The following is a 121,896-nucleotide window of genomic DNA, read 5'->3' as shown; positions in this document are numbered from 1 at the left end:
GAAATGGGAAAATAATATTTAAGCATTTAGCAGTGATTTCCAGACAGCCATTGTATATGGTATTCAACGAGGTAAGTAGTCCCATTTTACAAATGACCAAACTGAGGCTTAAAATATTTAAGTAATTTTCCTGTGGACAAACAAGAGATTGAGATGCATGATGGGGACTTGAACTAAAAAAATATGGCTATGAAATCATGTCTTCAGAGCTAGCTCAGAGAAGGTAGCATAAAAAAAGGCTAAAGGAGAGTAGAAGAGCCTCTAGAAATATGCAGTAGTTATACAAATAACATACTGAGACACAACCACTTTGGATTTCAGTATCATTTATTTAAAAGATTTAGAGTTCAGAACAGTTTTTAACATGGAAAAATGTGAAATGTCATTGCATCATATTAGTATACAACTATTCCTATTTAATTTGAAATTCATTTTCAGTATTTCAGCAAATTGTGTTTCAAAGCAGGTTTTCATGATGAATTCAAGAGTAATGAAAGAAAATTCTGTAATTGGAGAATTTCATAGAAGCCAGGAATTTTTAAGAATACCATCTTGGTTAATCCTTTGAGACAAGAGCTGAATCCTTCATTTTATTGTATAGTAAAACTTGAAAATTTCAAACAGTTCTGATGTCTTCTGTCTCATCTTCAATTAAACACAGTTCCAAACATTGAGCTTTAACTTGACTTTAAATTCAGATATTCAATCCTAGGTTTAAAAAAAAGCAAGAGCTACAGTGAAAACCAATTTAAATGAAACAGAAACTTCAGCAGTGGAAATTAGGAGGTTTGCAAAAAGTTAATATTTGGCTTCTTTAACATAATGTTACCGTAAGAAAAGAATTCTGGCATTTCTTATCATTCAGTATTGCATTATAATTTTCAAAGTGATTTCCTGTACATTATTCCCATTCAAACATGACAGTAACAATCCCATTTTTCAAACAAGAAACCAGCTCTTCAAGTTGAATTTTGGGGGAGAGGGAGGTTAGGATCTCTATAGTGCAATGGCCCTAGTTCTAGAAACAAATTCTCTTGCACTAAAAACTACAGGGCTCTTTCTATGTTACCACCTACTTAATAACAAAACTTTTGCTCACATTTCATGGAGCCTTCTGTAACATATTTCTCAAACAAAACTAAAATCAGTTATTTTGAAACAATTAAAAATATTTTTAATATCACCCTTATTTTTTGTTTCAAGGGCTCACAGAAGTCTATAAAATGAAAAGGTATGCCACCTCATTTTTTATGCCCACTAGTTATAGCTAGCAATTTGTTTTCTCCCATTTCTTCTTCTATGTAGGTATACAACTATGTGATATATGCAACATACATCCACATATTTTTTAAAAGTAAAGATTTTATAACCCACAACTTTTTTCTTCACTCAATAACATACTATTAAGAAAACATAATGAGGACTAAGGATGTAGCTCAGTGGTAGAGAGCTTGCCTATTGTGATTGAGGCCTTGAGTTCAATCCCCAGTATCACACACATATAAAGTATTTAAATAAATAAAAATGTTATGGTGAAATCCTGACATATCAACTGATACATCTTGATATAATCCCTGATGTATCACCCTTGACACACTAACTACCTTTCTTTATTGTATCAGTAGATCTAACAATAAACAAAGTAGAACTAACAATTCCAACAGTCTTAACCAGGACACTTTTCACTTTAAGAAAAAAAACACACACAAATTGCACCATGGCAAACAAACCAGTTTAACAATAGGTGAAAGGGGAAGTGAAACCATGATAATGTATCAATTGCCAGACCTAAATAAACAAAACCCAAAACTTTAGGGTAGTTGTGTAAGCAAATTTAAAGTAAATAATATAGGAGCATTTCAGGAGTTTTTCTTCACCTGAATGCTTACTTTAGCAATGGCAGAATTTGCTATCCTTTTTTTTTTCTTTTTCTTTTTTTTCCAGTACTGAGGATCGAACCCACAGTCTTTGCACAGGACTACAAATTCTTAGCCCTTTTTAAATTTTTTATTTTAAGACGGGGGTCTTGATAAGTCATTAATTGCCCAGGCTGGGCTCTAACCTGCAATCCTCCTAACTCAACTTCCCAAAGTGCTGGATTGCAGATGTACATCACCACACCTGTCTAGAATTTGATCTTTACCCATATTTCTTTTCTAAAAATTCTAGCTACTTTAGTTTCTATAACTTTGGCCTAGTTCTTTCTTTTCTTTATTATTTTGTGAATACACTTAATGCATACAACAGATTATATGAAATACATGTTAGTTATAAAAAAACATACACATGAAATGAAAAACTGTACATTTGCCACCCAACTCATGAACCTACCCTATATATTCTTTTACACAAACATACATGCAAAAATATACAAGTAATATATTGTTGAGTTTTGCTTATTTCTAAGTTCTATGTTTAAAACATATACGGTAGTAGATGCTGGGGGATGCAACCCAGCTCCCCCTCCTGGAACCAAAACATTCATTATCCCATTTGCCAACAATCTGCCTGCTGTGTCCCTTTATGGCCCTTGACTTTGATCAAGAGGGGATGCTTTGCACGCTCCTCCCCCGACCTGGGAGGGGGGGAGTAACCTGCACCCAGTGAGTAGCTGATGCAGGAGAAGAAAATCCTAGACCACTCATTTCGGTTATAGATATCTCCAAAAGGCCTTTCCAGCTTGCCTGTGGCCTCCATTATAAATGCAATTTGGTTCAGCATAATCCTGCTTCTCTCATTGTCTTGTAGGTGTTATTCCCTAGGGTACTCCACAATAAAGCCACAGGAAGCGATTCTCAATCTAAATATGTTTCCTGGGAAATCAAACTATTATGGGTTGCGCTATGTCCCCACCAAAAAGATATGTTGAAAACCTAACCTCCAGCATGTGAAATATTGGCCTTATTTGTAAATAGGGTGCTTGTAGACATAAGCAAGTTAAGATAGGTCACACTGAATGAGGGTCGTGAGTCTTAAATCCAGTGACTGTGTCTTTACAAGGCCACTGTGGCTGAGACCTGGACAGATAGAGAGGGAAAGTCATATGACAGTGCAAGCAGAAGTTATACTGATACAGCTGCAAGCCCAGAAATGCTAAGGTTTCCTGATATCCACTAGAAGCTATGGAGAATCAAGCAAGGATTCTTCCCTAGGCTTCAGGGAGAGTATGGCCCTGCCAACTTGGACTTCCAGCCTCCAGAACTATGAGCCAGTACATTTCTACTCATTAAAGCTACCCAGTGTGTAACAATTTGCTATAGAATCCCTAGGAAACTTCTCTGTGGACCTAAAGCACATACTTGGATAGTCTTCTGGCCCAGGTTTTGTTTTGTTTTTTTAAATTCAATACGATGTTCCTAAGAATTAATTGTGCTGACTATGGCTGGCTATGGTTTGGATATGGCACGTCCCCCAAAGTTTCCTATGCTAGAGGCCTTGGTCCTCAAGGCAATGAAAGGTATTGAGAAACAGTGGGAACTTTAAGAGGTAGGGCCTGGTGTGATGTGATCAGGGTGCCACCCTCAGAAGGGACTCATGCCTGTCTCAAGGAAATGGGTTAAGTCTCAAGAGACTGGATTGGTTATCATGCCAGTGAGTCCTAAAAGACCACGTTCACGTTTCCTGACTTATTCTACTGTTTCCTCTCTCACCATGTGATTTCACACTTGCTCCTGCCATCGGGATGCATCTGCCATGTCATGATACCAGATGTGGTCACCTGGTCTAGCTTCCAGAACGGTGAACTAAAATAATTATCTTCTCCTTGTAAAGCACTCTCAAGTATTTTGTGATAGCAACATTAATGGACTAAGAACTGTGGTTCTAAATTTTTTTCAATGTCAATGTCCATATCTCATTAGAAATATATTAACAACATATAAATGTAAAACTTTATTCTTTCTAAAATAATATTGCTCTTTTGTGGGATACTGTAATTGTTCCTTTATTTCAAAATTCTTGAGAAACTTGCCTATATAAATGTAAAGTTGGTTATATATTAATCTTTCTATGTTGGGTGTTAGGCAGAATAATGATCCCTAAAGATATCCAAGTCCTAACCTCTAGAATTTGTGAATGTTACCTTATAAAGCAACAGATTGTCGTGACAGCATTCAATTCAGGATCAAGAGATGGGAATGTTAGACAGGTGAGCCTAAACTAATCACATGGGCCCTTAAATTGGAGAGGCTTTCCCAGTTTTAGTCAGAAAAGAAGATGCGACGGAAGAATGATCAGAGATATAACATTACTGGCTTGAAAAAAATGGAAGGGGCCCACGAACCAAGGAATGTGGGTATCCTATAGGCAGGGAAATGTCAAGGAAATGGACTCTGCCCTAAGGATGCACGCTGCCTTGGGAAATGAACTCTGCCCCTAGGAATGCAAGTCTGACTCCTCAATTGTAGCCCAGTGAGACCCATGTTGGAGTTCTAACCTATAAGATAGCAAACTATAAGATTATAAGATAATAAGTATATGTAGTTTTAAGCATTCATTTGTGCTAATTTCTAAGAGCAATAATAGAAAGTGATTACAGGCATGTGATATCACGCCCGGCTAAAAGCTTCTTTGTCTTATTCAACATTGTAGCCTTGGTAAATATTCCATAAGTATTCCTTAAACAAATGAATGGATTATTATTGTAGAAAGAAAAAGGAACAAGTTAGCTGCAAGGAGCAATAACTTTGAGTTGAAAAACAAATTCAGCCACAATTTTAAAACTAACTTATTTGTTAGCTCTATTTTGCTCTTAATTTATAATTTATGAATTGTTCTTTTCTGGAAACAAGAATTGTAATGCTGTATCAATGGAAAGAAGCCGCAGGTTTATTGCCTCATCTACCCTAAATAACTTTGCTATTTATAGGGGATAAAGAACAAGCTACTAAAAATAGTAAAAATAAAAACATAATGAGTTGGTTACTCTTCCTCATGCCATTTGGGCTCATGTCACAGGTCTACTGACTCTATTGTCATCTCCTGAGTAACCAGAACTTAGGAAAATTGAGTGGACATTGGCCATTTTACATGAAACTATGAAATAGGTATAATTGAAGAACTGGGTTCACATTATCTACATAAGATATCTAAATATAGTATCCTGTGTCTGGATCCCTTGCACTATCCTTCCCCTTTCTCTCTCCTTCTTTCTCCTCTTCCTCCTCTGCTGGTGATCAAAACAAAGGCCTTAGCATGCTAAGTGTAATTATTTGAATAAAAAATTTCCCCCAAAAGGCCCCTGCATTCAGTGGTGGGGCTTTTGGAAGGTGATTAAGTCATATGGACCAACCTAATCAATGGATTAATCAGTGGAGTTTATAGCTGAACGTTCAGTTAGGACGTAGATCCTGGTTGAAGGAAGTAGGTCACTGGAGGGTAGATCTCCTCTCTGCCTCTCTCTTGCTCTCTCAGGAAGGGAATAGCTTTCCTGTATCATGTTCCCCTGCCAAGATGTTTGTGTCTTGGAGCCAGCTAACTATGGACTGAACCCCCTGAAACCATAGCCAAAATAAACCTCTCCTTGTTTCAATTTTGGCTATCAGGTATTTTGTCCCAGCAACAGAATGCTGACTAATACACTAGGCAAACACTCCATCACTGATCCTTTCTTCATTTGGTGTGATGACAATTTTAACAAGCCTCCTCAAATCTTTTTTTTTTCAGGTTTTATATTTTCTTTATTAATATATGCTTGTATTACATTAAAATAAAAGAAATAAATTTAAAAAGCAAAAAAAAGTTTTGGGCCTGCTTGGTCAACTTAGCTACATCCTGTGTCAAAAGTATATATACATTCACATATACAATCATACACAAATACATAGATCAATATATGAGAGAAATATATTGAATGTTATGATTGCACATGTAGCTGAGTAGAACACCTTTGGTTCAATCTTCGGGGCAGGCGGGGGGGGGCGGGAATCCACACACACCTCATGTACTATTTCTTAAACAATACTCAGGAAAATGTTTGTTTTCAAGAGTGAAATATCTATGATCCAGAGAAGAACTTTAACAATAAGCCACTGAGGGCCGGGGATTTAGCTCAGTGGTTCCACCGCCCTCCTCGCAAGCACAAGGAACCGAGTTTGGTCCCTGGTACAAAAAAAAAAAAAATATATATATATATATATATATATATATATATATATACACACCAAGTATGATCCCCAGTACCAAAAACAAATGAAATAAAATAAACCACTGACAAGGACAATGTATGTCTTTTACATTTCCTTCAGATGGGGTATATTCTGATTCACTTTACCCAAATTACTTTTCATCAGTCTCTTCATACCTTATTATTTACATACATAGGATTTCACAGGATCATGAATTTTCACTGCTCTTTTAAAGTCTTTGTTGTAACTGCCAATTTATATTTTTGACAGAGGATTTTATCCAGTGTTAATTCTTCCATGAGGGCCAACTGAAGTCTTTTGAACAAGTATTACATTTAAGGGAATCCTCTACATACTCTATGCATTTAAATCTGTAAATAAAACCTAGATGAGTAAGTTTCCCATACCCTATAGTGATTCCAATCCTCTTCACAATGCATTCTCGGGCATTTTATATAGGTGATATAATGAAAGCTTTGTCATTCTATGTTTAGTGTTTTTAATGTATTGAGCCCAAGTAGAATGTATTCAAAGAGAAGTAGAATGAGTTAAGGCTTTTCTTTATGTACCTAAGGTATTCTCACCCAACTTTATTCATGTTTTAAAGGAAACTGAACATCTGAAGGATTTTCCTTATTGCTTACATACAGAAGCTATCTCATTCATGTGAATTCCTATCTTTAAGAGGATCAAATGAATGTTTTTCCACATTGCTCATACATGTGGGGTTTTTGCCCAGTATGAATTCTTTTCAAATCTTTTTTTTTAAACAAGGTAGACATGAAACATAAATCTCTCCCTTTTGCTAGTTCTCAGCTGTCGAAAGACTAGCAGGCCTAAGGCCCCAAAACTAAAGAGGAAGCTACTAGAAAGAGTAAAGATTTTGACTGGGATATAAGAAAGTCACGTCAAGAAAGGTGTGATGGTCTATATCTAGATGTCCCCCAAAGCCTTATGCAATCATAGGTGGGACTTTTGGAGGTGATTGGATCATGGGGGCATGATACTCATCAGTGGATTAGCTCACTGATGAGTTTGTAGATAAGTGTGATGTTGGGAAGTGAAGCTGGTGGGAAGGTTTAGGTCACTGGGCCTGTGGCCCGTGGGTTTATCTCCTTTCTTTCTCCCTTGATCTCTGTTTCCCACGGTCATGCCATGAGCTGTTTCTCTTCTGCCAGCCCCTCTGCCATGCTGCCCTGCCCTGCAGCCAGCTGATTACGGACTTAAATCTCTACAAACTGTGAGCTAAAATAAACCTTTCCTCCTCTAAGTTGTGGGAGTCAGGTATTGTGTCCCAGTGATGATAAAGTAACTAAGACAAAAGGGAATGATAGGAGGTGAGGCTGCCCAGATGCTTCAGACAACTAGTGGCTACATACAACCAAAGCTCTCCTTCACATAGAATAAACCACATTTGTTTTCCACTCTCACACTTTTGAGTTGAGTGGGGTTTGGTTGACATAGGCTGGCATCAACTGGGCTTTGGTATAGCTGTGGGCTGGATCTGTGTTTACTCTATTTCAATCATCTGGGATCACCCAGGTCTGAAAATAACTCTAGACAACTCATTATTATGCATATCTACTGTAAAGCATATCATCAACAAAATCTTTTCAGTTATACAGAAAAGGGCAATGGGCCAGGTATTTAGCTCAGAGGTGTCACCCCTGTCTGGCAAGCCCAAGGTCCGAAGTTCAATTCCTGATACCAGAAAAAAAAAAAAAAAGGACAAGCCCTCAGTTATGTGAACTTCAACATTCCAGTATTTAGTCAGCTTACATGTAAAATATGCATGTAAACAATGTTCTAATGGAAGATGAAAAGCAAGAACCGAGATGTGAGATCTTCTAGATTTATACTTCTACCAGTGGTGAATGGATGAGGTGATGGATATCATCCTCATCAATAATAGGCATTATCATTAAAGTTATCTTGTCATTTTTACAAATTAAAACAATTCTCTTTGCTTCAATTTATGTTTCTTTGTCACTAAAGTTTTCTTCCCATGCTTAATTGCATCCTTTTTTTTTTTTTTTTTCCTTTACCAGGGATCTAACTCGGGTCCTTGTGCTTGGGCGGCAGGCTTCCTTTTTGTTTTTTAAGACAATGTTTCACTTTGTGGTCCAAGCTGGCCTCAAACCCCTGGGCTCAAGTGACCTTCCTGTCTCAGCCTCCAGAGCAGCTGGGACTACAGGTGTGCCCTACCAGCCCAGCTCCATATATTTTTGCTCACTGGCATTTTTCTCTTTTTCCTAATGATTTATAAAAGTTCATCTCAAAATATATTTGGGTAAGATTAATAACCCTTTAAAATTGTAACTTTTTATTATGGGTAATTTCAAACTTATTAAAAGGTTAAACCGAATAATATAAAGAACTCCTATGTATGAGAACATCCATAATTATCAACTCACATCCAATCTTGTTTCATCTACCACTATCCATTTTCCCTCTTGTTATAGTCAGAGTTTGCAAGGGAATAGATTTAATACGGGCCACATAATTTATAGGATTTTATAGTATTCACCAAAAAAGTCAAAATGCAGAGTAGCGCAAGAGATCTTCCACATACTAAAGACCCAAAGAATCCAGCCGAGGGCCTGGATCCCAAAGCAGTGTGCTCCACAAGTCCAGCCAGAGGCCTAGAGCCCATGGCAATGTCTCCTGCGAATCTGTATTGAGGGTCTGCACTGGGAAGGCCCAAAGGCCAGCGGTGGAAGCCAGAAAGTCTGTGCTGGTGGGGTGAAGGATCTGTGCCATCAGGCTGAGGGATCCGAACTGGAGCCAAGAAGTGACACTCAAGGCGAAGACCAGAGCTCCCTTAACAATAGCAACAGCCATCCCCAGCGACAGCAAGGACCTGAGCTCTCTGACCAGAATGGTGGAGTTTGTATCAGGAAAACCAACCACAGCAAGCTTTTCCAGGAAAATCAACAGCACACCATCTTCCCCTCCAGTTCTCCTTTTATGCTGCTGGCAACAATTCTCAGGTGGGTCTTCCATGCCCAGAGCTACACTGACCCAGCTCAGCTGGGCGGTCCAAGTTGACCATTAGTTAATCCACCACACCTCTCCTGAATTATTTTGAAGGAAATCCCCCAAAATATATCATTTTATCTGTAAATATTTCAGCATGTATGTCTAAAATTATGTGTTTTTAAAAAATAAAACCAGAATACCACTATCCTGCCTAAAAAATGAGCAGTTTTCCCCTTAGACCATCAAATATTCCCCAATTTTTAACTGTTTTATTAATATCCTTTTAAAAACCATCTGTTTGCAATTGTTAATATGACTAATGTGTTTAGCTTGAAGTGCTTCTAAAGCAAGAGTCCCTGGAAATCACGCATTATACATACCTTTTCTCTCTTTCAAATTTTCAAGTATGCGTACATGGAAGATTCACCAGGTTGAGGACATTTTGACTAACAGGGCAAGCAAAAAAGAAAGTAGGATTAACGTGGAAGTACACACACAAAATGTTTACTTTGATTAAATCAGCTACAAAAATGGGTAGTTAGGGAAACAAAGAACTACTGGAAGTGAGTTGCTAAAAAGAGAAATAAAATCAGTAACTGGTTTACCATAAAGAAATCACCAGAAACCTGTACAACTGAAGTCTATTTAGGAAATATTTCACTTTCTGAAAAAGAAAAAGAACATGTGACCATCCTAACAATAAAAGAGCTTCCTTCTTGGAGCATAAAGCAAGTGTTCTTGACTTGCAGTTGTATGGAATGGAAAAACAGTTCATGCCTCTGCCATTTTGGTGGTTTAGATCTAAAATGTCTCACCAAATTCTCATGTTTTCAGTGTGATTAGATCATGGAGGTGCTATATTCATCCATGGATTTGTCCACTGAGGAATTCATAGCTGAACATGCGGTTAGGAGGTGGGGCCTGGGGGCTTGACCTGGAAGGTTGTGTTCTCCCTGGTTCCTCCATTCTCTCTCTGCTTCTGGCCACCTTAAGGTGAACACTTTTTCACTTTTTTTCTTCCATCCCCCTTCAGCATGATGTTTGTGCCTTGCAGCCAACCAACCATGCATTGAACCCTCTGAAACTGAGCTTAAACCTCTCCCTTCTTCAATTTGCAGGTATCCGATAGTGTATTTTGTCCCAGCAATGGGAAAGTGACTAATACAGCCATATTTGTATTAGATAAATTCAAGGGAGAGGGAAAAAAAGCATGAGTGCAATCTCAATAGCTCTTTGAGAGCCAGGGATTTAGCTCAGTGGTTCTGCCACCTGCCTCACAAACACAAGGTCCCAAGTTTGATCCCTGGTACCAAATATATATATATATAGCTCTTTGATACCAGTCATTTGGAAATAAACTTTAAAATTAAGTTGTAGTTAGGGAGAAACAAACGTCATCAAGACATGAGTAATTTATGATTCTGTTTTCTATTTCCAATCTATACAGTCTCTTCGACATTTCTCCTTCAGAATTGCCTTATTTGAAACTTACTTTGTTATATGTGCACATTAAGTGTGTTTAATGAGATGAGTGAACATGTAACATAGATCTCTTATTGGTCTGGTTTTCAGGAAGACCAAAAGTTCCCGTTGTAATATTTCCACAACCTTTTTAATAAATAAGCTGCTCCATCATTTCATGAATGAGTTTATGTGGGGTTATTTTTTGTGCAGTACTGGGATCAAACCCAGGACCTTTGCACTGAGCCACATCTGCAGCCCTTTTAAAAATTTATTTTAAAGCCAGGGATGTAGCTCAGTGATGCCAGTGCCTGGCTGGTCCTAAGTTTGATTCCAGGTGCAAAAAAAAAAAAAAAAAAAATGCAGCCTAAAATGTATTTCAAGACAGGGTCTTGCTAGGTTACCCAGGCTGGGCTTGAACTTGCCATATCCTCCTGCCTCAGCCTCCCGGAATGCTGGGATCAGAGATGTGTGCCACCACACCCATCCTTTCCCCCAGTACTAGGGATCCATTGTAGGGCTTGCACACTCTAAGCAAGAGCTCTACAACTGAGCTACTCCCTCAGCCCCATGAATATTTTAATCACTTAAATGAGAACTGTTAAAAGACTTGCTTTCTGAACTAGGAATATTTCTTATTCATAAAAGATGTTTAATAAACTGGGCTTAATATAAAAGACCCTATTTATAGAAATCCAATTCATTGCAAGCTTATACAAAACAACTTGTCAACAATATCATAATTTTGACTGCAAGTTTCCAAATGTATTGTCCTTGAGAAAAACTAGGACATTTGACAGCATGTCCCTGAAACACCCCTTTTCTGTTCCTAAGACTTTTGCCAAGTCAAGGGGGAATTCTAAGCAGACAAGAACTGGAATGTGTGGGTAAATGTTGTCTGAAGAATGATGGGAACTGGACAAACTAATGTAGGAGCTGCCTTGCTATGTGCATGCTAAGCCAGTTGTTCTTTGGAATGCTAGTCATATAATGGAACAAAAGAGTCAGTGATGTCTCTGCCACATAGTTTGATCTATAAACACTCCTGCCTGCAGCTGCTGAACAATTTATCCAACTGACAATGACTAAACCTGCCAGGTGATGTTGACTGGTATGTTTTCTCATGCAATTGGCTGGATGGGGCTGTGGACCTTGTATATACTTCCCATGGGATTTTTCCCAGTGCTGCCAAGACCTATGCTTCTTATAGACCCTTTCTTGCTAGTAAGTTGCAATTAACCCTTCTCTTTGGTGAGCTTTAATATACCTTATGTCTCACAGAAGCCATTGTTATCTGTGGATATTTTATTTGGTCTCTTGGAAACCTAATCCACTCCCCTAGCCCAAAGGGCTATGGACAAGACTCCAAGGATATAGAAAACATGGGTTAAAATACGTGAAGGCTACCACTAACAAATTTTTTCTACCGGACGGCAAAAAATTAACTCACACTCAAAAAATATATAGTTATTTTAATAGTTCTTTTTCCTGTTTAGATACTTCCTTGCTTAAGCCACTCTTTCTATTAATTATGAGATGAAAATTCCCAGACACTTAGAGACTAGTCAAAGAATTTCATGGGTCCTTTATTCTCTATTGAAAGTATTTTCAAGCCCTATTCAACCTTCTTTTCTTTCAATGGCTCAAGCTAAGAATATTCAATAGTATTAATGGTCCTTAACTCCTGCTGGGGGCTGTTCAATTAGATAGAAAATTTTACTTACAGACCATAGATGGGATAAGATATTCTGACCCTTTTCTTTTTTTTTGGTACCGGGATCAAACTCCGGACCTTGCGCTTGCAAGGCAGGTGCCAGAACCACTGAGCTAAATCCCCGGCCCTTGACCCTTTTCATTATGTTCCCCAGGGAATATACTGTGTGATTCCATGTTTAAATTTAATTGCAACTTTGCCCTTGTTGAAATCTCATTTCAATACTTCTGAATTGAAATACAAATGTCTCAATCTAATTTGGAAAGTTTTTTTAAGGCCAAAGTTAAAACACCATCAGCTTAGGCTTTTTGTATATATTGGTCTATATTCCTCAGGATGGGTAAAATCTCTATCATAGTAAAAGGATATGGTGAACTTGGCCTACATTGCTGGGGGTGGGGGAAACCTACAAACTTTGGTCTATATGTAAGGCCCTGGGTTGATTTCCAGCACCTCAAATTAAAATAAAAAATACCCCACTTTGGTCTGTGTATATGCGTGTGGGGGTGGGTGCTGGGATAGAACCCAGGTCCTCATGCACTCTAGACAAGTGGTAAGAAAATGATACAGCCACTTTGGAAAACAGTTTGCAGCTTCTCATAAAAGCCACATCAGAGCCACATAATTTCATCCATTTTTCCTGTGAAGAAAGTATAATGGTGGTACTAGATTTTCAGATTAACATACTATCACAAAAATCCCACTTAACATCTATTCTCAACAAGATAATGAGTTATTGTTTATTTTCAGTCTAACAGCCAATTTAAGAAGAAAAACAAAAACTAGTGTGTAGTACATTTTAATCTGCCTTTTTACTTAAAATATAAAGCACTCTTCCAAGCCATAATTCCTATATAATTGTTAATGTGTTAGCAGGTTTCATGCACAAATATATCATAGATTTAAACAATATTCTATTCATGGTTATTTCGATATTTAGCTATTACAAATAATGCTGAAGTGAACAGTTTTATGCAAGTACTATACATATTTTAAATTCTTCCATATTAAATTCTTAGACGTACACTTACTGGGTTAAAAGGCATGAGCACTTTTTAAAAGTCCATTTTATTGAAGGACAAGTTACATATAATTCACAAATTTTAAATGTAGCATTCAATAATTTTGTGTTTGAGACAGGATCTCACTATGTTGACAAAGCTGATCTCAAATTCTCTGGGCTCAAGTGATCTCCCTGCCTCAGCCTCCAAATTACCTGGGATTACAGGTATGAGCTAACACTTCCATCTTTGTTCAATGACTTTTTATAAATGTGTGCAGTTGTGTTGTCACAATCAAGATATTCAACACCTCACTCATCTCCAAGTTTCTTCATACCTCTTTAAATTCAACACCCTCTCTAACTCCACCCATCATAACCTTTAATTCTGCTGTTATTCTAGTTTCACCTTTCTAGAAATTCACATAAATGAAACCACACAACATGTAGTTGTGTCTGGCTTTTCACTGACCACAATATCTTTGAGATTAATCAGTGGTCATGTATGTCAGTAGTCTGTTCCTTGTTGATGAGTAATTTTTTTTTTTTTTTTTTTTTGGTACCAGGGATCAAACTCGGGTCCTTGCTCTTGCGCAGCAGGTGGGGAAACCACTGAGCTAAATCCCCGGCCCCTGATGAGTAATTTTTGATTGGTTCTTCTGTTAATATCTGGGTTCTTTTCAGATTTTTACTATTATAAATAAAACAGAGAAGAACATTCATGAACAACTCTGTGTGGAGAGCAGTTTTCATTTCCCTGGTGTAAGTAACACTGAGAAGCAGAATAACAAGTTATAAGGTACTTAATTCTTTGAGAAACTAAACTGTTTTCCAAAGTGACTGTACCATTTTGTTCCAGTTGTTCCACATCTACATCACCACTTGGTATGGTCATTTTTTAAAAATCTGATAGGTACTGGTATCTTAATCTGGCTTTAGTATTAATTATTTAGCACTTAACTAATATTATTTTATTGTTAAAAAAACAAAATAAGCATCTTTTCATGTGCTTATAAATAAGTTAGTATATGAGGTATCAGTTTGAATCATGAACAGGGTCTAAAGATTTGGAGGCTTATCAAGGAAAGAGCCCATCTTTGGCCCATGTATCTAACAAAGCATTTGTCTTTTTTGTTGTTGAGATAGGGTCTGCTTAGCCCCAGGCTGGCCTCCAACTCGCAGTGACGCTCCTACCTCAGCCTCTTGAGTGCTGGGATTACAGGCATGTGCCACCATGCCTGGCTAGTACATTCTTTTAATATTGTTTTTTACTTATTTCTTTTAATCATTGAATTGTACAAGTTCTTTAATTCTCCTGGAGGAAAATTCATCAGATATCCTGCAATTATTATTTTCCCAGCATGTGCCTAGCCTTCTACTTTTCTTTTTCTTTCTGGATTTGGAATCAAAGCCAGGGCCTTGGGCATGGAAGACAAGTACTGTCTCACTGAGCTACATCCCCAGTTCTAATTTTCTCAATAGTGCTATTTTGATTAGAAATTTTTAATCATGTTCAATTTATTTTTTTATGGCTCCTTTCTTGTATCTTACCTAAGAAATCTTTGCATTACCTAAGAGTAGAAAGATTTTCTTCAAGATTTTTAATTTTATTTTGGAGTTTTTGCTTTAGTTTTCAGTTTTAGCCCTTATGTTTAGATTTAGGACTCATTTGGAGTTAATCTTTGACTACATATGGTATGCCACAAGGGAAAGAGTATCTTTACATATGGATATCCAATTGTTCTTATACCACTTGTTGAGGTTTTTTTCTTCTGACTTATCCTGATATTTTGCTGAAAATCCCTTGATGATACATGTATGCATCTCTATATTTTGTTGTGCCCCTTTTAATTATTTATCATTATGTAAAAATCACACAGTCTTGACTACTTCTGATTTGGGGTTCTTTTGCTTTTCTTCAAGACAGGGTAGCACCAGGTAGTTCAGGCTGGCCTTGAACTCATTATGAAGCCCAGGCTAGCTTCAGACTCACGGCATTCCTTTTGCCTCAGCCTCCTGAATGCTGAGATTACAGGTCTGAGCCATTTGGCTTAACTACTTGTTTTAAAGTCTTAAAGCCGGGTAGTCTAACGCCTCCAATTTTGTTCTCCTTGTGTACATGAGAGCCTTTGCATTTCCATACAAATTTTAGAATCACCTGATATTTTCATTTGGATCACACTGAGTCTATATAATTTGAATTTTTCAATTCATCAGCATGGTATATCACTCATTGCTTGGGCATTAACTTTTCTCACCAGGTTTATAGTTTCAATGTACAGGTCTTGCCCATAACTTCTTAGATGTATCCTTGGTATTTCATATTTACTGATGCTATTTAAATGGTTTTGGTTTAATTTCAACTTAGAATTGTTGCTAGGACATGTGCATTTTTATGGAATTTGATACTGTCTATAAAGGTAATACCAATGTACATATCCAACAAAATGAGATTGCCTGTTTGACCACACTTTTGTAATGCTCTCACTTAAAATATTTTTCCTGGGCCGGGGATGTAGCTCAGTGGTTCTGGCGCCTGCCGTGCAAGCGCAAGGTTCCGAGTTCGATCCCTGGTACCAAAAAAAAAAATTTTTTTTTATTATAGCAGATTTAAAAAATAGTTCTATTCTTCCAATTTACTTTACTTGAGAACTATAATCTTCTTGGAGAGAGGGAACACAGAATTTGATCAACAGTATGCTTTGATTCACAGCATACTCATAAGCACTGGCATCTCGTGCTCTTTTACCTAATTCTCCACTCCTGTTCTTTCCTCTTCCCATTGACCCTTGTAACCATTCCAAGGCGTTTAATGAATCTGCTGGATCATTTTTTTTTTTTTTGCAAAACATTTTTGTGTAGATGTTTAAATTGATACAAATGGTATTGAGTTATAGGTTCTATTTATTTGTAATGAACATTGTAATTATTAAATTCTTGTGTTGTGTTGTTCTTTGCTTCTATGCAATACATGGTTCTAAATGTGCACCCACCAGATTTTACCTAATTCTCCAGTGATAGATACTAGGTTGAACCTAAGCTTCTGCCAACAAAAATGTGATATTTTCATATGTGTTTCTTTACAAACTTAAGATTATTGGGGGGGGGGGCGGTACCAGGGATTGAACTCATGACCTTGCACTTGTGAGGCAGGTGGTAGAACCACTGAGCTAAATCCCCAGCCCACAAACAAGATTTTTTGAGGTCACATATCCAGGGACAATTTAATTTCTATATCCTTTTAACTAAATTATGCCAGATTGTCCTCCAGAAAGGTCCCAACACTTTACACTCCCACCAGAGGTGCACAAAGGTTTCTATTCCCTCAACACCAATCCTTGGTATCATCCATCTCTCTAATTTTTGTTAGTGTACTGAGTGAAAAGTTTTCTTATTGTTTTAATCTGAATTCTGATTATTAATGAGTTTGAGCGTGTCTTTTTATGTTGTTAACTCATAAGATTTACTCTTCTAAAAACTGCTCATCACCTTGGCAAACTTTTCTATTGAAACAGTGTGTGTGGATGTGGGCATGTGCTGTGTTTGATCAAGTTTTTTGTCTATTGTAAATGCTAGTTACTTGTCAAATTTAGACATAGACATCCAAATATATTCTCCCAAACTGTTATTATAAAATATGAACATTCCTCCCAGTATTTGTTCTAGTTATTTATATAACAAATCACCCAAAACCTTAGAAGCTTCTAAAAAGCATTTTATTTTGCTTGTAATTTTATGGGCTAGATATTGAGAAGGGCTCTGCTGGGTGGCTCATCTGAATTACACAGCAACAACTAAGGCAGCTGGGGCAGAAGTACCCATTTCTCAAATGACTTCTTATGCATCTGCTTCCTTAGTGTTCCTTTGCCTCACTTATTGCGGGAGCTTCTTCATCTGATTTCAGGGTTCCTACAACATTGTGATTTCAGAGTAACTGCATTTCTTTTATAGTGATTATCTTTCAAGAGGTAGAAAGAAGTTGCAAAACCTAGGTAAGAGCAAGACCTAAAACTGGCACATTGTATGAGTCAGATTTTCATTACTGGGACACAATTTCTGATATCCACAACTTAAAGAAGAGGTTTAATTCCGCTCTTGGTTTCAGAGGATTCAGCCCATGGTCAGCCTTCTCCAAGGTAGGAACATCATGGTAGAGGGGCTTGGCAAAGGAAAGCATCTCACTTCTTGGTGGTTGGAAAGCACAGCAGAGGATCAGTGCCAGAGAGGAACAGGTTACGGTCCATATACAGTACCTAATGTCATGCCTCCAGTGATCCACTCAGACACACTATTTCTTAATGCAGTCAAGATGACATATCACAGTTAACAGTCACACATATCATCACATTCCCTTTGTCATAACAGATTCAAATAAGTAGAGACACCCATCCATCTATCCATCCATCCATCTGTATTTTGGTACTGTGGATGGAATGCAGGCCTTCATCTTTTGATGACAGAGTGACAATGTCACATTGCAGAAAGGCATACTGAGCTAGGGGACAATGTTGTGACCATTTTGGAAAATACATTATTTATTGTTATTTTAATTATTATTATTATTTTTTTGGTACCGGGGACCGAACTCAGGTCCTTGTGCTTGTGAGGCAGGCAATGGAACCACTGAGCTAAATCCCCAGCCCTTATTTTAATTTTTTTACTTTTGAAAATAGTAAAAACATTCACAGTGCCCTTCCACCTTTTCCTGATTTATAAAAACTATATTACATATCTGCATTTATAATGTTTTTCAAATTTTAAGTTTTAGAATACTTCCTTCTTAAGTAGAAGAATATAATAGGAATCAGTTTCATGTTAATTTACTACAGTTTCCTTTTTAAAATGTTTAAGATGAGAAATGTATAGAACCCTATCTATGTGTCTCAAAAAATTAATATGAAACGTAAGAGTCTTATCTAGGAATAAGTCATTTCATAAACATTTTTAAATTAACCTCATTATGTTACAAATTCAAATTTTGTCAGAAAATAATCCTGTGGTGCTGGGGATTGAACACAGAGCCTCCTACATATTAGGCAAGTACTATATCCCTGAGCCACACTCCCAGCTCCATTAATAGCGTCATCTTAACCTATTAGTGCAATGGGGACTCTTTCCCCCCACAAACAGCACATACTTTATACTCCTGATCAATACCAGAAAGATTAAGTTGGCCACTCTTTTAATACAACTTCATTGAAAATATGTGGTTCCCTCTACCAAAAGCAAAACAAAAAAGCAAATTGAGAAACTCGTGTTTTATTTTTAAATTTTTGAGACAGGGTCTCACTATGTAGCACAGGCTGGCCTCAAACTCACTGTGCTCCTCTAGCCTTAGCCTTCCAAGTATTGGGATTACAGGCATGTGCCACTATACGTGGCGAAAAACATAGATTTAGTAAAAATGTTTAAAACTATACAAGTGACTTACAAATAATTTCATTAGTCAACATATACAGTTTTCTCTAATGCTTCTATGTGCATTTGAGGATTTCTTCTTACATTATCATAATAAAATTTTCATAATGTATTTCATAAGTATGTCAGGCAAGAAGTGCTTTTCAGATTCCTTTTGAAATTTTTTTTGGCACCAGGGATTGAACTCGGAACCTTGCACTTGCATGGCAGGCGCCAGAACCACTGAGCTAAATCCCCGGCCCTCAGATTCCTTTTGAAATGGAAAAATCATGTATCTTTCTTCACTAATGAAACACTGTCAATAACAGAAAAGGAGACTACAGCCAGACATTGTGAAAATTTTTTTAGACCACATTCTGGCAGTTTGCGGTGAAATTTAAGAAAGCTACTTGCAGTGAGGTATAATTCCATGCCTGTAATTCCAGCATGCCAGGAGCTTAGGCAGGAGGATCTGAAGAGCCTAACCAGGGCAACTTACTAAAACCCTATTTCGACATTTTAAAAAATTAAAAAGGAAAAGTCACTTGCTCAATGAAAATGATTTTCAAAAACTGAAACAATGTTTGAGAATTTTTTTCTAAAAGAAATTAAAATGTTATTTAAATTCTAGAACCACACAGATACACTAAGGGAAAATGTTGAATAACAACAACAACAAAAAATAAGGAAGGTAGAGGACAAAATGTTAACTGTTTTGAAGTAGGGCTAAGGAGAACAGAGATAATATATTGTCCTAGAAATCCATGTAGATTGAATCAAGAAATAAAATCCACCACTGAAAGGTATAGAAATTTTAAAAATACCTTATCCCTCTCTCCTAAAAACCTTATTATCCTTTGGGAAGGTAGACTAGAAATAACACTCCATTTTTAAAAAGTATTGTAGTATAGTATCAAATGTAAGAAAACTACATATTAGTACACAAACTACAATAAACAAATCTTCTTCTTCAAGTAATGTAAGTGAAAAATAAAGATAAAATTCTAAATGGGGCTGGTTGTGGTGCCACATACCTGTAATCCCAGCACTTGGGATGAGGCAGGAGGCTAACTGTGAATTCAAGCCCAGCCTGAATTACTTAGTGAGACCTGTCTCCAAAACAAAAACAAAAACAATCTAAATGGGTGATCTGGTTTCCTCTTATGCAGTTATGACCATTAAGTTTAACTGCCAACTTGACTGGCTTGGGAGCTACCTGGAGAATATTACAGCACACTTCTAGTTGTGTTTGGTTGGGTCACGGAGGCGTGACCTTGGTGTCGATATCTGGTTCCTGCCTCCTTTCTCTCTAATGCTATTCCCTTCTTCTGCTTCCTGGCCCCATGAACAAAGTAGCTTTGCTCCACCATGCCCCTCTGCCATGATGCTTATCCCTTGGAACCAGCCAGCCAAAGACCAAATCCTCTGAAATTCTGAACCCATCCTCCTTTAAATTGTACGTATCAGGGGCCGGGAATTTAGCTCAGTGGTTTTGCCGCCTGCTGTGCAAGTGCAAGGACCCGAGTTCGATCCCTGGTACCAAAAAAAAAACCACCCAAATAAATTGTACATATCAGGTATTTTGTATCAGCAACAGGAAAGCTAACCAACGGTTTTACCACTCACAAATGCTCACAGATACAGAAATACACTAAAAAGAACTGTTTACTCTCTGTTTACAAGAAAGAACTGTTTACTTTCTATTTACAAGAAAAAAAGAGATTAGAAAGGATCTGAGTAAAGGCCCCAAACAGGTATTTCTACTCAAATCCCTCCTTAGTGTCTCTGTATTCTGGCTACAGTCTAAAAGGAAAACACTTTTTTTCGCATCTTCAAATCCTATTTTAAAGAAGTTTGCAATTCTTTTTTTCTGTGAACACTAGAACCATAAAACTGTTTGCTGGGCTGGGGATTTAGCTCAGTGGTTTCGTCGCCTGCTGCGCAAGCGCAAGGACCCCAGTTCGATCCCCCGTACCAAAAAAAAACAAAACAAAAAAACTGTAAACGCTTATGGGCCAGGGATTTAGCTCAGTGGTTTCGCCGCCTGCTGGGCAAGAGCAAGGACCCGAGTTCGATCTCCGGTACAAAAAAAACCCCCCAAAAAACAAACTGTTTGTTATACCTTGGTCAAGAAAATTATCCTTTGGTGTTCTGTCTCACTGAAAAGAGTTTCAGTGAAACCATGCAAAACCTAAGTTTCAAAAGGACAGCTTTTGGCACATCTATCAAGTATGTACATGTAGCCTTAGGAATCATGTTCTCCAGAAAACAAATGGATGATACCATATTTTCTTTTCTGAAACAACTCCTATTGTCATCATTTATTACAAAAAAAATTTCACTCCAGTAACAGAATTGAAGCAATAAAAGTGCAAAACACAGTACCAAACAGAGGTCTCCGGCATTAAATACCAGAATTCTTGGGTGCAAAGCCTCGCTACGTGGCAGAGACATGTGTCTACCTACGTAAATGTCCAGATAGGCTCTGTGCAAATGCAGACATGTTTATTTTTAAACGTATCGAGGTACCCTTCTATTCTCAAAGCAGCTTCAGAAGACCTTTTAATGAGCCATTTGTTTTACTTAACTCAAGTAAGAAATGACTTGGAAGTGAAAGATGTATGCAACTTCTTTCCAAGTAAATTAACACTGTGGTTGGTTCTGAATGATTCTACAACTCTACAAACTAGACATTCAGCCCTAAGATTAAAATTTCAAAAAACAGTTCACCAGAATGGCATTTTACCACACCACCAAACAATAACAAAAATGGGCAGAATGGTGTATTTCATAAACTCTGCAATCTCTTTTTAACTGGCAAGTGAGTTAATATTCTAAAACACACTAGGGTTTTTGTGACAGTTATCCGTCAAGTTATGTAGATAAGACCTAGAGCACAAAAATAAGGCAGAATTGATGCAACAGTACATAGTGCCAAAAAAACTGCAATCAAAGTTTGTATGGACAGGCTAGGACAGGTACTAATCTGCTTGGCCATCTGCTGTTATCCTCAAATTGTGAAGTAGGTCAGAGGGAAGAAAATACCTCCCTGAGAGCTGACTAGCAAGCCAAACAATATCAGGCTATCAACCTGAAGCCAAAATCACTTTCAACAGAATCACATGTGCAAATCTAGCAGCGTTGTTCCTTTCTCTACCACAATTACATTCTCAAGTGGTCAAGTACTAAGCAAACCAAAGACAGGATCTATGAAAACCTCACTCGTCACACACATCAAAGTGCTTTTTAATAATATATAAAAGTGTTCTAACAGAATGACAATGAAACAGTTATATATGCTTAAAATACCAACAAAAATGCAGTATTTTCCCACTTTTTCTATAAATCGTTCTGTCATGTGGCTGCCCCTAAAACTAAAAACTGATGGCTCAGTATCAAAGCCCCTACTGGACCTTATTTCCTATTCCCTATTTCATCACACTTGAGGGTAAAAATTTTCTAACACCAGCTCTACTTGTAGGAAAAAAAAGCTTTTAAATAATAATATTTGAGAAATGGTTTTTTATTACCAGTTATACCTCAAATTGCACAGACAGTATCTTGACGATAAAAATAAAGCAGAATTCATGGAACAGTACATAGTCACAGAAACAGTGAAACCAAGTGTGTATGAACAAGTAAAACAGTTAAGACATGTACTGATGTGCTTGGCAATCTGCTGTTATCCTGAGATTTCTGATACATGCAGTTACATGTCAACACAGTGCTCCACTTTGCCTCAAGTGTTCAAACGGTACCCAACACCAAAGCTCAGAGTTCCAACACACAGACTCACAGAGGAACCTTGTGAATCAAGAGTAAGGTAACAAAGCTAAACAGCAAACGTGATTTCCATAAAAATGAAATTAAATTAAAAACACCGGCTTTACAGCATCAGGGAACCAAAGGGGGTTTGCTCCCTAAAACTAAAAATACCTATGATCCTGGCATATGTTTAACATACAGTTTTGCACACGTATTTTTCTACAAATGACTGCCAAACACTCCTCCAGAAGCTCCCCCAAGTTTAAGAACACACTCAAATTAACAGAAAAGTATTTCATCAACAGGAACTGCCCGACACTGCCTCTTAGCATTAGCAAACGTGGGCAAAGTTTACCACATGCAAGACAAAGCCAACCACACCTTCAGACACACTCATAACTCAGGCAATACACTCCAAGCCACACAGGTAACACCCAGAACACGGCTGTACACCTCTAGGATCCCAGCTCTTGCGTTAAGTCCCACTAGACCCAAGAAAAAAAAGCCCAACTTAACCCCAAATAGGGTCCTGAGCACCAACGACTAGAGTGCAGGACAAGAGTCACAGCAACATACAGCACACCGAAAAACGTCTAGGTGCTGGGCACCCCGAAATTTCAAAGGCGGCCAGCCAGACGGCCAGGGTCCAGCCCGCTAAGACCCCCTCACCGAGCCCACAGCCGCCTCAGGCCCCCTTGTCGATGGAACGACTGCCGGTTTCAACGTTAACCCCTCAAACCGTTCGTCCATCTCCCCAGAACACAATTAACAGGCCCTCGACAGCCTGGGGTCTTTGGTGACCTTCTGACGCGACAGACAGCCCCCAAGACCCCCCAAAAAGCTGAAACCCACAACTTCATGCCTCCGCGGCAGCCATCACAGCCAGAAAGCGGGCTTTTTACGACAACTCCCACAATTCCCGCGGCCTACAACTCCCAGCGTGCATCGGGCGGCGCCCCAGTTAACCCTGTCGTGGCGACCGGGCTGGCGAGCCCTGCACCCTTCCTGCTCTTAAAGCCAAACTGTTGCACTTACTTTCACCCGCACTAACCGAAACAAACTTAGGACATTTTGTCAAACAGTTACAGTTATGCTATCTTGTCTCCTTGCCTTATCATACAAATAACCTCAGTTGCCCAGAAAATTATCCCTGACAGAATACTACTTGTTAATCTCCGGAGAGCTCTTAACAGTATTAAATGTTTACAATTTAAGGGGTACCCTTAGGTTCAATTTCATCTTCCCCTTTGAAATTTCTCCACATTTTCCTGAATCATTATAGCCCAGATAGCCTTGTACTCACTAATTTAAAATTTTACCACTAATTTAAAATGTTTTCTAAATTCTGAGAATAAACAAGAAAGACTATACTACAACTGTGCAACAATACTTGACATCTCTCCATTTCATAAGACAAATTCTTTCAACTATATTGAATCGAAAATTTCATGCAACTCCAAACAAGTCCTAATAAAACAATTATGGGCAATATAGCTTTTCAGTTTCCAATTCAATTTTTTAGGAGAAAACCCTGTTTGGCCAATAACAGACTGCTTTCCCTTTCCTCTCGATAGAGATAATAAAAAAATAGCATGTATTACTGCTTTATTCCTTTCTGATTTTAAAATTTCAACAAACAACAAGTATAGACACATTTTAATAACATTTGAAAAATAAATTGAGAGCTCATTTTTTTCAAGAAACAGCACAAACACACATTTTATTCATGAATGAACTCTTTCAAAGTCTTTCTCATTTTAATTAAAAATAAGGGATTTAAAATATATTTCTTTTAAATACTTTGCCCATAATTTCATTAAGGATCAACAAACATTTTTAGAGATCATGTATCATCAATAAAAGTTAAATGTCCAAAATGTATACACAAATTGTAACATGCCTAGACATGTAACTGACAGAAAAAAACTATTGTTTGGCATTTGATGCAAGCACTAAAACAACTAAAATTCTCCCGAAGTATCTGCTATTTTAACCACATCCAAATGTAAAATAAAATGTACACAATATCTGATTTTTCCACAGAAATATTTTGCCATTTGAAAGGGCAATCAAAATATATCATGAACTACAAATCACAAAACTCAGAAATCCAACATAAACACAAAAACACAAAGGATTATTGGAGATAATGTTTTCAATAAATTTATACAAAATTCTATTTTAAGTGTGTCCTTTACTATTACAGTCAGCTTATTGCTAAATTTTTTATTTTGTAAACTACAGTGAGAAAATATTCCCCATCATTTTTTTCTCATTTATCATGGGGAGTTTCATAAACAATTAAGAAAAATGCTTAATACCAAGATATAACAATTATATATACATACAAATATGGAATTTTAGTTCATTATACTATTTTAGCTGCTGTATTTTTCTAATTTTCATTTTGCACTTTAATTAGTATCTAGCAAGGCAAAGTTGCATTCTTTCTCTCTATTTTTAATAGCTGTTAAAATATAGAAATGTATGCATGCTTTATATATTATTCTCCTGGTTTAAAAGACATGATTTATAAGAAAGGATAAAAACAAGTCAGAAATGAAATTGATCTCATATACTGTATTTATTAATGCTTACAATTCTCTTCTCAGTGCTATCAGGATATATTTTCCATTAGGAAGTCAGTCATTTTCTTCTTGTATTTTAACCATCAAAATAAAAGGTTTAAAATTAATATATTAAAGAACTTAGTATAAGAATTATGTTTGAAATAGCTTTATAATTTTTTCAGATTAACATAATTCTTAGACTCCTAAGAAGGAATACTAACTTTGAAGTTTGGTATACCCTAAATAAATAATTTAAGTAAGTTTTAACTAATATACTTAATATAAATGCTTTCTTAAGAAGAAAACAAATTTATTCCAGAAATGAATTCTTTAAATTCATATGAAAAAAATTTTAGTATTTTCTCCTAAAGCTTTTAGATTCTATTTTACCACATGAATTTTAATATGTTTTTTTTTTAAAACTTAAACTCTTTACTAAGATTTTTAAAATATCTATATGTAACTATATTAATATATTTAAAATTAGGAAAAATCTTGTGTATTTTGAAAATATATACATCTCAATAGAAGAGAAACATGGCAATCTCTGTCCTTTTCCAAATGTGATCCTGGTGACAGTGTTAGAATGTCCAAATTTCTACATTTACAATAAATTCTATGTATAATTTCTCTAACTACTTCTTTTATTCTTTTAATTTCATATAATACTTCAAAGCATCTTAAAATGTTTGTCCAGACATTTTAATTTCATTTTTAGTTTATCTGCTTTAAAACATCTGATTTTCATATATGTAATTTATGTTATTCATGCAAATAAACTGCACTAAAAGAATTATTGCCAAAAATAGAATGAGTTGCTAATATTATGCTATCTTGAAAAAGTTAGCCTGTCTTTTCTTATGTTACTTGTATAACATAATTAACAAAAACTGAGAAGTTATACACAAAGTACAAGTTCTGACTGATTAAACAAATTGTTTTTATTTACATTCTAACCCCATAAGACAGTAATTTCCCACCATGAGAGTACAGTCCATAGTTTAAATTTCTCTGTTACCACTCAAATCTTAATTAATTTTAATTCATTGGGCTGCTGTTAAATGATCAGTCTTTTAAATTTATCAAAATAGACTATTTTTATTATCATATTGGTTTACATTTACGTTTTAGAATATCTTAAGTGTCAAAAAATCCCTTTTCTTCCCTGAATTTGCTAAGTATTTTTTAAAAAAACTTTGCACCAGAAGCATAACTTTCATTTTCATTGTGTATAACTTAAATACTCAAAAAGGATGGATCATGAAAATCCTATTATGTTAGTCTATAGGAAGTGCAAAAAGATTTGTCTCATTTTTTATCAAAAAATTGATCTTTTAAAAAATTGCTATCTAATTTGTTTTACTTAACTTAAAAATCATGTTTTTCTCATCTTCATAAAGTTTTATATCAGTTAAGATTAGCAAAGTTTAAGCATTTGTTATTTCTTTCCTCTAACTGAAATACTTTCTTTTGAACTGATGGATAAATAATAGAAAACATTTTTTTACCTAAAGGAGAAAATTCAATTTTAAGAAATCTCCAAAGGGGGAAAAAAAGAATGTTGAAGTTTCTTCAGAAGATGAAACAACATTTTCCTATAGGATAAAAAAGAAAGAAAGAAAGACCATAAGTAAATGATTATGATAATTTCTATTCTATGAAAAATCATAATGGGATGATGAATATTCAAATTTTGGGGTCTTAATTTTAGATAGCAAGGCTTCAATATAATTAAATTAAATTAATGCTGCCAACTTAAAAATCATGTTTTAAATTTTATCACAGGACTATCACAAGGCAGTAATTTCTTAAATTATTAGTTGTCTTGCATTTAATTCTACCATTGACATATTTTGGGGGTCTTATTTATGACTCAGTAGTTTTAAAATTTTTATATTGAAATCATCAACTATTCTTATCTTAGGATGTTTTCTACTAGGTAATAATGCTTGTTTAATACATAGACTACATATATATGTTTAATATATACTTTCTATGTCTTGCACTTCAAACAAACATGTAAAATAAAAAATCCAATCCTAAAATTTCTAACTTTCAAAAGACCTGTCTAGCTTCTAATCAATTTCTCCCAAAAGAGATATTAGAAACATTATACTATAAGAGGGTAACACTAACATGACAAAATATGATTTAGGCTGAATTTTTAAAAACAATTATTCTGCTTCTCCATCTTCCTCTCTCTGCCCATAATTTTCTCCCTATTTTAATGCACGTTTGCATTCATTAACTCACCTGCTTCCAAGGAAATATTAGCTGTTTGGGAAACTTGTAGATATGTTACATGTTCCCTCAGTTTCCTGTGAGGATTAACTATATCAAACCCTGTAAGGGGAAAATGAGTATTATGCTTTTTTTTCTCCCTAAGTTCCTGTTTGTACACCTGTTTTCTAATTCTTCCTTCTGTGTGAGTTCACCATACCCCGCTTATTTTTCCCCCCAACAGACCAACAAGATTTTCCTAACATTCTTCTTCCCAACACTTACGGCCGTTTTCTGGTTTTGTTTCTGTGTTTTGATATATAATCAAGATTTGGCTAAGATTATCTGTCCATCCTCCAAACTTAAGCACTAGTCCCTCTGCAGTAAATGATTTGTGGACTTTCATTCACCAGACCCTAGGAATTTCTTGTTCACCAGGTACCATCACATTTGGAGTTCTCATGTGGATGGACAAATAGAACCACAAGAAAGAATGTGAATCACAGATACAACCCCTCATGTCAGTGACAATTTCTTGCTCAGAACATCAATTCTTGATGCTTTAGACTCTATAAAATTCATATGCACAGACACGAAAAAAAATTCCTTTATGTCACTCTTGGTGAGCTTTGATTATCTAAGCCATTTTTTCCAAAGGATTTGACCTTTATGATACAAATAATTTTGCAAGTGCAAACCAGAGGTTTCTGTTAAAAAGTAGAAGAGTTGGTTCCTCACAAACTCAATCAATTCTGGGGGCACAAGCAGTATGACCCACTATGTCTCTCTCCACACCAGAAGCTTGTTCTGCCCCTGTTATTGCTTTGTCACATGCTGGGGAGAGAGGGGGACTGAAGATAAGCACACAACCATATGGTGCTTCAATTTCTTCTAATTCGATTCCATCACCCAATACAACAGAGGCTGCAGTAAGAGCAGTGGAAGGAGGTAGAACCAAAAGCCAAAGAGAAAAGAGAAAGACTTAAATGAAGATGGGCATTTATTTTTCAGGTCTACCCACTTTCCCAAAACCTTTTATCCAGCAACGGAGGAGGTCTCTGTCCTTAGGTAAGGTTGAGGGGTACAATATGGAAAGCTTTCAATATGCCCAAACCTTACAATAGCCCATGCAATAATATGGTAAGAAATAACTGCAATGTTTTTATATTTAAAATGACAAAGTACAAGCCTCTTTCTAAAATCCTTACAGACATGGTAAGTGAATACTTTTATACCGAACAATACACAAGTGGGTACAGAGCCATAAAAATCTTATAGCTGCTCATCCTCTGTGCTCTTGGCTTCTTTTTCTCCATGAAACAGACGCACCAGGGATGTAGACTTCCACACTAGTCCTCATTCAGGAACCCAATGCCATTGTGACTGGGGAACAAGCACAGCGGGGAGTCTTTAAACCTTTTAGAAAGACTTCTTGCAACCCAACCCAGGGAGGAGGGATTGTAAAGGAAACTCAGCAAAGCATTTTTAGTGCTCTGAAAGAGGATTCCTCCCCTTGCCCCTATTCAAAACTCCATGCCAAATTAATCTGACTCATTAGTTCCTATTGAGACACTCGTTATTTAAAAGAAAGTACTAAGCATAAACTTAGTTATAATCGATTATTTAAAAAGTCAAGATGTATTCATCCTAAACAGTAACAGGTTAACATAAACTGCTTACCTGGATTAACACCAGCTGCAAATGGAGTCCTCATTTGCTGGAACCATCAATGCTGCCAAATTCTCCCCCAACTCTTTCCATTTCAAGAAACCATGTTCCTAGATATAATGAGAATTTTCCTTATCATCAACTTTTAAACATAAACTACAAATCCAATCTAAGACTGTGCAGCATAAAATTAGATTCTTTCTTTTCCCTTCCTCCCTCCTTCTTTCCACCCCTTTTTAAATTAATTTGGGAAATTTCACTACCTTCCCTACTCTACTTTTCCCATCTGGGCATCACTGTAAAATCAAAGGAATCTCTGCTTTCCCCTCATCCTTACTTAACATCCTCTGTAAACACCCCGTGAGCTTCCATGATTTCACCATACTGCAATCCTGGCCAATTTCACCGAGCTCTATCCTCACAGAAATGTAAAATGTAAAATGAGGGGGTTGCACCTGACAATCTCCAAGGTCCCATTTAGCTCCAGCATTCTATATGTGACCATGATGATCCACAGAAACTGGAATATTTCCATGTGAGCACCCACATTTGGACCTCATTTCTATATGTGTTACTGCTGTCTCTGTTTTCCTTCCCCCTCCCAAACACTGATGATTTAGCAGAGGCTTCACTGAAAATCTGCCTTCTGACTAATGCCACAGAACCAGATCTACTGGAGCTTTACCAGAGGGCCTTCAAGTGCAGAGAAGGCTATGGGTCCATTTTATGAATTATTCCTCATTGGCTTGTGAAATGTGAGGCATCTAACTATAAGCCCACTGCATCCATGATGGTATTTACATGTCACTTTTCCTCTTACACATTATTTAAATTTCACAGCTTTAAAGGACATCCTAAAAAGTACATGGTCCTATGTAGTCCATGGATACTATTCCTGTGAACATTTTCCTGAATAATAATTTAACGTCCATTTTTCTGGACTAAGGGTCCCCTCTTGTCTCTATTTCTTCAATCTAATTCATTTCTTTTTTCCCAGCAATTACCTGGTTTCACTGATGATGCTAACTTCATTCTTTCCATGAAGACCATCACTACCACTAGCACCTTTTTCAGACCCAACTGAGGATCTTTTAATTCTTCCGTAAAAAAACTTCTTCTAAGAAAAACAATAATGATGGCTTATCTAGTCACTACTCACACTCATATTTCCTTATTAACTGTCACATTTACTGAGATTGTCCTAGCCGACAGACAAGGTTTAAGCACTGCACATTGGGCCTAACAACCTTATAATGCAGATTCTGTTATCATCTCTATTGGACGGACAAGGAGATTGAGGTAAACAGAAAGTAAGCCATTTACCCAAGGTGTGTTCGCATGACCAAAGGATCCAGTCTGAAACACCACACACTTTGAGGACAGAGCTGGGATCATTAATCGCTACATGCACTGCCTCCCAGATTAAATGAGACTCACAATTCTCATCTCCAGAATTCCCTGATTATATAGCACATGATTACTTCAGAATATCTAGTCTCCTAACTGATGAATTAGCCATAATAAGAATATACATACAGTTATCGTGAAGATTAAATAAATGTATTATAAGTCATTCATGACAGTGCCAAGCACAGAGTAAAAAGTTAAAAAGAAGTGTCAACAATTATTACGTATTGCGTCTCTCAACTTGCACATGAAAAAATTGAGGTTGATAGATGGCAAAAAAAAAAACTAGGAATGAGAACTAGAAGTAATGTACCTTTCTTTAAAAAATTACCATTTATTAATGTAGTGGTAACTTTAGAGACACAATTAAATTTTAAGATTATAAAATATCCCATGTCTTTTATTTTGCACTACTGGTGATTGAATCCAGGGCTTGTACTCCATTACTAAGCTACAACCTGAACCCTATTTATTTATTTGTTTATTTTTTAGTACCAGGGATCAAACCGAGGACCTTGTGCTTTCGAGTCAGGAGTCAGGCATGTCTCCACTGAGCTAAATCCCCCGCCCAGCCCTTTTTAGTTTGTTTGTTTTGTGTTTTGGTACTGGGATCCATCTCGGGACCTTGCACTTGTAAAGCAGGCAGCAAAACTGCTGAGCTAAATCCCCGGCCCCAGCCCTTTTTATTTTGAAACAGGGTCTCACTAAGTTGCCCAAGCTGGACTCAAACTTATCATCTTTCTGGCTCAGCCTCCCAAGTAGCTATGTTGGGCTCCCTGTATTATATTTTCTAGTCCAGGACTTTATCTATTGAACTATTCTCCTTCTCTTGCCAAAAGGTAAATTTGAAGGACACAAGGACTCTGGATTGGCTAGCTCTCTCTGTCCTAACACTTATCCCAGCTTTGCTACCAGTAGATCACCAGTTTGGTTAGAGCAAGCTTAACAAAGGCCTCATACCTACTAAAATCATTTCCATGTTCAGAATGGGTTTAAAGTCTTTTCCAATTGTGATTTTGACTTGGTGAAACCAGTTTCTCACCAGAGGCCTACTAATTCGAAATAAGCCCATTTTATATTTAACTAGAACATAAATAGGTGTTCAGAAAGATATGACTCCTTCCCAAACAAAGGTAGGCTTGCAAGAGTTATACAGAGACTTTGTTTTTTTTCTTTTGGTATTAAGCATGGAAACAGGGCTTTCTGGATGAGTAGCTTACATTGTGTCACTGAGCTATACCCCACCCCAATATAGCAGGTTGGGGCAGGCATCTGTGTACAGCATGGACACAAAGGGCCTAAAATCAACACAATTGAAGCTGGGCTCTGCATCCCAGAATATTACATAGAAATAACACTTTAAATATTGAAGGTATGTTTTCTTTCTGTGTATTCATGGCAGTAAATAAGCATATAATTTGCAATAAACAAATGCAACATTTACATGTCAAAAAGTATAGCATTGCCGCCTGCCTCCCAAGCGGAAGGACCCAAGTTCGATCCCTGATACCAATAAATAAATAAATAAATAAATAAATTATAGCATTACTTACATTGTACATAGCTCTGCAATAAAAACTATTCAAAAAAAAAAAGTGTTTTGTTTTGTTTTTTTGATACCGGGGATCGAACTCGGGTCCTTGCACTTGCACAGCAGGCAGCGAAACTACTGAGGTAAATCCCCAGCCCTAAAAGAAGTGTTTTAAAGAAACACATTTTCAAAAAAAGATTAAAATCAAATAAGCCCAGCCTACTTCATGTTTTTATAACTATGAATCTAAACAATAAGGACATTTTCCTACATAGTCACAATGGCATCATCATAACTACAAAATTAAACATAATTCTCTAATACCCAGGACCTATTCTGATTTTTCCACTTGGAATCTAATTTACCTGATAATATCTGTCTCTATTCTGTCATCAGTTGCAGTACCTGTGTGTTTTTAAGTCAAAGTCACCCTTAAAGTGGCTAATTCCAGCCAATTCTGTTGAGGAATCAGTGTTCTCGCAGAGCTGCTCTGAACTAGTTTTCTGCTAGACCACTATACACCATCCGACCTTGCTCTTATGCCTGTTGGAGATGCCACTTTCAACCAAATATTGCTGAGAATGGGATAAAACATGGCATGGAATCTCACATAGGTATTTCCCTTCAATAATCAGTGTGCTGTGGAAAGCAAAGAGAGTAGGAAAAGGAGACCACAAAACCTAAATGTAGTCACTTGGTTTAAAATGGGGTTGTTTTGCCTAATGGTTCCATACAGGTCATGTAACCCAACCATAGACGACGTAAATGTGGTAATATTCTACAAAGTCAAATTCACTGAGGCTCAGAGGGAAAATCCATTTTAATTTTAATTATATAGTTAATTCAATAAAAGTAGAATTTTAATAGCTCATGGGGGTAAAATGAGTGGATTGTTGGGATTCAGGGTAGGGGAGGACTAGAGAGTAACTTGACACAAATTTTAAGCCATTCTCAGCCAGAGGCCAGAGTAAAATATTTCTTGTCCTTTTGTAGGAAAAAAATTAGAAGAATGGAGAAAATAGATAACTTAAGTTTATCTTTTCTCTTCAGTTCCATCTGCAGACTCTCTCTCTCTCTCTCTCTCTCTCTCTCTCTCTCTCTCTCTCTCTCTCTCATTTCCTTTTAAAAAATCCTGAGGGTTCCTATATATGAGTCTCTCAAAAACTGATGTGGACAGGGGAAGTCAGTTAAGGCTTTGCCATCTCTGCCCCTTGAAGTTGTGTCAAGGGCTGTCCTTCCCAAGCCACTTAGAGTGAGAATACTACTGGGGGCAGCTCAGCAACTTTCTTTCTCAACCTCTACCTTCTGTCGTTCTCCTCACCTCAGAATCCACAAGCCCATGTTAAAAATGTGTGGTGTGTTGTTGTTTTAAATTGCAATTATATTGATTTACATATGACTGAACTAGTTCAGGAAACACACATTTTATTTTTTTTTCCACTGAAGTAAAACTGTCTGGGGAAAGATAGATAGTTCTTTTCATTAAAACCAAAATATCATATTATGCTTTTCTGTTTTCTTTTCCATTTTAAACAAGGGAATTAAAATAAAAATATGAAGTAGGGAACATTTATGCTGATAATATCAGAATTAAGTGAGAATGTCCATGGACTCTCACATATATGTGCAACTTCCTTACAAACCTTGTTCTGAAAGGCTTACCAACATACTCAAATGTGCATGCACAGAAATGTGTAGAAATGTTTACATTTCTACATATGATAATTTATCTAAAAATAATATGTCAATTCAAAGTGAACAGCCCCCAAATGGAGTCAAAGAACAGTAGAATCCAAAATCCTCAGTATTCTTTAGTCACCAAGAACTTTCCAGAGAAATCAATAAATAAACAAGCTAGTTGTTGGCCATTTCTCCTTACCACTGTTCCAAATAAAGCCTTTAAGCCCAGAAATATGGCAAATAAGCAAGGAATAAAGAAGAGCCATAAGTGTCATAAAGGATCTATGAAGAGATAAAAACCAGGAAATCCAGTCCTGACCAATGACATTCATTATACAGCCACCCAGCATAAGAGCAGATGTACAGACAGACTGCAGTGCGCCTTCCAGTACCTTTCTACCACCCTCCCAATGGGAAGAAACAACCCCCTGAGCCAACCCCATACACACACACTATAGAAAACTGTAAGTGCCTCACAGGAAATGGATTTTTTAAAGTGCCTTTTAAAATGTAGTTTTACAGGTATTCTACTGTTCATAAAACAGAGTATCAGGAGCATCACTTACTCAGTTAATAAATACTTATTGATTACCTCTATATGCATGGCACTAGAAATATTAATCTTAAAGTTGGAAGGGACCCTCAGAGACCTCAGACTCAATTCATTTACTCTATGGACAAAGACAAAAAAGGTAAACTGACTTTCCAAAGCCACATGGATTACTGAGGTGTTTAGCTTCTTAAATAGAAAAGAAAAACCTGAAAAGAGGAAACTACTAAATAGTAATCAGGGTCATGACAGAGAATAACTATCAAAACTGAAAGATGACAAATTGTGCTTTCTGACAACTTTTCAGAAGGAAATGACTCAGGTGATTTGCCCATTCCCCTTAACCATTTCCTGCTCCCTTACGCGCGCGCACACACACACACACACACACACACACACACGCTCCTCTCCAACTCAGTGTGGTCCCAAGAAGAGAGATGAGAGGGAAAAGAGAAGAATACAGGCAGTGGGAAACAGGCTACCCAGGACATAATCCAAACCACAGCTCAGAAAAAATGACCAGTTCCTCAGAGTTAGGTCTCAGTGTAAGACCAATAGGGTGGTTACTTTCTATGAGAATCCATAGCCCACTGCAACATACAGCTGCAGAAAATCTTTAGGCCAGAGGAGCAAAGGAGTTAATAGAGAATAATTCTTACAATAAAAGAAATGAAGGGAAAAATAAGAGGGTAAATGTGAGGAATACAAAGCCCACCATCTTTTCCCCTGTTATTCTGCCTCCAGATATGGGTCCTTGCTGTCTCTCAGCATTAGCTCTCACAGTCTCCTTTTACTGATGGGTCAAAAGGAACCTATTTGAATGGATCATACTCTGAACAACTTAAAAAATGTCTTTAGGGAGTTTGGGGAGAAATGTCTGGAAGATCTTTGACTAACAACTTTGAGCTCTCTTGTTAAATACTTACAAAGAGAATCTGAGATCCCTTACTTTATGCCCAATTATTCAAAGCATCTTAGAGATTTTTTCCTGGCCAAACTATGCACCATTGCTTTTTTTTGTGGGTCTGAGTCCTGTGCGCAAGAAAGCAAGAGCCCCAATTTTTGAAAGATGAAATTATATATATATATATATATATATATATATATTTATATATATATATATATTTTTTTTTTTTTTTTGTACCAGGGATTGAACTCGGGTCCTTGCACTTGCAAAGCAGGTGGCAAAACCACTGAGCTAAATCCCTGGCCCCGAAATTATATTTTTTAAAAGAAAAGAAATCCAATTAGATTATTAAGATTCCATTTTAAGGCCAAGGCTGCAATGAAGGTTACATATTAATTGAGGCAGTAAAAACTCAATCATCTTGAATCTTTATCCTTTTCATTCTTTCATGCAATTTGCCTCTCCTCTTAACCATTTGCTGCTCAGTTTAGTTTTTCAAAGATGATGAGCTTTGTAGAAAAACAGCAGTTGAAATAACCAAATATCCAACCTTCTCTCACAGTATAATCCATGGCAAGATACTTCAGTGTTGGCTGTTAGATTAAAGTAGCTCTCAGAGATACCTGGGGGCACTTGTCATGTTCTGAGCTTGTCATGTTCTGCAGTACCTTCAAGGACAATATCCCTAAAAAGTCAGAGGCGTAAGAAGCAAACAAATCCAGATGTGATGATGTACACCTGTAATCCTAGCACTCAGGAGGCTGAAGCAGGAGGATCACCACAAATTTGAGGCCAGTATAGGCTACACTGTGGGTTCCAGGCCAGCCTGGACTCCATAGTGAGAACCTATCTCAAAAAATAAAAATAAAACAAAATAGCAAAGAGAAATGTAGGGCATTAACCTGAGCACAGAGAATATAAAAGGGCATCCTACAAATTCCTACTTCCAATGTGGCTTGGTATATCTCTGTCTTCCCAGGGGCAGATACCTGCCCTAAAACTCATCATCCCAAAACACAGGTTGTTAAAGTTACAAGAGGACTTAGAAATCATCTAGTCCAATTCTCATATTTTGTAGATAAGAAGACTGAGATCCAGAGAAAGGAAGTCATTTGCCCCAAATCATACAACCAACAGGCTGAAGATCCAGGACATTTGCCTACCCCACCAATTCGATATCCTATGAACTGGAATTTCACCTCCCCCAAAAGTTTACCCAAATGTCACCTCATTTTATGCCATAACAAAATTCTCTGGAGCAGATAGAGCATTAGCTCCATTTCCCAGACAAAGAAATTCATATAAAAGTTTATACCAAGAGTCATTGCTAGACCAGAATCAAAGTCAGGTGCCCAGACATTGAATCCAATGTTCACCCATCTGGTGTCTGAAAACAACAGCCACTCAGTACCTGAGCAGGGCCTCACCAGAGAGTCTCGGTCAATTCTGTGAACGGACTCATTGTCTCCATGTGTACATTAAATATCATGATTTTTCTTTAGTGTCCCAATAAACAAATAAAACAAAAACATACACGTTATTTGGAGATCACACTAAATATAAGCAGTTAACCTTGAAAAAACATAATCCCACTGCTGCATCCTTCCCACTTGACAGTTAACGAGAAGGGAGAAAAACAAACACTGATTTATAAATGCCCTTCTGGATTTAGCATCAGTTTTTGCTATGACTGGGAGTCCAGTCCTACGGACTTCCCTATTTGATAATGATCATTCAATATAGTAGAGAAGTAGCAGTAACTAGTGATTCACCAAATGAAATTAGTGCAAAAGCCCATTGAGCCTGTGGCTAAGAACTATGTCCTCAGGCTGAGGCGAGGACTTCATCAGGGGGCTCTATCAGCTCCATGAGGGGAACCGACAAAAATTTGAACAACCTACCACTGACCGATTTTAACTACAATCACTAGCATTTGTGTTGGTTAGAGTTACTCAATACATTTAAAGCTTAGGAACAGAGAAAATTCAACAAGTACGAAGGGTAAACAAAAATATAACAGTAGCTTTCCAAAAGTACATTCTGAGATAATAAATCCATGTTACTTCTGTCATGAATAAGAATACCACAGGTTGGGCCGGGGATTTAGCTCAGTGGTTCCAGCGCCTGCCTCGCAAGCGCAAGGTCCCGAGTTCGATCTCCGGTACCAAAAAAAAAAAAAAAAAAAAAGACTACCACAAGTAGTAACAACTTGAATACCAAATCTTCAGGAGCCCATTAGGTTCAGCAACCCTGATAATTTGGGAAATTGTAACATAATAAAAAGTATTCTATTTTTTTTTTTCAAGAAGTCTGTCTAATTGGCTCAGTGCAAAGGGGACCTAGCTACTGCACATAGGTTTTGTCAGAATTGGTAGTTAACTAGTCCTTTCCATGCTCTGCAGACAGAAAGGAAAGAGATGTAATTTCAGATATAACCACTTCGGGTAAGTAAACTTCCAAATCCAGTAACATGGAAAAAAACCACAAAACGACCAAAAAACTGGTAGGAGTGGGATCATGTTTGGCCAAATAACTACTTTATATCAATTACAGACATGGACTCAGAAACTGGGTAAAATGTAGCTACAAGATTGATATGAAGTATCAGTGAGGATGAGGAATATTCTTAAATCCCTGTATCATCTAGTCAGCAATCTTTGACTCAGCACCAGTGATGGTGCAAGCAGCAAGGGCTGTTTGAAAATTACTTAGATGAACCTCTGACCTTTAAAAAAATTTTTTTAGTTAACGTATAATAGGTTAATGTTAATTTTATATATTTAGGGTATACAATGGAATGTTTTGATATTTCTGAGCTTTTAAAAGAGATGTTTGGGATAGCTTTACCCATGGCATAACATTTATTAGATCCACAAGTAGAATAAACATATCGAATCAAGTGTATATATGATTATGTTTCCATGTATTCATTCATTTCTCACTTCTTTAGCCATGGCTATGATGCAGGTTTTAGAAAAAAGGTTTGGAAAGTTAACACAGCTAGGTAGACTTGCTGTTATTTGGCCAAATCTATGCTAGGACACAATGTTTTTAAATAGCTTGAAAAAATTGGTGGGGAGTATAGTGGTCTTCTTGTCTATTTTTAACATTTATATTTGCTCACTATCTTTTTGGGTAGCTGATTTATTTTTGACTGTAAGTTGTGAGCACATTCTTGTCTGAATGCCTGACAAATCTTGAGAATTAAAAATGCTTTTAAAAATTATAGTCAGTAATGACAGGAAAGCAATCAAGACCAGACTGTTTAGTGTTTTGGGGTTTTTTGGGTAACATTTGGACAGCAAGAGAGTTATAGTCCATAGTTGACAAGCAAGTACCAATAATAATATCACTGAGAATGCTTAAATTAAATCTTTTATTTGGGGTAGGTTACAAATAGAAAGTTCTTCAGCAAAATGGGGTATTACTATCAAAAAGACACTGGAAGCTGACAAAAAAATTAAAAAAAAATTTTTCTTTAGAAGGAAGAAAGCTTCATTGAGATAGGACCCAATTTCTTTAGTAATCTAAAAAATCATTATGTTGTAGTATTTATTTTATTTGGCACGTTGTAAAATATTTTAAGATATAATCTTGTGTTTCTTCTTATAGGCATTTGGTTAAAAATGATGTCTTAATGTAAAAAACTTAAGGACCAGTATTGAGAGTTTTAAAATATTATTATTTATATTAAAAGTAGCAAAGAGAAAATTTTGTCAGTGTATTTAGATTTTTTCTAATAATATTATTTTAACACAGATAAAATTTTTTATAACATTGTACAAAATCAAAACTTTTTAAAGATTTACTTATCACCAAGATGTTAAAGATTAGTATATATCAGAATTCTTCAATCAAAATCCAAACAGTATCATTTGGAATATCTGAAAATTTACTTTAAAAATAAATACAATTTAATTGTTACATCTTCATTGATATTAGCAACTATTTTAAGAGACCAAAATATAGATTTCTTCAATACTATGAAATACTTAAAAATTAATTTAAAATTATGTTAGCAAATCATTATTTAAAAAAAAATTTTTTTTTTTTTTTGGTGCCGGGGATCAAACTTGGGTCCTTGTGCTTGTGCAGCAGGTAGCAAAACCACTGAGCTAAATCCCCAGCCCTAAAAAATGTTTTAATGTATCTGGTAATGTATAATAGTAAACAGTAATAAAACAGTAAAATGTCATTTTAGTTTTAATAAAGTGTCATTATAAACTTTTTTGTTAAATCTTGTCACTATTATTTTAACTCAGAAACATATTTTTTCCTAAATGTAGTTCATCTTTTTTTTTAATCTAAGGGCAAATCATTTTAATATTTAGAAAACAAATTCAGGAGAGAGTAAGAGTTATCCCTAATATTTTTGTCACTGTCGATAAAGCTCTATATTATCACTGTACAATCAGTTGTTGTGCCTTTATAATACCAGATGTCTGGATAAAGATTTTAAAATGCTGCCTGAGTGATGCCTAAGAATTGGACGTTTATAAACATCAGACAGAGCTGAGTCAGACAACCTACTAGCACATTCTAAAGCTGTCCCTCCTTAACTTTCACAAACTGAGATTAATCAATTAATAAAGTAAATGCATCTATTTAGCTAGATTTGAAGGATTTGAGGGTTCTAAAACTGTATTAAAATTTCCTTTGCTTTGATTCTTCCTATAAAAGTTCTTATTTTCTGTGTAGTATCTCTCCTTTTTTTAACCTCATAAGATATATTTATTTCTATTTATTTTATTAAGATATTACGAGCTATGCATGGAGTTATATTTTGCATCAAAATTGTAACTGGCTGCAATTGCTTCATTTAAGTCTAAGAATTAGCAAAATGAAGTTTGTAAAGAATATTATTGTTTTCCTTCAAAACATACTTAAGATATTATGATTTTTTTGATGAAATAAAAATATTCTTTTACATGAAACTATTGATTCAGCAATTGTAAAAAAATAAAATGCAGCAAAAATTTACTGTGCAATATAGTTTCTGTTTTCACTAGTTCATTTATTTTTATGAATGTAAAACAGAAATGCTTTATTTTTTATGAATTTTCAAAACCAACAGATGAGTATGTGTTAAATCTAGAATTCTGTATGTAAAACTAAAAATGCTTTTTTTTTTTAATTTTCAAAACCAACAAATGAAAATGTGTCAAATTCTAGAATTTGGACTCTATGTTTAGAATTTATAAGCAAATTGAAGTAAATATGAAGGTACAAAATCTGAGCAATAAAATACCAAATTACTTAAATGGTTGGAATTGAAAGTAAAATTTTGTTATACTGCTTTATAAATCTAAAAAGGGCCTAAGTAAAATAATTTCTAAAATTTTATTTGTTAAGATTGTCTTTAGTTTTTAACAAATGTTTTAAGATAGTATTTCTATGCAGAATCTATACTTTTCAATTTTTACAAATGCTGAATTTTAAAAATTCAATTAAAAAAATTAAAAATTAAAGAAAAAAAATAAGCAATCATTGTCTTCTTAGTTTGCTTTTCATGGAAATGAAACTTCATGGAATAAAATAACTAATGAAACATCTTCATCCTTTTAATATATGAAATAGCAGTATATAATCAAATATCAAGATTTAAGCTATTTTTAAAAATACAATAGAGTTTTAACTTCTTATAATAATTTTATTCCTAACTAAATATATTTGGCAATTAGAAATACCTCATCTTAAAATTAAGAATTACCCAATAATTCCTTGTGAGAGAAAATAAGTAAACACATTATTTTTCAACAGTATCATATGTTAAATGTTAAGCAAAATTTGTTGTTGCTTTGGTTTTCTTATTATTTTTATGAACTTGAGACCCAGATGGCCAAATAGATAGAAAAGCCTGAATTTACAAGGAATTTCTATATTGATCAATTTGCCCTCAACAAAATATTTCTAGCTGGCAATAACTTAAACAACATAACTTAGAGGGATAGCATAATCTTTATATAATTTGCTTTTTAAAAAAGTTTCTATAAATGAATATTTAAGCAATAAATACTGTAGCTATCTTTTAAGGCCTTATGTAGTTTTAGTTTTAGTTATTCTGCTTGTTCTGTGGTTATATCTAGGACTATAATATATGATTCTCTTCAAAGTATTTCAAATATTGTGAATTCTTTGGTTCAGATGTCCCAAATTAACAGCAAAAGAACAAATGTAACAGTCATAAAAGATAAAAAAGGTTCATGTAAACATGTGATAAAATTTCTTGCATGTTTGTAATATACAGGATTCTTTAAAAACATTTACACATAAATGTTTTTTTCTGAACTATAAGACAATAGTCAAATTATACTTGTTAATAATTAAATTTTAGTTTTTCAGAATTTAGTTATATTTCCAAAGTTTAGTTATCCTAGAATTATCCAGTTTTGCTGTAATTCATTTAGGTGTTTATTGTTAAATAATTTTTAACAATATCATGAGTTTAGCATTTAGTGACAGCAATTAGTATGTTGCCACAGGCTTTACAAAAGTCTTCACTTAAGGGCTTAAAATATTTAAAGATGTCATTCTGAAAAAGTTTTCAAATATTACAGAATTATAAAAGAAGTTCTGAAAAGCTAAATTTGTAGAAGTTGATGTTTTATTTATTTTCTTTTTTTATTTTGTCTGTCTAATTTCATAATGTTTAGACGTTTTGTAAACAGATAATGGTCATTTCGTGTCTGATACTTGGAAATATTGTTTTGATAGGTTTTTTTTTGGAGAACTGTCCTTTAAATTTTTAGTGTGCCTGAGCCTTTCTTTAAGGTGGTACTAAAAGTTAATATGAATCTGTGGAGCTATTCCTCAAATTTTTATTTGAAGAAAAAATGAGGTAAATCTTAGGCTTATTTCTTATACTTATTTATTCCTGATTTAAATATTATGCTTCTAATTTTCTAACATGACATACAGCAGGGTTTGGCAGTATTAATTCTGGCATGAATGCACTTCAAATTTTACTTTAATTAAAATATCTGATACATATAATGGGTTATTTGTCTGATTTTTGCTTCAAAATTTGCAACCCACTTTAGATTTATGTATTTACTTTTTAAAGTTTAAAAAATATATCCATAATGTGTTTTCAAAATATTTTCATTTATCTTAGCTGGCTGAATTGAATTTCTGACCCTTTATAATTTCATAGCTTAACTCTTATTCAAGTATTTATCACTAACTACCCTTGCATGTTCAAGGTACACAGCTAACACTATTTCCTTATTTAAATCGTGTAATTTGCAAGAATATACAAATACCACATCATCTGTATCACAAGGCATCACAGTCTACAGCTAGCTTAATGAGTCTATTTCTCTTCTGTTAAACCTTGTCATCTCATCTGAAAAAGAAAGGTACTTAGAAGGTTAGTTTTCTGAAAATGTTGTTGAGGGGAGAGAGGAGTCATTACTAATGGAAGATTTGTCTATCCCTTAAAAAAAGGAACTTTATATTTTCATGAAAAGGGATTTTCCAAGATTTTTTTTTCCCGGAGATTTTTACTTTTTTCCTTTAAATTATAAACATTTCATTGAGGTTGAATGCTGAAAGAAAGAAAGAAAGAAAGAAAGAAAGAAAGAAAGAAAGAAAGAAAGAAAAAAAAGAGGATAAATGGTCATGAAATTTCTCTATGACTCAAATCCTGTGACCCTCTTCAAACTCTCAGGGTGAAAAGCAATTATCTAGTGAATTGATCAGGGAAGACAAACAGTCCATGCAGCTCGGACTCCCCAAATCTTTTTTTTTTTTCAGGGAAGAGACTTTTTTCTTTGAATTATCTGAATAATTGCTTCAAATCTTCAGTTCAATTTGCATGTCTAGACAGGTAACTATACTGAACAAGGCTGGGAAGGACTGTGATTTTTGAAACTGCATTTTTTTGAGATTGTATTTTGAATTGTAATTCTTATTATCTTCCACTTGTAACCTCACTGATGTATCTGACGTTTTCCAGAAATCTTGTGGCATTCTAAGCAGCTATGATTCAAAAATATGTATACATGTTTTAAAACTTACCAGGTCTTTCCTACCCTCGTTCAAAAGCCCATCACAGTTTTTCTAAATTATGAATTTATATGCAAGAAAATGTCAATTACTGTTCTCTTCTCTCCCCCAGTTTTCATGAACAAATAAAAGTGGTTTACTTTCATTATACAAAAAAAAAAAATGTAAAAAATAGAAAGTCTGTGTTTTGTGAAAAACATCATTGCTGAATTAGTACTTAAAGGTAATTTAAAAAGAAAAGAAAATGATGCAGAAATGATTTAATTTATTAAACACAAGATTTGTTCAATTATGTTTGCTGAAATCCCTTGAAGAATTTAATGGTCATTTCACAAGACAAAAAAATGTAGATTGCTTTTAAAAAAATCATGTCCCATGAGAAATATGTAAAACAAAACAAACCTAAACTAAAACCATCAAAAAACCAAAGTTTTATTTGTCATTTTCCCAAAATGGCTAACGGCCACCTAGAAAGATTTAAAAATATGATTAGGTCAGAAACTTTAAAAATGTCAGCTTATTCTTTCAACTGCTATTATTACTACCACTGATAAAGACTTGAATGGACTCCTTCATTTTCAGTCATTTAAAATAGATTACTTTCCTTCCTCCAGATTAAAATCTAGAAAATAAAGCTTTAACCACATGATCTAAAAGACATATATTCATTTGAATTTTATTATTTGATTGGACTGACAACATTGCTCGAACAATATTATTTTTCCTTTTTGTTGTTGCTGGTATTATTGAGGCCCCCAAAATGCTGCAAAATATTCCTTTTGGTATCACAAATGGGCCATGCTAACTATTAACTAAGTCAAGCTAATCCAAAGGAAAAAAATCAAAGAAAAAAGATTTTGGTCATAAACCTTGTAGAACTGTAGACTCTATCCCAAAGTTAAACTTCATGAGTGCCTTTTGAAACTGGCCTTTTCTTAAGCCATCAGAGCTTACCTGGATATATTCTTATAATTCACTGCAAAAAAATTTTTTTCCCAAGAGAATCAATTTTTTCATTCCCCAAGTGATGATTCCTTAATCATGCACTTTTCTTCTTCTTCTTCTTCCAGGATTTGGAATTGAACCCAAAGCCTTCACACTGAACTATATCCCCAGCTCTTATTTTTAAAAATAAATTTCTTTATTTGCAGTACTGAAGATTGAACACAGGACCTTTACTCTGAGCTAATTCCTCAACCCTTGAAAAAAAATTTTTTTTTAAATTTTGAGACAAAATCTTACTGAGTTGCCCAATTGGGCTTGAATTTGTGCTTCTCCTGCACCAGCCTTTCAGAGTGCTGGGATTATAGGCACGCACCACCATGCCTGGCTTCTTTTTTTCCCCAATTCTATAATCTAGTGAAATCTAGGGAAAAGGAGGCGGGGCTAGTAAATCAACAGTATCACTTTTCCAAATCATTGCAAATTCTTTTAATTAGTTGAAGTTCTTTTCTTTATAAAAGTCTGGTCATGTTGTTTATCACTTCTCCTATTTATACTTCTTCTCTTTACCCTAAAAGTAATTCTTAATAGTCTTCCTTGATGCAATGGAAGTGAGATCTAACTTGACATTATAAAATCTATCCTTGAGCAGCTGCGGGCCACAGAGAAAGTCAACTGGGACCTGGGGTTGGGGATTTAGCTCAGTGGCACTGTTCCTGCCTCGCAAGCAAAAGGTCCCGAGTTCGATCCCCCGTACCCCCAAAAAACAAACAAACAAAAAGAACCAGGGACCAATACAGACATAAACAGTGAAACTCCCGGTCCCCCAAATGGGCAGTGCCTTCAGCTCTTTCATCGGCATCTCCCTCCCTGGGTAATCTCGCTCTGCACTGCCCTCTCTAAGCACAGGACCCTCACAACTTTACAAAACCACTTGAAAATGTTAAGAGGGTGAATGCCTTCCAACTTCTGGACAAACAAGGAAAGGCTGGAGTACCAGCTGCATAATGGTCCTATAGTTCAACCAAACATTTAGCAGGATACAGCTTTGTTTTTCAGGAGAGAAGTCTGCAACTCAGCAGACAGAGATCAGCTGAAAACTACAAGTATGGAGCCCATTCTGTGGACATTCTGGGGTAGCCCCAATTTCAGAAGATACCATTCTTTTCAAGAAAAGCAAATCATTAAACATACACTAAATGTGATACAAATTTATAACTGAAAGGTTTTTTTCTACTAACAGACTCTTAGTTCAGAAAAAAAATCAGATGAAATATTTCCACTTTTAGTTAGGAAATTATTTGTCATTAAATGCAAGGATTTGGAAAGTATTTTCTTTATAAGGGACGTAAGCATGAATTTTAAGTTTTCAGTCTCTAGGCTCCCAAAAGGGGACTCTATATAGAAACTGGGGTGCAGGTTTACATTTTCATAGACATACTGGGTGAACACAGTCCCTTTACTATTGATATAGCTATTATTTATAATTCATATTTGTTTATACAACCTAAATAACCAATCAGTTTATCAAGTCCATTAGTGCTATGGGAACCAGAATGAGACAAGTCAGTTGTCTGATGCTGTTAAGAGGTGCAGTTGCCCAAGATGCTCCATGCAGTTGGTGCATGAGCCCTGGCCTCCAGCAGATGGCTACAGGGTTCTTTCCGATGCCCTGGTGCAGCCAATGGAAGGAAGGCAGGAAAGGACCTCTCCCTTCTCTCGTACTTCATCCACCACCTGTCGAAAGAATTCTGACCAGAAAAGACAACTCCATGGTGCAGAAGCCCACTGCTGAGGGTGGGCTTAGCATGAGAAACTCCTGGATTCAAGGAAAAAGCACATTTGAGCTTTATTTCTTAAACACTTGGGTTTTTATACATTCTGAGAACAGGTATATGACACTTAGATAAGTCTTTCGAAAATTATTAGTGTTTTTTCTTTGTCTGAGTTGTTTTTAACTATCTAATCTACAAAGCAATTTAATTACTATTTCTAAATTTACTGTTTGTCGGGATCTATTCAAGCTTTGATTTGGAAGTAAAAATAACTTGCTATTGTGCATGTTTTATAGTGACAGAAATTTAAAAAAAACAATATGTCTCAGTGTCATATACCCTGATCCTCTTATGCGCTACAAGTAAACAAATAATACTACCTGGATTATTGGTTACTTACATTCTTGTTCCTGGTTTGTTAGGACTGAACTTCTGTACAAAGATCTTCAGAACTTAAATATTTAAGCTTGAATATTTTCACATTTAACTTAAATGTATCTTGACTTGGAGATAATATATGGACCTGTGGACCCATTCATCTGGCCTTATATATGTTAATATAACATATTTAATATTTTGATGGGGCAAGCACTGTCAAGAAAGTGAATGAATTCAGGAAATTCTAAGTTGGTGCAGTTACCTCTGGTTTACAAGCATTTAAATGTACTTTCCCATCATCATGACATGTAATTTTTTCTGTTTTCCTTTTTCTTAAATGGTCTCATTCTAATAATTATAACACTTTATATGTACATATGACTTAGATGCTTTTATAAAGATTATGTCTTTTGATCCTCGCAGTGTCAACAATGGTGCTATTATTAGACACATTTCAGCTAAGAGCTCAGACTCCCTTGTGGGACTGATGAGAATTTGAATCTGTAATTTTCTAACTGTGTATCCTTGAGCAAGCTTCATAGCTTTTCTGGGCCTCAGTTTCTTTATCTGTAAAATAGGGATGATCATGTTTAATCCATGGGATTGTTGTAAGGTTTAAATGAATAAAAGCCTGAGTATAATAAATGCTCAATAGATGTTGATATTTAAAGAGAAGGTAAATAAAACTTAAAGACATGGGCAGGCTTTTTCTCTATGAAGGCCAGCCCCCAGGTTTGCTGACTTCAAAGCCAGCCCTTTCTCATCCTGTTTGCAATGCAGCTGCTTTGTAACGTGACTCAGCATTGTTTCTAACTACCTTCATACTGATCAAATACAAAAGCACTTTTCCCTTTTAACTAGTGGATTTCAAAACTTTCCATAGATGCCTTCATGAAAGTTAATGGACAATAGGACTATGTCCTGCTTCGGAAAATGCAAAAAGGTTAAGAAGTCAAATAAAGGCAAATCGCTGAGCAAAAACATTCAACAAAGATGAGCTTCAGTACTAGCTCACTATCCTAGCAGGAAGTTTTCTGAGAAGTGGATTATTTGGGTAGGACTGAGGAGAAGTCTCATGGTCTCTCCATCAATATATTAGCCTAAGTTTTAAAATGGACATTCTTAGTCCACATAACCCAGACATTTTGTTGGTTTCAAAGAAAATAAATCACATTACCTGAATGAATGCTCAGTGCCCAAGAACTTACAAAATACCAGAGCAGTCCCCTCAAATCATCATCCGTATGTATTTTTTTTTCCATTTGTTGATAAAGTTTTTAAGTTAAATTTATCTTGGGACTCTGGTTTTTTGAGTTTTCTAATGAGAAATCCCTTGAGTTCTCAGTGGGGTTGTTCTCAGAAACAAAATTCCTTTTTACCTCTGCACACCTTTGCTCCCTATGTGCCTTCTGAGTCACTTCAGTTTAGTTTATTTACCCTTTGGCTATATTCAACACACGTTTGAGCCTTCCTGACATTCATGTGGAGTATGTCATAATCAAAGGCAATAAAACTGTGGTCCTCTATTTTTAACCTTGGAGCAAATAGCATTGCAGCTCAGAAGTTGTTTTCTAGGCTCTTGAGCCCTCATCCATGGCTTCTGGTTGACTTCTAGTCCTAGAATCCTCAGAAACTGATGGTGATGCTTCACAATTTCAAGTTTAGCATTGGTCACATGGAACTTTACAAGCAGTGTGCTAAAGAGAGGGATGCACTGCTTTATTTTTGAAAGAAGTAAAAAGAAGACAGAGTCAGTATTCAACTGACCCTTCAGCAGGACATTTTTAGTTAATTATTATTACTGTTGGTGACTCTTAAAATCATAGTTTTCAAATATTTAACCAAAAATGTATAGTGCAAGGTGGCTCCATTTCTTTAGTACAATGTCAGCCGGGAGAGATTTTTAACACATACAGCATTAAAAGAATATTCCTTGGTTTTATAGGAGGCATAAGTTGTCAAGCACAACCTGAAATTCTTCATGAAATAAACAAACAAAGAAAAAAAACCCCAGCATCAGAGTTTGAGATTCTTCTTCAACCACCATCAGGAAAATAAAAAATTCTAGCCCAGGATCTTTGAAGAAGACACACATTTTCATGTGGAAAAAAATAATGAACATAAATAAATAAAGTCAAGTCTATCTTGGTATTATTAGTCTTAGAGGAAAGTACCCTGGGACTTATGCATCTCTTTAGATTCTTTCTTCAGCAGAAGACTCCTTCCAAAAAGAAAAGAAAAATAACAATTATATATAATAATTGCGGAGCTGTGGTTGACAAGAGAAAAAAAGGCACTTAGTTTTCTTGTTCTAAAATGGGCCCAGATAGGGCTCTCTAGGCCCAGGTCTTCTCAGTAAACAAGAGGTTATGTTTCCAAATAAAAACCTCACCTATTTTGTTTCATAAATTGCAATGTCTAACACAGTTTCCTTACAGATGACAAATAAAACATGATTGCCAAAGTACACGGTCCCACCCATGTAAAAAGATACTTAGCAAGATGATTCACTAATCAGGAACCTTGCAGACAGAGGAAGGAATTGACAATGCCACCTCCTGTCTGCAAGGACTTGAGATTTTATGACCTGGGATGGTTCCTGCAGAACCCATACTTGAAGTCCACACTTGCTGCAAGGGCTGGGTCCTGGCACGACTTCTGTCTCTATTCACTGCCGTCTTCCTGCTGTGTGCTTGGTGACTCAGGGGCTTGGTTTTGGCACGTGCAGTCTTTCTCTTCTGAATTTCAAAGGCAGTTTTGTTGGACAGCCACTGAATTGAGTAGTTCATGACTCAGGGAACAACTAACTGGTCAAAGAGAAATGATCTTGCCATGATAATAGCCTGCAGTCTGCTAACTCCTTCCTTCTCGAAATCTCATAGATCACAGGATGAACATGTCCCAAGGAAATCTCAACTTTTAGGTAAAGAAGTGGAAATGAAAATTTTATGGAAAGCCAGTGCATCTGTCTGGTCTGCACCCCTATCTACCCTCCCAGTGTCACCTCAAATGCAGAAATAGAATGAATTTAAAAGTCTGTGGTGTGAAATATTTGGGGAAGTAATTTTTTTCCAACAATTTCTTACATCTCAAAAAAAAGATGTGGATCATCCCAATTGTCATCTGGTTTGCTAAGAAGTTCGGATTAAGAAACCAGGCCTTGAAAATCATCCTGAGTCACTCATCAACTTTTACTCATACTTAGACGTCACTTGTGCATCAAAAGAGAGTACCAATGACTGAAGTCAACCAAATGGGAGATGCTAAAAGAGCCTAATGTGAAAAATCTATGGGCCAACAGAATATCTATATCTTCCATTTTCAAGCATCTCTTGCCAGCACCAAACCTCAATGAAGTTTTTTATAGTTCACCAAAACTTACCATGGTATTTTTTATATTTTGGTACATGGGAGTGGTCCAGGGGACAACAAGCAAACAAACAGAAAACAGAGAAAAAAATAGTAGTCAGAAAATAAAATAAACTTGGGACTGGGGGTGCAGCTCAGTGGTACAGTTCATGAGTGTACGGTCATGGGTTCAATCTCCAGAACCATAAAATAAAATAAAATAAAATAAAAAGTGAGACACTTGGAATATGGCTTATTTATGATAAACATCCAAAATTTTAGCTGATATTACCAGAGTTAAGTTTTTAAAGTTTTTAATTATTTTTAAGTTGAATAGTATTTGGAAAAATAAAGGTTTTGACCATTGCAGAGCACCTTCCCTTTTATATTGCTTGACCTCTCCTTTCCCCCTTCTCACATTCATTTTTTCTCTCCCTCTGCCTCTATTCCTCTCCTTCCTCCCCTCTCTCACTCTCTCACACACATACTTGCACACACACACCACACACAAATAAACTTATAAAAGTACACAATGATATTTACATGAAAAGCATTGAGCCAGAGTTCGTAAGTAACACCTAGCTTTAGAATGGGAACAAAATCCACCCTTAAAAACTTTAAAAACAAAGCCAGGAGTGGTGGCACATACCTGTAACCCCAACATGAAGAGACTGAGGTAGGAGGATCACAAATTCAAGGCCAGTCTGGACTATGTAGGGACACCCTATCTCACAAAACAAGCAAACAGAAAATGACCAAAACAAAATTTAAAAATTTATAAAAACAAGCCTCAAAAGGATCAAGCCATTTGTAAATTAATCTCCTTGCAGGACAAAACTGGGGACTATTCAGAACAAGATGAGTATAGCCTTACAATGATGTAGAATCCACACTCTCTAATGTACAATACAAAAATCACTGACTATGCAGAGACAGAAAAATATGACCTAAACAAGGGAGAAAATAGTTAAAAGAACCTGGAAATAGCAAAGATATCAGGATTCATCTATAAGGACTTTAAAACATGTTAAGAATTTCAAGAAAAAAAATTATACATAACAGGTAAACAGATGAGGAATCTCAGTACAGAAACAGAAACAAAGAACCAAATGGAAATTCTAAAAGTAAAAATTATTATGCCTAAAGTTAAAAATGTACTGAATGGAGTGAATATCAGATTTTACACTGCAGAAGAAGAGATCAAAGAATTGAAACAATGGATAGATCTCAGAGAAGTGAGGGACAAGAAAAATGTTCTAATACAGGTTTAACTGAAGTTCCAGAAAAAGGGAAAAGAGAAGCTGAGTCAGAAAAAGTATTTAAAGACCTAATGATTATTTCTCAACATCTGATGAAAAATATTAATCCACAAATCTAAGAAACTCAACAAACTTCAAGAAGTAAAACTGCAAACAAAAACCACACCTACTCACATTGTAGTCAGATTTTTGGAATCTAAAAGTAAGTAGAAAAATCTTTAAAACAGGCACACATTTAGAGGAACAAAACTAAAAATACAGATGATTTTTCATTGGAAACAATGAAAACTAGAAGACAATGGAAAGCCATAACTAGAATGCCGAAAGGAAAAAAGAAAAGAAAAACTTGCCAATTGAGAACTCTGTGCCCAGAGAAAATAAACTTCAAAAAAGGTAAAATATAGACCATTTTAAAGAGCTGAGATAATGTAGCACCAGCAGACCTACAGTACAAGAAATGTTAAAGAAAGCCCTGTGAGCTGAAATAAAACTGCATATACAAATGATTGAGGAGCATTGTATAAACATGTGAATTTTCTGAAAAGTAATTATGTAAGAGTGTGATTTTTACAATATATGCAGAAGTAAAATATAGGAAAACATCACACTGTAAAATTCTTATAAATAAAATGGCATCAGTTCAATCCCCAGTACCAAAAGAAAAGAAAAGAAAAGAAATAGCATCACATTAATTCATGGAAAGTTATAATAAATTACAAATGCAAATAATAATTCCTAAGCCCACTGAGAAAAATAAAATAGATACAACTTTTAATTTCTTTTAATTGGTCTTCTTGTTGATAATTTGCCTATGTTCAGTTCTTCCTCTACCAGCAATCAGAGATAGCAAAGCATATCATTTTTTCCCTTATGCTCTTCCAATGCTTCTTAACGATATTGGAATTAAAACCAAATTGCTACCTGGGACTAAAAAGGCCCTAAAAGATGTGGGTTCTGACTACTCCTCTGACCTCACTACATTGTTTAACCATCCCTCAAATATGCTAATGTGGGTTCTGCATTGTGGTCTTATGTTTCCTGGAACACTTTTCTCCCAGATTTGGACATGTCTGGGTCCTTCTTTCTATCCAGTCTCAGAGCAAATGCCACTTGCTTAGAGAAGCTACTCTCTTGATCACACAAACTAAAGCCACCACATACTCTGCCCTACTTTCTAACTCTCTTTCCCTTGAGCCACTTCATTTTCTTCATTCTTTAATGCGATCTGTATTGTTCTTACTTATGCATTAGCTGTCTCCTCTTTCACTAGACTCGTGGACCCATTTGGAATTAAGTGAAGGGGGGCTTCTAAAGGAAGTGTCATTTGAATGCAACCTGGAAGGATGAAAATAAGAGATCATTCCTGTGATGTGAGTAGTTCAAAAGCACAGGGAAATACACAATATTTGGGATCCCATCTATGTATTTTTAAGGTGGGTTTACTTTTCTGGTACTTTGTTGTTAATGGTGGTGGTCTATTTTTTTAAAAATGATATTAAAGTAAGTTCATTACCTGATCTTCTACCAATTAAAAATATCAAAGGGTGTGTGCATGCATTCATGCGTGCATGTGTTCTTTCAGATGTGAGGAAGAAAATAGGCTGGATTTATGGTGTGACATACTATATATCAAATAAGCAGTCTGTACACAAATAATAGCAAACCAAATGCACTGGGTTTTAGGAAGAACTAAATTTCAAACCCTTAGAACATTGAACTTTCCTAATGAATTTCCAAGAAAATGTGCTCCTGTCTGCTAGGTACCAGTCTCTGGAAGTGCTGTAAGTGTGCCCACATGAGGAAAAACACGATGTTCTGTGGAAGCCCTTAACTGTTCCCCAGGTATTATCTATAGATGAGAGACTGAGGAGTGGGTGCTTCCTTAGTGTGTTCTTGCAGGTCCATATACACATTCCATCGATGGAAACAGCAAATGGAAACGAATACACTTTTTGGTGGACCAAGAATAAAATTTAAGTATGCCCAAGAATAAAATTTTCCAAGTATTTCCCCTATTCATGATCTTCCCAAAAATTGCCTTGTAACATCTTCTTTCCTGAAGCAGAACCCAACTTTGATGAGCCTTGACCATATACTAGTATTATATATATCTAGGAGAGTGAGGTAAGCATTATTATCTCCATTTTGTATACAAGGAAACTGAGATTCCGGCCACTTAGCTAGTAATCCTCAGAGTCAGAATTTGAACCCATATCTTCTGGTTCAGTTAGGCCTGCTCCATATAACGTGTACCTTGTAACTTCTATGTACTTCCTAAGACTCCTACTGAGCTTGTTTCGATCTGAAACCAAATATTGACTAGACGTCAGACACCTGCCATTTTGTCTGTATTTCCATCTGGTCACCACTTAACTTTTAATAACAACAATCATCAATTGCCAGTTATGTGTCAGACATCTTGTATATCAGATTCTGGGAATATGTGCCAATAGATGTATATGACTGCATTGGTTTCAAAGATCTTAGGAAGTGATGAGGAACTCACAGTTTTATGCTGGGTCCCTGTGACATCATATATCTTTTAAAAAAATCTCTTTATATCTGAATCAACCTAGCCAAAACATAACGGAGCAAACCAAGTGGCTAAAAGGGACAGAGAGGACCCATTTAGGGAAAAGGGATTGGGAAAATCATATTCCAAATTTTTCTTTGTAGTAACAATTAGGAGACATGACTCTCCTTCTATCCCTTCTTACCATCCTTTTTTTTTTTTTTCTGGTACCAGACCTCACACTTTTTTTTTCAAGACCTCACACTTGCCAGGCAGGTGCAGCACCACTGAGCTACATCCCTGGCCGTTCTTGCTACCATTCTTGCACAAAGGAACAGATGATAACATGAACTAGGCTACTGTAGGCCTAGATTTATTCTTGCTGGATCTTGTTTCTTCATGGGATAAATAATCCCTGTTCTGTGTCTATCTCAGAGTTGCTAGAGGATCACATCCAGATCTTGATGGAAGCTACATGGTAAAAATCTCCTCATGGAAACTAGTTCCAGAGAGGGAGAAAGCAACTTGCTTAACCAGTTGGGCATAGTTAGTAGCAGATCTGAGATTAGGGCCCATTCCCCCTTGTCAAATTGGGCATCGTTTTTTACCAGCAGTGCAGGGACTGCAGGAGATTAAATATGTACTGAATTGCATCCATCATACCTTATACAGGTAAAAATTCCCACCGAGATTCTAAAACTTGGAGGTTCCCTATGAGGCAGTAAGGGGAGATGTTATTTATTCCCATTTTACCAATGAAGAAAACAAGACTCTTGGAAGTCCTAAGATTTTCCAAGGCAGCAGAGATAGAGCACAGTCTCAGGTGATTCGTTCCAATCAAAACCCTCGTAACTCCTACACCTGAGCTTGGGGTAGGCACAGCAAGGAAGTGACACACAAAACCTGCTCTTAAGGCCTTAGAGAATGAGCAAGACCTTACATGTCGGACTGTGCCTGGAAATGAGATATCCCTCAATTGAAAGATTTTTCCATTTAACTAAAGCAGATCCACTTACCTGATCCTCTTCCCTTGCCTTTGCTTAACTCTCAGCTAACTGCTTTTCATATGCCTTCCAAAGAGCGTCACTATTTGGAACAGCTCTTCTGAAAAGCAATTTGGCAATGATTTAGTCTAAGAAATAATTAGGGATGGTCACAATGACTTAAGCTACAAATATTTTCATTGCTGTATTACCCATGATGGCCAAAAAATCTTTTTTGTTTTAATTTGAAAATTTTCCAACAATAAAGAATAGCTAAATACAATTGTGATGCATGCATATAATGGCGTTCTTCTCAGCTATTTAAAATTACCTAGTATGGGGCTCGGGGTGTAGCATATCGGTAGAGTGCGGGCTTAGCATGTGTGAGGCCCTGGGTTTGATACCCAGCACCAAAAAAAATTGTATCAATAGATATTATATGAAAGACTGTTTCACTCTCCTAAGTGAAAGGTTTATATGTGAGCCTGTTTTTTTTTGTACTGGGAATCGAACTCAGGACCTTGTACTTGCCAGGCAGGCACAGCATCACTGAGCTACACTCCCCGGCCCATGACCTTGTTTGAAAGCAAACAAAACTATCCACAGAAAGACACATACTAAGATGCTATTTATGAGTGATAGTATAATGGGTATTTTTCTTCTCTTTGATCAAGTATATTTTCTAATTTTTCCCCAAAGCAAAAGTATTGCTTTTTAAAATCAAGAAAGTGTTATTCTTATTTTCTTTCAAGTGCATGCCTTCTTCAAAGGTACAGCATTCCATCTCTCAATGGCTGGCCATCAGCACGAAGCTTGGATGTGGCCCATGTGGGCCACACGCTAACAGTGCACTGCAGTATTGGAAGTTTGTTTCCACTGCATTACATGGCTTCACACCACTGTGCTCTCTGAATTCTCATGACTGTATTTCATACTCTTTCTCTCTGTCATTTCAAAACCAGTTTCCATTTTTTCAGCATCATTGTTAGCCCCCAACTTCTACCCCACAGCTTCTCATCTGAAGAGAGATGGGAATTTAGATAATCAAACTTTAGAATCAATGATAAAAGAAATGCTTGTGACAGTCATCAGGAAAGTATGTAGTACTATTATATAATACAATTATTTTTGCCTTGTATAATGTACTATGCACACATTTATATTTATATCACTGTGACTCAGGTGCTCAACTGTGAAGGATCTACGTCATATGATTGTTGAGAAGATCACATAAGTTATTTTTGGTGAGGCACTTAGACCAATACCTGGTATATATTAATAATGAGTGTTTGTTAAAGAAAAAATATTAGGGGAAAAATAAAAGCATGTGAATTCTGAATCAGAGCAGAAAGGCTTTCATGAGTTAAGGGTTTGAGCTTTCTTGGACAATCTCTGGCATCTATTTTCTCTTTTTGGGGGATTTTTTTTTTTTTTGGTACCGGGGATTGAACTCGGGACCTTGTGCTTGCAAGGCAGGCAGTGACACCACTGAGCTACATCCCCGGCCCTATTTTCTCTTTTTGGAGACTTTTAGGTTTCATCGTTCTCTGGACTTTTATACCAGGTGGTGCTACATGATACACACACACACACACACACACACACACACCCATATACCCACACCACATGGACACCAGAGCCAGCCCATCCATCATCCTTCCTCTGCACTCCCTTCTATGAACCCCTGTACTCTCATAGTTTAAAACTCACAAAGGAAGCAAGACAATTTAGGATACACTATCCCACCCAGGACATTTTTATAATGAAGCAAAGGTCTCAAAACAATAATAACTGACATAATATATACCGTGCATTAAAAGTGCTTACTCTTATCTGACCTAAGCATTTTATATATATTAATTCACTTAACTTCCACCACAATCATTGGATGTAGGGAGTATTGTAGTTGCTATTTCGCAGATACAGGAAGCCAGGCCTGAAGAAGCTAATGTAACATGGATGCATGTAATTCCCTAGAAGAGGCTCAGACAAGAATGTGTATTACTTACTTGGCCTCAAACTGGAAGGCTCTGGTGATTCCAGTTTGACTTCTCCTTTTCACATGGAACACTGGCTATTCTAGATTGGCTGAAGAACCAATGGGAGTATGGGAAATGTCCCTAGGGACCCTTGTTTGGTGCTCTGGCTTCAAGACAGAAGTCCTGAATATGGGTCCTGACTTCTAATCCTTCATTGCTGGCGAATGCCGTGATTTGATTTAAGCTCTTCAAGTATCAGTTTCCTTATATTCAAAGCAGAGACAGTGAAAATTGAGCCAACTACTCTGATGTTTGAGAAAGTATCTTATGAAACCTTAATGGACCACATAGACAAGAGTAGGATGATTGTTTATTGAAAAAAAAATCCTCCTGATGCTCGTCAGCTATAGTCATATGGTGATCACTGACACCATTTCCACAAAATGGCCTCCTTGGCCATGGCCATGACTGCAACCCATAGAAAAGCATAGTTGGGCTGCTTTGAGAGTGAAGTGCCCAGAGTCAGATCCCATCAGGATGTAACCCCTATATCTTCCAAGCACTTGGTCTGCAGAAATTTTGCAATAATGGGCATAGCCAGCCATCCGGAAGATCTTCTTCACTATGTAGACTTAACTGATTAAATACTACTCCTTTCAGGAGAGCTTCCTTAATGGAGATACTTAAAAATACAATGGGTGCTTCCATCCTGAATATCTCTGGAAGTGACCCAATCAGAGGCAGAGATCAATGACCTTGGAGGGAGCTGGTGTTTTGGATGTTGAGTGGCTCCTAAGGATTGCTGCGGTGGCACTACTGGGAGATGCTGTGGGCCACACATGGGGACAGGACATCTTATGGGAGGGCCTTAGATTGTTGGACACTTGCCCTTGAAGGAGACTGTGGGATCCCAGCCTCTTCTTGTTTCTTTTTTGCTTCTTGGCCATGAGAGTAGTGATTTTTGGTTCCACATACTATGCATCATTGCCATCTGGCATGGCCACCAGAGGCCCAAAGCAATGGGTCAGCCAATCCTGGACAGCAACTTCCAAAATTGTGATCTAAATAAACCTTTCATAAATTAATTATCTCAGATACTTTGTTGTAGTGATGGGAAGTGGATATAACAGAGGGTCTTTCCCACTTATGTCCTGTTGGATGTTCTAGCATCAGAGTCCTTTGCTCAGTGTTGCCAGGTATCCTCACTTAGATACCGAAGGCTCTTTGGCCATTAGATCAGCTGCATTCACCATACTACCACTAAGATTATCTACGTTCTTTGTTGTATTATCAAGCACAGTCTCCAAAGGACACATGTCCATTTTTACATACTCCAGAATAGTTTCTATAGAAAAGTGTGTGATTATTACTCATGGTAATAAACTCCTTATATTTGCAGTGTTTTACAGTCTCTGTTGTTAGATCTCAGAACAGTGAGTTTTATATGGATAGGCAATTATTATGGTCCACAATTCACAGAAGACAAGACAGAGACTAAGATATTTAGCAAGCTGCTGACACATCACTGCTTGTTAGTAGCTGATTCATGGATCCACAACTCTCAGAAAAACATATCCACTTTCATTTCATAGACCACCTAAGACAGAAAAGGGATGAGAAGGGAAAAAGAATTCTAGATCAGTGTTCACATGGCTATTTATCCTATCTAACCCCAGAAATCCCAGAGAATAATCTCTAATCTAGATTCACTATCTTGTCACAAGATTTTCTGCCCATCCTGACCACAGAAAAACTGGCCAAGCATTACACACCCTATCTGAGGGTTTTCCATACATAGCAGCTCCCAAGAGCAAATCTTGGAATTTTCTTGCAATATCACCCTTGGACAGAGGACCTAACTCTAGGAAGCTCAAGTTTCCACTCTGCTTTAACACTTAGAATTAGCAGCAGCAGGCTTCTTTTGTGGTTGCAGAAGGACATCTGTAACTTGACTTGTAATAAAAAATGTAAAATTGCATTATTGTAGAACACATCACAAGAACAAAGATGTTATTAAAATATTTTCCATTTTAAGCAACTTTCAAATCACATAGAAGAAATAGAAGGAAGATCACATAAATATATTCAAACCTAGGAAACTGAAATTCTTCTTGTAGTATGAGCTGGTACACGTCTCAGATCCAGGAGGTTTGTGGAATCATGACATTAGACTCACTCAGTAGAAAATTCCTGTGTTTGGTCCATCACAGATAATGACAGAAACCTTAGCTTTAACTATTTTCCCCATTTTGTGTTTCAATTTTTGATACCGTTACGTTATTAACAACAGTAGCTGTGTTCAAATTACTTTTGGGCCCTTAAAAAAATAAAAGCACATTAAAAATCACAAAAATAAGCTAAAGTACACAATTTTCAGACAGGTCGACATTGACAAATAACAAAATTTCAACAATAGTAACTCAATAATATGGCCTTTCCCCATATAAACCCATTAGTTCTACTTTAACATTGTCTTCCTTTATAAAATAAAGGATATCTAATTTAATTAAAGATCATTTGCCAAGAAAATTTTGAGCATCACAAAATTCAACCAGTTTAGGCCAAAATAAATGCCTATCTATGCAGGATAAATAATTTGAAAGAAGAGAAATAAGAAATTATTCAATATTCAGAACTATAGTTTATTATAAAATAATACATATTAATTTTTCATGTACAATACATATTATAAGATACATGTAGGAATAAGTAAGGATAATGAAACATGTAGTTGAATTGTTACAATTCAAAATAAGCCCATGTTACATAATGATGAATTTTAAACACAAAAGCTCCATGTTGTTTCATTTCTTTCTTAAATAGCGTAACAATTTTTAAGTGTTCATCACCAAATTATTAGGTTGATACATCACTAATATGTACTCTTCTGTAATAACAGATTATATCTATATTTTAAGAAGCAAATTTGGATTAAATTCTTATATAACTTTACCACTGAGCTAAGAATAAACATGGAAAAAAATTGCTCTGATTTTGAGGTGATTTTTTTTTATTAGAAATGAGATGTTGTCATAAAGTTTTATGTAAACTTAATATAGCATAATTAGGGCATAGATTGCATATAACACACACACACACACACACACAAAACCCTACAAAAACTCAAAGCAGCTAAAACTAAAACCAAAGTAAAACAGATAAAGACAAAATAAGCTTTTGTTTTTAAAGATTAAGCCATAGAATTTCAATACAGAAGTAATAATCACTCTAAATGTGTTACCAGTCACACAACGTATCTTCCTTCAAGCTGCCCAACACACGTGTGTTTAAGAAGCCATTGCTCCTCTTTGTCAATTCTCCTACTCAGGATGAATCTTTTTCTTAAACATATGTTTTCTTAACATACTTCCTTTATGATTTTTAAAAAGAGAGTTTAAAAAATGTGGCACCCTAGAAAATCAAACTGCTTGGAAATCACATATAAAAAAATTAAATTACAACTTAATTTTTAATAGGAAAGTTAATAAAAATAAAGTCATATTTGTGCAGCATTTTTTCTTTCAAAAAGATATCAATGTTCATCAAACCAAGATTGGCTTCAGCCATTACTGATATGTATTGATTCTTGCAGAAGAAATATAGCATCTCATTAACAGCAAAAGTATAGACTTAAGAATTATTGTCCTTCTGGACCACAAAACTAAAAATAAAATAAAACTAAGTCTCAAGAAAAAAATGTCAGCTTGGAGCTGATTGCAGAAGAAGTGCCTTAAATTCACCACACTAGTATTCTGCCAGTCTAGGCGAGTTGTTTTGCCAGTAGTGGGCACAAAGCCATGTTCAGTCTCACACCCACCCTCACTATGCCTGGGAAGCTGCTTCTCGGGGGTTTGGATGATGAGGATCTTGTCTCTGAAATGAAACAAGGTACCCAGAGCTGCAGCTGTAGATGTGACCTCTCACACTAACACTGTAACGCGATGCAGCTAAAGGACAGGTCAAAGAGGAAACTACTCTTTCTGCTTTTCAGGGGACACCCAGGTTGGGACTCAGATCTCTAACAGGCTCCCATTCGTGGCCCTGTGTTTTCTTCACCCCTCTCTTGGTGCAGAAACTCACAATTACCACAACCAAGATGATACAGCTGGACTACATACATTAACTCAAATAGCCTAGAGCGCTTCATAATTTCCTGGCCTTACCTAGTGCCCTCAAGCAGTGTAAATGCCTTTCAACATAAAAACACCTGAGGCCTTTTATTCATTCATTTGCTTATTTATTCACTGAACATGTACTCCATGCCACTCCGGGTTGCTGCCGATATCGAGATACAGTAGGAAGTGGGCACAGAAATACGGTGTCTCTCCTGTCGTCTCCGGGCCCACACTGGGAATATGCCACCAAATTCACTAATCATACACAGGGACCAAAGCTGTGTGTGCGCTTTATCAGCACAGTGAATTCACATTGCCCTTTCATTCTAAAGTGTTCTTGTGTTTCAAAGACCTTACACCCCACACCCAAGGTGCTACCTCTCAGAAACAGAAATGGGGTGCTTGAGGGGGTGAGGGGATATGAGCTTCATGTTTATACACCCATCTGTTATTTAACTAGTGACAAAGAGCATGTGTTGCTTTTGTGACTAAATACATATAACTGGATAAAAGTTGTTTTAAACCATACTATCGTTTCCTCAGTATTCCTGAGAAATTGAATCAAGACAGCAGTGAAGAAGGCCCAGAAAAAAGATGCAGAGTTGAGCAGCAAGAATAGCACTGCCTCACAGAAACTCCTTTCCTAATACCAGAGGCAATAAGAACCAAGTTCACTAGAAGCAAGCAAGAAGGAAATGGGCATGGCCGAAACTGTAAGGCTCCAAAGAGGCAGCTGAGAGAAGAAACTGGTTCTGTGCTAGACTTGGGCAGCAAAGGGGCATGGCTCCCAATTGCCCCTGAGTCCTCTGGTAAGTCAAGCTAGTCCTGAGGAGTTTCACTAGAAAATGCCAAACCCTGGGAGAAGCAAATGGTGAGGAAGTTTTAGGGGTTTTCTTCTTCTTGGGGAAGTAGTGGAAAGCTCTTTGAGAGAAACGGAAGTGTACAAAGAGACTGGCTGTAGCAGAGGTGGAGACCCTGAAGCTATGTCCCAAATGTCACATGGGTTTCAAGCCAGATATCTGTCCATCAGAGAGGACCCCTCAAAAAAAGGCAGTGTGAACTCTGACAAGGAACAAAAATCTCTGAAGGCAGAGCAGAACCCACGCTGCCTAACATTGGTATAGGTGAGTCCTCCTCTGCTGTCTTGCTTTCAGGCTATACAAAAAATCAGATGGTTCTTAAACTGTAGACCCTAAGGAAAAAACAGGTACCCCTGGGAGACAGGAGTCAAGATGCCTCTAACACTATAAAAGTAAATAGATAGAAAATACAACATGGGTAGAGCTGCGAAGACATGCTCAAAATAAGAAGAAACTGACACCGATGCAACTGTGGGTAACGCGCGCGCGCGCACACACACACACACACACACAAATACTGCAAGCAAAAGACACATGAATAACCAGAAATAAAATTCAAGAAAGAAAAGAAAAATTCTTCACATATGCATTTAACTAAAGAACAACCTAATACAATGAGTTCATAAGATGATAAAACAAGAGGATGAGATTTAAAAAGGAAATAGGCAGTGGTTCCTGCCTCACAAACACAAGGTCCCAAGTTCGATCCCCAGAACCAAAAAAAAAGGAAATTGCAGATCAAAGGACACAAATGGATGCAAACCAATATCATTTAAAATTAATAAAAATACCAAAGGATAGAATAAATACAGCATAAAATTAAAAAGTCAAAAATATAATATATAAGAAGTAACAGAAATACAGTATAAAAGAATTAACAGTATATAATAAAGAATAAATATAGTATAAAAGATATACAGTCACAAGCTTAAGGATTCAAAGTTTATGCATACAAAAGACAAATATATTAAATCAAATCAAGGAAAAGTCAATAGACATGGTGGGTAAAGATTATCATAATAATAACATCAGTATTGTTAAAGTAGCACACTCAACAAATAACAAATAAGGTGGAAAAAGTATTAAAAGAACTACCATAAGAAAATGTCCCTTTAAAATAGCAGCAACATTTTAAGTAGTGCTTCTTATGTACCAGGCCCTGTTTTGTGCAATTTACTTATATTAAATCAAATTATCCCATCAACTCTTTAAGGTATGTCTAATAATTATTTGCAGTTTTACAAATAAGGAATATGAGACACAAAGAAATAACTTGCTAATGTCCTAGAGTGAATATTATTAAACCAGGTAGAACTGAACCTGCCTTTCAAAGGGGAACCTCGGGTTCTAGAAATATAAAACTGTAATGCTCATAACTTCAAAATATAACATCAGGGATTAAAAAAAAAAAACCTTTCCAGATATTCAGTCAGAAAATGTAAATCACCAGCAGCAGGAACTAATCTTGCTGACAGGCTTCTCCACAATAGTGTCAGTGGCAAACACACAAAGGAGGGATAAGAACATTGTTCTTCTAAAATACTGTGTGACGTGAGAGTAGTGTTGCTATTCAGATCTAAAGGCAGCAAATAAAAAGAACTCAATGAAACAGCACCAATGAGCTATTTTAGAAGGAAAAAAAAGTATTTGCAAGGAAATTCAGCCAATTAAACAATAAATCCAAATCAAGAATTTGATGAAGAAACGGTGGTAAAAGAATATAGTAAAAGGCATGAATACTAGACAATAGCTCTGAATTATAGCTATATGAAAGAACAGAAAGGATACAAAGCTTAATATTGTACAAGTAAAAATAATATAATTAAATGTCAATAATAAAATGATGTAAGTGATAGAACAATAAACATCAAAAAGAGGGAGAAAGAGGTGGGAGGAGAAGAAAGTTTTAAATTCTCAATTTGCATAGCAGGGAGTAACTCAGTATCGCACTGCCTAAAACAGAATCAGTTAGGGTAAAAAATAATGACTACAAGCTGTTAACATATTTCCTAATCTCTCCATAACCTTAGAAGGGATATTTTAAGAAATGCTAACTCCTGTGATAAAGAAAAGTTTATTTGAAGTTTCGTATTCCTGCAATGCTTTTGTCTCTTTCAATTTATGTAAAATTAAATATAGTAATTCCATTTGAAAGGAGTCGGTTGCATATGAGCCCATTTTGTTTGTGGAAGAGTAATAATATCACATCTCTTATCCACCCATGAGCTTGCACCCATCCATCCATCATTCTACTTATGTCTTCCTAGAAATGTATTAAAATAAAAAACTATTCTTAAAAGCATGAACTATTTTTAAAAGCAAAAATAAAGTGTTGTGGGTTTTTTGGAGACAGAGTCTTGCTATGTACATAGTTCAGGCTGTCCTTGAACCCAGTATGTAGTCCAGGGTGCCCTTGAACTCCTGGAGATCCTCCTGCCTCAGCCTCCCAAGTGCTGGATTACAGGTGTGTGCCACCAGCCTAATAAAGTGATTTTTTTATAAATAAAAATCATAGATTGGGTAGCAGCATGGGACTTTTAAAAATCTCTTCTTTTATGTGGTAGAAAGAGAAAGAGAGAGAAAATTAAATGCTAAGAGTCTCAAAAACTGCTGTGATCCAAGCCAATATCTATTCTAGGTATTCTGAATTCCTAGTAGAACTTCAAGCAGTGAGAAAGAGAGTAGAAAGGAAAGTTTATTTGAAAAAATTAGGGTTTGGTGATGTAGCTCAGTGGTAGAGAGCTTGCCTAGCATGTGCAAGGTCCTGGGTTTGATCCCAGCACTGAAAAAATAAAAATTAAAAAACTCCCAGTCCTTCATTGAGATATAATAATTATTACCACCAGGTGAATATCATTTTAGATGATTTTTATCCAGATGTAATACTTAGTAGATGGTTAGAGAGTTGAGCAGATAGATATAAATATTACAAACAATGCATGAGATCATATGTGCCATTGACTAACAGAAAGATCCTATGTAATTCCTAAAATATGATGCAGTATTGTCCAAAGTGATGTAAGAAATCAATGTCCGTGTAGGCAATACCCTAAAACCCAGTGTTCAACACTTGTTGAAGATCTGCATCCAGAAGTTCGCTTGCTTCTCTAACACACATACTCCACTGGGTTCATGTGCACCTGAAATATCATACAGCTGCCTCTACACATGTACATCTGGTCAACCTGCCTGGAGTACATCCCCCTGAGGTCTGACCACGTCTTTTCTGTGCCCACAGAAGGGATTTTTATTTGCCTGGCTTGTCACACTTCCCTTGGACATGGAAGCCTGGTACAGGGACATCAGAGCAAAGACCTGAGATACACGTGCGAGAAAAGTTTCAGAAGGAAATGCAGTTGAAACCAAGAGGACCAAGGCATGCAGAGGGCTTGGGACAATGGTGTAAGTCACAGGGGAACAAGGGGAACACAGGCAGGCACGGAGCACAAGAAAACAAAGCACAAAGAGAAGAGAGCCGTGGGAGGGAGATGCAGGAATGAAAGAAGGGTCTGATTTCCACTCTGAGGTTCACACAAGGATCCTTTCCTTTCGGGAAAGTAGGTACCACCACATCTGGGGAGCAGCTCGAAAGGATCACAAATGACCCCACGGCTGGACACATAAGACATGTAACTCTGGGTCATGACACTGGATATTTGAAAGTCATTCTTTCCTCTAAGGTTTCTCCAGCCCAGGACGGACACTTCATGGCACATGCGACAGCAGGATGCCCAAAAACTTGGCTGCTTTTTGGAGAGTACTGACCAGCAGTTGGTACCCAGATTTCTATAGGGAAGCCCAACTAAGACCTGGAGCTCTCAGATCACTTCTGATCACATGAATCATGTCATCATCCTACTTGAGTTTCTATCAAGCATTGTCACAACACTCCTGACCCCACTTGAAGCATTACCAAAAAAGCAGGACGACTTTCTTAATGACCAGGACTAATTTGAGCCACCCTCAGGCTTCCTGTTTCTATCTCCTTGCTCTTCCAAACCACTTTTTAATATTATCTCCAGAGATAGTTTTAACTCCTCTAGCTGAAAGCCTTCAGTGGCTTTCCAAAGTCTTCGAAAGTTAGCACATAATCCTGTGCTCAGCATTCAACTTCCTCTACAATCTGGCACCTTAGGATCCTAGTGGCTTCCTTTTCTTCTTCATTATTCCCAGCAGCCAATGTTGCAGTCACAATACATCTCCCAACGTTTCCAATCTATTCCTGCACCAAGCACGACACACCTTTATTGCAGAGTTCCAACAGCCAGATATGGCCTTATTCATTATCAAAATTCCACTCATCTTACAAAGCAGAGCTCACACACTCCCCACCCCCTCTGCTTCCAACAGAATTAAGCATTCCTTCCTTTGAAGATGCAGTGTTGCATGGTCTTCTAGTTAGTACCTGGTTCATTTCGTCATGAATTAGCTGCAGTTAAAATCTGTCTTGATTTAAATCTGTCCTTAAGGTGGCAGAAGAGTGAACATTTACTGAACATCTTCTGGGGATGCCAGGTACTTCTTAAATATCATTTAATTGATTCTGGGTAGCTAATAAGCAGCAGAATAACACTCTACAAATTTCTCATTCTCAGAGAAGGTTTGTTGTGTTATTCTATGAAGAGAAGGCAGACTGAATGCACATGAGAGGTCACTGAAGTATTTCTTCTTTGCGGGGGGGTGGATGATAGAAATGAGAAAGAGATAAATGGATTAATCCAGTTGGATGGTATCAAATGGAGAGTGACAGATAGTTTTTGATACTTTTTAATAACCTGTTTTAGAAAAATGCCTTGACCAGAAAAATAACATCATCATCATTTTTTTTCCTGCTTGTTTTGTTTACCTTATCCAGGATTTCAACAGCCCATCTCTACTCTGCTCAGAGGCAGATTTCTTTCTTTCTTTTCCTTTTTTTTTTTTTTTTTTTGGTGCTGGGAATCAAACGCAGGACCTTGCACTTGCCAGGCAGGCGCGCAGTACCACTGAGCTACATTCTCCACCCAGAGTCAGATTTCCTCAGGCTAGATGGTTCTAACCCTCCACTATCCATGAATTTACTAATTCTCTGTGGACTTTAGGCAAGATGGCATCCCTTACACTGTCTCAATTTTCCCTTGTGTAAAACAGAGAGTCTAGGCTGGATGAGCTTCCTATTAGCTCTGTAAAAGCCCAAAGATTCTATGTTGAGTGAGCATATATAAAAGGACTTGGGAATTGGCTCATTCTTTATGCCAGTCTGCAAACACTGACATGTAAGATTGTGTAAACAGGGCAATACAGGGAGGGGGGTTCCTGTGAATGTTTTCCGTGTGTGTGCTATAGAAGGAGAGGTGGGATGCTGTATGATCAAGAATTGCTGCTGGGGTAGAGGGGTAGAATGCCTGGTTAGCATATGCAAGGCCCTGGGTTCAGTCCAAAGCACTACAAAAATTTTTGTTTTTCATTTATTCTAATGAATATCTAACTAGTAAAGATATTGCTGGATTCTCTTCCACCAAGGGTTACCATTTTTTGTTGTTGATAAGAAATTTATGAGGTTAATTTTAAATACATTAATCTCACAGTTGAAAATCGCTTAAAAATTCACAGATTTAGAGACTTCTGGGAAGGTGGTGCAGTAAATAGCAGCAAATGAGCCTCTCTGAAATTCGGAATCCAAACACTGTAATATACAAGTCAGCAAAGAAAGGAAGGAGGGAAGTGGATCCCCAGGACCCAGTAAGGATCTAAAGGGATAACTGGCATTACCTTGATACTGAAACCAGAGAATAATCCAACCAAAGAAGAGAACAACAGGCCAATCTCCTTAATGAACCTAGATGCAAAAATCCTCAATGAGACATTGAAAACTACAGTACTTTGAAAAAGGAGATCAGGGCCGGGGATTTAGCTCAGTGGTTCTGTTACCTGCCTTGCAAGCACAAGGACCAGAGTTCGATCCCCAGTACCAAAAAAAGGAGATCAAAGAGCACATCAGAAAATGGAAAGACATCCCTTGTTCTTGGATAGGCAAAACCAATATAGTGAAAATGACCATACTTCCAAAACTGTTATACAGATTTAATGCAATCCCTATCAAAATACCAATAGCATACCTCACAGAACTAGACAGAGGAATCCTAAAATTCATTTGGAACTGGAAAAGACCTAGAATAGCAAATGCAATTCTGGGTAACAAGGGCAAGGCAGGGGCATCACAATCCCCAACTTGAAAATATATTACAAAGCTACTGTGATAAAAACAGCATGGTAATGGTGAAAAAACAGACCCAAGGCTCAATATAACAGATTAGAAGATGCAGAAACAACTCCAAACATACTCAGACACCTTATCTTTGACAAAGGGGCCAAACACCTTCACTGGAAGAAAGCCTCTTTAATAAATGGTGCTGGGAAAACTGGCTGAAGATTAAACCTAGACCAATATTGCTCACTATGCACTACACTAAAATTGAAATGGATCAAAGTTCTAAATATTAAAACAGAAACATTTAATCTGCTGGAAGATAGAATAGGTAAAACTGTTGAAGACATAGGTGTAGGCAAAAACTTTATAAACAAAGCCATGACTGCACAAGAAATATTACAAAGAATCAACAACTGGGATCTCATCTTATTAAAGAGCTTTTGCATAGCAAGAGAAACCACCAATAGAGTGAAGACACAACTCACAGAATGGGAAAAAAATTTTTACCAGCTACTCCTCAGACAAAGAACTAATATCTAGACTATATAAAGAGCTTTTTAAAAAAATCAGACCACCCAAATTTAAAGACCCAATCCAAAAGTAGGTATCTGAAATGAATAGACCCTTCTCGGATGAAGAAGTATAAACAGCAAATAAATATATGAAAAATTGTTTCACATCACTGGTCATTCGAGAGACGCAAATTAAAACAATGCTGCGATTCCATCTCCTTCCAGAAGGAATGGCTATGATCAAGAAATCACAGATCTATGTCCAATGACCAACATTAGAAGTAAGTTCTGTTCATTTCCATCTAACATCTAATCATCCAGACAGATATTCTGTTGGATAAATGAATAAATAAATCAGCAGGGTTACATCAACTTCTGTAGGGGAGAAGAAGCAGGTAAGAGTTCATTTCAATCAGATAATGATGAAAGTATACTATTTATCAGCTAACATGGATTCAACTACTATTTCAAAACTATCAGGTAGTCCAGACTAAACCTGCCTTCAGAGAATTTTGGGTAAAAAGACCCAACTTACATACAGAGCTTATGCATTCACACATTGAAACATAAACTTCATTTAGTGGCCCACATTAAAAACTTGGGACCCTTCAGCTTGATGCTGTGAAACCCACTGCAGACATCCACAACTCTCCGGGCTACAGAGGCTCTTGAGCCTTCTGCTGCCACAGAGAACCAAGAATAAACAGGGGGCTTCAGCACCATTCAGGCCAGGATCAGACTCCCACGTTTGTTTATATCACATGTTGGCAAGCTCTGATATTTCACTGAGACTGTTTAACCCATGCTGTATGAGAATGGATGTCAAATGCACACATAGCACAGTGGTCCTGATAAAATGGCTCTGACTACAGCAGGATTATTAATTTCCTATAGATAAAAGGCATTTCTCTGAAGGAAAACAAATCAGATAAGAAAAAGAAAAACAGGAGTTAAAAAGTCTATTTTGATCAGGTACTTTGGCAGGGTAGGGCAGCATATCATGGAATTGTGGAGAAAAAGAAAATATCTAGAGAGGAAAAGGAAAAGAAAAAACAAGTAACTAATGTATTCCACAGGCTTAACTATATTTTTAATACAAACATAAAATAGGGGGGCTCTTTTAAAATATTGACCATCCAGCTAAATATGGCCAGTTTATTAGCTCTTTGGTTTTTATTGTTTCTTTTTGTGGTGCTGGGGATGGAACTCAGAGTCTCACACATGCTGATCAAATGCTCTACCATTGAGCTACACCCCCAGCCCCTAATTTATTAGCTCTTAGGAGACTAAACTAATAACCAGACTACAAGGAGGGGCACAGCTTTGAGATCAATGTCATTATATCAATATAATTTTTTAAAAGAAAAAAAAAGAGATAACCAAATTGGTTAATAAAATTTTGAGCAAAAATTCAATGGAATTTTCTTAAGATTCAATTCCTCAGAAAATATATAGTATTCTTTGAAAAGTGTTTTTCACTCTATTAAATGATTTTCATATAGTCAAACATATTTCTACCTGCTGAAGATTTTTCTCAAAAGAATGTTTTCCCTCAAATTTTCAGTGTATTGACAAAATAGGGCAAATTTGACTTCTTAGGATATTTTGCAGAAACTGCTAGCATTTTTTTTCTGAAAGAAAAGCCTTTTCCAATGTTTTATTTTTTTTATTCAAGGTATTTAAAAATGATGAATACTTTTTAAAGGCTTGTGTGATTATAGAGTAATTAAGCTTTTAAAAAGTTAAACATCTTTATGACTCAGAAAGCCCTTAATCCAATTATCAGGATGAAAGATGCCTCGACCATTTCCCCTCCCAATTCTTTTCCTAGGTTGGAGGAAAAAACCCCCACCTTTTCCAGAGGTACTAATCTGTACATTTACCAAAATACGGAGGCAATTTTAATATATCTAAGGTATCAATTAAAAATATTTCTTGTGTATAATATTTGGGTTTATATATGTGTATTTCTAAAGACAGTGACAAAAGACCTCATTTGATATTTATACTACATATTTAAACCTATCTCAAGAAGTCCTCTAAATTTAATATTCTGTAATCAAATTTTTCTTTCCCTTTTATTTTTATATGTTAATTTTTTAAAAAGTTATTTTGGCTTTTTTTCTTTTTTGCTATTTAGCAATACCGTGAATAAGAAAATCATCAGTAAATAATAATGGTTATAGTAACATGGAAAGTTATAATCCTATTACTGTTTTCCTTCCAAGGATCTCAGTATAGCTTACAAAGATAAAATCAGTTTTCTTTCTCTTTTCACAGGATGTGAAAATTTGGTAACTACAATTTTTTAAACATGATATTTATTGATCCTGAACCATTCTAGATAATTCCTGTCCTAGATCATGGTTGGTATTTCCTTATATTCTGGAGATTAAAATTTTATTTAAAGATATTTTGATGCAGCATTGTCAGATACAATGGCATGGTTTTGTAATCAGCCTTTCTAAGGAGAAAAAGAGGTTCTGAGGTTTACTTCAGATTTGTGGGTAACTTACTTTTAAAAGAAAGACTATTCCATGTCAAAAATATTGTCAATATTCAGTTTATTTATGTGCTAGATAGACTCCACTTTGATCTCAAATGAAACTTACAGGAATGCATAACTCCTGGTATACCCTGAGCTAGCCTGGGACTTTGTTTTCACATCAGGTACCTTCAGATATAAATGGTTAAGTTCAACCTTCTAGGTGAAAAAGATAAGCCAGGATCTTTGCACACACATGCTAGTGTGTGTGTGTGTGTGTATGCATGTGTGCAAAACAGCCATTATGAAATTAACAGCAGCATGTAGGCCAATGCTGAGCATGCAGTTGCAAGGTTTTCATCACATCACTGAGCCAAGATGTGGGAATAAGCTTCCTGTATCTCTCTTACCCCTGTCCTTTCTGAGTTACTTCCTGTCTGGTGACATATTTCTCCCTCATCCACTGACGAACGTCTGAAAACATGGCCTCTCTCCTCTATACTCAATAACTATACATTAGCCCTCAAAAGTACGTGACCTAAAAAAAATTCTGACCTCCTTGAAAAGAAAGAAGCATAAACAAGCACCAACTTCCAGTCCTATCATACTATCTCCCTTACAAAATAACTCTACAAGCCATATTTTCCTCATAAGAGTGCATATTAGCAACCAACGGGAAGAATGGAAAAATACTGTGTGTAAGGAAAAAAAGATTGTACCCCAGATTGTGCCTGTCTGCTCAGAAAAAGGGCAGTGAGAAAGAAGTAAGCAATCATACTAAGCGCTTCATCATTTTAATCACTTCAGGTTTCACCTTGTCTTTTTCAAGGCAGAAAACACATTTAAATGCAACAGGTGGGGGAGCACAATGAAAGATATGAAAGACAAGGATTTATGAAATTTAGGGGAAAAATTAATTTGGAGCAATTCTGAGGCCTGGATTTTTATACTGTTTCTTTAAAAGTATTGGACTGTTTGAATTATAATTATGTCTGGGTTTTTTCATAAAATTAATTAATTCCATAATATGAGCCTCCAAGCAACTGTCAGAATTTATCATTTAAATTTATAATAAGGCCATTCTTCATTTAAAAAAAAAACACAATTTTTTTTTGCCAAAAAGCAAACCAATAAATAGTCACTATTTAGTGTTATGTGTAGCTCCTTTATAAATACAAATATCATAATTAAAACAACCTATTTTGATATGTTACATTGTCTATAAATTTTAAAATCTATGAATATGTACTGAAAGGAAGAATAGAGATGAAATCAACCTACTGCTAAAACATGAACTCTTAAAAAATTATGGTGCTTAAAAAAATATGCTTTCAGTTTAAAATTTTATCTGGAAAAATATTTTATCAAAAACTATATTTCTAACAAAAAAATAAGCTAAAAAGAAATCTTACTTTCAAGTTAAGGAATGAATTTAAATAGTAGAAAGTGGCACATTTTTCCCAGATAAGCATATTAATGAATTATCAAATAACTCTGTGAAAAGTTACATTTTCTCTGTGTCATATGAAAAATAATATTTTATAGTCATGAATAAATACCTTCTTAGCTCTCTGAGCTTTGATTAAATGATGCTCTTTACTGAGATAAATTATCTTTAGTGTTGTATAAGTTGACTATGGAGAAAAACAAACATAAAAATGAAACACAAAATTTCATTTTAAATCTCAGATTAGCTTAAAGATAGTGCACTGAAAAAACAAGATTTTTAAATTATAAAATGAAAAATAATTGTATAGTTCTCATTTTAAAAGAGTTTCTTCCTTCTAAAAGATTTCCTTTCTCCCAGAATTCTAAAGCATCATTTAAAAATTTTTTTCAAAAGCTAACAGCTAATTCTCAAAAAAGCAATAAGCTTGTGTTTGTATTTTTTAAATATCATTTGTTTGTTATTTGGAATGATAGCCACTGTTTTTCATAACTGTTTCATATTTCAATGCAGCTATTTCTTGTGTAAAACTACCGGAGATAGTTTTTTTTTTTTTTTTTCTGAACAAATGTCCTAAAGAATAGCATTAGAAAGGAAACATCTGTGGTTTGGAGGGTTTTATAAATCTGTAAATACAGGAAAACACTAGATTAAGTATCTACTTATGTAATAGCTTAAATGTTTTCTCATACATTTGTTTTATAAACAATATTGAGCAAATGTTAATTCAGCAAACTCTCAATGAAGTGTTTTCTTTCTTTTTAATTTTTATTATAAGTGACAGTCTCTGTGCTCCATTACCTATCTATATTTAAATTTTTCTTTTTTTTTTTTTTTTTTTGGTACCGGGGATTGAACTCAGGTCTTTGCGCTTTCGAGGCAGGCGGCGGAACCACTGAGCTAAATCCCCGGTCCCTATATTTAAATTTTTAAAAAAATTAGACTTAAAGAAATTCACTGGCTGAAAACTGTTTTCTTCTTTTATTTAAATATTATTTCATTTAATGTTATGTTAAGGTCCAGAGTTGGCGTAAACCTAAAGGATAAAGTTTGGGCAGCTGTATCTAATTTACCTCTTCCTTTTAAATTAATTTACAGGCTGCCAATTTCCTTGCTGACCCTTAATCAGCTGAGAATGGCAAGATTGTCCAGAGCTAATTTCATCTGGGTTTGTAGAAAGAACCCCCACCTGTGCCAAGCACATCATTCGCTCTTTTTCTTATCCCTGGCCCTTATTTTGTTACCTTCCTGGGGAAGAGACCCCTTCATTTAAAAAAAGTCCCTGACTTCACCTTGATATAAATGGTGAAATTACTTTTCTTTTTGATTTTTATTTTTTTCAAAATCAAACCTAAAAATCATTTTAGAGGTGTGTCATGACTGCCTCAGAGGGTTCACCTAAGTAACACGTCAGTTGAAGTGTTACAGGTTCAATGTGGAGTAAGTCATTGCAGTCCAACTGATCAGAAGCTACTACATAGAAGCCAGGAAGCCCTGAGCATGTTCTGCTTTTTCACCATTTGTTCAGCTCTGTCTTAGTGCCCAGCCACATAGACATGCCTAAAGACCCTAGCAAAACCCAGACACTTGTAGGGACGCCTTGATTCTAGACCCTTCTCCTTCATGACTCCTACTTTATATTCACCATTCTGCTTCCTTATGGAAATTGAAAGTTCAACTTCCCCAACACTCTGGGACTCTTATGTAGACCTGGTGCCTTCAGGAGCTGACCTAACAATAATAACAATTAATATCGGCTTTGAGTCCATACTAGGAGCTGAAGCTTCAGACCGTGTTTTGCTAACATCTCATTTCATCCTCCCAACAATCTTATGAAATAGATTTTTTTCAGTATTCTCATTTTACAGGCAAGGAAACAGACTCTGAGATATAAGTTGCTCAGGGGCATGCAGTCCAGTCGAGAGGCACTGACAGAAAAAGACTCACTGGTCTTCCAAGCCCAGTGCTCCTGACCATTAGGTCCCCTGCTTCCTCAAACTAGGCTGTCTTCATCCTCCTCTTTCTTTGCAACCCAGGCGGGCACCACTCTCTAGGCCTTTTGACAAGTCCCTGAGCTGCTGTTTATGCTTTTTAAACAGGAAAAGAATGAAATGTCCCTGAGGAGAAGCAATGGGTAGGCATGGGATAGAAAAGTCAAAATATGGAGAGGTCTGTGGATGAAGTTCCAATGTCTATGAAAAATGGAAGAAAAATAAACAGAAACCAAATTATTTCTTCCTGCTGAGATGTGCTTGTCAGGCTTGAGGTTCAATTGGTGGATCTGACCCCTTTTTTGTAGTGTTACTCAGAAAACTTAGAGACTCCATCGGCTTTTTCCTATAATCACCCCTGCACTTCGCAGCCAAGACTTAAAACAGAAATGCCTGCTGGCACAATTTAAATGGATCAAGAGGACAAGGACAGTGATTTTTAAGGTGAGTAGGGGGATCCTAATAGGCAATGAAAAGATTTATAAGACACTGAAAAGTGAAGTTAGGAAAAGGAAAGAAGGAAGATGCAACATGCATAAAAAAGAAAGGAGCAGCATCATTCATGACAGCAGAATGTCATCTATTCTTGCCTTTTTTAGTTCTCCTTTGTTCTTTCCTAGATTGAAATTGCCTAAACTCTGCAAATTTAGGACTAGATCTATACGCTGAAAATAAAAAGTGAATGGCAAGAATATTGAGTCACTTTTTCTCCTGATCAAAAAGTGAGGGGAAAAAAAATAAAGAGATTTGCAAAAACAACTGTGATTAAATTCAATTTTTTTTAAAGACCATAAAAGAAGGAATTAAAAGGGGAAATGAAACTAGAAAGAGATAATCTTTGGTAGGAGCATATAAAGTAGAAAAAAAGATTTTCCTATCAGTCCTCCTGATTTGCTCCCAGCTGGGTAATCCTGGGCACTGGCAGGCTATGGGGCAAATGGACAGATGCTTCCAGAAAAGATTATCTTTTATCTGTCAGTCTGGGAATAGCTCTGGTCCTATGGCTGTTGCTTCTGTGATCTAAGCCTTGTATGACATTGCTATATCTGTCACACAGGGAAAAAAAACCCTAGACATAATTATAATCACAATAATAATATTTTTTAAGCACGGAGTAGGTTCAAAGCACTTTACATGCATAATCTCATTTAATCCTCATCAAGACATCATAGGTGTTAGTATTATTACCCCCATTTTACAGATGAGAACATGAAAAGGATCAGTTTGTATTTGTATGGATTTTCCTATACTTTAACCCCAGCAGCAGCAAGCTGCTGATTTCTCACTGAAGCAGAAATGCATACCCTTCACCTTGTCCTCCACAATCTTTTTTTTTTTTTTGTACCTGGGATCGAACTTGGGTTCTTGCGCTTGCGCAGCAGGCAGGGAAACCACTGAGCTAAATCCCTGGCCCTGTCCTCCAAAATCTTACAGAAAGCTTTTACAACTTCAGATCCTCCTCTGTCTTTCAAAGATGGATCCCTTCACGTCCAGGGTCACCACGCAGCAGTGATTTCCACTGGCTGCTTACCCTGGGCATTTGGAATAAGGGCATCTAACTCCCTCCACCCGAGTCACAGTTTGCATTAGTATCTGATCAGTATGAAAGTCAGTGAAAGCCCACTTTCCTTAATGAAAAGCATGATTCTTAGAAGACTTTTCTCATGACTTGGAAAAACTCTGAAGGTACTATAGGAAGGGAAAGAAAAAAACCAGCTGAAAGATTCAGAGATAAGATAAAAACCTCTCTGTGTCTGGGTTGGGCCTTTAAGACTTCCACTTTCCCCCTCAATGAAGACCTCAAAAGAACTACCAGCCGTCAGCCCATTGCTGTGCTTCATGGGAGTCCTCAGCCCACCAAGCCTACAAGGCCGGAAAGGGGCTTGGTCCTCCTTCTCAAGGAATCCTGGCCTGTCTAACTGCAATTCGGCCTGCAGTCGAAACCCCCCCTAGGAAACGCATCTTTGTCAGGGGCCCCAACATTGTGACTTTACACTGTCCAGTTCCAACGCAAACTGTCTTCTCTCCACTAAACCACCAATCTTTGCCAAGAACACTTAACCTAGAAGATGCATCCTCTCTTGGGAATTCTGCAGGACCAGGGTGGGTTTGGTCATCAAATTTCTCATCTGTTCTGTCTCTCAATTTCACATCTACCTTCCTTCTCAGTTACCAATGGGCTGTTCAGTATTTATTCTACCCATTTGCATTATTAACTAAGTTCCTTTTTTCTGCAAAAAAGAGAGACCAAAACCACAGTTAAAATACAACAAGTGGGACCAGGGATTTAGCTCAGTGGTTCCGCCGCCTGCTGTGCCAGCCCAGTGCAAGATCCCGAGTTCGATCCCCGGTACCAAAAAAAAAAAAAAAAAAAAAAAAAATAATAATAATAATAATAAAAATCCAACAAGTGCTGCTGGGAGGGAAAAAAATAAAAAAATCACTAAAAACCAAGATTTGATTATGGACCTTAAGTTCAGATCTCAATATTGTAAAATGTAGGCCTGGGTTAGATGAAGAAAAAATTAAGTTGGGGTTTGTTGCTCCTAAGGAGGTCATGCATCCCTTAAATTATTTTTAAAATGTTTGGTTTTTTTTTTATTCCCTCATTCTGCTGGAAATAAGGTCCTAGCATTCATCAGATTATCAAAGGGAAAATAATTTATATCTCCAATGCCTACAGTGAGGCCTGGCACATAGTAGAGGGGCTCAGTAAACTTTTGTTGAATAAACATTCAACATGTATTGAGTAAATGCATCAACAGTAGGGTCTAAGCTTTCCAGCACTTAGTTTATAGACAGAGCTATAACTGTCTTCTTCAACCTCACAAACACAAGGAGTTAAAATGAAATAGAATTAGCTCTTAATTCTTTCCATGGCTAGTTACCCTTGTTTTGCTTTTAAACCGAGTTGTAGCTTTTACCCCATTTCATTCTTCTTCCTCCCAACCTGTCTCTTTTTTAAAACAGAAAAGTAAATCTTATTTCCTAGTTAGAAGTTGCCAGTAAGTGCACCTCGAAGAGGGGCAGTGGGGAAGCAAAGGCAGAAGCCTCTATGGAAAGGGCATTGGAATAACTCGTCTGTGATAGCCCCAGAGCAGGGCTATACTCCCATATTCTGAGGATGTGATTAATATGGCATTAAATGGTGAGAATATGGAAAGCTGAAGCAGTGAAGTTAGATCCAGGGGTTGGCAGTACATCTGAAGCTTCTGTAAATCAGAAGCTGAAAACTGACCATGCCAAGGAGCTACCCTCTGAGCAGGCAATTTACTACAGCATGCTAAAAAGAATACCAGAGGCACAAGGATCCAACAGATCTACCCTTGGTGCAAAGCTTCTTTCTAAGGGCCCCTTTTGCTATTTTTTAGTGCTGAGGATTGAACCCAGGGCTCACACACACCAAGCAAGTGCTCTACCACTGAGCTACATCTGCAGTCTGGCTTCTTGCTTGTAAAGCAAACCAGGCCATCCTACCCTCCTAACAGCTCACAATGGAGCCCAGCACAAGAAGAATGTCAATCAAATTACCACCCAGAAGAGAGGAAGGAGAGAGGGGCCTACGCCTGGTGGAACTGCTTCCTGCTATTAGAGGTTTAGAAAGAGAGGACATGGGGATTCTATGACACAGCAAGGTTCTGGTGCCGATGACTTCCTCAGCCACCCAAGGCAATCAGGAGGCCTGGAGGTCTAGGGAGTGTTGAGGGGGAGAGAAGAGAGCCCTGCTTACCCTTCTAGTGATGGTGAAGCCCCAGAATGCTGTTTGCTAGCAGAAGAACATTTTTGTAAATTTTTCTTTGAACACTGACACCCCAGATGCAAGTCACTTTGGAAAGGAATTTGGTATAACACCCTGGACTGTGTTTATAGAATACCTCTGTTATTTGGTAATGATAGGAAATACTTAGTGATTAAGCAAAGAACCTAGAGTAGACAATAAAAAATGTGGGTTGGAGACTCAGTTGTGTGATCTTGGTAAAAATCACTTAACCTCACTTAACCTGTTTCTTAATTTATAAAACAAAGAGATTGGTATATAGGCATATACTCTATGATTCTTTCCAGCTTTCCAGCATGCTACTTATTACATCTAAGTTTGAAGATTAACCCATCCATGGATTCTTCAAACATAATTAGAAGAGATTACCCTTCAGGCAAGAAATTCATCCCTTTCCAATATTATTTTTCTAGATTTCTTTACAATGCAATTAAAATACCAATGCATGGGAGGAAGAGAGAGATCTTAAAACTCTTGGAATTAACAAAACCCTATTGACCAAAGACATATGCTGTAAACGTCAGATCCCTATATCCAAGGAGAGGAGATTAAAAGAAATTAGACACAGCCAATCAAACAACCTGATAGCCTCCTCCTCACTTTACATGGTGGGAATTATAGAGGATTCCAATCCATTTACTAATTATTTGAGTTCTATTCTCAAGGTATAAAAATTTCAAAACATCCACATGGCAATCATTTAATTAAGATAGCAAATAGTTTTGTGGCATAATCATTGGAAGATGTTCAGGGTAATGTGCTTTTCTGCTCTGCCCTCTAAGATTTCTGGCACCTTCCTATGTTTGGCTCCTATGGCATCCAAGGGTTAGCCAGGTAGTTCAGTTTCTCCTTTCCTCCCAAATCAGACAGCCCTGGAGTTTCAAAGTTCTCTGTCAAGGGGCTGGGGGTGTAGCTCCGTGGTAGAGCACAAGGTCCTGAGTTCGATCCCCGGTACCAAAAAAAAAAAAGTTCTCTGCCAAGCACTGAACTGAATTCTCCACTAAGAACCATGGTATGACTCTGAAGCTCAGAAAGGGAGTGAAACAAAACAAGGGACTTTGCTGGGTAATGGGAAAAGTAGGTACATTTAAGGTTTGACACCTTGCCCCTCAAAAAAAAAAGTAACCTAGAACTTCTCCTATCCATCCTATGGTGAAGTCTAGTTACATAGAGAAACTGAGCCAGCAGAAGACCTCCTTAACATTACACCTCCCTCTGGACCCTCCGGAAGCTGGAAATGGCCCAGGAGAGGGAGATAGAGAGGAACAGTGAGTCCCACCAAGTAAGGCCTGAGCCCTAAGTCCTGCTTAGAGATCTGGACCGAGGTGGGAAGTGGGCTCACTTAAGTGGCTCTGTCTCTCCCTGTAACTTCTGTGATGGGCAGCATTCCTTGCCTAGGGCCAAGCCTTCTAGGAATGTCCCCAAATGTTGGCTCCATAGCTTCCCTGGGTCTCATCATCAAGTAAGTCATGTGTGGAGGCCCCTGAGGCTGCCCAGGCAAAGAGCCCAGGGGCTGAGTCTCTTTGCACTCACCTGGGACTGCTGAGCTCATTGGTCCAGGCTCTTCAGCTTCTGTGACCTCTGGGGATGGCCACCCCTTCCGCGACCTCTGGGTACAGGACAAGTTGACCACCTGGAAGGGCAAGAAGATGGGTTACTGTGCTGGCTTGGAAGGAGCAAGGGAGACATTGAGGGGCTGGATTGTTTCACAAGAAATCAAGGCTTGAAGAGGCTGAAGGGACAGGAAAGGGCAGAGGGGTGTGAGGGGGTAACAGCCCTCAAGGCAGTGTGCTGATGCAAGAGGAGAACTTCTCAGAGACGCCCCCGGAGCCTCCAGCTTGAGAATCCCTGGGACAGGGAAGAGAGTCTTGGTCTGAGTCTGCCTAGAACCTTTAAATCAACCTGACGTAGACGAGGCAGAGGGATTTAAAGCAACCACATGTCCTGGAAGGGACAACAGGATTGGGGGGGGGGTCTCTCCAGACCCTGGGAGTGTGGGGAGAAGCCATAGTGGCGGGTGCATCTGGGGAGCAGCCCAATGGGCTGGAGAAAGTGCGCACACAGGACTGCCACCCCCCCACCCCCCCACCCCCGCCACCTGCCTCTCCCCCGGAGGGGCTTCTGCAGCCCCTTCACCTCTTCCTGTCTTCAGAGACAACCACTCATCTGGATTTTCAACACAGACAGAAGTTCAGCCAGTCGGCTGAGCCTGGGGCACCAGGTTTCCCCAGCAGCGTCCCCAATACTTCCCATCCCCCGAGAGAAGCAGATAGGGTGAGGAGGGGTCCCATGGATGCCCTTTCTCCTACAGGACCCCCGAGGTTGGCATCAGCCGGAAGTGCCTGCAAGTTTCCATCAGGCCCCTGGCTCATTAGGTGAGCTGGCTTTTTCAGACCTGAGAGTGCTTTGGCAGTTTGAGGACTCACGGGGGTTAGTGTCCCCCATACCCTGCGCCACCGCCCCCCCCCGCCCTTCTTCAGCAAAGGCAAAGCGGGGAGCAAGGGGGCGACCAGCTCCCACTGGCCTCGGGCTGACAGAACTGCCCCAAGGAAGGAAGGGAAGACACAAGCAGCTACAAAAAGCCAGCGATTTTCATTTATGGAGAAGGAAAAGAGGAAGGGGTCCTTCCTTCCTCCAATCCCAGCGGAATCAGAGACCCTTCTCCACGAGTCGCCAGCCCCAACCTAAAGCCAGCAGCCCCAGCCCAGGCGCACGGCCGCCCAGCCGCAGCCCTTGGCAGCACCAGCAGCCTCCTGCAGGGAGCAACAGTTGTCCGGCTGCGAGGAAGCCGGCGAGGCGAAGCGAGGGCTCGCTCTAGTGCCGCACGACGCCGGCTTTGGCGGGGCGCTCCCGGGCCCTGGAGCCCCAGCCCCACACCTATCCTGGGTGGGAGACACGAGGGGTCGGAGGGGGGCACAGGAACCCCGGAGCAGCCCGCGCTGGGGCCGCTCCAGTCCTGCACAAGCTCCCTCATCTTAGGTCAACTCTGTCCCACACATGGGGAAGGTTGTGGCTTTTGGAGACAGAAGGGCTTTCTGGCTGGGGAGGGTGGTGGTGGTGTAAGAAGCAAAAGACAAAAGAGGAGTGGAAGGGACACAGGGTGAAGCTATTTTTAATCTGACGGGGCTCTTTCTGCCTCTCTTTCCGCAGAGCTATCGCTCCACAGACGGCCCCAGGTGAGAGGCAGGAGGAAAATCCCCTAGAGCTTTTCCTTTTCCTCCACCTCCAGTGCAGATGTTAGGAACCCTTTTACTCTTTCAGAAAATGCCCTCAGGGTGGGAAAATCTCCTTTATTTGGGGAGGGGGCCTCTGATTTATCCCTGGAGCTTGTAGTCCTCGCCTTCGGCATCTTCTCTCAGGCTGAGCTAGCTCTCCCTGCCTCTGTCCAGCACTCTCCTGTCCTGATTTCGGAAAGCAGAGAGTCCGGTGTGCCACTAAACCCACAGGGGAATGAGGTGGGCGTTTTGGTTGTTGGAAGAACGGTGGTTGGGATCCGGGGGAAATTCAGGCCCTCCCCGAAAATGCGAAGCTTCGCAGCCCTCGGGGCTTGGACCCTCGCCTCCCTAGACCCTTCCTCTGCCCATTCCCTTCCCTGTGGGCACCGTGTGCGTCTGTGTCCTTCTGGGCCAGTCCCTGAGGGCAAGGGCGTCTAGCAGTGTGTCTAGCTGGCGAAGGGCACGGGGCGCAAAACGTGTCGTAGGCCTGATTTGTGCCACTTGTAAGCGAAGTGGTCACGACTGCAAGGGGCGGAGGGGAGGGAGGGGGCCCCACGGACTCTCCCCACTCCTGCAGCTCTGCCTTCCTCCCCAGGGCCGGGCGCCTTGAGAGGAGGCCGGGATGGGGCTGCTTTTCCTGCTCAGTTGCAGCGTAGGGCACTACTGCAGCTCCCAAACCTCCTTCCCCGCGGGGGTTTCCCGGTGTGCTCCTGTTTTACCCCCTTTGGTGCCACTTAGTTTTGAAAAAGGGGAAATGATAGAGAGGGGGAGACTCGAGCTTGCAAAACGCCCCCAAATAGAGTGGAAGCGGGCGCGGGAGGAAGACTCCGGGGAGCGGGCGGTGCCGGGTGTTTTCCCTCCTTTTCGGAGCTGCCGGATTCACCGGCTCCCTCGCCTCGGGCTGCTGCGCACCGACCCGGGGCAGGCGAGGGCCTCCTGCTTCTCCCTGGAGGACTTCCCCACCCCCCCCCACTGCAGTCTGATCCTTCGGGGTCAGAAAATGACCGCGCAAAGTCCTAAACTGCTTCCTATTCCAGGTACAGACTGGGGCCTCCGGCCCGGTCCTTCTCCCCACCCCCCTTGCAGTGTGTGAATGGGGTTATCTGGGATGCGGGCAGGGGTGGGGGACGACACAACTTCTGTAAACTTTTATTGCATTTTAGCCTTTTCCCACTTGTCCGCGTATACACGCACCCCACCCGCTCCCGTTTCCCCTGTGATACAAAGTCGATTAAAAAGTTGGGGGCGGGGGACACACACGCAGGGACAGCGGGTGACCTAAGCCTCGGGGGGCGCAGAGGGGACAGGAGGAAGGGGACTGGTTCTTCCTTGGAAAGCGGGGGAAAGGCTGGGGGTGGAGGAACAAGGCTCGGACGGAGCCGCTTCGGGAAGGTGCGGGCTTCGGCGATCGCTCGCTCGCTCGCTCGTTGGTGGCTGCCGCGTTCTCGACGAGAGCGCCCTCCGCGAATGCTTTTTGGGGTAAGGGCTTCCGGCTATTGAGTTATATACAGCAAGCCCAGACCGCAAAAAGATTCGCGAAGAGCAGAGTCTGCCGGCTTCTCGGGTCCGCCGCCGCCGCCGCCGCCTCCAGCCCGGGCGGTCTCCGAACCCCGGCGCCCAGCGCGCTCGATCGCGCTCCGCTACCCGCCCCGCGCGACCCTCCTCGCGTCCCCGGTCATCCCTGTCCTTCTCCAGGCAGCCCGCGCCCCCAACTCAGCCCCGCAGAGCCGAGAAGGAGGCGTGCGGAGGGGAAAGGGGATCTCGGAGGGGGCCCGGGGATGCCGGAGCCCAGCCTCCATCCCTCCGCGTCGCCCCAGCACGCTGAGCCTCCCCGCCTGCCTGTCCTATCACCCCACTGTCCAATCGGGGTCCTGCCAGCCCTGGCTGCAAGGTCGCGGATCTCCGAACAGGTATAGTTCGGATTCCCCCCCAATCCCCTCTTATCCCTCCTAGTCCCCCAGCAGAGGTTCCAGCCGTGACTACAGGCGCTGCGTAAAGAGAAAAACTCCCCCAGAGCACTAAATAAATACAGACGAGGCAGCCAGCTCATTGGTGTGGACTAAAATCGTCACCCACCAATCAGAAGACAGCTCACATTTCCCTTTTTTTTTTCAGAAGGGGGAGGGAGAAAAAAATATTTCCATTTCTAATTATTCAACAAAACCTAGACTGGAACACGTTAAAATACTGTTGATCCAAAAAAGCTGTCCAGGACCCCCCCACCCCCCACCCACGCATCTCCCGTTCCAGCCCAGAGGAGGGGATGGCGCCGTATAGTGGGAAAGAGAGGTTCAAGAGAGCGACCACTTCCAACGGGACCCCAGCCAGAAGGGCCAGACGGAAAATGACGGGCAAAGACGAGCACGAACCCTAGCTCCACTCTAGTCGCTCTATATCTAGAAAATGAGAATGTCTCACCCCTCCACCCCCCAAGTTCTGCACGTTCAATAGGGGTGAAGCTGGTCCCTCCGCACCCTCCCCGAAACCCTTGCAGACCTCGGGCACCCAGCGGCCCATTTGCCTTCGGTACCTTTGCATTGCTGTAGGTCTCGCCCTTCCCTACCCATTGTCCAGAACAGTGGGGCAACAACAAGGAGCCTGTCCCTCTCCCACCACTCTCGGAGATTTCAGGCCTGCGGGAGGAAGGAGAGGGGAGGGGAGGGGCCTAGGAGGGGGGGGGTATCCCCACCCCCCAGCTTTTCCCTCCTCTCCTCTAGGCGTCCTCCCCCAACCTCTCCCCCAAACTTTGAAGGGTTGCCCTCTTCTTTCCAGCGCAGCGCCACCCCCTCCCTGTCCCCTCCTGCCCCCCCCCATTAGTAGTGTCTAAGGGTGTGAGCGAAGGGACCTCAGACCGTCTCCCCCCCTGTCCTCCAGAGGAAACAAAACGTCAAGCTGGGTGGGATCCTGCAAACATCGCAAGAACTTGGGGGGGAAAAGTTGCCATTTTTGCTTTTTTGACACCCTGGCATCGACGTGCGGGCGGGCGCGCGCGCACACACAAGCCCTGGCCCAGCGTGCCCAGAAAAAAAGAAAACTCTAGACGTTGGAGTGGCGGTCTACAAGTCCCTGTCGGCCCACCCCCTCCGCCCATCCATCACCCTTCTTCAGCTCTGCCACCCACCGCAGCCCCTCGGCTCCGCTCGGCGACGGACAGACGCAAGCGCACACCCTCCGCGCGCTGGCGCGCCCGCCCGCAGTGTCCCGGGGACGGGGCGACTGGGAACGAAAAGTTCTGCTGAGCCGCCCTGGGAGCGTGCGGACCACCAGGCAGCCAGGACCCTAACCCCCTACTCCTTACCTGGGTCCCGGAGCCCAGCGAGCGCGCCGGTCCCGTCCGCGCCGCGCCGCAGCCAGCTGGAAGGAGCCCGCTCCCGCCGGGCCGCTCCCCGCCGCCCTCCCTCCCCCGCGGGTGTTTGCCCAGCGGCGAGCGGGCCCTTCCAGGTAAGTATATAAGTTACTGTACTGTGTGGGAGGGTCACGATCTTGGTAATTGCGCCTGCCCGAGCTTAACCCCTGCGCTCCTGCCTTCCTCCAACTTGTTGAGGACTCGTCGGGCTTCGGAAGAGGGAGCGAGCGAGCGCGCCGGGCAGGGGGAGAGGTGCGCGGGGCAGCGAAGGGACCTCGAGCCGCGGAGTTCAGGTGCCCCCGGCAGCGGTTTTCATTGGCTAGGTCTTCCCCCACCACCCGTTCCCCCTGGTTCTGTGCCCCCCCCAGTCTCCCCTGTAGGGGACGTCTCCAGGCGAAGTCACGATTCCTTCTCAGTTCGGAATGAACTGTGACTAGAGCCATGACGCAGCCAGCGCGCATTACTCACTTTTTGCAGTCACGACTTGGGAATCCGTGCTGGTTCCAACCCAAATCACACCGCTACCCTTGAATTATTTAATAGGATCCAGTTGGGGGAGGGGGGAAACTTGTACCTCGTGCCAAACGAACGGGAGGGGGAAGGCAGAGCGCGGTCCGGGAAATAAGGACCAGGGGGTCCCGCTGCCCCCTTCGAGACTCTGGGAAGGGCTCCACGTGTGGCGGGTGCATCACCGCCGTCCCTCCGCTCCCCGCCCCGCCCCGCCCGGACGCGCCCCCCACTCCCCGCTATTTCCTTGGTGAATATGGCAGAATTTGTAAACACAACCACGCAACTTGCGGGACTGAGAGGGGCGAGGCTCTCAGGAAAGGGGAGAGTAGGGAAAGGAATGAGGAGGAGGAGGCCGAGGGGTGGGCTGAGAGGCTGAGTTGTGGAGACAGAGTGTGGGTTTCAGCGTTGTTTGTGTTATTCTGTACAACATCCGTAACAACCCTTGTTACTATTATGAGTCCACGAATACTCAGCCTCAACCAGGGAACCTGTCAGAGAGGAACTGCTTCGGACCTAAAAATCATTCGACTCCGCCTCTTTTATCCCCAGGGCTTAACCCAGCCTGGAGGTCAGGTCGAAAGCCTGGGGCTGTAGCCAGGTGGGCCGAGTAGAGAGCACCTCGTCTGCCCTTCTCCGCCTCCTGAAGGCTTGCCTCACAGATACTTACCTTCTTGTTTTTCTTTTTCTTTTTAGCACTATGTATAAAATGTCCCCACACAAGCTCACTGCAGACCTGCAAGACTGCTTCATTCTCCCCCCTGTCTGCAGCCCACCCTTGTGGGCCAGTTTGAGGATGCGCTTTCATCCGCCCTCACGGAAGAGTTAGTTGGTACGAACGTCTTTGTGTGCGCGTGACACTCATCCCCCTCTCGCCTCTGATAACCTTCCTCCCTCCTCACCTGTCTGGCTACAGGTTCGGCCAAGAGTCTGGAGCTGATTGCAGTGAGTGTCACTCTGGGCCCAGCCCAGGCCCCTCAGAGGGTCGGCGGTCCCCTCCCCAGTCACAGGTGTCCACTTGGGGAACCCCTTCCCCAGTATTGCTTGGAGCTGGTTTGTAGCCCTTTGGCTCTCAGGCGCCCAGGCGATGCTCCCAAGCCTGGATTCTCTGCGAATGGCGCCTGCCACTCCTGTGCTTTGCCTTCTAATTCACGCATCCTACCAAGCCATCTAGGGCTTCTCTGACTAGGATGCAAAGGAAGTGGGAATAATAAGAAAAAAAATCTATAATACACATCTCTACACCTCCCAGGAATGGCAGAATGGGGGAGAGACATGAAGTGGGAGGTGGTGAGGGTCCCAAAAAATGGAACCTATAGCCTCTTCTTTTGAGAGTCACCATCAGCAGGGAGGAATCTTTCAAACCCACTGGCGGGAAGGTGTGAGAGCCTGGGAATGGAGACCCAGACAGTGCCCAGACTCTGCAGGGAGAGACTGTCAGCCCCTGGCCTTCCGTTCCTGGAGCGCTGGGCCTTGGCTCATCCTCGAATCTAACACTTCGTTCCCTCTCCTTTAAATTTTTTTTTCTCTTTCCTTCCCACTCACCCCGCCTTTCCCCAAAGCTCTCACCGAAGTCACGACTGTCCCCTTTGAACATCTTTAACTCCCTCCTCTCCACATCCCTTTTCCGCACGCAGGGCGGGGCTAACCGCTGCTGGCGCCAACCCCGCCCCCTGGCTCTGGGAACTGAACTCCTTGGGGCCAAGGAATTTTCAGGACCTATCTTGCATGGACAGCTACCGAGTCCTGGGCCGGCCCGGACCAGAGTCTTGGACCTCGGATTCCCAGCCGGAGCAAGCCAGGAGGTTTGGGAAAGGAATAGGGATTTTCCGTTCTCTTTACCTCCCCGGACCCATGCAATTTTGATCTATATTGCATTGTTTCCATTAATTTCGCAGAGAGAAGGCCCATTAAGTCGTGTCTGGCCACCCTTTAATACAGAGAAAATGAGGAGGGGAGGGGGCAGTCAGGAGAACTGAGCTCAACAGCGCCGACCCATAACGATAGAGTGAGTTGCAGCTGCTATTGATTCAGAGATTTGTCCGGGTGATTCCCGGCTCTGCAAGAATTCCCTCTCTCCGTTCCTTTGCATGCAGTCCCAAATTCATTAGATATATATATACAAACACAGCTACACCCTCGCCCCCTACTTAGTCTCCTTCTCCTCTCTAGAAAGGGGTAAAAAGGCAGCCAAAGGGGGGGGGACCCCAAAGCATGCACAAAGTAAGCATCAGCTCATACTTACGGTCTGCGGCATGCACATGACATAATATTACTTACCTAGACGGGAACTCCTTAAGAGAAAGAGAAACATAGGGGGAGGGAACAGAAAGTGGACGAAGAGAGGAGAGAGGAAAGGAAAAATCCAACAATTAATTTCCAGACATAGTTGGGGGGGTGAGGAATGCGGTGATGTCCAGGTTTTCTTCCACCCGCGCTGGCTTTTTATCCCAGTACAGCCCTCGGTCTATTTCTGGAACACGATCAAACCCTGGTGCTATTTTTAGCAAGTACTGAAAAAACCTCCACACACAAAGGCATTTCGCTGGAACGTTGCGTCCAAAACATTCAATGTGCATGAATTGCCCCTTCCCCACTTTTTCCTGCACCTCCAGACTCACTTGCATTACTGCAGAGTCTTTTTCAAAGCAGAAAAATATCCAAATATTTCTGATATTCTCCCTCCCTCCCTCCCTCCCTCCCGTTAACTCCCGCCTGTCTCTGCCTGTTGCAAGCTCGAAGCCTCCCCCAGCAGAGCAGAAGGCGTTGGAGCGGTTGTATTCTTAGAGGCGCTGTCTCCATTGACCAGACTCCCTACGTGGTGGGAAAAGGGGGTTGCTTAGCTCCTTCCCCCAGGAGCCTCCCAGGAAAGCTCCGGAGCCTCCTGTTAACCACGATGGAGATTCCCAAAGGAGGGCGGAATCATCCGTACCCTTCCCACGTTTCCCACCCGCGCCTTGCCAGATCGCGTGGTGTTTGCAACACACCGCCTTTGGAAACGTATATTTTGAAAGCTGCATGTGTGTGTCTGTGTGTGTGTGTGTGTGTGTGTGTGTGTGTGTGTGTTTTGCGTTCTAGTAATTCACTACGAGGGCGCTGGAGAAAATAGACTCATGAAGCCAGAGCGGAGCAGCCGCCTTGAGTCTCCTTCTCCAGCCTGCGTCAGTCCTCAGCGACTGACGTCACGCGCAGATTCTCCTCCTCAGCAGGTCTGCTTCCACCCAGAAGAGGCTTTCTGCTCGGAGACAGCGCTTTGTGCTCGGCGCGGCCACTGAGCGGCCGAGGCGGGCGCCACCCCAGGCTCGAGCTGGGCAGCTGCAGGCTGCAGCCGCGTCGGCTCTCGGGGCGCGGGGCCCGAGGGGCGTGCCCAGGGGGACAGCCCCCTCCCCAAACGCCACCCGCCGCCCGAGGCAGGCTCGGCCGGGCGCCGAGTCCGGCCCGCGTCCTTTCCCCGCCCTTTCGCATCTGGCTACTGTAGCAAAGACAGCTATGGCTGGAACTTGGATTAATTCTGTGTTTGTGGGCAGAGAGCCCCGGCTGCTCGAGTGACGCAAATAACAGATTCTTCTCTCTCTCTCTCTCTCTCTCTCTCTCTCTCTCTCTCTCTCTCTCTCCCTCTCCCTCTTTCTTCCACCCTCCTTTTCCCTCTTCTGTTTCCTGCGCCCACGCATCCTGCTTGGTCTCCCACGGAATCAGCCAGCTTCGCAGAGAGCAATCATCTGAGTTACAGACAGAGACGGACAGACTCCCAGGGCGGGAACAAACAACCTGCAATTAAAACACACGTGCACGCAGCCCTTTGCAAGTGGCCAGCAGCCGTTTGGGGGCTCCCTTGTGTGGGGGCAGGGCTCCCAAATCCGCCAGCTCCGAGGAGTGCTTAGGAGGGGAGGGTCAGGGCTTGCTGCGGCACTTTCTCTCTCTCCTCACCAGCGAGGAGGAAACTCACCTCTATAAATGCCCAAATGGCAGGGTATTATCAAATAAACAACTTTATTTCAATGATCGGAGGAGGAGGAGGAGAAAATTCAATAAAGACTGCTAATGCTATCTCCAGCGACATTATCAGGCCTTGTAAGGCAAGGTGACGGCTCACCCTTTCTCCCTCTCAAAGACCTCGGAATCCTTTTTCTTCTTAAAATACCATCCCTGAAAAATGAGCTCAATGGATGAGTGCTATTTTTAAGCCAGATTGTCGCCTGTTTCATGAGGGCGACAAAAGTCTCTGTGCGTGTGTACGTGTGTCTCAGGGTGTGTGGTGTGTCTGCACCAGAGGTATTCAGCAGGAGAAATGCCACACCTCAGCATGACAAAGGGGTTTATCGAGTGATGGAGTGGTGGAGGTGGGAAGGATTTTTGCAGATCGGAACATCTGAACAAAATTACACGCACGCGAATCATCTTCCCCGAATATACACAGCATTCCAGATCCACCCGGCATGGCATGACCTCTGCCCTTGAGGGGCGGGGTGGAAAGCGGGGAGCTGTTTACTGATGCGGCTGGGTGCGTGGTCTGTCTCCTTTCCTAACCCTAATTAACAGCTTTACCCGACAGTGGTTTTCCGGAATGCCAATAAACAATTACCCAGAGGTTACCAGGATTTGGGGCACAAGGCCTTGGAGAGCAGGGTCCTGAGGCTCAGCGGATGTCATCTCCCTTTCCAGGCCTTTGTAACTCGCCTTGGAGATTTCGGTTTCAGCTTAAGCCTGTCCAGTCCCCTCAGATTCTGTCTGTGGCTTAAGCTGAGCCTGCTAAAGGGAGACAGAGGACATCTGCTCGGGATGGAGGACACCCTCTGGCAGCCCAGCAGCAGCTTTTATTTTTAGCTCTATGAACGCATGTATGTATGCATGTGAGAGGTGTACAGGCAGGAGAAATATCAATGAGAGGGAGGTGCCGAAGATGGCTTATCTCATGGGGCCATCAGATGGCACCGGGAGACAGGAAATGCCGGCAGGCAACATTTCAATGAAGTCTTCTTGGATTGATGAAAATGTCAGGCTAAGCGTGTTTTTAAAGAGTAGTGTAGGTGTGTTTTCAGATGTGTGGCAAGGTGTGTGTATGCATAAATTCATGCAGGTGGGCACATTCACAGAAACTTCGTAGTTTCTATGTGGACTGCATAAACTGTATAGAGGAGAGGTGATAATGGTGCATGTTTTTAATGCTAAGCTGTATATATGGTGGCTTGGTGCTATTGCGTCTGAAGTTGAGACCACGGCAGGCTCATTCATGATCCTGGACAACTTTCAGCAAACCTTGAATAAGATAGAGCTAGAAAGGGTAGAAATGAGCTCAGGCTATGCACATTTTAACTATGAGAGCAGGAACCAACATTACACTAATCTAACCTCAGCTTGGTGGACTCAATGTCTCTGCTCTTCCCTCCCAGAAGAGGGCGCCTGTCTGCCTTGTTCCTGTCTTGCTACAGTAATCAAAGAGGACTGCTTAGATCAAATAAGCAAGGCTAGGCAGCTCAGCAGAAACATTTGCAGAAAGTTAATCCTCCATAGCCAGCATCTCCATCTTTCCTACTTCTCAGCCAGGCCCCTTGGTGCATGTCCAGGCTGGAGCTGGTGACCTTGGCTTCCTGAGCCGTCCCGCCGTCCTTTATTAAGGGCTGTGGTGCCCAATTCCTGTCTGAGCAGTCAAGCTAAAGACTCAGGGAATTAATAGACTGATGTGGAATCTGTCCAAGATGAAAACCGCCTTCTGCATTGCCAACTCATCCCTGGGCATCCCAAGCACGAAAAGGACTCCTTTCCCCAAGGCTCCCTTTAGAGGGCCTGTGGGAACAGGCTGTCTGTCATGTCGTCCTTGAAAAGAACCAGTCTCTTCTCTTTTGGGGTTGATGAAGCCAAGAAACACCCTGTCTGCGTCTATGGTTTCCTCCCCAAACACCAAGAAAAATGTCAGTAGGTACAGTATTGGATTTGTTAGAGGAAATAAACCCAATTCTCAGAAAATCTATCCAGGGGAATCTATCAGGAAGGAAATCCAGGAAAGGGATTCCTTTTTGCCTAAAATTGTCTTCATTAGGGAACAGCAGAATTACCTTGGACTAAGGAAAGGGGGAGACAGAGAAGAAATCAGTAGTTTTGAGAACCAACTAACAACACACCAGACACTGTGCCGGGCATTTTAACATAAATGACCTTATTTAATCCTTAAGGCAACTGGGTAGGTGCCATTATAAAATGGGACAGGTAGCTACTCCGTAGCCTCATAGAGCACATGAATCACTCTCATAACCTTAGTCATTATTGTTTCCATTTTAGAGCTGAGGGGATGGAGACCAGAAAGTGTAAATGACTTGTCTAAAAGCCTTAGAGTTTGAAGATATAAAACTAAGAATAAAATCAGATTCATGGCTCCATGGCTCCAACGTTTATGCCCATATCTGTCATGTTTGGTCTATTCCAATCTCCGCTTATCAGTAACCAAGTTCTATCTTCCATCACTTGGAGTTGGAGGTGTGAGGGACTTTCTCAGTAATAACCTAAATAATGAAACTGATTTATTCCTGCCAAGCAGATCTTTAGCTAATAGACACCACCCTACTTCCCCACTCCCACACATGGCTCCCTGCCTATGAAAAGAGATCTGTCAATCCTACTCCCAGGAAGGCACCAGCTGGTTCAGCCTCATCCAGAACTCAGAGGAATCCATTGGGTTGTGACACCCAATCGTGTCTCTACCCCTACTGAAGAACAAGCCCCTTGGGTGGCACCAGAGAGAAGACAGGAACAGTCTTGCAAGAAAGCCTTCCTAAGGTGAGAACAGCAAATATGCCCATAGCGTTGTCTAGTCCTCCCAGCTCTCCTTCAATCCTAGAAACTGGCATCCCTGATCATTTTCTTGATTCTGAAAAGTTTAAAGGCTGAGCCATTACTCTAGCAGGGGAGGGGGGAGAAGAGCCACAGCATGCATAATACAAATTATTCCACCATCCCCTTCCTCTGTTAAATACATGTTTTCACCACTTACCCTGATCAACAGGTATATTCAGTCTTGGGAATCGCTCCTTAGAAGCCAAAATAATTGGAGACGTTTGGATGCTGGAGGAAAATGACTGGAATTCCACACCACCCCCCCTACATTTTTGGCTGCCATAAGCACTTAAAAGTCTTGACTCTCTGTTAAACTGAAAGGAGTCACATCGTTCAACTTCAGAACAGTTAAGTCGACATCTGCTCTTTGCACAGCTTCATTGCCAAGGGGAGAGCTCTTGCCAACATCCTCCTCCCTACCTTAAGCCATTCTAACTGCTGGACACCTTGGAGGACCAGAGGATGGGTCTTCCCATGCCTTGCCAATGAACGGCGCGTTTGGGAGAATGAGGACTAGAGGGTCATCCAGGAATATCTAGAGTAGGTTTCATGGTGAGGGTCTAAGCAAAGACAGGGAAGCCAGAGCGAGCACATGACAGGGTGCAGAGGCTGAGGGGATGGGCCAGGGAGGGGCGCAGGAAGCCAGCATACTTTACTTTAGCAGAGGCTAAACAGCAAGGTGTCAGAGCTGAAAAAGCATAGACCACAGGGAGAAAAGAACAATGAGGTATGCTTAGAGATACTTATGGGACATGAGGATTAATCTTGCACTTGACAGAAGTGTAAGATTGTCTACCCCATCTGAATTCAGCAGGCAGACAGCTTGGTCACAGATTCTTGGGAGGTCTAATGGGTCTGAATGAGCAGAACTTTATATCCATTCACTATTAAGGCAGCTTTGCGATTAGCTTCCAGTCTACTTAGCTTGGATTGCTGTGTCTGGTAGGCTATGAACAAAGACTGGGATGTATTTCTGTAGTTCCTAGTCCAGTAAGTACAGGCGATGGAACAAAGAAGAGGGATCGGATAACATACGTGCTGTATTGGCCAGGTTTATATTTTTTTTGTACTTCTTGGCAAGGTTATTAGTTAAATAATGAACTGAATCTGAAACCTACCAAAGCTCCCATGTGGAAACCTGGTATCTTCCATCCAGCCTAGCTAACCCCTAAATGCAAAAAGAAAAGAGGGCTACACTTTCTAGGTATAGTGTGTTTCCAGAAAGCCATACTCTGTAGTAAAACAAAAACAGTTTTTTAAAAGAGAGTTTCATGGTCTCACCAAATCTTTTTTTTTTTGTACCAGGGATCAAACTTGGGACCTTCCACTTGGGAGGCAGGCGGTGGCACCATTGAGCTAAATCCCTGGCCACCAAATCTTAATTTGGTCAATCCCCAGGGTCTGTTTTGTTTTTGTAGAGGTCTAGATTAATATTGTGCAGCTGGAATTAATATTTCTAGCTGGGCTGGGGAGCCCTGGGGGTACAGTGGTCATAGGGACGAATCTAGGACAAATCTTAGGGGCTTCTGGGTGGATCCACTCAGCACTGGGCTCTGAGATCACTGTACATCACTGAGATGGTACTGGCTAATGTCACTTACCTCACCGTCCAGGAGCCTGTGGCTCAGAACCCGTGAAGAAAAGCCTTGGGCCCCAAATGGAAATGTTTAGAGTGAAGCATTGCAATGTGGCAGAATGAGATGCATATTTAATTGGAGAAAAAAATCTCAATGATTCCATTCTGTATTCAGGGACAATTCAATTCTGAGGCTCTTTCTCTTCCTCCTCCTTCCTATCCCCACCTTCTTAATCAGTCTCAACAGTCAGTACTAAATACTTTTACTGCATCTAACTGGGATTCGGGGATTCCTGAGCCTTCCATCTGGCTTCAATGACATCACACTCAGATACACCGCTGGTCCCTTCATTGAGTGTGACTGTTCTGGCAGAATGTCTTGCAACTTCATTTTGGAAGAGGTAGGATTTTCTGTGGTTGACCTGACCAGGGGCTGAGTCTGGCACAAGGTAGACGTGGAGCAAAGGAAAACTAACGGTAGCCATCTGGATATAACTCAAAGGGAAGCTTGCCAAACAGAAAGCAAAGCCACTTCCTAGGGAGGGGCATCTCAGAGAAAGCACTGAGTGGGTGGTGAATGGGGAAAGGTGATGCTCAGGAAGGGATATTATGGCAAGGGTCAGTAAGAAGATGAATGCGAGCAGCGGCATTGCAGAAAGCACGAGGCAAAGGATGACATGTGTCCTGGGTGTGTGAGGACTGCCTTGAAAACTCATCTGGTCTCCTCTTGGTCGTTGGTGCTCCTACAATAAGCAAGAGGAGAGGGACATGGTGTCAGCAATCCACATTCCACCACTCACAATATCCCTGTGAGCATTTAGCTCCAGGCTCTCCCCTCCCCTCCTTCGGTTGCATTGTTTTGGCTCCTGGAGATGGGAAGAGCATGAGGGGCAGGTGCTTGAGGCTGCACCTGGGCAAAGGGGTGGTCAGCCTTTACCAGGAGGTGGCCAAATATGAGTTCACTCCCAATGAGCTCATCTGCACCAAGTGTTCATCAAGAAGTCACATTAAGCTGGGGATTTAGCTCAGTGGTTTCGCCGCCTGCCTAGCAAGCTCAAGGACCAGAGTTCGATCCTCGGTACCAAAAAAAAAAAAAAAGTCACATTGATGGCAAAGTGGATTTTGTGGCATTAACAAGTTAAACCAAAACAGCTCTTCGTACCAGGAGCTGAGGCCCAGTAGCTTACATCATGGACAAATGTTTTTAATGCGCCACCCTGTTTAGGACAATTACATCTCCACCAATCAGTCAGAAGGCACTATAGGAAGCCTGCTTCTGTTATCTGTGTTATCATAAGCAGGTCTCATTCTGATCCCATGATGACATCACTCTGCCTATGGTGAAGCAATGGCCAACAGAAGGTCCTGAGTGAGAACTGAAGAATTCGGTGAGATCCATGGTCCCATTATGTCCATCAGGAGACCTGTGGGCAGTGAAAGTGGAAACCAGCCTCTCACTCAAAGCCAGAACAGGGACCTGTTACTTACCCATATGTCAAAGCCCCGGGAAGAACCAATGCGGAATTTCTGGGTGAATTGAAAAGGTCTGCAACTTTACATGGTACAGAAGAGTTGAAGAAATATTTGGTATTCTCCCGGGGAGCTAGATAACTTTAAAATGTGCACTGGCAAGAGATCAACCTTGAAAAGAGACCAACCTTAGTAATTTCTACTTCCCAAATGGCTCACTATCAAGGTGGCTTAGTTATTAACCAACCCCAGACAGGGGAAAGAGTAACTCGGGAAGCGCTCTGCCCAACAGAGAGGTGGATTTACAGTCTTTCTTGACTACCATTAAAAAGCACAACTTAGACCTCCATTCCAGCCACTGCCAACCGGAATGTGGGAATTTAAGCCAAGAGTGACAGTTCTGGTCTGGATATGCCATCTGCCTCTGACCAACATCTAAAACAAGTCACTCCATAGCTTATGTTCTCAACCCATAAAGGGTATGTGGCTACCTGACCTACCTATCTCACAGGACTTTTATCACCGGTGAGAACATGTTCCACAAATCTAAGAAGCCCTAACCTCTTCAATGGGAAGGCATCTTAGTCACTAGGCTGGTTACCCTGCTTTCTTCAGCCAGAGTCACAGTGGATGCACCTTGAGCTGGCTCTTGTCATCTAATTCATTGCCTTGTGGGCTGGTTTTTCTGAAGCAGCGACGAAATTCTTTGGAACCCAGGAGGTTTGTGGAGCAATCTCGGGTCCAGTATAGCCCTATTTATATTAGGTGCCGAGGCAAGTTCTCCTTCCCATCTCACTTTGACCCTTGGCTCCTCCTTTTCTGAATTCTCGCTCAGGAGAATCGTAAGAGTGATGAGGGCTACTAAGGGGGGGTACTAGTCTCTGGTGATGCCAGGAACTTATTCAGGCCCTTCAGGATGCCTCATTTGCAAAACCAGTCGCAAGAGCTTATGGTGAATATTAAATGAAATACTACAAGTAAAATACTTAGCGGTATGTTGGCATTCAAACATCAGATGAAATTATGAAGAGGGCATAAGAAACCAGTCTCTGCTGTTTCATCTTCTTGGCGCCTCAAGATGCCTATTTTTCCCTTTGGTTCCAAGTATCAAGACTAAGAAGCTCATAAGCTTCAAATACCCACAGGGCAGGTGGAATGACTGCTATGGCATTTCTATAAAAGAGCCAGTAGAGGGAGCTGTTCTCCGGTCTACTTTTCTTTTAATTCTGCAAAAGCCAATCTGCCCAGAGGCCATGGGCTTTTTCTCCACCAAAGACATTTCACTTAGAGAAAACTGGAGCCTGGACCGAGTCCTACTTTGAAGATAATCCATGGATTCTTCCTTAACTTTAGAGACATCTTGAGACTCAACTCTTGGGCTCCATGTGCAACTTGGAATAGAAAAGATAGTTCCTAGAGAGTGGATCCCAGGAGTTCTGGGGCTGAGATTTTAAAGCTAATACTTTTCTGGCCCTTGGAATTTTGAATATGTTCTAGCTTTCTAGACATTGTTGTCCCACAAATGTCTAGATTCCCAGCCTGTGAGGGGCTTTATTATAAACTTGTTACAAAGGCATCATGGGATTTGGACAGCCCTCCTCTCCTAAAATGATTTGTATCAAGGTGGTTGTGTATTCCACTTAGTAGCAGCAAGGCAAAAGAAATAGTCCTTTCTTGCTTTCAGGAACTTTTAAAATATGGACCTGGGATCCCTCTCAGACAAAAGATCTAAAATGGCTGCCAGAGCTGGCAAGATGGACTCTCTGAGGCTCTGAGTCAAGATCTCCACAGTTCTTCCCTCCTCAGATTCCTTAGGTCAGCAAGTTGCTTGGCCTGTTGGGGTACAAACCTCCCCTTGTCCACCCCTCCACATACACTCACTTTCTGGCTCACAGTTAATCAATGCAATAGTAAGAGCCCAAGAGATGATGAGAGATCTTTTTGGTCTTTCTTACAATTAACATTTTCTCACTGTCTGGTTTTGAGTAGCAGTGGCCTCATTTCTCTTAGTGTACCCAAGAGGCTCCGCACTTCACCTACTTACAGGATGATACATGGCTCAGAAGGAACCCAGAATAAGACAAAAACTTGCCATCCATGAAGGTTAAAAAGATTCAATGAGTGCTCCTCTCCCTTTGCTGCTGGTGTGATATCAAGATTAGCAATAGCTACTGAGTATTTACTAACCCTCAGGTACTGTGCTACGAAGTACATATGCAGTGCCCCATTCAACCCCTATGACAACTCAGCAAAACAATTCCTGAGGCTTGGAGAGGTTAAATGACTTGCCCAAAATTAAGCAGCTGTTAAGCAGAGTAACTGGTTATCTGAAATACAGAGCAGCTCCTCTTTAGACCCTGACCTGTTCTCCAGAACAGACTGTGGTGGAATTCCCTTCAGTGCTGGAAGAAATTTCCAAAGGTCACAGGAACCCGAGCCATGAGACCCACAGGTAAAGGCTAAGCCAGGACCTGTGGCAGCGCCTCATGTTCCTTCTCACCCCAGTCTTGTTTCCACAGGGCAAGCCAACTTATCTCAGGAGAAAAAGCTCACCACTGAGATGAAGTATTTTACCTCCTTTCCCACTCTCAGGTGATCTCTGAGATACCTGGCCAAGGCACACAGAACAACAGGACTCATTATGTTTTTGGAAAGTGCGTTGGATTCTGATCATTTGGAAATGAGCTGGGAAAATGACAGCTGGGACCTAGTTCCAGAATAGAATTCTGTAGGTCCTATGTCTTAAAGGGAAACACTGTTTGGGAACTGCTGCCAAGGGCTAGGTAATGGGTGCTATCAGCAATGATCAAGGCACCGCTTGCTTGTGACTTTGCTGGGCTTGGTTCACCCACTTCTGGTTAAGGGTCAGAGTCAACTCCTTCAATATAGGGGCTTAGACCACTTAGGAGAAGTAGAGCTGTATAGCTAGCATCACAAGAGGCACCTTCCCTTAATCACAGTTGACAAAGACCCTGCCTTCAACCCTCCAGTGAGCTTGGCTGCTCCTACTCATCCTCCACTGCCTGAAGTCAACAGAGAGAACTGCCCAGTAATGATGGTGAGCATCTAGCAGCATAAGGGAGAAAATGAAAGAGTCAATGCCTTGAATAGCTTTGGTACCACTGACTCTGAAGAAGAGAGGACTCAGGACTCAGACTTGAGCCCACCATGGTCTGTGGTCTCAGCCCTTCATCTCTGGGGTTGGTACCAAGTGGCTGCTTTTTAAAATATGGAGTTCTTCATGATTTTGCTCATGGTCCCTGTGCCACCAAAGCAAGGATAAGCACCAGATGTTTTGTTTCTGTGCTACTGAGGATTGAGCCCAGGGCCTTCATACTGAGCTACATCCACAGTCCTTTTCTTTGTTTATTTTGAGACAGGGTCTCACTTAGTCACTGAGTTGCCCAGACTAGGCTTGAACTTGCAATCCTTCTGCCTTAGTCTTCCAGAGTGCTGGTTTTACAGTATTCACGATTCTTCAACTCACAAGATACAGGTGGTTAAGGTTTTGAAAATCTGGCAGTTTCTAAACCAGTAAGTTAATACAGAGTAGGAGAAAACTTCTTGATCTGGTGGAGGTTACCGAAGAAGTTTTGAAGGACGGATAGTGGCTACTTTGATCTTCTTATGCTGAATATCACCTCCCCAAACTATTTCTCTTTTCTAAATCTGTGCAAACAGTATAGAAAAGTAAGTAGAACCAAATAGCCTTCATAGTGCACTGGAATCGCATGTCCTGCCCCAGGCAGGCTAAACTGAAGCTAAACCAACTCTCTGCTGCTCAGGTCTTCTCTTGCTCTGTATTTCCATGCACCCTAACATAATGAGCCCATCTCATGGGCTTCCAACAGGACAAATTGCCATAAATCCTAGCTTCCTCCCACATACTAACAAGGATCTCTGGAACTAAACATGTCTGGATTTGAATGGATGGAGTGCGTTCTTCTTTCCCAGCTGGTACATCCACGCCAATTAACACACTCACATAAAGTCAGGGGTGAAAGGGTTCCTGATAGAAGGGGACAAAGATAGAACAGATAAGTTTGGAACTGAAAAAGGAAACCTATAGTGGGCATGGTGGCACATATCTGTAATCCCAACCCAGGAGACTAAGGCAGGAGCATCTTAAGTTTTAGGTCAGCCTGGACAACTTAGTGAGAATCTGTCTCAGAAAAAAGGATGGGGAGCAGACTGTGTGGGCTGGGGATGTAGCTCAGTGAAAGGCCTTGGCTTCAATGCCCTGTGCTGTAAAAGCAAAAACACAAACCACACCACTAACAAAAAGAAAACCTGAGGTGGAATACTGGTCAAACAAGACCTTTATAATGGCATAAGAACTCAGGATTGGTAAAAGTCTCACCCAAAGATGATTATGGACTGTTAAAGGCACCTTTCACCTCTGACTATGAGTGCCATGTTGGCAAGTAGGATGTGCATCTAAGTTATCACTGGCTCCTCAGTATATGGTTGGCTATCTAGAGGATCATCCACAAATTTTTGTTGAGTTCCCAATTTTATTGGGGCTGTAGGGACCAGGTAAGGGCTTTTTTCTTGTGTTCCCCACTGGAGAATGAAATCACTGAACCTTGAGATCTAGATCCAAAGTAAATAGTCATACTTGCCTCCTAGGGATCCCTGAGGGTCTCATAAAGTCCAAGGAGACCTGGAACATCTGCTTCAGTGAGAGAAGACCCATTTCTCACCTCTAGGCTCTCATGATTCAAATACAGACAAGTGTCACATGCACATGAGGTCCTGACCCATGCTCATGCCTGGGTCCCTTTCTCCTTATACCTTCATGCCTCCTCTTTCAAGGTTGGGGGCTAATGGGATAAAGGGGTGCATAGACTCTGAGTTGAAATGACAGCACCAGAGAAGTTGCTCTGGCCTCTCCTAGCTTGGCAGGGTCAATGGCAAGCGATTCCTTTGGCTTTCAGTAGGGAATGATCTCAGTGTATGTGGAAAGGGCTATGAGCAACTCTACTAGCCTCAGAAAAAGACAAATCTACATGAGTAAGAAAGTCACATGGTAGAAATGCCACCCTACAACATGCCTCACAAGATGTTCCCAAGTCACTTTTCTAATGCTTTCCGGAGCCCACAAATGGCCAGAAGCATCGTAACAAAAGTAACTATAAAAATAAAAACACTATATTAGATACTTGGTATGAGCAGGCACTGTGCCAGGCAATGTGCAAATATCACAATGAATCATCATCAAATAATTCTTTGAGCTAGGCACCCACTTTAATTGTCAAGAAATGAAGGCTTAGTTTAAATAACTTATCAAAAGTCACATAACCAACAAAGTACAGGGACCAAGATTTGAACCGAGACCTGTTTGGCTGTAAAATCTGAACTAGTCACCATTATATTGTACTTGAGACACTGTCCAGCCTATGAGACCTATGTCTCTATTCAGCGAGACAGGAAAAATAGGAAGGCGAGATTCAAAGAAATGTTAATATCTGCCCCTGCGCATGCATATATGCAAACACATGTATTAAATATATGGTGGGCTCTTGACTTACGAACTCAATTCATTCCTGAGGACCAGTTGTAACTCAGATCACTCAACTGAAGGCTCAGTCTCCTCTAACAGCCTTCACAGTCTCTCTCCTGTACACAGGCAGATCTCAGTGTCCTTAGAGAGACATTGGCCCAGGATTTCTCAATGAACCCCACACAGGAAAGGATGTTATAATGTTCCTTTCAGAATGCAGTAAGGGCTAAATTTGTACCTGAGACCACCTGGAAGCATAAGCGCTGGCATTCAGGTTGTAACTTGAGATTTTGATCATAAGTTAAAACTAAAATTCCAGTCATAACCCAAGTTGTTTGTATGCCAGGCCAGTTGTAACTTGAGGGTCCACCATATAGAGCACTCTAGAATGCTTTCCAATGAGCCATCTCATTTCATGCTCAAAATAACACTGTGGGGTTATGATATTGTGAATTACATTGTGTATTATAATGTGAATACTCCCATTGCTCAGGTGAAGTAAGCAGGTCATAAAAAAGCTAAGTAATTTGCCCAAGATCATGCACCCACTTGATGCTTTAAACCTATGTAGTTTGATGCCACATCCATGGCTTTTTCACTCTAACACCTTGCCACAATAATGATATATTCTTATAGTTAGCTATCACTTATTAATCACCCATCATGGGTCAAAGAGTGTGCTAGGCTCATTCATAAACAATATCTCATAAGTAAACAATTGGTTTTTCTGGTCCATTAAAGACTAATTCCTTCTCCTCTTTTCCTAGGTGTACTCGGTAGCTTAAACCAAGATAAATATTTCACAAAAGGATGTTACTGTCACCTAAAGGACAAGACCAAAAAGGGAAGCTAGATTTAGGCTGAAAAATACAACTCTCAAAAGTCCCTAAACCAATGCTAGCAGGTCAATAGTGTCTTCATTCTCTAAGTTGGATTCATTTTTAAGGCTATCTCATTCCCCTTTAGTTCACATCTCTGTTCACCTCACATCTCTGGCTTTGTTCCTTAGAAGGTAAGGAGCAGAGAAGCAGTTGATGTAGGAGGGAAAAATTCATTTTTTATTGGGCTCCAGCAGACATTTAGGACTGTCTTCCCCTTGACCCTTTGAGCCTCAAACCCTACTGCTTAGATTTCACTATCAGTTGAATTCACTACCAAAGTAATTTATGAGAACCTGTTATTCTGGACTGGGAGATTCATGGACAGACTTCAGATCACTGGTGAAGTAAATAATAATTAACAAACACTAAGTCAGTAGCACAACCATTCACGGAGCAAGCATAGCATAAGTAGAGATCAGGCAAAATATCTCCTTAATGTAACCACGCTTGAACATGGTGGAGGACTGGAGTGAATGCTTTATCTCCAAGGCCTGGTTATAACACAAGGCATCACTGGACCCTGAAAAGATCGACAGGTGGATCCACTCTTCAAAAGTGTGACCCTTCACCAGGAAGTGATGAACTTCTGAGAATGGGACTTGTTAGATAAGAGAGCCCCGGTGGGTCAAAAGTGGCAATGCTGACGTTTTCTGCTGCAGATGGGATTATTCACTCGATGAAAGATTAGTGATAGGTTCTCTGTTACATCTCTGTTTCATAAAAGGGTGAAATATATAGTTACACCTGGAGTCCTGTGCTCACAAGGGCTGCATGCTTGGTTTAAGAATCTACTGCATTTCTTTGAGATTTTAAATAATTTTGTCTTTGAACTTGTGTTTTGTAAGTGAAGTCTTGGGGACAAGGGAGAGTGAGTAGAGAAAATGAGCACTATTTGTGCCCACCCTTCCTTGCTATCTGATTGTGTTGCATGGATATAGAATAATGCTGGAGTTCAGTGAAACTCAAGGCAAGTAAATTATAAATCAGTGATTGAGGAAATGGGGACATCGCAGTACTGAGACATCATGCTTTCTGTTGGAACCAGGTGCTTCGAATACAGAGAGGCAATGGGTCTCTAAACAGCGCTGGGGACCAAAGAACTCCAGCCCATTGCTCCTTACCCTGTCTTTCCCTGCATTTGTCACCTGCCTATGGAATGCTAAAAATGGTAACAAAGAAGGAAAAGAAAAGAGAGAACAATCCGTGGTTCCTCTTTGTTTCACACATTTTCTACTCAGTAGCAAGCAGAAGGTTGAGTGCCAGTGGAGTGCACTGGGATCAAGAATTGAAATAAACATAGCTGAGTGTGTTCTTTTCAAGAACTCCATTGCAATGGCATGAATGAAGTAGCTATGCCTGTATGACTTACGAGTTGTATAACTGCCGTGATTCTGCAAATGAGTTCAACATCTTACATCTTCATATATGATTGGTGTCACTCACTGTAAAGATGAATGGTGAAATTCATGCTTATAATTACGAATTTTAGTTTTTATTTAGCACGACATTCAACAGCAAATAAAAAACACCAGGACATGTCTACAGAGAGACTATGGAAGAAAGATTTTATGTGGTAGTACCTTTAACGGCACTTTCCTCCTGCTTCCTACAGTGTCTTTGTGCTGGATTCCACAAATTATGTAGCTGTCCCTGCTCTTGCCCTTGGTTTTCTTTTGGGAAGCAGAGGAGAAGCACCAGCGCTCATTCAGTATGATGGTGACAAAAGTTAGGCTTCATTCTTCTCATGAATGTGTGGACCTCTGCTTGCAGTGATGCTTTCCAACGTCGTGTGCAGGGGCAACTGACACTCCTGAATGAGTATGAGGAAACCCAAGGCAAATTCAGGTCCACCACGTACACTCAGGGACATCAGATCCACCCCTAAACTGGATGTGGCACCTTTGGACTTGATGGAAGAGGAAGAACGTCCACTCCCTCATGTACTGCTTGTGAGCTCATGTGTGGAAAGAACCCTGGGTATACCCATGAGTATCCTTGTGGTCTCTGCATTAGTCTATGCGTGTACTCTACACATATGTGTCTGCATGTGGCATCTGTCTGGCCCCGGGAGAACCTGAGAGAGGTGGATGTCAAGGGGCTGGCTGGTGGACACAGAACACCTTTAGTGAGAAAAACACGGCAAAGAGTACACATTGGTTGGGTGTCCTTCAGGAACTGGGTCCTCAGGGACCACAGCTGAGGAGAAAAATAATAGTGGGTCCAGGGGCCTAGGGAGGATATACTGTATGGCTGAATTTTCAGCACCAATTTTTTTTCTTGTAACCATTATCCTCTCCCTTATACCAAAAGGAAACAAATAGCTGTTGACTTAAGAACAGAGTCAAGTTCTTTCTGAGAAGGAAGGCAACTACCCTTTCCTTCTTCTGCTGGCCAAAAAATAATGGGACAGCTCCCTGAACCAGGACCCTAAGTGATGTGGACAGCGGATGGTGGGTGCGCTGGCATGGCTTTCATCCACGCCAGCAGGTCCGCAAGGCTGCAGCCCCCATCCCCTTTGCTTTCTTCAGCTCAGTAAGGATTGCAGGCTTGGTGCCAGCCCGAGCCTAGCTCACCTCCTACTTCTGGGTCGGGCCTCCTTGTCCCTTGGTTGCCATAGCTCCAGAGGGTGTGGCAATGGGGTGCGAGTCTAACTTCTGAGCGTTCTCCCCAGATTTCCCACCTTCCTGCTGAAAGAGACTACATATTTATGCTCATTTGATAACCCAGCCACCTCCAGGAGGAAAAACCCACAAACTCACTCCTTCAAAATGACACCCCCACCCAGGTGGTCTTCTGTACTCCCAACCCAGCCCAGAGCCCCTGGCCTTTTATCTTCCTGCATATCTCCAATGTAACCTGACATTCAGAAGGCAGACCCATCTCTATTTTGGGGGGGGGGGCTGGGGATCGAACTCAGGTCCTTGCGCGGCAAGCGGCGAAACCACTGAGCTAAATCCCCAGACCCATCTCTATTTAAAAACCATGAGGGTATTCCACCCACACCCACACACACACACTTGTGTTCCACATCCCAGAAGTGGCTGCTCTTCAGTGTGGAGGTGATTCAGCTTTCCTAGAAGATCATTTGCAGGGGGAAAAAAATACAGTACTACAGCTGAGACTGCTACTTGCTTTCCTCGATTAAAAAAAAAAATCCTGCTCTCAAGACACATGGAATTCCCATTGACAGGTCTGGCCAACACCAAGCGCTGCATTTTCTTCATTAAACATTAAGCTCAGGGTGAAGGGGTGGGAAAAGGGATAAGGACACCTGTTCCGCCTTTTCAGTGCTCTGACGATTTGAACTCTGATCCCCAAGGTCAAATGGCTGATGTTCAAAAGCCTCCTCTGGTACCCCTCACTCCCACCTCCAAGCTCCTTCCTGACAAAGAACGAATCTCTGCTACACACAATAAAGTCCTGGTGGATTTACCCAGATTAGAAAACCCCTTGAAGTCCCTGTCAAAACTAATCTTCTCAGGAGAAACACTTGTTGATAACCACTCGGCTTTGTGCAGCGGCAGGAAAGGGAGGCAGGAGGGAAAACCTGGCCGCTGACCTCCCCATCTCCAAGATCACCGGGCACCAGACACTCCTAACCTCGTGACCTCACCCCCAGCCCACACACACTCCCTGCAAGCCCTGCTCCCTACTCTCACTGGGTCCAGGCTCCCCCACTTTAGCCCCCCAAGCAGAAGCCACCTCTGCAGCTTCCCAGACTGAGGGACCTGGCCAGGTTCCAGCGTGCCCTCCTCCTCAGCCCCGCGGTTTAACCCTTCACCGGGCCCGGGGTGGGCCTTTCTGGTCATCTCCTGCAAACTTTGCCAGGCGCCTTGCCAGGGGTTTTCCTCCACACAACAGCCCCTAAGAAATCATGCATACAGATTTCCCTCTACAGGTGGTTGTGAGCTGTAGCAGTTTTTGCTCTTGCAATGCAAATATGTGTGTGTGTTTTTAATTTCATTTTACCCACTGCTAAGGTTTTTAACAAAAAATATTTAGCTTATGCCCACTAAAGACTTACCATTTTCTCTAGATAGTGGGAAGAGAGAAGATTAAATTCTCTAGGCAAGAAATAATGCCACTAGCATCATCACCACCATGCCCTGATTCTTTACCTCTCCCTAGACACCCCCCCTCCCCGCCACACACACTTTGTTCTGACTTCCTGAAGCCTTTTTAGAACTGAATTTTCATGTGTAAAATAATGACAAGAATGAAGACACTTAATCAGTCCCACATATGGCAAAGTGGAAGAACCACTCGCTCACTACAGAATCCTCTCCACCTTCCCAGCCCCGCATCACAGAACACTCCAGGTGGGAGCCAACCCCGCCATCCTTCCCCAGTTCACACCCAGGGCTGTCCTCCAACTGGCAGGCTCCTGCAAAACCCACACACAGGACCCCGGGAGAGCGTGCCCGAGAAGTCCAAGCAATTTGTGCAAATATTATTGTTCAATGAAAAAGACAGTAATCATGGCCAGTCACACGGATCGACTCCTCCAAACATTTAGCAACTGACATCATAAACTTTGCAAAAGCCAAACACAAGACAGTGCATGGAATAACCTACCTTGGCGAGCTCCTTCACTTTTTGTGCAAATGTTTTCCCCTCCGCATGCTTTACACAGATTTCTAGGGAAATTTGGAAGGACTGCTGAGGGGGTGGGAGAGGTGAGGGAATGAGGGTAATATAAATAAGGAAGCATTTTAAATGCACCACGCAAAAAGCTCGGGATTTCACGATATGTGTCTGCACTCTTCCCGGAGCAAAGCAAAACAGTTCCTTCAGTGCCAGACTTGGAGGGAGAGGGAGGAGAGAGCGGGAGGGGGAGAGAGGGAGGAGAGAGCGGGAAGGGAAGAGGAAGAAAGAGGGTGGGGGGGATGCTGAAGGAGAGAGAGAGAAGGCAGGAAGGGAGGAGAGGAGCAGTGAGGGGAGACGGAGAGAGAGAGAGAGGAGGGGGAGAGCTAGAGGGAAGGAGAGGAGGCAGCCCCCCTCCCACGCTACCACTCCCACACATTCAGGCACCTCCTGTAACTGATCAGAGCAAAGAACTCATCACCCACATTCAAAAACTGCGATCAGGGACCAAGTCCCCAGCACACACACTCTCTGCATCTATTTATAGACACACCCTAATGATATGCATTGCATTCTGAACGTAAATGTATGTGTGCATGCAGACTAAATATGGTTCTTTTGACAGGTTTTTTTTGTGTGTGTGTGTATGTGTACTGCAGTGTGACTGATTATATCGGTTTGGATTTCTTTTTTTTTTTTTTTTTTTGCATCAAGAAAACATGCATCAATTTTGAAGATGTTCTGGAAAAATGGTGGGGGTCTCAGTGCTTACAGAACCCTGGCTATTTTTTCTCCCTGCAAAGCTGAGATATTTGCAGAGTTGGGGCTGTTTGGAAAGGCTCCAGCTCTGGCTTGGTGTAGCACGCCCAGTTCCAGCAGTGTGTGCTATTGACCTGCATTGACGTCAGTGCGTCATTAGGTCTCCCTTAGAAACACTGACTTTCAAAAATAGTATCAAATTAATTCAGTTGGAGCCCGGTGAAGAAAGGCTACTAGCTAGAATCAGCCATAAAACTCCAGAATTCTCAGCCCTAGATCTCTCTTTCTTTTTTCTAGGAGCCAAATAGAAATCAGATTGTATGGGAAATGCCATTGAGAGGATTTTTTTTCTTAAGAAAAGGGACCAAATTAGATTGTGAAACCCAGAGCCGCCTCTTTTTTTTTCCCTTTCCCCTCTTTTTTCTGATCTAAAAATAACACCCTGCTTGAGCTGACTGCGGTATCTTTTGTGTTGCAGCCCTCTGTTTTTAGCAGTCCGGCCTCGGTGAAGGTTGGAACACAAGTAAAGACATCGATCTATTGATATTTGCAAAGCCAGGAATTAATTTTAATGAGCCAGGTGTGCCTTATCGTGGTGGTGGGTATTGCAGTGGAGGGCGCCATGGGAGAGATTTATGCCATTCACACCTTCCTGGTTTCATTTTTTTCCAATTCATTTTCTCAAAGCCATAATTCCCACCCCACGTGTCTCACGTGGCCTCTGACCAGCACATGCAACCCCCATTCATACAAACACAAAGCAGCAGCGCATTCACACTTGGTGGAGACGGTACATTCATAAGCTAGGGCTCTGGGATGTTCCTCCCTTGACTGCTTGGCAGAAAAGACCCAGAAGCCCCCCAAGCAGGACTGAGCTGGATCTGGAGAACGTAAACAAGCAATCTGATGATTAGATTGTAATATTATGATCTGCGCTTATCAAAAATCTTTTTTAGGGGGGAAGCAGTTGCCCCTTTCACATAACTAACAGTGTAGTTTTAACTGGTGTATTTTACACTCATTCATTTTTATATATGCCTAGGATATACATGGGAGTATAGAGCAGTTCCCCCAAGGCAGCAAATTAGGTAACACACGCCACTTTCGGATCTTTGGGGGGCTTTTTTTTCTATTTTCAGAAGATGCAGTTGCTAATTGTTCTGTGGTCTCCGTTTCCCACCTTTCTTGTTTCTCAATCCTCTCTCCCTGCCTCACCCTCCTCAAAGGGGCTGCACTTGTGCCTTTGGATGATTACAGAATTTGATTTCTCTAACTTGTTAAGTCTTTGGCCTGGGCTGAGACTGTTAATGAGGGGACTAATTAGGGCCATTGTGTACAGAGGCCCTTGCAGATGACAAGGGGTATGGGGGACCGTGGGCGGATGAAGAGAGCCCAAACTCATTTAAATCGTATGACTTAAAGTGAAGTGGGCCTGAGGCTGGGAAGGCAGCTCAGTTGGCAGAATGTTTGCCTAGTACGTGCAAGGACCTGGGTTTGATCCTTGGCACCACAAAAAGAGGTACAAGGTCAGGTATTTCAATTTGTGACCACCCAATAATTTTTTTTTTTTTTTGGTACCGGGGAATCAAACTCGGGTCCTTGCGCATGCGCAGAAGGCGGCGAAACCACTGAGCTAAATCCCTGGCCCTACTACCCAATAATTTTTGCTTGTCATTATTTCATGGAAGAATGAGGCCCTTCTTTCCACTCCCTAAAATCTGGTTGGGGGAGGATAAAAGGTGAGATCTTGTGGACTTCAAGGCATCACACAGAGACAGAACATATCAAATTCCACTGTGTCAGGCTAGATGGTCAGGGGAGGAAGGTCAGAGAAAATCATAGTTCAGCTACTACCTATGTCCCTTGCTCAGTCCCAATGAGGCACTGAGGGCCACTCAGTAGGTGGTGGAGCTAAAGTTTATCTAAGGACATTTGCTGGTGACGGGAGGAGCCTTCAAATGATGACTGCCTAGTGTCTCCCTTTGTCTCTCTCCCTTTCTTCTCTGGGGCTTCAGAGAGAACAAGGCAATTGCCACTGGCTCCTGTCACCCCAGAAGCAGCAACAGCAGCAGCAAAGGGAGGGGCTGCGAGAAAACTAACTCTTCCCCTTCCCTGCCCCCAGGCCAATACACAGAGACTTCAGTAATGATGACAGGGATCTGTAGATGCTTCCAGCCATCCAGGCACTTGCAAACCACTATCCCAGCCTACGAGGGCTCCCATACACCTGCATCACAAATGTATTCATTCACAGAACCTACAGTCATTCATGCACCTGCACACAAACACATTCATTCATCTTTTAACCACAACTGCAGCCACACATTCACCTGCAAAGGCTGGACAAGTGTGCACGGCAGGAGCATATCTTCAGAAGGCCGCATTTCTACCCCCTCTCCTTACACACACAGACACACACACACACACACACTCACTCTTTGTGTTGCTTCTTTCCCCTAGGGGATTTCAGCTCTGAAGCATACAAAATCCTGGCAAGAATAAATGTTTGCCATTCAGACAAGCAAATCTCTAGCCTGCATCAAAACTCACTGACCTCATCCATGATCAGATCAGGGACAAGATGCCCAAGCTCTGGCAGAGATGCAAACGCCTAGGTGGATGGGGGAGCCGCTCTTTTGCTGGCCTGGTTTCCCTCATTTGGCAGCCCAGTGAATATACAGAAGGCCAAGGGAGGGGCTTGCAGTGTGGCTCAAGATTGCACAATGCCCCATTTGGCCTATTCAGATCTTGTCCTTTGGGGAGAAGTGGCAGCAGGGTGAGGAGCCAGGTGCTGCAGGAGCCAGGACTCTGCATTCTGGGGCCTTGGGAATCCTTGTTAAGTCTATGTTGATGTAGAGAATGGTAAGCTGGGAAGCCTCCATGTGCCCTTAGACCTGCCCTGCACCCTCTCCACCTGTTCTGTGCTTTGAGAGGTTCACCTCTAGGAACTGCATCAGCAGACCCTCTTGATCTCTGTTTCAGCTAATGAGGTAGGGGTGGGGGGGCATGGCAGGGAAATCCAAAGGTAGGAGGACAACACAGAAGGATATCTATTCCCCCACCTCCCTCCTGGCCAAGTGAGAGGTTGCCTGTGGCTGTGTCCCTCTACTAAAAACACAGCTCCTGTCAAGTGGCTCTCTTGAACAGCTACAGTTGTGGCTCTCTCCAAACTCTCTGTGTGTAAACATACACCTAGACCAGTGATCCTCAAATTCTCTAGATCTGCAGAACTCTTAAGCAGGACAAATGTCCCCACATATCACTGATGCCTGCTGGCTACCCTCCTGCCAAATCTCCCATGAAAATGCTGGGAAAGTAGTGTGTATTTTCTGACATAAGCCAAAGAGAGATTTTTCAGTTAAGTAAAAGAAATCAAAGAACCATGCTGTGGGGGGTATTGCAGTGTAATGAGCAGGCAAGGAGAGCTGGTGATATGGGCCATAGCCTAGCTATTTACCAGCTTTGTGATCATGGGCAAGGTGTCTAATTTCTCTAAGCCCCAGTTTCTTTCTCTGCAAATGAGAATAATAATGATGATAATAATAATAATAATACCCTACCCTTACACTTGCTATGAGGATTAATAAGATGATGCATGTGAAAGTAACCCACGATACATGGTAGCTGCCTAACTACTACCAGTAGCACTATAAGCATGCATTCTATGGGGCATCTAGAACGTTCGGATTTTGGACTATCACCAACAATAAGATATTTATTACACACTATGACCTGAAGATACACACAACTGAAAAATAACAGCCTTAAAAACCTGCAGTGAACTCTGATATTTCCTCATTTACTCTATTTCATCAAAATATGTGGGTCACAACCCATGAATGTATTCAGATCCACAACTGGAGAAACAGTGACCTGGTACACCTTTAAAGATCAGTGGTCATCTCTGGGGGATAACAGAATAGGTAAAGACCATTTCCTAATGTCTTTCAAACAGCTGTCTCCACCTAGCTGTGGTTTTGTTTCATTGGTTTTCGTTCCTCACAGTCAAATTTGATCCTAAAATATTAAGTGGGAAAATTCCAGAAATAATTCACACATTTTAAATTGTGAGCCATTTTGAGCAATGTTACCTTAAAGCACCCCCTAGCAGCCTAACTTCTAGTCTAAGTTTAAAGCCAGTTAACTTTTTCAATCCATCCTTCATTCCATTCCCCCAGACCAAACTCCACCCCTACACTGGTTTAAAAGTCACTGGCGTGCCTCTCAGGATGGGCCTGAAGTCTCTACGTCATAGCCCCAACTTGCTGCTGTACTTCTCACTCTAATAAATCTTTCTGCCTGGATCAGTCATCTCTAGGTCTTAAATCAAAACCTAATATTTGGTGCCAAAACCCAGGAGGCTTTTGTGAGGTGACTGATCTCTAAGGCTCCCTTCATTGTTGCTGTTCTTCCACAAAACACAGGCTACCCTTTCTGGTCCAGGCAGCCATCTCCTTGGCATTGGGTGAGTCTCTAGGTCTCCTCCATAAGACTTTGCCATTTTCTTCTGTCCATCCAAAACTCCTAGTGCTAGGTCTTGGTCCTGCCTGGCCTGGGGAACTGTCTCCTTGGCCGGGACCCTCAGGAGGCATGGGACACTGTGAGAATACTAGGAGACAGGGAGATGCCTATCTCTTTGTTCTTTTCTCTTCCCTTTGCCTAGAGACCCCACCCATTCTACTATGGACATTTCCAATTTGGCCACCCAACCACCCAAAGACTTGCCTTTGTTCAATCTCTTAAAAATCTAAAAACCTTCTATTTGGGAATTGGAGACATCAACTACCTCAAAAAATTATTTTCTCTTGTAACACAGTTTAAAAGTTAATAATAACCTAAACACAAGACCTTCAACTCTCAAAGTCTTCAAAACTTACACAGATTTATCCAGCTCAATGGCAAGTGGTCTGAAGTTCCTTAACGTGCAGATTTTCTTTTACCTGCTCAGTCAAATTTCTCTCAGTTCTGTACTACTTTCAAATTCTTCTTCATGTTCAACCTAGACTTGACTCTAATTCTATCCTTAAATCTGAATTCAGTCCTGCTGACCATGCACCCTTATTGTCATATGGCCCTCAACCTTCAACCTCTTCTTCATCTCCCTTCCCTCCTCACCCTTTTTCTCTGCCACTACTGGCTCTCACACCCATTAACTCCTTCCTAAACCGGAACCTCAGCTGGCCTCTGTCCTCCCCTTTCAGGAGGTGTCAGTAACAGAGGATGTTATTCACTTTCATGTTTCTTTCTGTCTCTCTGACTTTTCCCAAATTAAAAATGCCTGGGTTTTAGCCACCTTCAAGGCCCAGTTCAGCCTCCAGTCTGTCCCTCACCAGACAGCTTCCTTTCAGTCTCTCTCTCCCTCCATACTGTTGCCTTTTCAGCCTTCTCTTATAGGTGCAACTCTGCAATGTTAAAAAGAGATCTCTATTACGATTCATCTAAAAATGGTACAATGGTATACCCTAGGGAAATAATTGTCTTACGTATCTTGTCTGTCTGCCTGTCAATCTGTGTTTATAATAATCTACTTGGGAAGTGCAAAGTTTCAAGTTTGATTCCTGGTACAAAAAAAAATAATAATAATCTACTTGGACAAGGGAAACTGCCAGACAAGACTCCCTCCAGGGCTGAAAAAGTAGTGGCCCAAACCAACGTGCTTCAGTTTCTCCACAATGGGTGGCTTCTCCCCAGGGTCCCCTACCCTCAAGATTAGGGGAAATATTGTTTGTTAGTAAACAATACAATGTAACAAAGAAAGATCTGTGTAAGATGGCAGGGGCCATGGGGTGCCAGCCCCTCCACCCATGGCAGCAATAATGGAGACTAAACTCCAAACTCTAAACCATACCAAGTAAATACAGAAAAAAAAAACCCTAAAATAAAACAAAATATCAAGGTCAAGGGAAAGCACTGTCAAAAAGATAAAGATAAAGGGGGGGCAGATCTAAACAACCAGAATGATTTCAAGCTGGAATCTAAACCCAAGTTGATATAAGGATAAGCTGAACTACAAGCCAAGTATCAGGTAAAAAGTGACACTTGGGTAACACAGCCTACCCTGGGTCCTGGCAAATAATAAACTAAGACTGACTCCAGTCTCAAGGTGCTGAAAGAGAGAATAGCTTCTTGACTGGCCATAACAAGGTAATGAGGGCCATTAGGAAAATATCTTAATTGACTGATAAATGTAAACGTTATGGTTTAAGCTACTATTTTTGTCTGATTGATGTGCCTTAAACATTTTCTTATAAACAGCTTTAGAATGATTTTAAAACTACAATTACAGGGTTAACTTTTTGTTGGTTTCTGTGTATACTAAGATAATTTGTCATTCAAGGTCACATAAAGTCAGCCCTAGTGAAAAGGTAACATCTCTGCTCTTCTTTCTACTTTCTGGTGGTATTGAGATAATTTACTGTTCAACGTTTCTTAAAAGTCTGTTATTCAGCCACCTCTAATGAAAATGTAACATCTGTAAGTTAACTCTGAGATAAAAATGTACCAGGAACATTTCAAAATTCAAAAAGCTACTATAGTAGGCTTGTTAAAAATAAAACAAAACTGTAAAAAAGGCCAAAAATTGTTCCAAACTAGGAGATCCGGGTATGTCAAAAGGATAAACTGAGGCTTGTAAAAGGCAATATGTTTAGCTACTTTGTTTGGTTAGGACCAAGATCTGTTCCTTTCAAACCTCTTTGTTACTCAAATGTGGCTAAAGGGGACTATGATATTTACTTTAAATCATCAATTACATCCCCTCCAGTGTGGGACCAGTTAAGATCAAAAGCCAGAATAACATTCCAGCAAGGAGGGACAATAATAAATGATGATTAATCGACAATGCCTTCAAGACAAAAGGGGGTATAAGAAAAGCATGAGAGCTGTCAAAATCAAAATGGAGTCACTTGTGTCAACTGTGCCAGAAGATAAATAGAGCTGACAGGGTATAAGGGTTCTTACTCCTAAGGGCCTGATTGTAACTATCACAAAATATATTATTTGGGTCTGGCTTTCAAACTCTTCTTGGTAAAAATGGCTATGAATGACTATTCTTAATTCTCTTTGGTCCATGTTTGTACAACTGTCTTCTTCAGTTTATTCCTTCTAAAATTGTACAGTTTTCAATAATAGGCCTCATCACCCAGTTTAGGTCTCAACTCTAAGCTCAAAGTCACCTTACACCTGATGATCAGCAAACTCAAAAAAGCCCCTAATATATCCCCACTCAGCTGAAAGCAGTTACAGATGTGACCACTCTACCCTTTGACAATGATTTGACTTTGCTGATTCATCAGGAAAAACATAGTGACAAAAGGATTAAAATTTTCAGCACCCAAACGTCTTTGACAACACAGTTCTGCCCAGCACTTACAGGATAGCCATGAAACACTACATTAATGGGGACTGAAAACAGCACAAGATAAAAGTAAATACAAAAACCATTCTTTCCTCTCTTGAGCTAAAGGGACAAACAGATTGTCCTCAGACCTGGGAACCCAACCAACCATTCCAAATCCAAGCCAACCCTAACTTGCTCTTTCCCATTCTTCTGGGACTTGCTGCTGACAGCTGACTAGGCCCCAGTTCTAAAGCTCCTGCAACTTCCAGGACCAAAAAGAACCCAGGGTTGTCTAAAGGTAGCAGGTAAGCTGATCTCTTTTTTTGGATATGAGAACAATGTATTTAGTTTTACAGAAATATGGAGGTCTTTCAGTCTTCTCCTCTGTCTCTATTATGGGGGTTGATGGCCTCATTTCCAAGCCACTCTATACCAAGCCTCTGCCTTGTACTTTAAAAACAGGTTTCACACGTTCCTTTCAGCACTCCCAATCTGTCCCACCCCATTAATCAGATGAGGTACACTTTCAGAATCACATTCCACCATTACCACCCAGAGCTCCCGAACCTTACACTCTTGTTCTCAGCCCATCCGCCTCCTCAACACAGATTACACAAACTTTACCTCACATTCTACTCCAATAAGCCAACTCCACCGTGGGGGACCCTAAAATCCCTCAGCTGCTTCTCATCACCTTCCTGTCACAGTTACCCTCCAAGACCCCACCTCCTTCCTCACCAAGACATAATATCTCTTTAACCCACAGCCCACATGGGGACTCCAACCCACTAGCCCCAAACTCCTCTCTGCCCAACTTCTTAAACCCACCAGTTCTCCTCACAACGCTCCTATCCTAGCCATAAAAAACCCAATGGAACCTATGATCCTACATACCATCAACGAAGCCTCCCCACCCATCATTCCCCTGGTGGCTAATCCACACAACATTCCTTCCTCAATACTGCCAGATACCTCTCTTCTTATACTTCTTGACTTCAAAGCTACTTTTTCTACTATCCTTCTTGACCCAAGTTCCCAAAATCCTTTTTTATATGGACAGATCCCAATACTGAAAACTCCTGACAACTCAACTGTCCTTTTTCAGGGATTCTGCATCAGCCCCTATCATTTTAGACAAACACTAGCCAAAGACCCCTTATCTCTTCCCCTAAACCCTAGCTACCTCATCTAGTATGTTGATGACATTTTATTGTACAGCCCCTTTCTGAATCTGTGCGTAACAGACTCTGCTCAATTACTTAATTTCCTAGCAGCAAAGAGATACTAGGTATCTCCAGACAAGGGCCAGTTCTTGCAGACGAAGGTCACCCACCTTGGACTTCACATCACCCCTACTCAAAAGGAATTACCCAGGACCACAAAACCCTCACCTCTCAGATCCTCTTACCCCAATCAAATCTGATCTCTTTTCTTTTTCGGAGCTAATTATTTTCAACTGTAGATCCAAAAGTTTGTTTTCATAGCTAAACTCCTATCGGGAGCCCCCAATCACCCCTTGCTCCCCTTCCGTCTTCTGCTTTCAACCAACTCAAACTGGTCCTGCTTCTGCACCAGCACTCAAGTGCCCCAGCCCCAACAAACTTTTCCACATACATATAAATCCCAAAAAGGGATTCTCTTTTGGGCTCCTAGCTCAACTTCTTGATACAAAAATACAACCTATAGCTTACTTCTCAAAAATGGTTAAAAAGATGGTCCTGGGGTAGCCAAGCTGTCTCTGCATTGTAGTGGTAGTGGCTCTAACTATAAAAAGTTCCAGGTTCATTTATTCTAACATCTTAAAGCCTATGGCTCTCATGCTTTACAGCCTATACTGACTCACCAAACTCATGCTATAAATTACCCATTGTCCTCCCATGCATCTGCACCCCACCCCTGCTCACCCCATCTCCTCAGTCCATTCAAACTGCTACATGGACCTCTCTTTCTTCTTAACACTCCTCCCAATTCATCCTCTTTCAAAGACTGCTTTTTACTGCTCTTCCTAATTTGCCAACTTCTGCAATATTTTGTTAAAACTTCACTCCAAAAACCTAATGACAACTTCACTCCTTTAGCGATTCTGACAGGAGACAGGGTCTATCTCAAACGTCTCCACCTCAAACTATTACAACTAAATGGCAGGAACCCTATACAGTTATCCTTAACACATCAACAGCCACAAAACTTTTGGGTCTTCCCTCTTAAATCCATTTCTCCAGACTAAAACTTGTCTCAAACTCCAACCCCCCCAAAAAAACCCAATCCCATCCATGCCACACAGGTGGAAATAACAACTCCTGACTCCTACATGTTTCTGCCTTACAGCCATTTGAAAAAAGAAAACCTGATACACATAATCAAACTGACAAACCATGAGCCAACCCATGAGCAGTCCTCTATTAGTCTATGAACTTTTTCAGCTCTTCCTCAAAGACTATCAATTAGAGACTTCATAGTTTTCTCCTGATAACTTCTTGGGCAGAATAAAGGCCTCTCCACACCACGGGGTCTCAATTCATCCATCTCCCAACTCACCGTGATCTATCCAATCTATATGACCCCCCTCTTCTTTCTCTTGGTAACATCAGTCCCTGTAAAAGATCACTTCTAGCCAAACATTTATAATATTCCCTCAATGGCGTCTTCAGCCATTTAAACAGGACAAATCCCTCTCTAGCCCAGAATTGCTAGCTCTGCCTGTCTTTATCACCTTCAGCTTATATGACAATTCCAAATCAACCTGGATAAACACCAAGGAACAACTTGCTCTGCAAAAAGACAGAAGTCCAACTTTTAAAGGTCAGACCAATGCCCTCCTTAAATCATACCCAACAGCCTCAGCAGACAGGTCCACCAAACTCTTTCAGACATAGTCCACCAACTTGAACTACCCACTAAATAGTGGTCTCATAACCCCCGACATCTCATTTCAAGCCCTCCTCTACATTTGTCAGGAGCCAATACTTAACGGTCCCTTCACGGAAGACACTTCTCAAAACAACCACACCATCACTATCAAGAGCCCCAAGACCATCATGTCAACTGTGAGACAAATAAAAGGTCCACTGAACCCCCTCCTTTTCTGTAGATCACCCACAATCTCAGTCTCTCCCCCAGGCCTAATCACACATAAGCCCTCTAAGTGCTTCTCATGGGATCTCATTAACACCTCACACAACCCGTTAGTGCCTACCAGAGCCAGGTCTCGGCATCACAGCGTTTAGGCTACATCCTGATTCCTATGTCTCATCTCATCACGTGGGCATTGTATTGTCTCACATCTTCACAAGAAGGGTGAGGGTATTTTCTGTGAGAGACCAGATTTGCATAACTTTTATTACAGCACATTGTTACAACTGTTCTATTTTATTATTGTTCTTAATCTCTTACTGTGCCTAATTTATAAACTAAACTTTATCACAGGTAGCTATGTATGGGACCAACCATAGTACATACAGGGTCGAGTACTATCTTGGCTTCAGGTATCCTCTGGGGATCTGGGAAAATATCCTCATGGATACAGGACTACTATAGTTCCATTACTAAGGAGTGGGAAGCAGGTGGGGATGTTCTCTTCATTTCAGAATCTGCAATTCACTTGACAAGCATTTAAGTGGACTTCTGTGTAAGAAAGGAGTTGGAGAGGGAAATGCAAATGTACAAAACATGCTGTTCTCATGGGAAATACAGCTTAGTAACATAGTTAAGATTCACTCATTTATTCTTTTTTTGGTACCAGGGATCACAATCGGGTCCTCGCGCTTGTGCAGCAGGTGGCGAAACCACTGAGGTAAATCCTCTTTTAATAAACTGAGCAAACAGGACAAGAGTTTGAGACCTCACAAAGCCCACCTTCTCATAGAAGTGACAGACAATAAATAATAATCTGATGAACGTAATGCATTCTATTAGTGGTAACAGCTCTGAAGAAACAGTAAGGAAATGGAGAGTGACTGGCGGGAAGGTCTAATCTGGAGAAGATAATCAGCAAATAGTTCTCTAAGGAGAAAGTTTTTGGCCAGAGACACAAATGCAGTGAAGGAGCCATATAAATTCCAAGAGACTGACACTCCAGTAGGAGAGGCCAATAAGCACAAAGGCAGGGAAGCAGAAATGAGCTTAGAATATTGTGGAAACACAAAGAAATCCAGAGTGGCCATATCTTAGTGAGCAAGGAAGAGTAGTAGGTGTCTGAGAGGTAGATAGGGTCAGATGGTGTAGGGCTGGACCATTACACTAAGTCTTGAAAGTGTTCTGATGTGATGGGTTATGAACAGGAGAGGGACATGAGCTTGTCTGTGTTTTTAAAGAATCATGCTTGCTGTTGTATGGAGAACTGGATGAAGATGACAAGAGGGCAGTGACGGAACCACCTAGGAGGCTATCACAATGGCCCAGACCAGAGATGACAGTGACTTGGAACTCGCCGACACTGAAAGCCTGTTGGCTCACTGATCAGCAATCCCTACTCTGAAGGCTGATGCCTCTTCGGATCCATAACACAGCGTAGAATGTGAGGTGCCAAGAGAGAGTACACAATGTTGTGGGAACGCAGATGAAAATTACATCTGGCTGGGGGATGAGCTGGCACTGCAGTTGTGTTTTCAAGGATGAGTGGGCAGAAATGCTGAAGGAGAAGAGGACATTCCAAAGAAAGGGAAAGGCATGTGAGTGAAGCCATAAAAGGAGGGACACAAAGGGCATCGAAGGTTGTTTTCCTGCGTGGATATGGTGGGCCTGAAAGGGTAGGCTAGGAAATAAGGGTGGACAGGCAGCTTTGGAATAAATCACGAGGGGCCTGGAGGGTCATGATAGTTTGGGTGAGGGAGAGCTGCTATGTTTCTGAGAAGGATGCTTAGAATTAGCTCAACAGCAGACCTTTAAAGACTACTGGGCACCCAGGGGCTGCAGTAGAACTGGAGGCCTGTACTTTGGGCCTCAGTAGCCTCCTTGGTCAAGCAGATCATCGTCCCTACCTGACTCCGAATCCTTGTTCCAAACAACCTTCTGTCTGACCAGTGGAATGGCCACAATCAGCCCTTCTCCTCAGCCTCTGCTCATCCAGAGGCTTACTAAAGTTACTTACTAAAGTTCCTGTCCAGCTATCCCCGCCCCCCTCCACTTTTCTCAGGCTCCTGGGCCTCTCTTGCTCTCTCCCTTCTGTCAAAGCCTTTGTCTACACCACTCATGTTGGTTTTAACCTCAATTACTGGCATTTCCCTAAGTATGCATTTCTTTTTTTTCATACCGGGGATTGAACTTGGGACCTTGCGCTTGCAAGGCAGGCGCTGGAACCACTGAGCTAAATCCCCGGCTTAAGCATGTATTTCAAGAATACAAGACAACTCCTATGAAATATAAATTCCTTTGGGTCAGAGACCTTAGTTGGCATTCCCTTTTGTCATCCCCAAGGTGTCTGGCAGTGGACAGCCATTCAACTACACTAACCGCCCCTATACCTAATTGCGGGAGGTTCCAGAGCCAAGGGTAGAAAGCCAGAGGTCCAGATAGACTGACAACAGGTCACACAGTCTAAGGGGACTCACCTCCCTGCCCTGGACCCTCTTCCCAGTTTCCTATTTCCTGGCCATCCCAGAAATGAAGGCACTAAGGTTCGGACACAGGTAGATTTTGCCTTCCAGAGAACTCTGCTAGGAGATTTACCTTGTTTTCCCAGGGAACACCCCCACACTCAAGTAAACACCCCAAGCTCACAATTTCCCTTAGGAAGACAGGGAAATGCAACTGGGTCAGATTAGTGTCCTCAGGCCTTCCTTCACACCCTGGGACCCCTCCAGGGCTTGGTATTGGGGTTCCCTGTCTACTCAATCCCAGGCTCTGTGGGTCACCATATTTGGCATTTCTAGAAAGATTTCAATAGCATTAAGAGTTTAGGCTCTGGAGTCCTTGTCCCACACGGCCCCACTTCCCCAATTCACCAGCCATTGGAAACAGCCATCCAGACAGCATCAAGGCTGTGCGGACTACCTGCCACCTGTCACTTGCAGAAAATGAGTCACTTAAGGACATACTGCAAAGGCACAGATAACCGGTTCCTTCTGTCCTGTTGCTGTGGATACTCAATTTGGTGCTGGGCCTGTCATGGGCCTCCATTCCTCACTGATTTTTCCCAAAACTGTCTGCCACTTCTGGAAGGAGGACGGAGAGGATAGGCCAATGAAGCCAACCACCTGGGAAGGAGGAGGATATTGAAATCTTGCTCATGCACCCAGCTCTGAGCTAGGCCCAGGTTCCAAGAAGTCAAGACACCTGACCGCCAGGCACCCACAGCCCGGTAGGTGTAGGGGGGACACCAGGTCATCAGTGCAGCATGGAGGCTGAAGAATGCTGTGGGGAGCTCCCCCACGCCCGCATTTTAAAAGCTCCCTCTTCAAGGTTAGGTTTAAACTAAGACGTCGTCTGCGGTTGCAGTCCCTTTACTCTGCGTCCCCATTAAGGCAGCGCAAGGCTGGTGGGGTCAGCAGGGAGCCCTCTCTTCACCGAATCCCACCCACCTCTCCCCAAATCCAGGGCAGCACGGACCTCAGCACATGGACCCCTAACTGCTGGGTTGAGAAAAGCCGGGACCCAGCGTCCTGAGGCGAAGGCGCGGCTGCAAACACAAACCTCCCTGGCTGCAGCCTCAGGCCAGCCCGCCCCCGCGTGGAAAGCGGGCGCAGCCGCAGAGAAGGCGGTGGCTGCGGTCACGCGGGCGGCAAGTGGCCCTGCGCCCCGGGCACGTGAGGGGGCGGGGCCCACGCCCAGGATCCCCTCTCGCGGCTGCTTACGTAGCAGCGCGGCGTCAGCTCCCTCGCCGTTGCGCGTGCCGCCCCCGCCCCCACCCCCGCCCCCACCCGGGTCCCCAGAGCTCCCGCGCGGGGTGGCCGCGGAGCCCGGAGCTGGGGCGGGGGAGGAGCAGGAGGCGGGGGCGGCCGCGGGGCTTCAGGGTCCCCACCCGTCTCCCGGAAGCCCCTGCCCGGGGTCTGCAGAGCCTTTCCCGGTCCTCCGGGGATTGCTCTGTTGTAGACTTGGGGTGCGGGCTGGTGCAGGCAAGGACAGCGTGCAGTTGCCCGGGAGGCCCCTGCGCCCGCCGCCCACGCGCACGTACTCCCGGCGCGGAGGTGTCCTGCGCCGCCGCTGCTCTGCTGCGCTCGTGACTCTGCTTCGTGCCGGCACCGTTCCGCAGCGTGCCACTGGGACGGGGACGGGGCCGGGGCCGGGGGGCGCTCCTAGCCTTGCTCCTTGAGCGGGTCCATCTCCGGGCCTGCCAAGCTCTCCGGAGTAAGTGGGGGCGCCCCCTCCCCACCCCGCCCTGGCTTCCCAAGCCAGGTCATCCCCCTGCTCACCCCTGCAGCCCTGCCCTGGGTCTCCGTCCTGCACCGAGTTGTCCCCGGGCATTGTGTTCGTGTCATCCTGGGTCTCCTCACCCCAACCCCACTTCCGGATCCACGCCGGTGTGGGCAGCAGGCGGGTGTGTGGGGTGATGGGGATACACGCAGACTGTCCACATAGGCCCCTCCATGGACATCTTGGAACAGGGCAGTGGAAAAACAAACAGGAACTGTGGCGCGATGAGATGGGGCCGAAACACCAGGCAGTTTCCATCTTCTCGGGGTAGGTCACACGGCACGTGGCCGTCCCTGGGGTACATGTTGTATTTCGGTTCAGCACAGCACCCAGCAGACGGCTGCTGCCCCTGGTAACGGCAGGAAGGCTTGGCAAGGGCACTCTCCTCCGGGATGCAATGTTTCTGACGCAGGGTCTGAGATAAGGCAGTGTGTGTTGGATACACTGAGAGGTAGGGCGAGAAAGTAAATATTATGAAACGCATGAGGTGCTGTCCTCAGAAATCAGACCCAGTGTTCTCCATGAGGTAATGGAGTGGTCCCTGTATGGGACTGGCTGATCTCACAGCAGAGGGAACTCAGAGGCAGTGGAACCACATAATGGCTTTTGCTCCCAAGTGCCATGTGTCAGTCCCATTCACATTTCACTGGCTAAGGCATATGATGAGATTTAAGTCCACTGTAAATGGAGCAGGAAGAATCTTCTCCTGGGATCACAGCCCACCACATCTTCCCAGAGGGGTGATGCTTGGGCGATTGTAGATTAGAACTGGATCCTGCAGGCTGATGGCCAGAGGAAGGTCCTGCAGAGAGAGTCTTGCTGGCCACAGTCATGGAGCCATAGAACTTTCTGGTACATTCAAGACAAGCCAATCATCTCCCATTGAAGTCGTTCCACATAAGTCTATTTAGTGGAAGAAAACATTGTCCATTCTCATGCAGCCTTGTTGGGGGCCCTTTTGAAGGGCTTGCCCTGGCCGTGTTTCAGTGGCTGTCAGTGGGGA

General features: G+C 40.9%; 1 long non-coding RNA gene across 7 annotated transcripts; it reads right to left on the bottom strand.

Moving 5' to 3' along the window:
- Positions 1 to 291: 291 nt before the first annotated feature.
- Positions 292 to 106,035, bottom strand: LOC101717883 (uncharacterized). Of its 7 annotated transcripts, none has more exons than XR_015449013.1 (8): positions 105,437 to 106,035; positions 86,884 to 86,897; positions 79,069 to 79,168; positions 28,912 to 29,009; positions 27,265 to 28,614; positions 26,520 to 26,606; positions 9,485 to 9,550; positions 292 to 708 (listed from the first exon to the last, which is right to left on the bottom strand). It is a non-coding gene; the product is annotated as an uncharacterized LOC101717883 (long non-coding RNA). The 7 variants fall into 7 exon arrangements; XR_015449015.1 differs by lacking the exons at positions 86,884 to 86,897; positions 105,437 to 106,035 and adding an exon at positions 84,049 to 84,183 and having other exon boundaries at positions 293 to 708; positions 27,265 to 27,354; positions 28,467 to 28,614; XR_015449014.1 differs by lacking the exon at positions 86,884 to 86,897.
- Positions 106,036 to 121,896: the final 15,861 nt, after the last annotated feature.

This window comes from Heterocephalus glaber, unplaced genomic scaffold (genome assembly GCF_053883595.1).
Source record: "Heterocephalus glaber isolate CG9 unplaced genomic scaffold, H.glaber_assembly_v1.0 deba00000594, whole genome shotgun sequence".
Classification (NCBI taxonomy): Eukaryota; Metazoa; Chordata; class Mammalia; order Rodentia; family Bathyergidae; genus Heterocephalus; species Heterocephalus glaber.
This window is presented reverse-complemented; position numbering and strand designations above follow the sequence as displayed.